Below are 144,179 nucleotides of genomic sequence, written 5' to 3'. Positions count from 1 at the left end.
ATAAATAAATAATACCCTATTTTTGACTAGACATATATCATAACAGATAGCTCAATAAATAAGAGTCAAGATTCGAGGTAGTAGGAGTTTTTGCAGGTTTAATACAGCATAAGGACAGGAACAGGACAACCTGCATAGGAATAGGATGACAGGGCCCAGCAGCTGCTGGGGCTGGGATGAGCGCGCTGACTTTTAATAACAATACATGAGCATATATACATAACGCAAACACATAGCATTACATTGCAGTAGGCGTAGCAGTGGGTGGAGCAGAAGGCGTGACGCGTAGCAGTCGCGAAAGATAAGAGTAAAAAGAAGGTGTAACTCAGACATGTGATGCAAACGTAACAGAATATGTCATGAATGGGCGGAAACATAGGAGGGGGCTACCTAAGGAGCCGGGACCTCTAACCTGGTGGTGCGCGCAAACTGGCAATGACGTGTTACTAGGAGAAGCTGGGGGCTATGAACTCTGTGCTAGGAGCAGAGACTAAAGTCTGGAGGGTCGGAGCGACATGTACCTAAACCCTATCTAGTATCTGATGTTTAGGGAACATGTTGATATAAACTAGAAGTCATGAGGGGAAAAGCTAATTGACTCTAAGACTAGAGCATGCATTTATTCTACATGTAGTGCGTGATGAAGAATATTAAATGACCATTAAATACAGTATTTCTCTAACGTGGAGACGTGAAGGCTAGACAATGACGGAAACTATTGATGTAGTTCAGTAGCTTAGGAATGCAGAGAAGGAGGACTAAACTGATAGCTGGAATCATAACATAGTCTTGGCAGACTCAGAGGCAGAGCCAAGCTGCACCGGGCACTGCGAGGCGGGAAGTAAGTGAAAGGTCGAGGATACAGGTGGGGGCTGTATCGCTCCTCAGCGAGGCTTCAGGAGACAGGAGCTGAATCTGATGTCCGGGCCCTGTTGAGGCCTGGAAACGGGGACTTTATAATGAAATAACGTGCACACTGAGAAACGTGGCAACATAACTTTACATAGGCCTGATATTCGTAGTATTCACGGGGACTGGGAAATGACATACCAGAGGTGGACACAACTATAATTGCGTCATTAATCGGACATGGGGAATGCATATGCATATTGATCATGCACACATAACATATGATGGATGACACGTAGGGACACAGAACATGACAAAATTTACTTTTCCACACTAGCCTTAGGCGGGCCGAGATCGCTACTTCCCTGGGCGAGGCTAGTGCGTGAGACCACTCCTCTTCGTCTATCTCCAGCCCGTCTCCAACCCATTTGTTCTTCAGAGGAAGTAAGGTGTCAGGGGGGTTGTTAATTAGTTTTTTATATGTGAGGGAGATGGCGTGTTCTGGGAGGTGTCCATCAAGTAGTCTATCCTCAAGTGGAGAGGCCGGGGGTAAGGTGGTGCCTGGTGGGATATTCGCTAGAAGGGAATGTCGTGTGTGTCTCGTAGGTGTGCGAACGTGTGGATACCCTTTGGCCCCCAGAGGTCTCTAATTTGTGAAATCCCTATCAGGTCCCAGCCGCGGAATCCCTTGGTGCGTCTCAGAGTGCCCAGCTTTTCGGAGGCCCACAGAGGTGTGGACATGGTGAGGACATCCGACCACCCCATCTTTTTCTGAGCGATATGCCAAATTTGAACTGAGTGCTGGGTCGGTCCGGTGAGTTGGTATCTCCCCGGCCTTGAGTAGAGTGCGGCCTCGTAGTTCCCACCAGGGAGTTGCCACCTGTCCATCCCATATCCGGGGTCATCCCCACTGCTGTATGTCCCGTGGTTAATGGCAGAGAGGTGTGCTGCCCAATAGTATTTGCGGATGTCGGGAAGGGCAATCCCACCGTCATACCACCCCAGTGTGAGTTTATGTAGTGCTATCCTAGGCGTACCCGCCCATAGGAGTTCACGTTGCGCCGCTAACACCGCCATGAAGTATGAGTTAGGCACTATATCCGGGTAGTTGTGTAAGGCGTAGAGGAACCTAGGCAGCGCCACCATTTTAAATAGGGCTGCGCGGCCCAATAACGACAGTGGAAGGTTTTGCCAGGATTTTGCCTCCCGCTGGAGCCGTCTGAGGGGGGGGAGCAGGTTGCGCTCATATAACAGGGTCTTGTTAGTGGAGACAAAGACTCCCAAGTATGTAAAGCCATCCGTTGCCCCTGTCAAGGGGCAGGTGGCTGGGAGTCTCGGGGGATCCCCGCGTAGCACGTAGAGATGCGATTTACTCCAGTTTATTCGAAACCCCGAGTTCCGTCCGAAGCTGGTGAGGATGTCAAGCACTGCCAAAATGGATCTACGGGGTCTGGACAGGTACAGGAGGATGTCGTCGGCGTAGAGGGAAATCTTGTCCTCCCACCCTTCCGTCCAGGCTATACCTTTAAGGTATACGTCCTGCCTTATCCAGGCCGCGAGCGGCTCGAGTGAGAGCACAAACAGGAGGGGGGAGAGAGGGCAGCCCTGCCGAGTCCCCGTCTCAAGGGTGAAGACGTCCGACGCCTTACCGTTCACGACCACCTGGGCCAGGGGTTCAGCGTAGAGGAGGCGCACCCACGATATGAAGTTTGGCCCGAACCCCATTTTGCGCAGTACTGCGATCATGTAAGGCCATTCAAGAGTGTCGAATGCCATGGTGGCGTCGAGGGAGACCACCACCGCATCCTCTTGCAGTTTATGCCTCTGACCTAGCACCCCATGTAGGCGGCGAATGTTGAGTGCCGTATTGCGGCGGGGCATGAACCCGGACTGGTCCGTGTGGACCAGGGTAGACAGGACAGGTTGGAGTCTATTGGCGAGTGCTTTGGCCAGGATTTTTGGCTCCGCGTTGATCAACGAGATCGGCCTATATGAGGCACATAATTCTCTAGGTTTACCCTCTTTAGGGATCGCCACAATGGTAGCCAACCGCTGCTCTTTGGGCAGGATTCCATTTTTCCTACTTTCGTCAAACATGGGCTTAAGGCGTTTGCTGAGGGCGTCAGGTTGCAGTTTGTAGAGCTCTATTGGTAGGCCATTCGGCCCCAGGGCCTTGCCTGGGCGTAGGTCTATAATTGCGCGTTGCAGTTCTGCGGGAGTGAGCGGGCTCTCGAGGGATTCCCGTTCCGTCTCTGACAGGCAGGGCATTCGGATGTCCGTCAGGAGGGCCATCGAGTCCTCCTCCGGACGGTCCGATACCCGGCTGTATACTTGCCTGTAGTGGCGTGCAAATTCTGCCACTATTTCCCGGGGTTCTGTTACCATCGACCCCGCGGCCGTCATGATTTCGGGGACTACTCTGGTGGCCTGTGTCTTTTTTTCCAGCCACGCTATTAATTTCCCGGCCTTGTCGCCCTGATCGTATATCCTGCCCATCGTGTGTCTGGCTGCCCTCTGAGCGTCCTGCGTGACTAGTTCATTGTATTCAGCCGTTTTGAGCCTGAGCCTATGACGTGCAACAGGTGCTCTAGTCGCACTCGCCTCCCGTTCTAGGGTTGCTAGGTCCGCTTCCACCGTAGTGACCAGGCGTTCTTTCTCCCTCCGCTTCCCGGCTATAGTCGACAGTGCCTCCCCCTGATTACTGTTTTGAAGCCTTCCCAGAGGATGACCGGGGAGTCCACTGAACCTACATTACTATCGAAGTAGTGAGTGATCGATTTTGTGAGCGCCTTCCTAGTGTCCTCTGATTTAAGGTGCCACGCGCTGATGGGCGCGATACAGCCCTCTCGCCGGGTCCCAAATGTGAAGTGAGCGATAACTGGTGAATGGTCAGATATGCCACGTGGTAGGTGTGTTGCGTCGTGTATCGTCATGTCTAGGTGTAGTAGGGTGAGGATGTGATCCAGTCTGGAGAATGTGCCATGGGGACCGGAGCAGAAGGTATATTGACCATCAGTTGGGTGTAGCAGCCGCCAAACGTCAGTGAGCCCGAAGGCTTCTTGGAAGGTGGATAGCCATTGCTGCCCTTGTGGTGTGTCCCTGGGTGGATGCCTGTCTAAAGTTCCCGACACTACAGCATTATAGTCCCCTCCCAGCACGAGGCGACCATCAAGGAGAGAAAGCAGCACTTTACCCAGATCAGCATATGCTTGGGTTTGGAGGCCTGGCGGGATGTATATCGAGAGCAGGTTGAGGTGTTGCCCCTCCCACCTGCCGGACAGCACTGCAAAGCGGCCCTGCGGGTCTGAGTCAAAGTTAGTTATGTGAATGGGAAGTGATCGGCGTATCAAAATCCCCACTCCCCTGGAGCCTGATGTAAAGCCCGCATGTACTGCGAGGGTGTATCCCAACCTGTTAAGGGCGTGACACGTGTTTCCCAGGAGGTGTGTTTCCTGCAGCATTACTACGTCCGGGTGGTGCCTTCTAATGAACTGTAAGACTATGGTGCGCTTGAGTCTGTCTCCAAGCCCGTTTACGTTCCAGCTAAGGATTTTGAGGTTTTTTTCCCATCGCCTAGCCATAACCGTGGCTGTGTGAGGTGAACTGTACCCGCCCTCCGGCGTATGGGTCGAAGCTGATCTTAGAAACTACACATGACCGTAAAACATACCCACCTCCCCCCCCCCGGTTGCCTCCCCAACATCCGTATGTGATACAAATAAAACAACTGCATGTGGACCAGTGTCTCTCAGTCCCCATCCCGGCTCGTAGAACCCCCCCCACATTAAACTATCCCCCCACCCTGCCCCCTGCTCTGTAGGCTCCGAACTACCCACAACCCCAATTAGCAGAGCGCCTGACGCCCCCATCCCACCCCGGAGAGAGTAAACCACTTCCCCCCCGAGGAACTCTGGTAGTAGGCACGTGTGCCAGTCCCAACTCCAGCCGCCATTCCCACGTCCCCGATATTGAGGTCCCTTAAGTCTATGGAAACGTGGCGATCAGCCCAATATCACAATAGTCATGCGTGAGTGCGCCCGCACCCCAAAGCTATGAAGGAGTCTTACCGCTGTCGATGCCAGCGCAGGTATGGCCAATTGGCGCGCTCTTGCTGTTCGATGTCTCACCGTGCTGCATTGTCCTGTGGAGAGTCCCAACGAGGACTGTTGGATCTGGAGTGCCATGACCTTTGGCTTTGTTAGTCTCCAGCGGATTTCCCAGCCGCCGATCCCGGGAAAGGGGCTCCAGGTTCTCTCCAGCCGTCACGATTCTGCGTTGCCGGTACCTCCGGCGCCTGCTCGTCGAGCCACTCCTGGACCGCCTCCGGCGAGGTGAAGAAGCGGGATTTTCCTCCAAATAGTATCTTGAGTTTCGTGGGGAAGAACATCATGTATTTGATCCCTCGCTCTCTGAGTGCTGCCTTCACCCCCATGAACGAGCGGCGTTCCTGCTGGACCTGCAAGGTGAAGTCGGGGAAGAATCGAATGGTGGTCCCCTCATATTGCAGGTCTCCCTGTTGTCTGGCCGCTTGAAGGATGGCATCCCGATCTCGGTAGTTTAGGATTTTCGCAATGATCGTGCGTGGCGGGGTGCCTGGTTTGGGCTTGGGGAGCAGGGCTCGGTGGGCCCTCTCAATGGTGAAAAACTTCGACAGCCTCTTTGGTCGGAGATGGTTCGGGATTAAGTCCTCCAAGAATAGCTCCGTACTGTGCTTCTCCGAATCTTCCGGCACACCTACGACGCGTATGTTACTGCGCCGGGCTCTCCCTTCCTGGTCCTCGAGTCTCAGAGCCATTAGCCGGTTTTGGTGGACGAGTTCATTTACCCGGCCTTCCAGTCGCTTCGAGGAGGCCTGGAGCGTTGCAATGTCTGTTTCGTTGGTCTTGGACCTTTCGGTGGTTTTGCCAAGGTCAGTACGCAGTAGATTGACTTCAATCGTAACCTTGTCCATTTTGGATTCGAGAGTGGTGCCGAGCGTCTGTATAGCGGCCATTATAGACGTCAGTGAGGGTTCAGTTGCGTCCGTAGTGCTTCCTCCCTTCGCTCCCGACTGCGCGGGGCCTGTGGCCACCGCGTATTTGTCCAGCTTGTTCGTTTGGGTCGGGACTCCCGTTTTGGGCCTCATTGTAGATCTGGGCACTCTCTCCTGTGAGCCCCGAAGCCCAGGCAAGCAGTCGGCGGTGGTCCCCTCCACTCCTGGCAGGCGTGTGGTGCGGCCGCCCAGTGAGGCCTACGGTCGCGCAGGAGTCTGGCTTCAATTCCGGCGGATCCCACAGCCCAAGGCACCAGCGGACGGCCGGCTCACTCGTGCCCACGTGGTGGTTGAGCCTGGGCCGCCCAGGTAGGCCTCGGAGCGGGCGGGAGTCCGAGTTTCGTAGGCAGTCTGGGATTGCGCTGGGGCCCTTGGTACGACCAGCTGGGCCCTGCACGGTCACCCCCGGAGCGGCACGCAGTTGCTGTCTGCAAATAGTTCTCCCACAGAGGTCGGCACTGTGTGTAGGAGCTCAGCCGGGAGTAGTGTTGGCGGGCCCTCCCCCTGCTGTGTCCGGTGCCGCGTGGGCCACTCCGGTCGCCCAGCTCTCACCTCCGGAGTGTGCCCGAGGGGGCAGTGTGTGGTCCTCCGTCCCTCGGCAGCAGGCAGCGCTGTAGGCCCAGGCGTTTTCGGCTTCCACGCCGGTCTCTCCGCCCCTCCCCCCCCACTGGCTGTATGGGGGATCCTTGCTCGTCCCACCGGCTCTCAGCTCGGAGCCGCCTCCCGCCGCAAGTTTAGAAGTTCGGCCCGATTCCGGCCGCCGAGGTACAGGCCGTAAGCCGGGGCCTCAATTCCAGGGCAGCTTTGGTTACAGGCTCCGGCCGCTCACGCGGGTCCGGCCGGGAGGCGAGCTGTGCGGCGTTTCGGCCCTGCGAGGAGTACGCTCTCTGTTCCAGGAGCGGACCTGCAGCGGTTATGGTCAGGGGGCCAGTGCGCTTGTGTGTGGGCGCTCCGGCCAGGATTTAAGGCGGATTTAGTCGGGGACAGCAGTCGTCCCGGCGGAGCTCCGGTGCTAGGCGGCCATCGTCGTTGGCGCCTGGCCACGCCCCCAAGTCACGGCTTTTGAGAGCCAAAGTGTGACTGAAAAATCCATTGGAAATATCTAAAGTAGATTTATATTTTTTTCAAATAATGTTGTTAACTAATGCAGAGCTATGTGTGTTCTGTACAGTAAAGGTATAAAGATGACTGTTTAAATATCTATAATCTAAAACTATATTATATGAACCATCTGGTTTCAATATCGGAAATAGAACTTTATTTATCGACGAAACACAGAGTTCAATCACACCCTGATATTCCAACTGAGTAAGGATTTCACCAAAGGACGCTTTAGCATCTCGTTTAATTGGGCATTGGGGTTGGGGCTGCGGTGTAGAATGCAAAGGAATTACATGCTCTGGCAATTCCCTGTCCCAACGCTCCTGATAGAATGCTGGAGCCAGGGCTAATGCCCACTCAAATACATAAGCAACTCTAGTCTCTTCTGGGACATATTGTGAAAAACTTGAGAGAAAAATATCCTCCCCTCTAGAGGAAGTAAGGAAAAAAGGGGGAGGCCAATCAACCTCCGCCAACAAAATATCATAAGAATATGTGAGGTTATCCAAACGACTGCCTTAATAGTACGTTTAATACCATCTTCAATTTGAAGGCCTATTTCATGAAGCCTATCAGGAGGTGCAACACGAGGGTGCAACACGAGTGTCAGCTTTTTCTACTGTAATAAAAGTGTCAGTTACTTTAGCCTCCAGACGGTGGTGGAGTGTCTGCAGAACTATGGCAAACTCAGCTGCTAAGTCGAGGAGAGGTACCGCCCAACTCCTGTTGAGGAGGAGGGTTCCCACTGCCTGAGGCATACTTTGCAGTCAAAGCAGTAAGTTTTCTTCTGAAATTGGGCACGATATGAGGTGGTTCCTCCTGTTTGACTTTCTTGTCAAACTGGCATTGCGGGTCACATCTTGCTTGCGTAGACTCAACTTGTCTGCAACCCTGTCGCCCTCCTCCGCCGAATCGTTGATCTGACAATTCCTGAAAGGAACGAGGAGAATGAGGAGCAGGAAACCTCTTGGGTGTCTTAATTCTAGAGAAGTCTTGCAAATCATATCTACATTCAGAAGCGCCAGGTGGAGGCAAAGCAGCACAAGAACCAGGCTTCTGTTCTTGCTGCCGCGCATTTTTATTACTAGCCTTTTTATGAAAGGCTAGGCGACTCTCCTTTTCAGAAGGGGTTTTTTTAAGTGGCAGAGTATGCAGTCAAATTCCCAAGTTATTGTGACCCAATGAGGTATACACATCCACAATAATAATCGCTAACTGTCGCTCCCCATCCACGTTCGCCACACCGCTAAGCATTGGCATACTTGTAAACAAACTGCTTCACCTTTAATGTTGGCCAGAATAATTTCAGAGACAATAGGGAACATTCCCACTAAATTCATCCCCAAATCCAGGGCTGGACCTGCTCCGTGTTGATCCTGTACCTTCTTCAGAATGCTCGTCAGGAGGGGGTTCCAAAGCACAGTGTATACGCTGAAGCAAACACCGTCCCAATGGTGGTGAAGTCCGCTAAAGAAGGAATCAGACCACTCAGAAAATTCTTTGTAAGGATCCTGTGTTTCTCTACAAGAGTCGTATGTGGAAACACAGCTTCGAGCTGCTCTATTTTCTGTGCTATCCAAAACGGTAAGTCATCCCAATTCTGAGGACGTTTACCCATCACGGAATTACTCATGACTGGACTATTCACAAGTCCACCGGTCTGACTTGGCAGTGGAGAGCGGCAGCTCCTGCTGGAGCTGCCTGAAGTGCACAAGACATAAATTGTATAACTTGTCCATGAAAATTAACCACTTGTGTTTATAGTATCTGCCGCTCTACACAGTAACAATGAGATCATAGAGATGTGGAGTAAAACCAGCCAAAACAGGCCAATTGTCTCCATTGATAGATAAGGGGCCCATTTGGACAAAAGACAGAGGGCGTGGGAGTGTGCCATTAATCCAAACGGTATGCTCCCAGGGCGTCAACTGTACTTCAGTCAATGCATATGGCCGATACGCTGCTGGTGGAGCAGCCGCCATGTATGCATGAAACAGATTATCATTTGAATCTACCGCGGGAAAGGTAACCGAAGAATAAAAAACCTAAAAGCGGTATGCAGGATCTGCCTCGACAAAGAAAATAAAGGTAGCCCCCTCATTGGGGACCCATGCTGATTTTAGTACATTGAAACCGCCACGTAGTTATGTGCCACAATAACGACCAGTTGTGCCATATTTGAAATTAAAAAATAACAAGCAAAATGGTTGCTCAAAAATTGGGTCTAAAACCTTTTAAACTTTAGGCATGAAAAACCTATGCAAATAGATGTACCCTACAAATATAGGAGGCAAAGCCCCCTCACCACGGACTTCTCCATAAACAAGTGAGAGGGTATCGTGGACAAGCACAAGCGCTACTCAGGGGTCTCATTAATAATTACCAAATCAAATGTTGGCTGCGCCATGTTGCAGGGATTCTGCCCAAGAAAGAACTATGGGTAGGATTATGGGACCGTAGTGCATAGGGACTGAGTCATTCTACCACCTTAGCACCCATGAGCCCAGGACCGACTAGCTATAGTGTCTCGCTTGCCCTCTTACTCACTCACAGAGAAACAAGTGATTGGACACGCCAGAACACAACACTCTCGACTCTCTCATGTATCGGGGCAACAAGATGCACCCTTTCGCTCACACTCTTGTACAGGTCCACAATAAGATCTGACAGAGACATGAACCAGCTTAAAATATTTATTTTAACTAACGTGCTCTAACATGCAGTATACTGCACAATAAGTAGGAAAATGCATAATAAAAATACAGTCAGCGTAGAAGCTAGTCCATAAATCATAAAGAGAGATGTCATCTGAAAAAGACAATAGGGCCTAACCTCCCTTTCCTTACTAAGAAGCAGTATTATTATATATTAGAAGATCTCTGGGTTTTGTCAACCCACCCCATACCTTTAGACTATAGATTGTAGTTCTACATCATAGGTGCTTACTCGCTCTTCTCCCTGGAAAGGTCCCTCTCCAACTGTGTGTTCCCTATGCATGTATCCCCATAATACCAAAGTACGATTTCCAAACAGCTGCATTGGTATGTTTTGTCTAGGTGCTATGGCCTGACCAGAACAGAATAACAAGGGGCATTGTTTATCGACCTTGCTCACAATGTTCAGACTAAGTCCCAGGAACTGGCAGAGAATGCACACAGCAATCAGTTCTCATGTGAAAAGTATGAACAAAGTACGTTTTGGAGAGGAGTTTGCCTACCAGGTAGTGATACGACCTCAAATCTGGGGAACTGAGTTCGAGTTTAGGCAAGGACACACAACATCCCGTGATTCTGGGAAAATCACGTAATCTCCCTGTGCCTAACAAAAATAAATGTGTCCTCATGTAATGCAAGTGGAACTCGTGTCAAGTGCTCTGATACCCGATACCTTCGGGTCAAGTTTGCACTATATAAAACTCTGTTTAAAAAAAAGTCTGTGCAAAAATAAAGCCATGTAGTAACATGAGCAAAGCTGTGTACTGTTTGCAGAGCTCATACTAAGTCAGAGAAGATGACAATGTACCCTTGGGCCATGTAACAACTCCGCACAAATCAACCACAATCTACCCAACTCCACTCCAGCCCAAGCAAGCCCATTCAACCCCAATCTACCCCACTCTAATCGACCCTACTCAACTCTGATCTATACCAATCTACTTCATAATAGTTCAATCTACTCAACTCTACTCCAATCCACATCTTTCCATACCAATCTACCACCACCCTACTACAATCTTCCCCACTCCACACTACTGATCTCAACTCCAATTCATCCCACTCCACTCTACCCCAATGTATCCCACTCAAATCTACCCATTCCAGTCTACCACATTCCTAGTCTTGGTAAGACGCTACTCCGGGGCTCTCCGCTCCAACTGGGCCTTTCACTGCATTATCGGAGGTGGGAAGGTATCTTGCCCTGCAGAAACCCTCCAGCTAGGAGTGCCATATTCCTGAAAAGCTGGGGTGCCAGCATTGTGTCCCTGAAGTCAGTTTTCGTGTCATCGCGGAGCAGCCCTGTCGGTGTCATGGCTCTGGTGCCGGTAGTGGCATTCCTGCGGAACAGCCCTGAGGAGCATCCAGGCGTCCAGAGGTGATTGCTGAAAGCCCGGCATAGAGGGCGAAATTTGGTGTCCCACAGCGGTTCCCGCAAGGTTCAGGAGACGCCGCAATGCAAAAACGAAAAGAGCCCTCACAGCAAAGCGAGGAGCAGGCACCTATAATGCAGAGCTGAAAGTGTAGCTTAGACAGAGAAAGACACGCTAAGCATCCTCCCACCGGAAGAAAGAGGAAGGAGAGATTGGTAACATCTACAAGATCTCCAAGCCCACCAAAAACATGAATCCTGCAATCGGAATGTTTGCGGCTCTCACTGAATTCATCATCGCTTCCTCTAATCTTTGGTGAGCCGAGAAACGAGCTGAAACGCTCCCCGGCGTCCATGAACCAAGATGGCGCCTGGAGTATACCGAACCTGAGCTCGGAGACCGTAGGATTGGAACCATGATACCACTGGACCCAACTGTGATTTGCGCTGCGGGATGCTCCGGTCCGCTGATGCACTTGTTGGAAGCACTGAGGTGAGCCCCCTCGCACCATTATACCACGGCAACATCAAGGTCCACATTGCGACCCTAGGAGCCCTCAGCGCACCAGTCTGTGCAGCAGCCCCAGATTCTCCCTGTTCCTGGCCTTTTCAGGAGCCTGAGCAGGCAAGAAATATTTTTACAAGTCCTGCTTGGGGATTGTCACTGCGTGACAGCGCATAATTAGATGGCGGAGACTGTAAGTCTCAATTCTGCTAATGATAACTTTGATGTGTCTGGGAACTGCCGGCTCAAAATGGTGGATCACAAATATTCTTGATCGGAGATCCATAACGGCCCATCTAAGACACGGATTGCCTTGTCTCACATCGGTTCCATGGGAGTTCGAATACCTACACCCTCCGGTGAGGTATTTATAGCGTTACAAGCGTGATCTGAGATTTGTGGCAATCCTTTAATCAATACAGCCTGACTCTAAAATGGTGGCGATTTATGCGCTGTGAGAACTATCCTGCCGGCTTCGAGTCTGCTGTCTTATACAAGAAAAGAGCGCATTCATTTGTTGTGGCTGCCGTCTGAGCAATCTGTATGGAGCATTCTGAAATGTGGGACACTCGCAACTTTCTGTTGTCCTATTGTTGTTCAGTGCCTGACCCTAGTATGTCGACCATGCAAGGACATCAAAGATTGGCTATATCTGTTGGAGGAGTCGAGTACTGAATCTCAAGCGTGACCAGACCTTGTGCTTATGTGATTGCTCTACATGCGAAGAACTTCGATGCTCGTTCGATTATCCTATCATGGCTGTCCTTCGATACCCATAACACAGAGCCACCATTTTGTTGTTTCTTGTCGATTGGACTTCATCCTGCCGACCCTCAGAAATTGTTCCTTAGCTGGACTGCCTTATCTCTTTCTCCCCCCCTAGGCCCCCGTCTCTCCTATCACCTATCTCATCTCCTTCCCCTCCCTCTCTCTACCTCCTTGGATGTATTATTTCTCCGTTCACTCTGTAGATAAGCAATATACAATCGTTTTTAGCTTATTCGTTGTGAAAATGTAATCCTGATTGAATTTACTATTTGTAAAGTTACAACTCTAACCACTAGTATATGTAGTAGTACTTTGTACTTAATATCACTATTTTGTGATTCTGAGCTTTCCCGTTTGCATCTCTCCCCTGAGTTATTCTACAACGTATACATTTCCTTTTCTGCTATCTGCATCTCTTTCTTGTGGGACTCTTCAACTCGATGACTCCCTCCCTTTGTCCTCCCTGACCCTTGCCTTTTGTGGGTCCTGACTTTTTCTGGATCTCTAATTTTACCCAGGTATTGATTGTGTTATCTTTCTGTAATTAATATCATTTTTTCTTCTTTTGCCGTTTATTCCCCCCTTGTTAGGGAAAGATCCAATATTCATACTCTGGAGTCTCAGTGAACCCTCTGAGAGAGTCCACAGTGTCAATGAAGCCACGCACAGTTGAGGCATGGTATGGCACCACTTACCAAAGCACTCCCTCTCCCCTTTTTGGGGGAGGATCCAGTAGGTAGGCCTTGGAGTCTCAGAGACCCCTCTGAGAGAGTCCACTGCATGAAGGGAGCCTCTCGCAACGGAGATGGGGGGAATGATACCACTTCCCCTGGGATCACAGCTAACTGGACTTTGGATGCAGTTATTACTCGTCTACCTGTTTGTTCCCCTGTCATCCTCCCCCTCCTCTTTCATGCTCTGTCTCTTACCCTCCCCTCCCCTGTCCCTCCTTCATTCTCTGCCTTATTCCCCTGCTCCTACCCCCTCTCCCCTGAATCTCTGTCAAGGACCCCGCAAGCCTTACCGTCTGCCTGTAGAGTAGTCTTGCAGGGATGATATGAATAACCTCCACCGTCTCCCACCCGCTCCCTAGTCCTACCTTAATCAGTACCAGACCGGGGTGTGGTGTAGACCGGGGAAGGATATCCTGATAAGACTAGTGAGTTGTTTTACCCCTGAGGCGGAAGCCGGGGGCTGTTAAAGCTTTAAGGATATTTTATCTCATTGCGCTATTTTAATTTGCGGCACCTCATGTTTTTTAACCGATCTCTTTTAAACATTTTCAGTGTATAAAGTGTTTGTGCATTTTTAGATTACTTAAAAACTGCACTATAGACAATCCCTACCTCATTCACGCTACTCCCGACCCCTACTCCCTGCACAGCCGATTTAGGGCTGGTGCGAGAGAGGGGTGGGCGCCATCTTGGGGGTACGGAGAGGCAGCTCTCTAGCTGCTGGCTGTCTAGCTGCTGACCCTCTCCTCTCAGCTATAAATGACCACCACTCCACGACGGCACAGCAGGCGGGCGCAGCGGGCGCGCGGGTGGCGCGCGGGTGGCGCGCCAAAGGCAAGCCCGTCTGCGCCCGTCCGCGGCCGACCAGGGCTAGGGGCCATAAACCCTGCATCTTTTGCCCCGCAACTTACATCATATAGCCCACGGAAGCTCCATGATCTTAAACCCATCATTCAAAAACCCTGTGACCATTCCTGGGACGTAGCCTCTCCCGAGTCTATCTGTCCGGGATGTGGTTTCTTCTTTCAGGGACTACCATCTAATGAAACTCGGCTAACAAATTTTAAGATGTACCTGGTAAACTGTAGATCCCTGGTAAAGCAATCGTTAGAAATTAATCTTTTCATTCAGGACAAGGACCCAGACATTATGTTTTTGACGGAAACATGGCTTACCAATGATTCCAAACCGGATTTGGTTCAGGCTATTCCCCACGGGTACCAGATATCTCGCACCGACCGTAAAACTGGGAAGGGAGGGGGTTTAGCTATTATCTTTCGGGACACTTTTCAGTGTCGCAGTTCTTGTCATCCTATTCCAGACTACAAAAGTGTCTCTTTTGCTATAGATTTCTCCCCTATTAATACGTTCTCGGGAGTACTTGTATACCGCCCTCCAGGACCCCTGGGGGATTTTAGCCCCAATCTCCCGTCAATACTCGCCTGCCTCTCAACCACACCAGCCACTTTCACCCTGTTGGGTGATCTTAACAACCATTTTGACGACCACACTAATACTATTGAGGGACATCTGTTGGCTAGTCTTGCGGCGCTACAGGGGGAGAGGTGTGGCGCCGCGGCCAGGGCGACTGACGCTGGAATCTGGGGATCAGGGTTCGATCCCCGGCTCCGGCGGCAGGTTAGCCCAGCACCATGTGACTCTGGGCAATAGCTCGCTTAATCTTCCCGACGGCCCCCAGCGCCTAGAGACCCTAACGGGTGATTGTGCGCTTTACAAATGTGGATTATTATTATTATTATTATTACAGTTAACTCAACTAGTGACTAATCCAACTCACCTAAAAGGTCACCTCCTTGATCCTATTATTAGCAACTGCTCGGAACTAGTTGTCCATAACCCCTGTCCAGTCCCTTGGTCGGACCATCACCTGATCCCTTTTACTTGGACGGTCCCTAAATTTCCTCCACCGGCACAAGCCCATTCCGCTAAGCGTAGGAATTGGTCTAAACTGCCGTTGGAGGACTGGAGGTCGACCCTGGTGAACACCAGAACTCCTGACAACCCAGACCCTACCTCAGCTAACGAGGATTTTAACTGCTTAGACAGGGTTCTTCCCTTGAGCACCGTGGACCATAAGCAGGGTGCCAAGACGGCTCCCTGGTACTCCCCTGCACTTCGGGCATCAAAAACCAAGTGCAAACGTCTTGAAAGAAAATGGAGACTAGATTTCTCTCTTGTTAGCAAAAGCAATTACAGACTCATGCTTAGAGCATATAAAAGGGAGATTAAAACGGCCCAATCGGCCTTTTTCGCTGGAAAAATCAACACAGCGGCATCAAAACCTAAGGAAATCTACAGGATAGCAAAATCCTTTCTAGAGCGCCCAGAGCAGTCGTTAGACCCAAGCAACGCACAAGTCCGCTGTAATGATCTAGCAGAATTTTTCTCCGAAAAAATTCAAATCATTTACTCTGCTTTCCCGTCCCCTTCTCCTACTGTCCACCTCTCAAATACCCTGCCCTCCGTCACTCATCATACAGCCACCATACAAGCCTTTCCGCCACTCAATCCTAGCCTCTTAAACTCCATAGTACCTCAGGTCAAATCAGGCTCGCCCAAGGACCCAGCTACCTGTTGTTCACTGCAAATGGTCAATGACATCATTCTTCCCACAGTGCTTAACCTACTGAATTCCTCGCTAGGCTCAGGTATGGTTCCACCACCCTGGAAACGTGCGATGGTCAGGGCTCTTTTAAAAAAAACTAATCTCGACCAGTCCGAGATAAAAAACTATAGGCCCATTTCTTTGCTTCCTTGGATGAGCAAAGTTTTGGAAAAACACGCTAAGGCCACTTTGGTAGATTTCATCGAATCCAACCTTCTACTCGATGTCTCCCAAACTGGCTTCCGTCCCAGGCATGGAACAGAAACCGCGCTATTGGCAGTGACGGAGGAGGCACGAAAGATCTTGGACCAGGGAGGATCAGCGGCCATAATCCTCCTCGACCTCAGTGCTGCTTTCGACAATGTCAACCACAGCACACTTCTTTCACTGCTTTCTGATATCGGGATTGCGGGCACGGCCATTTCTTGGCTTGAATCGTTTCTCACTGACCGCTCCTTTCAGGTGTTTGAGGGCTCTTCCATCTCCCCAAGCAAATCTCTTCCTTGCGGGGTCCCTCAGGGCTCATCCTTGAGTCCCACATTGTTTAATGTCTACATGGGGCCACAAGCTGAGGTAGTCCGTCCATTTGGCATCAAAATAATAACATACGCGGACGACACCCAGCTGGTGGTCTCCCTCAACCAACATGACACAAACCCAGACAATCTTAGGACCTTCTTGGAAGCAGTCTCAAACTGGATGACAGAAGCATACCTGAAACTGAACGGTGACAAAACCGAGTTAATGTTTTTAGGCAATCCCTCCACATTGGCTCTTAGCTCGCTCTGGCCCCCTTCTTTGGGCGCGCCTCCCTTACCTAGAGAAAAAATCAAGAGTCTGGGCATATGGCTCGATAATACCCTGAGCTTTAATACCCAAGCCACCAAACTCTCAGCAACCTGCTTTGGCCTTCTTAGGCTAATCCGGAAGATCCTTCCCTTACTACCTTTTGAAGCAAGGAAAATAATAGTTCAGGGTCTAATCCTGTCCAGATTGGATTTTGGAAACGCCCTGTACCTAGGTGCCCCCCAACTCACCCTTAACATTCTCCAGGTGGCGCAGAACGCTGCAGCCCGGACTCTTCTTCAAATTCCCAGGCGTCTTTCAATAAAGGCCGGTCTGCGTACTTTACACTGGCTACCAGTTAGGCGCAGAATCGAGTTCAAGGCCCTTTGCATCTCCCACCAAGCCTTCTGGAAAACTGGTCCCCTTATAAACCATCCTCTGATTACCCCTCACAAACCGGCAAGACACCTCAGGTCATCTTTTTCTTCACTGGCCACAGTCCCTAGGATTAAAAAATCCAGAAGTGGAGGCCGTTCTTTTTCTTATAATGCCCCCAAACTTTGGAATTCCCTTCCCCTCAACCTACGTTCAGAATCTAACCTACTCCATTTTCGCTAACAGTTAAAAACTTTACTATTCTCCTACCCTGACTAAACTTCCTGTTTCCAGCTTGCAGAAGTCTGTAGCGCTGGGACGCCTTAGGGTAACCACCGCGCTTTATAAATTTTCATTTAATTTCATTTCATTTCATAAGAGACGTGCCTGAAGATGCGATGAAACGATAATGGAACCTCTGTGGAGTTTGTAGTCTTTCCTGACCTTGAACCTGAAGAATAACCAACAATCAATCACTTCACTGCCTCAACCGGTATACACACATGCTCATACATTCATTAAGAAGATGGTAGAAAGAAAATGCCAGTCACCTTAAGGAAGAGAAGATTTCAGGGATCTTCGGTAGGGACACCTATCTCCTAGGTACCAGGGAAATACAATAGCTCACCAGCGCTGGAAGCCACAGTCTTGGTCAAACAGGGGGTTCCTAAAACAACGGTGACGATGATAACCGCTCCTGCGCACTTCATGAAGGGGAAATAAAGTAACAGGGTGCTCCTGCGCTCTGTAGGTAGCAAGGAAAGGAAATTTGTGATGTGCTCCTGCGCTCACCTTGGAAAAAAAACAAGTAATATTACCAATGCGCTCCTGCGCTACGTATCAGTAATTAGGTCAAATGATGCTGCAGAGAGAAAACAAGTAATAGTACCAATGCGCTCCTGCGCTAGGTATCAGTAATTAGGGGAAATGATGACGCGCTCCAGCGCTCACCGTGAAAGGTAGGAAAACGGTAACTCGCTCCTTCGCTTTACCGCAACAATGTTGGAAAGGTGATGCGCTCCTGTGCTCACCAGGGAAGGTAGAAAAATGGTAACACGCTCCTGCGTTTACCATGAGTGTACAAGGACGGTGACGCGCTCCTGCACTCACCGTGGTGGGTAGAGAGTGGTGATGCGCTCCAGCGCTCACCACTGATAGGGTAGAAAATGGTAGCGCGCTCCTGCACTTACCGCGATGGTACAAGGGCGGTGACGCGCTCCTGCGCTCACCGGGGAAGGATTGAGGAAGAGCGAGTGCGCCCACACTAGCTGTCACCCGGAAGTGCTCCGGAGGTGACCTGCGGTACTGTGCCCATGTGGAGAGCTAGACCGCCAACCATGCAGCATTCTCTCCCGACTACACACGGGAACATGACAGTACCTCCCACAAAACAGATCCCCCTCCCTCACACAGGGGTGGCAGGACGTGGTTTCAGGGGATGCCAAGCATGGAGGTCATCGAGAAAACCGGTAACCAACAACTGACCCGCTACCTTGAGGAGAACAGCCTCCTGGGCCTGTCCAAGCCCGGGTTCCACAGCAACCACAGCACCAAAACCACCCTCATCGCCGCCACATCAGGACCCTGCTGGATAATGAAGAAACAGCGGCCCTCATCCTCCTGGACCTGTCAGCTGCCTTCCACATGGTCTGCCACCGCACACTACGAACACTTCTCCATCACACCGGGATGCAAGAGAAGGCCCTAGACTGGACCACCTCCTTCCTCTCCGGCAGAACACTGAGTGTCCGCCTCCCCCCCCTTCCGCTCCGAGGCCACCGAGGTCATCTGCGGCATACCCCGGGGCTCATCCCTCAGCCCAACGCTGTTCAACATCTACATGGCACCTTTCGCCTACCTCGCCCGACAGCAGGACCTCAACATCATCTCCTACTCCGATGACACCCAGATGATCCTCTCGCTCACCAAAGATCCCCACACTGCCAAAACCAACCTACATGAAGGAATGAAGGCTGTCGCCAAATAGATGAGGAACAGACAGTTGAAGCTGAACTCGGACAAGACGAAGGTACTCATCCTTGGATCAACCCCTGCGGTCTGGGATGACTCCTGGTGGCAGACCGCACTGGGAACAGCCCCAACACCCACCGACCACGCACGCAACCTAGGGGTCATCCTTGACCCCACCCTCTCCATGACTAAGCAGGTCAACGCCATCTCCTCCTCCTGCTTCAACAACGTCTGCATGCTTCGCAGGATCTACAAGTGGATCCCCACCACAACGAGAAGAACGGTCACCCAGGCCCTCGTCAGCAGCAGGTTGGACTACGGAAACGCACTCTACACTGGAGCCTCGGCCAAACTCCTGAGACGGCTGCAACGCATCCAGAATGCCTCCGCACATCTGATCCTCGACATCCCCTGCCGCAGTCACATCACACCCCACCTGAGAAACCTGCACTGGATCCCCGTCAACAAGAGGATACCTTCAAGCTCCTAACCCACGCACACATAGCCCTCCACAACACCGGACCAGCGTACCTCAACAGACGACTCTTCTTCTACACCCCCCACTTGCCAGCCCCGCCGGCCTCACCCTCGCAGCAGTACCCTGCATCCAAAGAGTGACCTCAGGTGGCAGATCTTTCTCCCACCTCACCGCCAAGACCTGGATTACCCTCCCCACCCACCTACGACAGACCCAAGAACTGCTGACCTTCAAAAGACTCTTTAAGACCTGGCTCTTCGAGCAGTAGCAGCACCCCCTCCCCCCCCCCACACCCAGCGCTTTGAGACCCTCACGGGTGAGTAGTGCGATTTACAAATGCTATGATTTATTGGAATGCACATACTAGCTGGGGGGCAAGGCGAACACGGGATAGGGGCTCCCATGATCTCTCTTCTGGACCATACCCTTTCTAGTCTATGAGATAATAGAGTCTTCCTCTGGTTCTACGTGAATCCAGCACAGCATGAACCTCATATTCATCGTGGTCAACTCTGAGTACAGGTGGTGGAGGCACTGAGGCCTGGCCATCTGATGGTGCCTGCTTCAGAAGAGACATGTGGAAGACAGGGTGTATTTTCATATGAGGGGGCAGAGTAAGTTTCATGGATACTTTGTTAATGACTTTGGCTTTGCTGTAGGGGCCTACATATTGGGGTAACAGTTTCTTGGGGCAGTGTGCATTGAGATTCTTAATGGAGACCCATACCCTGTCTCCCTTCTTGTACTCTGGTTTGGCCTGTCTATGTGTGTCTGCGTTGTGTTTGTAGTTTTCTTTGGCCTTGGCTAACTCAAATGGAGCCTGTTGCCATACTTCACATAGCTGGGTGGGATAGGCTTAGATGGTGGATAGAGGGCTGGATTGTGACTCTTGCCATTGCGTGGTGCGTGAAGGCAATAGAATCGCGACATTCCTATGGAAGCATGTTTGTTGTTGTTGTAGGCGTATTCCACCATCCACAGGACGTTAAACCACTCCTTCTTGACTGAGATGAGTATGCAACGAAGATATTGTTCCATGGTTTGGTTCGTTTTCTCTGCCTGACCATCGGTTTGGGGGTGGTATGCGGAGGAGAAATGTATGTCTGTTCCTATGGTGACGCACACAGCTCTACAGAAGTGGGAAACGAACTGAGTGCCTCTGTCGGTGATCTATATGGAAGGAATTCCATGTAGACGGACGACATTGGTCATGAAGATCACAGTTAGCTCTGCAGCAGAGGGTAGTTTCTGTAATGGTACAAAGTGCGCCATCTTGGTTAGGTGATCCACAATGATGAGAACAGTGGTACACCCTGTCTTGGTTCGGGGTAGCTCCACGACAAAATCCATGGACACTGTGTGCCATGGATAAGGGGGTAGAGGAATAGGGTGAAGTAATCCCACTGTGGGTCGTGGCTGGGTCTTGCCTTGTGCGCAGACTGAACAGTGGGCTGGGTGTATGCGCACATCATCCTGCATGGTTGGCCACCAGAAATGTCTGTGTAACAGATCCAAGGTTTTATGGTATCCGGGGTGCAGGGACAGTACTTTGTCGTGGCACATGTACATGGCTTGCTGTTGTTGATGCGGCAACAGGAGGTAATAGTTTTCTCTTTGTAGAGGATCCCACCACAGGCAACGATTTCCATCAGATCTCCAATCCAGTCTTTCGGTTTCTTTGCCTTGAGATCGTCTTGTAACTGGGCCGGGAAGGAGGACGAAAGGATCGCTCCCTGAAAACACGGTTTGGGCATGATGGAAGATGGTGTTGCCTTGTCAGCTCCTTCACCGGTCTCCCCTAGTCTTGACAGGGCATCTGCTTTGGCGTTTTCTTTGCCAGGCCGGTATATGATCATAAAATCATATTCGTTGACAACAGCGTCCAGCGTAATTGATGAACAGTCAGAGCCCTGGCTGAGCAAAGGAATTGCAGGTTCCGATGGTCCGTATAGATGGTGACAGGATGTTTGGCATCTTTTAGGTAATGGCGCCATTCCTCAAAGGCTGCCTTGAAAGCTAGAAGTTCCCGATCGGAAACCGTGTAGTTCCGTTCCGCGGGTTGTAGTTTCCGTGAATAGTATGCTACGGGATGCAAAAGGTTAGATCTAGTGTCTCTTTGGGATAGCACTCCTCCCAATGCGTCTTGTGAGGTGTCAGCTTCTACTATGAATGGCTGTTCCGGGTCGGAATGTATCAGAATGGGGGCGCTGGTGAATCTGGTCCTTAGATCAAGAAAGGCCTTCTCAGCTCCGGGGTTCCACTCGAACTTAGTTCCTTTTCGTAACAAACGTGTGATGGGAGTGATGATGACCGAAAACCCTATGATGAAGCGCCGGTAATAGTTGGCGAAGCATAGGAATTGCTGGACCTGTTTCAGGGAACCTTGGGAAGGCCATTGTAACACGGATTCTACTTTTCTAGCATCCATTTGGATCCCTACGGGGGTCAAAATGTGTCCCAGAAACTCCACCTCGGCAGTGTGAAATACACTTTATTCCAACTTTACGTACAGACCATGTTGCTGTAATTTCTTGAGGATGTTACGGACGTGATGGATATGGTCTGGAAACTTCGGTGTATAGATCAGGATATCGTTGATGTATACCACACAACACTGGTCGATGAATTCACGCAGGACCTCATCTATGAAGTATTGGAAGGCTGAGGGGTGTTACAGAGCCCAAAGGTCATGACTTGGTACTCGAAGAGGCCGTACCGGGTCCGGAATGCCATCTCCCATTCATCCCCCTTCTGGACTCTTACTAGATGATAGGCCCTCCCGAGGTCTAGTTTGGTATAGATCGTAGCGTTTTTGACTTGATCCAAGAGGTTGGAGATCAAGGGCAAAGGGTATCGATTCTTGACAGTGTTGTTGTTTATAGCCCTATAATCGATGCAGATTCGCAAATCTCCCCCCTTTTTTCCCATGAAGAAGAGCTCTGAAGAAGCAGGCGATTTGCAGTGGCTTATGAGTCCATTTTGCAGGTATTCATCCTGGTAATTACGCAGATGGGTACTTTCCTTTTCAGTGAGGGAATATACACGACAACAAGGTAACTTGGATCCTGGCAACAGATCTATCCTGCAGTCAAAACTGCTATGTGGAGGTAGGGTGTTGGCCTTTTGTTTATCGAACACAGATGCCAGGTCGGTGTACTCTTCTGGTATTACATCCTTTGTGACAACACCAATCCCTGTGAGAGTAAGGGTGTGGGTTTGCACTACCCGTATGTTGGTGTCCCCTTGTTTAGGGTAACAGGTTTGATTGCAATATGGGGAATCAAGAGTCATTAGTCTGGTTACCCAATAGATGTGGAGATTGTGTTTCACGAGCCAAGGAAGACCCAAAATCAGTTTAAACTGGGGTGCCTCTATGACATCAAACGTGATGGATTCTTTATGTTCCGTCCCACATGTCATCGTCATGAGATCTGTTTGGTACCGAATCAGTCCTGAGGTCAAGTCTGTGCCATCCACGGTCTTTACCGTTTCTGGTTTATTCTTGGTTATCGCTGGAATCCCGAGTTTCTCCATATATTTGGTGTTGATGAAGTTCCCCGTACCGCCTGAATCAATGAGAGCCGTCACAAACCATGATTGGCCTTTTAGTGTTTGTAGAGTCACTGAGATACCCACATGTTGGTTGTGTTCGTGTGGGGAAAAGGCAGAGGTCTTGTTAGATGAACAACCCAGAACACCGACCTTTCCTTGTACTGAGTTATGCTGTTTTCCGACCACTCGCCACGTGAAATGGGAAGACACTGGGTCTATTTAGTTTTGGTTTACTTTGTTTAACAGGGCACTCCTTGACGAAATGGCCGCTTTAGCCACAATATAAACACTGGATTTGGCTACGCCGTTTTTTGTTTTCGGCCTTGGGTAAGGGACCACGTATACCGCCTATTTGCATAGGCTCTGGAGCGTTCAATGTATAAGCACCCTCAGGTCTGTGTTTTTCCCGGAATATCGGGTATCTGGATTTGTTTCCTTTGTTTTTTTTTGTTTTGCATTCCTGCATTCTGTGATGCATTTTAACAGTCAGGTCTATGAGGGGCCGATTTCTTCAGGGGGATCCGATATTTGCCACATAAGATCCTTCTGTTCCTCACAAAGTCCTCAGTAAAACACAGACACCATCTTGGTTTCCGGCCATTTGCCTTCAATGACCAGCCTATTGAACATGGTAATGTAATGCAAGAGGTCTATGTTGCCTTGCTTGAGACTGAGGAGTGTGTTATCTGCTGCTTGAATCAGGGAGTGTCGGGCAAACATTCTACGCAAGGTTTCTTGGAAAATGGGTAAGTTATACAGCATGGGCTCATCATTTTCTACTAAGGCTATGGACCACTGGGCTGCTTCTCCACCCAGATATGAGAGAATGAATGTAACCTTTGATGCACCGTCTGGGAAGGCCGAAGCATGAGCCATAAAGTGCAGATGGCACTGGTTAAGGAATATGCTATATTTGCTACTGTCCCCATAAAAGCGCTCCGGGGCTGCTATCTGGACAGGATGGGGAGCTAGCACCTGGATGGGAGGACCGGAACTCTGTGACTGGGACGAAGATCCCCAAGGGTTGAACGTAGGTGGTTGCAATATGTACTTCGGCTTGGGCCAAACCGTGGGTGTCTGACCGGAGGCCAACTGACCTAGTAAGGTAGTGACATCCTGTCGTAAACTCTGGTTTTCAGCTTGTTGCAGGTTTAACATAGCAGCTATGTCCTGCAGGGTAATATTTTGGTTGCTTATGTCACCCGGGCGAGACAATGGTACGAGGACGTTGATGCGCTCCTGGGCTCACCGGGGAAGGATTGAGGAACAGCGAGCGCGCCAGCACAAGCTCTGCAACCGGAGACAGAGTTCTGGACAATGTCAGCTTCGGAATCAGAAGCACTGTGTTTGTGTCCTTGCAGGTTTTGATGGCGTCACCCGGAAGTGCTCCGGAAGTGACCGCCGGTACTTCGCTCATGTGGAGAGCTAGACCGCCAACCATGCAGCATTCTCTCCCCACTACACATGGGGACGTGCCAATCTCTCCCCTTACCTGCTTTTTCCCTTACGTATATGTCCTTATTGTTGTTCTCGACCTAACATGTAACTAGGTAGCTATGCTCTAATAACCGTGTAACCTCTGTAACGATGTAAACTGCAACTATGGTCTGATGCTCTTGTAAAGCACTCTGATACCTCCGGGTCTGGCCAGCGCTATATAAAAGCTTTCAAATTAACAACTAAAAATAAAATATTCCAATGTACACCAGTGACCTCATCTCACAAGTGTTTAGCCATGCTGGACAGCAGCCACTCTTGTGTACAGCATGGCTAAAACACATTATCAGAAACAAAAGATCTTCCTTGGGCCACACCTATCGGCTTTGACAATACATGTTTTTATAAGTCTGAGGAAGACCGCGAGGGTTAAACTCAGGAGAGTAATGCAGGCCTCTGAAGCCCCTGGGGTGTGGGGGTTTGGGGTGTGGGGGGAGCTATCCCAACAGGTGCCCTCAAACTCTTCAGAGGCCCCCATGAAGTCCATGGTCAATGAATGTCTGTGCGTTGAGGGAGACTCGGCCGCTCTTCACATTCTTGAGGGGTACTCATCTGTTTGCATCACACCACTGCTTCAACGTGTTTAATCTGTGGGAGGCGACAGTGGACTGAGCCCTCAGCCTCCCTCCACCACAGACAAGAAGACAAGAAGCCACGGTACACAAAGTGTGAGCCCACCCTCCACCACAGACAAGAAGCCATTATACACAAAGTGTGAGCCCACCCTCCTCCACAGACAAGAAGCCACTGTAAACAAAGTGTGAGCCCACCCTCCACCACAGACAAGAAGTCACTGTACACAAAGTGTGATCCCACCCCCCACACACAAGAAGCCACTGTACACAAAGAGTGAGCCCACCCTCCACCACAGAAAATAAGCCACTGTACACAAAGAGTGAGCCCCTCCTCCTCCACAGACAAGAAGCCACTGTAAACGTGAGCCCACCCTCCACCACAGACAAGAAGCCACTGTACACAAAGTGTGAGCCCACCCTCCACCACAGACAAGAAGCCACTGTACAAAAAGAGTGAGCCCACCCTCCACCACAGACAAGAAGCCAAGAAGCCACTGTACACAAAGTGTGAGACCCCCCTCCTCCACAGACAAGAAGCCACTGTACACAAAGAGTGAGCCCCTCCTCCTCCACAGACAAGAAGCCACTGTACACAAATAGTGAGCCCCTCCTCCTCCACAGACAAGAAGCCACTGTTCACAAAGTGTGAGCCCACCCTCCACCACAGACAAGAAGCCACTGTACACAAAGAGTGAGCCCCTCCTCCTCCACAGACAAGAAGCCACTGTACACAAAGAGTAAGCCCATCCTCCTCCACAGACAAGAAGCCACTGTACACAAAGAGTGAGCCCACCCTCCACCACAGACAAGAAGACACTGTACACAAAGAGTGAGCCCCTCCTCCTCCACAGACAAGAAGCCACTGTACACAAAGAGTGAGCCCCTCCTCCTCCACAGACAAGAAGCCACTGTACACAAAGAGTGAGCCCCTCCTCCTCCACAGACAAGAAGCCACTGTACACAAAGAGTGAGCCCACCCTCCACCACAGCCAAGAAGCCACTGTACACAAAGAGTGAGTCCACCCTGCACCACAGACAAGAAGCCACTGTACACAAAGTGTGAGCCCACCCTCCAGCAAAGACAAGAAGCCACTGTACACAAAGTGTGAGCCCCCCCACAGACGAGAAGCCACTGTACACAAAGTGTGAGCCACCCTCCACCACAGACAAGAAGCCACTGTACACAAAGTGTGAGCCCACCCTCCACCACAGCCAAGAAGCCACTGTACACAAAGTGTGAGCCCACCCTCCACCACAGACAAGAAGCCACTATACAAAAAGAGTGAGCCCACCCTCCACCACAGACCAGAAGCCACTGCACACAAAGAGTGAGCCCACCCTCCACCACAGACAAGAAGCCACTGTACACAAAGAGTGAGCCCCTCCTCCTCCACAGACATGAAGCCACTGTACACAAAGAGTGAGCCCCTCCTCCTCCACAGACAAGAAGCCACTGTACACAAAGAGTGAGCCCACTCTCCACCACAGACAAGAAGCCACTGTACACAAAGAGTGAGCCCCTCCTCCTCCTCCACAGATAAGAAGCCACTGTACACAAAGAGTGAGCACCTCCTCCTCGACAGACAAGAAGCCATTGTACACAAAGAGTGAGCCCACCCTCCACCACAGACAAGAAGCCACTGTACACAAAGAGTGAGCCCACCCTCCACCACAGACAAGAAGACACTGTACACAAAGAGTGAGCCCCTCCTCCTCCACAGACAAGAAGCCACTGTACACAAAGAGTGAGCCCCTCCTCCTCCACAGACAAGAAGCCACTGTACACAGAGTGAGCCCACCCTCCACCACAGCCAAGAAGCCACTGTACACAAAGAGTGAGCCCACCCTGCACCACAGACAAGAAGCCACTGTACACAAAGTGTGAGCCCACCCTCCAGCAAAGACAAGAAGCCACTGTACACAAAGTGTGAGCCCCCCCACAGACAAGAAGCCACTGTTCACAAAGTGTGAGCCACCCTCCACCACAGACAAGAAGCCACTGTACACAAAGTGTGAGCCCACCCTCCACCACAGCCAAGAAGCCACTGTACACAAAGTGTGAGCCCACCCTCCACCACAGACAAGAAGCCACTATACAAAAAGAGTGAGCCCACCCTCCACCACAGACCAGAAGCCACTGTACACAAAGAGTGAGCCCACCCTCCACCACAGACAAGAAGCCACTGTACACAAAGAGTGAGCCCCTCCTCCTCCACAGACAAGAAGCCACTGTACACAAAGAGTGAGCCCCTCCTCCTCCACAGACAAGAAGCCACTGTACACAAAGAGTGAGCCCACTCTCCACCACAGACAAGAAGCCACTGTACACAAAGAGTGAGCCCCTCCTCCTCCTCCACAGATAAGAAGCCACTGTACACAAAGAGTGAGCACCTCCTCCTCCACAGACAAGAAGCCATTGTACACAAAGAGTGAGCCCACCCTCCACCACAGACAAGAAGCAACTGTCCACAAAGTGTGAGCCCCCCTCCAGCAAAGACAAGAAGCCCCTGTACACGAAGTGTAAGACACAGACAAGAAGCCAAGAAGCCACTGTACACAAAGTGTGAGCCCACCCTCCCCCACAGACAAGAAGCCACTGTACACAAAGAGTGAGCCCCTCCTCCTCCACAGACAAGAAGCCACTGTACACAAAGAGTGAGCCCCTCCTCCTCCACAGACAAGAAGCCACTGTACACAAAGAGTGAGCCCACCCTCCACCACAGCCAAGAAGCCACTGTACACAAAGAGTGAGTCCACCCTGCACCACAGACAAGAAGCCACTGTACACAAAGTGTGAGCCCACCCTCCAGCAAAGACAAGAAGCCACTGTACACAAAGTGTGAGCCCCCCCACAGACGAGAAGCCACTGTACACAAAGTGTGAGCCACCCTCCACCACAGACAAGAAGCCACTGTACACAAAGTGTGAGCCCACCCTCCACCACAGCCAAGAAGCCACTGTACACAAAGTGTGAGCCCACCCTCCACCACAGACAAGAAGCCACTATACAAAAAGAGTGAGCCCACCCTCCACCACAGACCAGAAGCCACTGCACACAAAGAGTGAGCCCACCCTCCACCACAGACAAGAAGCCACTGTACACAAAGAGTGAGCCCCTCCTCCTCCACAGACATGAAGCCACTGTACACAAAGAGTGAGCCCCTCCTCCTCCACAGACAAGAAGCCACTGTACACAAAGAGTGAGCCCACTCTCCACCACAGACAAGAAGCCACTGTACACAAAGAGTGAGCCCCTCCTCCTCCTCCACAGATAAGAAGCCACTGTACACAAAGAGTGAGCACCTCCTCCTCCACAGACAAGAAGCCATTGTACACAAAGAGTGAGCCCACCCTCCACCACAGACAAGAAGCCACTGTACACAAAGAGTGAGCCCACCCTCCACCACAGACAAGAAGACACTGTACACAAAGAGTGAGCCCCTCCTCCTCCACAGACAAGAAGCCACTGTACACAAAGAGTGAGCCCCTCCTCCTCCACAGACAAGAAGCCACTGTACACAGAGTGAGCCCACCCTCCACCACAGCCAAGAAGCCACTGTACACAAAGAGTGAGCCCACCCTGCACCACAGACAAGAAGCCACTGTACACAAAGTGTGAGCCCACCCTCCAGCAAAGACAAGAAGCCACTGTACACAAAGTGTGAGCCCCCCCACAGACAAGAAGCCACTGTTCACAAAGTGTGAGCCACCCTCCACCACAGACAAGAAGCCACTGTACACAAAGTGTGAGCCCACCCTCCACCACAGCCAAGAAGCCACTGTACACAAAGTGTGAGCCCACCCTCCACCACAGACAAGAAGCCACTATACAAAAAGAGTGAGCCCACCCTCCACCACAGACCAGAAGCCACTGTACACAAAGAGTGAGCCCACCCTCCACCACAGACAAGAAGCCACTGTACACAAAGAGTGAGCCCCTCCTCCTCCACAGACAAGAAGCCACTGTACACAAAGAGTGAGCCCCTCCTCCTCCACAGACAAGAAGCCACTGTACACAAAGAGTGAGCCCACTCTCCACCACAGACAAGAAGCCACTGTACACAAAGAGTGAGCCCCTCCTCCTCCTCCACAGATAAGAAGCCACTGTACACAAAGAGTGAGCACCTCCTCCTCCACAGACAAGAAGCCATTGTACACAAAGAGTGAGCCCACCCTCCACCACAGACAAGAAGCAACTGTCCACAAAGTGTGAGCCCCCCTCCAGCAAAGACAAGAAGCCCCTGTACACGAAGTGTAAGCCACAGACAAGAAGCCAAGAAGCCACTGTACACAAAGTGTGAGCCCACCCTCCCCCACAGACAAGAAGCCAAGAAGCCTCTGTACACAAAGTGTGAGCCCACCCCCCTTGCCCCACACACAAGAAGCCACTTTACACAAAGAGTGAGCCCCTCCTCCTCCACAGACAAGAAGCCACTGTACACGTGAGCCCAACCCTCACCACAGACAAGAAGCCACTGTACACAAAGTGTGAGCCCACCCTCCACCACAGACAAAAAGCCACTGTACACAAAGAGTGAGCCCACCCTCCACCACAGACAAGAAGCAACTGTACACAAAGTGTGAGCCCCCCTCCAGCAAAGACAAGAAGCCCCTGTACACGAAGTGTAAGCCCCCGCCACAGACAAGAAGCCAAGAAGCCACTGTACACAAAGTGTGAGCCCACCCTCCCCCACAGACAAGAAGCCAAGAAGCCTCTGTACACAAAGTGTGAGCCCACCCCTCTTCCCCCACACACAAAAAGCCACTGTACACAAAGAGTGAGCCCCTCCTCCTCCACAGACAAGAAGCCACTGTACACGTGAGCCCAACCCTCACCACAGACAAGAAGCCACTGTACACAAAGTGTGAGCCCACCCTCCACCACAGACAAAAAGCCACTGTACACAAAGAGTGAGCCCACCCTCCACCACAGACAAGAAGCAACTGTACACAAAGTGTGAGCCCCCCTCCAGCAAAGACAAGAAGCCCCTGTACACGAAGTGTAAGCCCCCGCCACAGACAAGAAGCCAAGAAGCCACTGTACAAAAAGTATGAGCCCACCCTCCCCCACAGACAAGAAGCCAAGAAGCCTCTGTACACAAAGTGTGAGCCCACCCCCCTTCCCCCACACACAAGAAGCCACTGTACACAAAGAGTGAGCCCCTCCTCCTCCACAGACAAGAAGCCACTGTACACGTGAGCCCAACCCTCACCACAGACAAGAAGCCACTGTACACAAAGTGTGAGCCCACCCTCCACCACAGAAAAAACCACTGTACACAAAGAGTGAGCCCACCCTCCACCACAGACAAGAAGCAACTGTACACAAAGTGTGAGCCCCCCTCCAGCAAAGACAAGAAGCCCCTGTACACGAAGTGTAAGCCCCCACCACAGACAAGAAGCCAAGAAGCCACTGTACACAAAGTGTGAGCCCACCCTCCCCCACAGACAAGAAGCCACTGTACACGTGAGCCCAACCCTCACCACAGACAAGAAGCCACTGTACACAAAGTGTGAGTCCACCCTCCACCACAGTGAAGAAGCCACTGTACACAAAGAGTGAGCCCACCCTCCACCACAGACAAGAAGCCACAGTACACAAAGTGTGAGCCCCCCTCCTCCACGGACAAGAAGCCACTGTACACAAAGAGTGAGCCCCTCCTCCTCCACAGACAAGAAGCCACGGTACACAAAGTGTGAGCCCACCCTCCACCACAGACAAGAAGCCACTGTACACAAAGTGTGAGCCCACCCTCCACCACAGACAAGAAGCCACTGTACACAAAGAGTGAGCCCACCTTCCACCACAGACAAGAAGCCACTTTACACAAAGTGTGAGCCCCTCCTCCTCCACAGACAAGAAGCCACTGTACACAAAGTGTGATCCCCCCCACCATAGACAAGAAGCCACTGTACACAAAGTGTGAGCCCACCCTCCACCACAGACAAGAAGCCACTGTACACAAAGTGTGAGCCCACCCTCCACCACAGACAAGAAGCCATTGTACACAAAGTGTGAGCCCACCCTCCAGCAAAGACAGGAAGCCACTGTAAACAAAGTGTGATCCAACCACCACAGACAAGAAGCCACTGTACACAAAGAGTGAGCCCCTCCTCCTCCACAGACAAAAAGCCACTGTACACAAAGTGTGAGCCCACCCTCCACCACAGACAAGAAGCCACTGTACACAAAGAGTGAACCCACCCTCCACCACAGACAAGAAGCCACTGTACACAAAGAGTGAGCCCACTCTCCACCACAGACAAGAAGGCACTGTACACAAAGAGTGAGCACCTCCTCCTCCACAGACAAGAAGCCACTGTACACAAAGTTTGAGCCCACCCTCCACCACAGACAAGAAGCCACTGTACACAAAGAGTGAGCCCACCCACCACCACAGACAAGAAGCAACTGTACATAAAGAGTGAGCCCACCCTCCACCACAGACAAGAAACCACTGTACACAAAGAGTGAGCCCCTCCTCCTCCACAGACAAGAAGCCACTGTACACAAAGTGTGAGCCCACCCTCCACCACAGACAAGAAGCCACTGTACACAATGAGTGAGCCCCTCCTCCTCCACAGACAAGAAGCCACTGTACACAAAGTGTGAGCCCACCCTCCACCACAGCCAAGAAGCCACTGTACACAAAGTGTGAGCCCACCCTCCACCACAGACAAGAAGCCACTGTACACAAAGAGTGAGCCCCTCCTCCTCCACAGACAAGAAGCCACTGTACAAAAAGAGTGAGCCCACCCTCCACCACAGAAAAGAAGCCACTGTACACAAAGAGTGAGCCCCTCCTCCTCCACAGACAAGCAGCCACTGTACACAAAGAGTGAGCCCCTCCTCCTCCACAGACAAGATGCCACTGTACACAAAGTGTGAGCCCACCCTCCAGCAAAGACAAGAAGCCAATGTACACAAAGAGTGAGCCCCTCCTCCTCCACAGACAAGAAGCCACTGTACACGTGAGCCCACCCTCCACCACAGACAAGAAGCCACTGTACACAAAGAGTGAGCCCCCCCCACAGACAAGAAGCCACTGTACACAAAGTGTGAGCCCACCCTCCACCACAGGCAAGAAGCCATTGTACACAAAGTGTGAGACCACCCTCCACCACAGACAAGAAGCCACTGTACACAAAGTGTGAACCCTCCCGCCACCACAGACAAGAAGCCACTGTACACAAAGTGTGAGCCCCCACAGACAAGAAGCCACTGTCCAAAAAGATTGAGCCCACCCTCCACAGACAAGAAGCCACTGTACAGAAAGAGTGAGCCCCTCCTCCTCCACAGACAAGAAGCCACTGTACACAAAGAGTGAGCCCACCCTCCAGCAAAGACAAGAAGCCACTGTACACAAAGTGTGAGTCCACCCTCCACCACAGACAAGAAGCCACTATACACAAAGAGTGAGCCCCTCCTCCACCACAGACAAGAAGCCACTGTACACAATGAGTGAGCCAACCCTCCCCCACAGACAAGAAGCCACTGTACACAAAGTGTGAGCCCACCCTCCACCACAGACAAGAAGCCACTGTACACACAGTGTGAGCCCACCCTCCACCACAGACAGGAAGCCACTGTACACAAAGAGTGAGCCCACCCTCCTCCACAGACAAGAAGCCACTGTACACAAAGAGTGAGCCCCTCCTCCACCACAGACAAGAAGCCACTGTACACAAAGTGTGAGCCCACCCTCCACAGACAAGAAGCCACTGTACAGAAAGAGTGAGCCCCATCTCCTCCACAGACAAGAAGCCACTGTACACAAAGAGTGAGCCAACCCTCCCCCACAGACAAGAAGCCACTGTACACAAAGTGTGAGCCCACCCTCCGCCACAGCCAAGAAGCCACTGTACACAAAGAGTGAGCCCCTCCTCCTCCACAGACAAGAAGCCACTGTACACAAAGTGTGAGCCCCTCCTCCTCCACAGACAAGAAGCCACTGTACACAAAGAGTGAGCCCCTCCTCCTCCACAGACAAGAAGCCACTGTACACAAAGTGTGAGCCCTCCACAGACAAGAAGCCACTGTACACGTGAGCCCACCCTGCACCACAGACAAGAAGCCACTGTACACAAAGAGTGAGCCCACCCTCCACCACAGACAAGAAGCCAAGAAGCCACTGTACACAAAGTGTGAACCCTCCCTCCACCAGAGACAAGAAGCCACTGTACACAAAGTTTTCTAAAAGCAGAAGACATTGCTTTGTGGATGTGCCTAGAATGGTTGGTTTTGGCGCACGCATACTTCAGGGATGATGATTTTGTGTTTGACTTTGTTGATAACCGTGAAGCGGTTCATTTCACGGGCAGTTCAGCTTGTTCTGGCATTACATTTTTTTTTTTTTTAAATAAAGGTTTATAACATGACATATAAAATCACCGGGCTAGGTGTGCAGCGTCCATTGCTGGGTTTTCTTTGCATTGTGGGACTTGTAGTGCAGTGTTTATACCGGGGTGTCAGAAGTAATAGAGGGCGCAGGAGGGGTGGACCTGGAACTTTCTTCCCATCGGAGTGACAGATATACATCATTTGAAAGACTTCGAAGAGCGGAATTGTGAAATGGCAGCTACTCTCTCTAACGTCAGTTCTGGTGTGCGTGGACGCCATGTCTGTGTGTCTGATCTGCCGAGCCTGTTCTAACATGGAATCTACACAGAGAGCCTTACACTGAGACTTATAGCAGGGGACTACAAGTCCCAGAATGCAATGCACCCAGGCTTTGACCCCGGGCTGCAGGGCATGGGATAGAGCGTCCTGCTGGGAGGGAGGGCACTGACGGACAGACAGACAGCCGATGGTAACAATGAAAGCCCCGGGGCCTTCAGGCAGGCGTTGGACACCCTCCAGGGCTGGGGCTGCAGATGGGTGGGGCCTGGCTAGCCCGCTGCAGGTGCTCGGACCCGCTGGGCTAGGACAGGTTCTCTTCCTGCTGGAGTCTGCAGCGCGAGTCCCGGCGCCTCTTCTCTTGGGCCCCTGGTCCCGGCGCCTCCTCCCTGAGCCTTTGATCCTGGTTCAGGCGCCTCGTCTCTCAGCCTGTGATCTTGAGTCCCGGCGCCCCCTCTCTGAGCCTGTGATCTTGGGCCACTGCTCCCAGCTCCTCCTCCCTTAGCCTTTGATCCTGGTCCCGGCGCCCCCTCCCAGAGCCTGTGATCCTGGGCCCCGGCGAGGGATGGAGATGCTGCATCAGTACCGGGAGATGTACGACTTCAGCAACCGGCTGAAGACCTTCGGGGACTGGCCCTTCGCCGAGAACTGCAGCTGCACCCCGGAAAACGTGAGTGCCTCGAGGCCTGCACCCCGAGTCCTGGAGGGGGGCCCGGGCTGGAGGGGGCGGGGGGCCCAGGCTGTAGGGGGCTGAGGGTGGGGGACATGTCGGGGAGCAGTGTCCCACGTCTCCCGATGGCACAAGCTTCTGTCGTGGGCTGTCCTTTGCTAGTGCAATGCATGCTGGGAGTTGTAGTCTTGCTTCGGTGCTCTGCACGGACGGGCCTCAATGCCCTCTGACCCCAAAGGTGAGCTCTTGGGGTCCCCTGTGCACCGCCTCGTGCTTCCGGCAGCCGGAACGGACATCAGAAATACCAAACCCTCTCAGCTCGGTGCCTGCTCTCACGTGACGGGCTCAGATCGGCTGCTGCTGTCATCCGAGGTCGGCCCCGGCTCGGGCCCCAGCTCGGCCGCGGCTCGGGCCCCGGCTCGCCTTCACTGTTATCTTGCAAATATCAGGTGGGAATGTTGTGCTCAAGTAAAGAGCTCACTTTATACTACAGACACAAGGTGATACCATTTAAATACTTGCATAAATACTACAAGTTTACCCTCGGGCGTAGAGCTAGACTCGGTGTGGGGGAGGGGAGTGAAGGTGTGAGGTGTGGAGCTCAGTTGGCTGACTCCTGCACGCGGTGTGGGTCTGTCCTGTCCGCGCATGCGCTGTACTCGCAGGGACTCACCCAAAGTGTGACACTCACTGGTGTCACGGCTCAGAGCCTCGGCGTCACCCATGGATGCACACGGGATACTGCTGTCGAAATATGGACTTCGTGATGCAGCGCATGGCCCGGATATGACTGACCCCCTCACCAGGACATACGGTCTTGAAGTTACCTTTGCGGCACTGACCTGCACGACCTGCAGAGACCCCTCACGGTGCTGTTTGTTGTTTCACTGTGTAAAACGCGTGTGTTCATTGGGGACGACTTGTTTCTTTAATACAAGTGTGTGGCACGCGCGCCTTCACTTTAGCATAGCTGCCGACTGCCTGCTTTTATTTCTTTGCGTAGCGTGCTTCTTCTTTGGGTACGGCTGGCTGCTTTTATTTCTTTATGCATAGCCTGCTTCTTCTTTGGGTACGGCTGGCTGCTTTTATTTCTTTATGCATAGCCTGCTTCTTCTTTGGGTACGGCTGGCTGCTTTTATTTCTTTGCGTAGCGTGCTTCTTCTTTGGGTACGGCTGGCTGCTTTTATTCCTTTATGCATAGCCTGCTTCTACTTTGTGTACGGCTGGCTGCTTTTATTTCTTTATGCATAGCGTGCTTCTTCTTTGGGTACGGCTGGCTGCTTTTATTTCTTTACGCATAGCGTGCTTCTTCTTTGGGTACGGCTGGCTGCTTTTATTTCTTTACGCATAGCGTGCTTCTACTTTGGGTACGGCTGGCTGCTTTTATTTCTTTACGCATAGCGTGCTTCTACTTTGGGTATGGCTGGCTGCTTTTATTTCTTTATGCATAGCCTGCTTCTACTTTGTGTACGGCTGGCTGCTTTTATTTCTTTACGCATAGCGTGCTTCTTCTTTGGGTACGGCTGGCTGCTTTTATTTCTTTACGCATAGCGTGCTTCTACTTTGGGTACGGCTGGCTGCTTTTATTTCTTTATGCATAGCCTGCTTCTACTTTGTGTACGGCTGGCTGCTTTTATTTCTTTACGCATAGCGTGCTTCTACTTTGGGTACGGCTGGCTGCTTTTATTTCTTTACGCATAGCCTGCTTCTTCTTTGGGTACGGCTGGCTGCTTTTATTTCTTTATGCATAGCCTGCTTCTACTTTGTGTACGGCTGGCTGCTTTTATTTCTTTATGCATAGCGTGCTTCTTCTTTGGGTACGGCTGGCTGCTTTTATTTCTTTACGCATAGCGTGCTTCTTCTTTGGGTACGGCTGGCTGCTTTTATTTCTTTACGCATAGCGTGCTTCTACTTTGGGTACGGCTGGCTGCTTTTATTTCTTTACGCATAGCGTGCTTCTACTTTGGGTATGGCTGGCTGCTTTTATTTCTTTATGCATAGCCTGCTTCTACTTTGTGTACGGCTGGCTGCTTTTATTTCTTTACGCATAGCGTGCTTCTTCTTTGGGTACGGCTGGCTGCTTTTATTTCTTTACGCATAGCGTGCTTCTACTTTGGGTACGGCTGGCTGCTTTTATTTCTTTATGCATAGCCTGCTTCTACTTTGTGTACGGCTGGCTGCTTTTATTTCTTTACGCATAGCGTGCTTCTACTTTGGGTACGGCTGGCTGCTTTTATTTCTTTACGCATAGCGTGCTTCTTCTTTGGGTACGGCTGGCTGCTTTTATTTCTTTACGCATAGCGTGCTTCTACTTTGGGTACGGCTGGCTGCTTTTATTTCTTTACGCATAGCGTGCTTCTACTTTGGGTACGGCTGGCTGCTTTTATTTCTTTATGCATAGCCTGCTTCTACTTTGTGTACGGCTGGCTGCTTTTATTTCTTTACGCATAGCGTGCTTCTACTTTGGGTACGGCTGGCTGCTTTTATTTCTTTACGCATAGCGTGCTTCTTCTTTGGGTACGGCTGGCTGCTTTTATTTCTTTACGCATAGCGAGCTTCTTCTTTGGGTACGGCTGGCTGCTTTTATTTCTTTACGCATAGCGTGCTTCTTCTTTGGGTACGGCTGGCTGCTTTTATTTCTTTATGCATAGCCTGCTTCTACTTTGTGTACGGCTGGCTGCTTTTATTTCTTTATGCATAGCCTGCTTCTACTTTGTGTACAGCTGGCTGCTTTTATTTCTTTACGCATAGCGTGCTTCGACTTTGGGTACGGCTGGCTGCTTTTATTTCTTTACGCATAGCGTGCTTCTACTTTGGGTACGGCTGGCTGCTTTTATTTCTTTATGCATAGCCTGCTTCTACTTTGTGTACGGCTGGCTGCTTTTATTTCTTTACGCATAGCGTGCTTCTACTTTGGGTACGGCTGGCTGCTTTTATTTCTTTATGCATAGCGTGCTTCTACTTTGGGTACGGCTGGCTGCTTTTATTTCTTTATGCATAGCCTGCTTCTACTTTGTGTACGGCTGGCTGCTTTTATTTCTTTACGCATAGCGTGCTTCGACTTTGGGTACGGCTGGCTGCTTTTATTTCTTTACGCATAGCGTGCTTCTACTTTGGGTACGGCTGGCTGCTTTTATTTCTTTATGCATAGCCTGCTTCTACTTTGTGTACGGCTGGCTGCTTTTATTTCTTGATGCATAGCCTGCTTCTACTTTGGGTACGGCTGGCTGCTTTTATTTCTTTATGCATAGCGTGCTTCTTCTTTGGGTACGGCTGGCTGCTTTTATTTCTTTACGCATAGCGTGCTTCTACTTTGGGTACGGCTGGCTGCTTTTATTTCTTTATGCATAGCCTGCTTCTACTTTGGGTACGGCTGGCTGCTTTTATTTCTTTATGCATAGCCTGCTTCTACTTTGTGTACGGCTGGCTGCTTTTATTTCTTTATGCATAGCCTGCTTCTACTTTGTGTACGGCTGGCTGCTTTTATTTCTTTACGCATAGCGTGCTTCGACTTTGGGTACGGCTGGCTGCTTTTATTTCTTTGCATAGCGTGCTTCAACTTTGGGTACGGCTGGCTGCTTTTATTTCTTTACGCATAGCGTGCTTCGACTTTGGGTACGGCTGGCTGCTTTTATTTCTTGATGCATAGCGTGCTTTGACTTTGGGTACGGCTGGCTGCTTTTATTTCTTTACGCATAGCGTGCTTCGACTTTGGGTACGGCTGGCTGCTTTTATTTCTTGATGCATAGCGTGCTTTGACTTTGGGTACGGCTGGCTGCTTTTATTTCTTTACGCATAGCGTGCTTCGACTTTGGGTACGGCTGGCTGCTTTTATTTCTTGATGCATAGCGTGCTTTGACTTTGGGTACGGCTGGCAGCTTTTATTTCTTTACGCATAGCGTGCTTCGACTTTGGGTACGGCTGGCTGCTTTTATTTCTTTGCATAGCGTGCTTCTACTTTGGGTACGGCTGGCTGCTTTTATTTCTTGATGCATAGCGTGCTGTTACTTTGGGTACGGCTGGCTGCTTTTATTCCTTTATGCATAGCGTGCTTCTACTTTGGGTACGGCTGGCTGCTCTTATTTCTTTATGCATAGCGTGCTTCGACTTTGGGTATGGCTGGCTGCTTTTATTTCTTTATGCATAGCGTGCTTTGACTTTGGGTATGGCTGGCTGCTTTTATTTCTTTATGCATAGCGTGCTTTGACTTTGGGTACGGCTGGCTGCTTTTATTTCTTGTTTTAAAACCTGATTACAAGGGAACGTACTTGAAAGAGCAACAGAGCATAACTGTGATTGATGGCTCGTGACCAGGGTGCCCTATCAAGTGTCATGTTATGTTATCAGTAACTTATAAAGCGCACGGTCACCGAAGGTTTCATGGCGCTAATCATGCAACAAGTTGTTACGAAGGACCCATTTAGAAGGCTAGCCCAAACAGACATGTTTTTAAGGCCCTTTCTAAAACCCAGTGGTTTGTCACAGCTTCTAATTAATCAAGGAAGGGAGTTCCAGAGAGTGGGTGCCAGATAGGAAAACCTACAGCCTCCATGACGTTTGCGTTCGATAGTCGGAACAGAGAGAAGATGAAGATGAGATGAGTGTAAATTGCACCAGGGGATGTGCTTATTGATCATGATATTGATAAATTTAGGACTATTGCAATGCAGTGCTTTGAAGGCTAGACAGCCAGTCTTGAATGCAGCACGTGTCTCCATGGGTAACCAGTGGTGCTCGATCAACCAGGACCTGGCAAAACGCCAATTTGGCTGTTTATAAATTAATCTTGCTGCCTGGTTCTGAACTATCTGCAATCGTTTAAGCAAAAACTGGGGCAAACCGATGTAGAGGGAATTTGAGAAATCTAGGCGTGAGAGGAACGATGCTATCACAACTTGAACTAGGGCTGAGTGGGTCAGAAAATGAGCGATCTCCCTGATTTTACGTAGTTGGTATAGACTGGTGGAGATCACAGCACCTACTTGTCCTCTAAGTGAGAGGACAGCGTTGATTACGACCCCTTAGCTTTTTACGGATGGGGACGCGGTGGGGGAGGAACCCAATTCACTGGGCCAGAAATGCGGTCCCCAGCAGACCTTGCTCCTTCCAGGCAACACAAGTTCCATCTTGCCTGGGTTGAGCTTCAAATAGCTGCTATTCATCCAACGCTGAATGTTGAGCATCGTTGTTTGAAATTTCGCAACAGCGTTGGGGGAGTCCAGAGGGAAAATTAACTGGAGGTCCTCGGCATAATTAAAGATGATTATTTTCTGTTTTTTTTTTTTTTTTTTTTTTTTAGTGAGTAGAGCAGAGGCCTCAAGTAGAGATTAAATAGCAATGGCGACAGGGATGAGCCCTGCGGGACACCACATGAGGTGGTCACTTTGGGTGCAGTAAGGGTACCAAGACGTACTGCTTGCATTCTGCCTGTGAGAAACGACTTGATCCAGTTATAGGCAGGACCTTGGATACCTGCTTGTTCGACACGTTTCAACAAAATGTTATGGTCGACCGTTTCGAACGCCGGCAACAAATCCATGGTGTGTAAACACGGTCTAATGTGATATTGGTCTCAGCCGGGTCCTTTCGAGCTCAGTACATCTGTGAGGCGAGCAGGGCTGGCACTCTATTCTTGGACACAGAGTAGTGGCGTCACTAGGGGGGTGCGGACCGCACCGGGTGACACTATCACATGGGGTGACACCGTGGTCCGAGTCGACAATCTTGGCCGGCGTCCGTGACACCAAAATGCAAAATATTACTGTCTGTCGAACCTTACCCGGCCGCTGGCCAAGATTATTGTCCAATTAGGGTAAAACGTGGGCGTCTGGACGACGTTCGAAACGTCACTCACGTGACTTGGGTCCCGGACCTGCCATTTTCATCACTACCCACAGGGTTTTGCAGTGCCAGGTGCACGCTTGTCATCCTCTGCAGCCTGAAGCTTGTAAGTGGCACCCCCATTCTTCCCTTCGCTGTGTTTCAAAGTATGCCCTTTGAACTGGGAGCCCCAAAAACAGGTACACTGTGCCGCAAACAGAATCTTTTAATACGCAGCTTTCCTTAAGTTACAGCCGGCGGCGTCGCTAGGGGGTGTGCTTCATCACAGTGCTCTGAAGCAGTTATAGGATAGTATTTGTGCTACACAAACAGCCAGCATACATTATGATGATCATTTTCCTTCTCAAGGTTTTCTTCCTACTTCCTTCCCTCCAAGTACCCAGGGCCTGGTCCTTACCAGTCTGTGAAATGAGCAATGCTTTACTCCTGGACAGGCCCGGGAGGGGGGTTGGGGGGGGTGTGGCAGCTCCAAATATGACTGACAATCTATCTTTATAGTAGGTGTTAGACGGGGACCCTGAGGGTCGGCCGTCTACTGAGGGAGAGGTCCCCGATGAGGACCACCTCCGGCGATTGTACAGATATGTCACCTCCCTCCCCACAAACAGCCACCACACCAGGTTGAGTTCAATACTTTTATATAAGGTTTGTAGGGCCCGGATATTGGCGATACAGGATATCTCGGACCCGAGGGTCCTCTCACTTCTAGTCTCTGTAGGGAAAAGGGGGTAGCGGGACAGTCTTGGTACCGGGTCGGTACAGGAGGTGGCAAGAGGTGAGCTCACAATCCTCGAGCGGGCGAGTCTGCAAGTCGGGCCGCGGCAGCGCCAGCAGGCCAAGACGATGGTTTCACAAGGCAGAGGGCCGCGGCAGCGCCAGCAGGCCAAGACGATGGTTTCACGAGGCAGAGGGCCGCGGTAGCGCCAGCAGGCCAAGACGATGGTTTCACGAGGCAGAGGGCCGCGGCAGCGCCAGCAGGCCAAGACGATGGTTTCACGAGGCAGAGGGCCGCGGCAGCGCCAGCAGGCCAAGACGATGGTTTCACGAGGCAAAGGGCCGCGGCAGCGCCAGCAGGCCAGTCGCGGATGAGTTCTTCTCGGGTCTCTCGACTCCAGGATACAACTGCCTTCCTGGTCTGGCCCTGCCCCAGTTATAGGTCTGGTCCCCTTTGATGTCCGGACCCTCGCGCCTGGGGGCCGGGAGGTCCGGGATGAGGGAGTCCAGACACCCAGCAGGGGGGTGGAGCCAGCACCTAGGGCGGCCTGGGGTGATCGACACCTGGCGGAGGAGAGCCGTTGACGATTCCTTCTCCCATTGACTCGCCAAGTGGTCACTCTGCCTCCTGGGAGGAGGTTGGTGCCTCGATGTCGGGGCCGGCCGGGCCCAGGGTTAGGGTCGAGTTGAGGCCACGCGGCCTCGTGCTGTAGTAACCCAAAATGGCGGCTGGGCCGAGGCCGGGGTGCGGATGATGAACCGGGCCAGCTGGGTCCGGAGCTGGTGTCTTGTGGTGGAGGGATTGCAGGTTACTTCGGGTGGTCGCCGGGGACTCTGGTTGGGGATTCAGGGAGAGCCAGGGTCCGGGTCCCGTTGCGGGGAGGGGGGACAGCCCGACCATGCGGCCTGTCCAACATGCGTTCCCCCCAGCTGAAGGCGGGGAGAGTCAGCCATCTTCCTGGGGACTCTCCTCGCTGAGGCGGAAAAAGCGTGACAGGCCGTCTGCGTTGGCGTGGTCCTGGCCTGGACGATGTTCCACCGTGAAGTCCATCCCCTGTAGGGAGATGGACCAGCGCAACAGCTTCGGGTTCTCCCCCCGCATTTGCATCAGCCATTGCAGGGGTCAGTGGTCTGTTTGCACCCGGAAGTGGGTGCCGAAGAGGTAGGGCCGGAGCTTCTTGAGTGCCCAGACTACGGCGAAGGCCTCCCTCTCAATGGTGCTCCAGCGCTGTTCTCGGGGCAGTAGGCGTCTGCTGATGAAGGCCACTGGTTGGTCGACCCCTTCGGGGTTGAGTTGGGAGAGGACGGCCCCCACACCATGATCGGAGGCGTCCGTCTGCACAATGAATTCCCGGCTTTAGTCGGGAGCCTGGAGCACGGGGGCCGTGCACATGGCGGTCTTCAATTTCTCGAAGGCCGATTGGCAGTCCGGGGTCCAGTTGACTGTTTTGGGGCTCTTCTTGGAGGTGAGCTCTGTGAGGGGCCCCACGATGCTGCCATAGTCCTTCACGAACCGCCGGTAGTATCCGGTGAGCCCCAGGAAGGCCCGGACCTCCGTTTGGGTCGTAGGGGGTTGCCAGGCCTGGATGGCAGCAATCTTGAGCTGGAGGGGGGCCACCAGCCCGCTTCCCACTTGGTGTCCCAGGTAGGTCACGGACCCTTGGCCAACCTGGCACTTGCTGGCCTTGATGGTGAGCCCGGCTTGCTGGAGGGCGTGTAGAACCTCCCGCAGGTGGCGGAGGTGGTCGGTCCAATGATGGCTGTACACAGCAATGTCGTCCAGGTAGGCGGCGCTGAAGTCTTCCAGGCCCGCCAGTACCTGGTTCACCAGCCGTTGGAACGTTGCCGGAGCGTTTTTCATGCCGAAGGGCATTACTTTAAAGTGGTAGTGCCCGTCCGGGGTAGAGAAGGCGGAACGTTCTTGGGCCCTAGGGGTGAGGGCGATCTGCCAGTAGCCCGCCGTTAGGTCGAAGATGCTCAGGTAGCGGGCGGCCCCCATCCGGTCAATTAGCTCATCTGCCCGGGGGATGGGGTGAGCGTCGGTCCTGGTAACTGCATTCAGCCCCCGATAGTCCACGCAGAACCGGAGCTCAGGGGCAACGCCCGGGGCGGCCGCCTTGGGAACCAGGACGACTGGGCTTGCCCAGGGGCTGTCTGAGGGTTCGATCACTCCTAGGGCCAGCATTTTGGACACCTCGGTCTGGATGCAGGCGCGCACCCGGTCTGGTACGCGGTACGCCCGGTGTCGAATAGGAGGGCTGTCCCCGGTGTCCACATCGTGAAGGCACCAGGGGGTGACTCCGGGTGTGAGGGAGAACAGGGAGGCGAACCGCCTCAGGAGGGCTTGACAGTCTTGGCGTTGCTCCGGGGACAGGGCCTCGGAGAGCTGGACCCCTTCCACTGAGCCATCCCGCTCGAGGGTCCTCAGTAAGTCCGGAAGGGGTTCGGAGTCTTCTTCCGTCCCGTTATCGGTAGCCATCAGGAGGCTGAGTTCGGATCGCACAAAATGGGGTTTGAGCCTGTTGGCATGGAGGACCCGTAGAGGGTTCCGGGCAGTCTCCATGTCGATTAAATAGGTGACGGGCCCCTTGCGTTCGATCACCTTGAAGGGTCCGGACCATTTGTCTTGGAGTGCACAGGGTTCAACCGGGGACATCACCCAGACCCGTTGTCCCGGTTCGAACTCAATGGAGGATGCGTGCTGATCGTACCATCTCTTCATGTCCTCCTGACTGGCCTCGAGATTGGCTTTGGCGGTTTCTCGGAACCGCCGGGTCTGGTTGCGAAGAGCCCGGAGATACCTGTAGATGTCTGGGGGAGTTTTCTGGGGAGGCTGCTCCCAACCTTCCTTGACTAGGCTGAGGGGGCCCCGGACGGGGTGCCCGTACAGGAGTTCAAATGGGCTGAAGCCGAGGGATTTCTGCGGGACCTCCCGATAGGCAAACAGGAGGCATGGAAGTAGCACGTCCCACTGGCATCGAAGGGGTTCCTCTAGGCCCATAATCATTCCCTTGAGGGTGCGGTTGAACCTCTCGACCAGTCCGTTTCCTTGCGGGTGATAGGGGGTCGTGAATTTGTAGGTGACCCCGCATTGTTGCCAGAGAGACTTCATATATCTGGAGATAAAGTTCGTGCCCCTGTCGCTGACGACCTCCCGGGGGAACCCCACCCGGGAGAAGATCCCCATCAGGGCTCGGCCCACCACGGGGGCCGTCACAGTCCGAAGAGGGATGGCCTCGGGATAGCGGTAGGCGTGGTCTACTAGGACCAGGATGAACCGGTGTCCTTGGGCTGTTTGGGGGTCGAGGGGCCCCACAATGTCTATTCCCACTCGTTCGAACGGGGTGGTGACGACAGGAAAGGGTTGTAAAGGTGCTTTGATTTTTCGGCCACTTTTTCCGCTGGCCTGGCAGGTGGGGCAGGCCCTGCAGTGGTTGGTGACATCCTTTCGCATTTGGGGCCAGAAAAAATGGGTCACCAGGCGGTCGTAGGTTTTATCCTGTCCCAGGTGTCCGGCAAGGGGGACATCGTGGGCTAAGTTCAGGAGAAAGTCTCGGAAGCGAAGGGGCACCACCAGCACACGACTGGCTCCTAGTTCTGCAATTTTTTTCTCGCTGTAGAGCAGGTCTTGGTCCCAGTAGATCCAGTGGGCCCCCGAGGTATCCCCTGTGCTCTGGGCCAGGGCTTGCTGCCGGAGTCCTTCGAGAGAGGGGCATGTTTTCTGTTCGGCCCGGAATTGTTCCTGAGAGGGGCCTCCCTCCTGACGCCATTGTGCCAGGTCAGGGACATCCCGAAGCTGGTCGGATCCTTCTTCTGTTTGGGTCGAGGGACTGGCTTCTGGGGCGGCCTCCTCTGGGACGAGCGCGGGAGGAGGTTCCGGCCACTCGGGCTCTTCTAGACTGGGGACCGCGCGGGCGGTCATGGACCGGGTCGTGACGCAGACCCATTCGGGGAGGCCGAGCATCCCCAGGTGTTCTCTCCGTTCGACGGCTGCCCAGGGAGAGCTTTCGAGGTCGTTTCCTAGGAGGCAATCCACGGGGGCATCATCGCGGACAGTTACCTTTAACATCCCTGTTACTCCTCCCCACTCGAAGGGGACGCAGGCCATGCGACACAGACTTTCGGAGTTGTCTGCTGATCGGACAGGGCAAAGAATGTTCGGCAGGATTTGGTCTGGAGTGACAAGGTGGCGTCGGACCGCCGTTACACTGGCCCCGGTGTCGCGGAGGGCTTCCGCCCAGCGGCCATTAATGTTGACCCACTGGCTGTACTTCTGCGTGTTGGCGGGAAGGGGGGCCCGCGGAATCATCTCTCTCTCCCCCAAGCAGACCAGCGCCATGGCGGCTGGTGCCCACTCAGAGGGGTCGGTCTCGTACTCTTCTTGGTCGTCCGGGATTAGTTCTTCCCCTAGGGCGGCCGCTGCGACCTGGCGGGGGGTAGTGTTCGGATTCTTTGGGCAGTTGGAATCACTGGCGTAGTGGCCGGGTCGCTGGCATCTGTGGCACATAACGTTGGCCCGGAAACCGGCCCGGATGGCCGGGCTCCCTCGGCCGGCCGGGGTCGAGGGGCTGCTTGTGGGCGACAAGGGGCCGGGGTCTCTCCCCCGACCCTGGCCCCCTCCTCCTCCTCCTCCTCCCCGGGGGCGATGGGGCCCTGGGTACGGTCTGGATGATTCACTGGGTCCGTTCCGGCCAACTCGGGTGCTTTCCCACCGGTCGGCTTCGGCGGCGAGTTGTCGAGGTTCGGTTAGTTTACTGTCCAAGAGGTGTTGCCGGAGTTCCACGAAGCAGTTGTTAGACAGGTGCTCCCATACGATAAGGTCAAAAAGTTGTTCGTAGGTGGTCACTTTGTTGCCCTTGATCCACCCTTCGAAGGCTCGACTAAAGAAGTTCACGTACTCCACCCAAGTCGTACCCGGAATTCGTCTGCAGTCGCGGAACCGCTGGCGGTACATCTCGGGTGTGAGCCCGTATCGAGTGAGGAGGGCGGCCTTCATGTGGTCGTAGGATGGCATCAGATGGTCCAGGAGTTGCAGCAGGGCGTCCCGCCCTTCGTTGACAAACCTCCCCCATAACCCGGCTCCCCAGTCGCTCCGTGGAATCCGGTGGGAGGTCATGGCCACCTCATAGGCTTTAAACCACTGCTGTATATCATCGTTCTTGTGGTATTCCCGGATGACATCTTTGGGGATGTGAACCTTGGGCTCGGTAGAGGCAGGCAGGGTCGGTCGTTCGGGGAACCCGAGTTCTTTATTCTGTTTCTGGATTTCCAGTTCCTTGAGATTGCGCTCATGTTCGTACGCTAGTTTCTTTTCCTCTAGCTCTCTCTGTTTTTGCTTCTCTTCTCGCTCCTCTCGGAGCCGTAAGTGTTCCAGAGTTATTTTTTGTTCCGCCAGTTTGTGTTCTCCATCCAAGCGCAGTCGGGCCAGTTCTAATTCGTGGAGTCTGCTTTTTTCTCTTTCTTGGATCTCTTCCAGGGAGAGACCCGCTCTTCTTTCTTCAATTGGTGCGGGGCCCGTCTCGGTTGTTCGTGTTCGGGGTACGGCCGTACCCGTTTCTGCCCAAGCTTCTAGGGCTCGTTTGAAGTCTTCCTTTGTGCTCAGACCTGTGGTTGGAAGGCCAAGTTCTATGCAATATTGCTTCAGTTCCCGGTGGTTGTAGTCTTCCAATTTTTCCATCTGGAATTTTTCCGTTGTTCCGCTCTCTGTTGTCATGGTGGTTGTGTGTCGTGGGGCGAGTGACTCTCTGTACTATTATGCGTAGGTTCGGATCCCGCCGCTGGCCACCAATGTTAGACGGGGACCCTGAGGGTCGGCCGTCTACTGAGGGAGAGGTCCCCGATGAGGACCACCTCCGGCGATTGTACAGATATGTCACCTCCCTCCCCACAAACAGCCACCACACCAGGTTGAGTTCAATACTTTTATATAAGGTTTGTAGGGCCCGGATATTGGCGATACAGGATATCTCGGACCCGAGGGTCCTCTCACTTCTAGTCTCTGTAGGGAAAAGGGGGTAGCGGGACAGTCTTGGTACCGGGTCGGTACAGGAGGTGGCAAGAGGTGAGCTCACAATCCTCGAGCGGGCGAGTCTGCAAGTCGGGCCGCGGCAGCGCCAGCAGGCCAAGACGATGGTTTCACAAGGCAGAGGGCCGCGGCAGCGCCAGCAGGCCAAGACGATGGTTTCACGAGGCAGAGGGCCGCGGCAGCGCCAGCAGGCCAAGACGATGGTTTCACGAGGCAGAGGGCCGCGGCAGCGCCAGCAGGCCAAGACGATGGTTTCACGAGGCAGAGGGCCGCTGCAGCGCCAGCAGGCCAAGACGATGGTTTCACGAGGCAGAGGGCCGCGGCAGCGCCAGCAGGCCAGTCGCGGATGAGTTCTTCTCGGGTCTCTCGACTCCAGGATACAACTGCCTTCCTGGTCTGGCCCTGCCCCAGTTATAGGTCTGGTCCCCTTTGATGTCCGGACCCTCGCGCCTGGGGGCCGGGAGGTCCGGGATGAGGGAGTCCAGACACCCAGCAGGGGGGTGGAGCCAGCACCCAGGGCGGCCTGGGGTGATCGACACCTGGCGGAGGAGAGCCGTTGACGATTCCTTCTCCCATTGACTCGCCAAGTGGTCACTCTGCCTCCTGGGAGGAGGTTGGTGCCTCGATGTCGGGGCCGGCCGGGCCCAGGGTTAGGGTCGAGTTGAGGCCACGCGGCCTCGTGCTGTAGTACCCCAAAATGGCGGCTGGGCCGAGGCCGGGGTGCGGATGATGACCCGGGCCAGCTGGGTCCGGAGCTGGTGTCTTGTGGTGGAGGGATTGCAGGTTACTTCGGGTGGTCGCCGGGGACTCTGGTTGGGGATTCAGAGAGAGCCAGGGTCCGGGTCCCGTTGCGGGGAGGGGGGACAGCCCGACCATGCGGCCTGTCCAACAGTAGGTAGAGGAATAACTGGCGCCCAACCCAGCCAAGGTGGACATGCGCACGCTTCTCTGTGGTCCCCATTCACCCCTGTTGGATACCAGCTGCCGCTGCGCCCCTTGTGGCTCCCTGCACCCCGCTGTGTGCGCCCCTTGTGGCTCCCTGCGCCCCGCTGTGTGCGCCCCTTGTGGCTCACTGCACCCCTATGTGTGCGCCCCTTGTGGCTCACTGTACCCCTCTTTGTGCACCCCTTGTGGCTCACTGCGCCCCGCTGTGTGCGCCCCTTGTGGCTCACTGCGCCCCGCTGTGTGCGCCCCTTGTGGCTCACTGCGCCCCGCTGTGTGCGCCCCTTGTGGCTCACTGCGCCCCGCTGTGTGCGCCCCTTGTGGCTCACTGCGCCCCGCTGTGTGCGCCCCTTGTGGCTCACTGCGCCCCTCTGTGTGCGCCCCTTGTGGCTCACTGTGCCCCTCTGTGTGCGCCCCTTGTGGCTCACTGCGCCCCTCTGTGTGCGCCCCTTGTGGCTCACTGCGCCCCTCTGTGTGCGCCCCTTGTGGCTCACTGCGCCCCTCTGTGTGCGCCCCTTGTGGCTCACTGCGCCCCTCTGTGTGCGCCCCTTGTGGCTCACTGCGCCCCTCTGTGTGCGCCCCTTGTGGCTCACTGCGCCCCTCTGTGTGCGCCCCTTGTGGCTCACTGCGCCCCTCTGTGTGCGCCCCTTGTGGCTCACTGCGCCCCTCTGTGTGCGCCCCTTGTGGCTCACTGCGCCCCTCTGTGTGCGCCCCTTGTGGCTCACTGCGCCCCTCTGTGTGCGCCCCTTGTGGCTCACTGCGCCCCTCTGTGTGCGCCCCTTGTGGCTCACTGCGCCCCTCTGTGTGCGCCCCTTGTGGCTCACTGCGCCCCTCTGTGTGCGCCCCTTGTGGCTCACTGCGCCCCTCTGTGTGCGCCCCTTGTGGCTCACTGCGCCCCTCTTTGTGCGCCCCTTGTGGCTCACTGCGCCCCTCTTTGTGCGCCCCTTGTGGCTCACTGCGCCCCGCTGTGTGCGCCCCTTGTGGCTCACTGCGCCCCGCTGTGTGCACCCCTTGTGGCTCACTGCGCCCCGCTGTGTGCACCCCTTGTGGCTCACTGCGCCCCGCTGTGTGCACCCCTTGTGGCTCACTGCGCCCCGCTGTGTGCACCCCTTGTGGCTCACTGCGCCCCGCTGTGTGCACCCCTTGTGGCTCACTGCGCCCCGCTGTGTGCGCCCCTTGTGGCTCACTGCGCCCCTCTGTGTGCGCCCCTTGTGGCTCACTGCGCCCCGCTGTGTGCGCCCCTTGTGGCTCACTGCGCCCCGCTGTGTGCGCCCCTTGTGGCTCACTGCGCCCCGCTGTGTGCGCCCCTTGTGGCTCACTGCGCCCCGCTGTGTGCGCCCCTTGTGGCTCACTGCGCCCCGCTGTGTGCGCCCCTTGTGGCTCACTGCGCCCCGCTGTGTGCGCCCCTTGTCCTACTCTGCAAGGAAGTGATGTTCTCTCACCCTAGCCCGACCTCTGGCCTTGAGCTGTATTAATAAGGTCAGGATTGTAATTTATACAGACTGACATTTTTAACTTAATAGTACTTTTGCTGCCTCTAAGCACTGTGAGTAACACTTGTTACTATTCTCCATTGTAATGAGACTTAATTGAGGACTTAATTAACCGGCCCTTTAATTATTGATAGTCTGAATTGGCCATACTGGGACTCGAACGATCAACCTGCGGGTGTCCGATACAAGACTGTAACTCGTTGAGCCGGATGGCTACGTGGTGTTTCACTGACCCCCCCCCCCCCCACATATGCCTCCGCCCCCCCCCCCCCAGTGCTCCAATTTCTTGCCTCTGTGTTTGCTTCTCATTTAATACGTTTCATTGGTTATCATTAAAAATCTCTGCTTCTTTCAAGGGATGTATAGGCATTCCTGGCAATATGCTAAGAAGCCATCGACATCTTCTACTCGAACATCAGCAGCACAAGGAGGGAAGTTGTTTTACACAGTATGTGAGAAAGTGAGTTCCTGTTGCAGTACCCAACACTTTTTGCCTGATACCTGATGCACTTTTCCTAGGTGTGCCCTGGGTCCCTGCCAATCAGGTACCCAGGGCCTGTGTTTCTTCCCTAAAAATTATACTAACGCCTAAACCCAATTGGCATCTCTGGCCACATATCAGCCCCTAGTAAATGGTACCCTAGGTACCCAGGGCATTGTGACCAGAGAAGAGCTCAAGGGGCTGCAGCACTTATTGTGCCACCCTTAGGGGCCCTGTGCCTTGACGCCAACACACTGCCTTTGCAGGCTGAGTGTCTAGGTGCAGAACTAAACAAAGAGTCGACACGGCACACATCCCTGTGTGCCATGCCCTCAACGAGTGACCAGCAAAACACACAAGACGATGGACGGAATGTTGCACAATGGCAAAACATTCACCCCAGTCACAGATCTGGGTTTAATCCGTCGTTATTTTCCTGCGTCCATCACCACCCCCTTTTGTACCGCCATGCCCACAACCCCACTGCCATGGCATACATCAGCCACCCCTCTAGCTGGGTGCCCCATGCCAGTGGTGTGGGCACGGGTGCATGAGCCCCGTGCCCCTACAGTACCCAGGGCCATTCCTGGGCATTGTAAGTACAGTGATTCCATTAAGAGTATATGGTGCTGGGGGGTTGTCATTACGAACTCCACAGCACCGTAATGGCTACACTGAACACTGACAAGTTTGATATCTTCTATAACTTCTCAGCACATTAGACCCACACTGATGCCAGTGTGGGATTTAATGTAAAATGCACTACAGAGGGCATCTTAGAGATGCCCCCTGAAACCTAACCTACAATCCACGTCTGGTCTGAGTGGCTGCAGAGGCTGCCACACAGCAGACATGTTGCTGGACCCCTGGGTGGGGGACCCCCCGCGCTCCTAGGCCTGCAAAAATGCACATTCTGGGCGGGGTGCTATGTCTCCTCCCCCAAGATGGCCAGGGGGAAGCTTCAAAGGCATGCCACCTCTGAGAGCTTCCCCAGACCATTTGCTGTACCCAGCAACTGGCCCCCACCCATTCTAGCCCCACTCTGGCGTGAAGACTGGCAGGAAAAACTACAACAGGAAGGGTGGTGTGCCAACCTTTGCCAACTCCACCCCTCAGGTGGAGGAGACGAGGTGAAGCACGACCCCGGGCTCCGGCCATCTTGAAGATGGGGAGCCCTGCCCAATCCCAGCTAGGCTCCTGCCCCCTCCCACAGGAGAGGAGCAGGCTAGGGGGTGTACTCACCCCAGGACAAGGACCTATTTATTTATTTATTTAAGCTTGTATCGCGCACAGCTACCCACAATGGGTTTCCCGGCACCAGGGAAAGACTGTAGAAGAAGGGGAAATGTTACCTTGACTTGAGGCCTCAGCCGACTATTGGTCACGCTTAGTAAAAAGCAAGGTCTTCAGAGCCTTACGGAAGCGGAATAAGTTGGTCTCAGATTTTAATGCCAATGGGAGGGAGTTCCAGTATTTTGGACCCAGAGTTGAAAAGGAGCGGCCTCCCATTTTTGTCAGCTTCCATCTTGGTACTGTGAAATTACCAGTGTCCGATGACCTTAGTGAGCGCAGGGGTATGTAGGGTTTTACCAGCCCCTGAACATATGCTGGGGCGCTGCCCTGCTTAGCCTTGAACATGTAGCAGAGTGCCTTGAATTTAACACGTTCAGGGATACTCAACCAGTGGAGGTCGCGCAAGGCAGTGGTGGCTGAGGTGCGTCTGGGGACGTTCTTAAGCAGGCGCGCAGCAGCGTTTTGCACCACCTGCAGCACATGTATAGTGGCTTTATCTGCTCCCAAATAGAGAATGTTGCCATAGTCCAGGCGAGATGTTACAAGTGCCTGGACTACGGTTCTGCGAGTGGAGAGAGGGAGCATCCACAGAATCTTGTGAAGCCACCGCAGAGTTGAAAAACAAATGGCTGAAACCTTAGTAGCCTGTTGTCTCATCGTTAGCCTGTCGTCAATAATGACACCCAGGTTACGAACTGCGGTCGATGGTGTAGGCGCATTACCCAGTTCGACGGGCCAATGGCGGGGACCCCATAGATGTTTGTTCTGTCCCAGAATGACCACCTCGGTCTTCTCCCCATTCAGTTTGAGACAGTTTCTCCGCATCCAGTCGGCCACAAGAGTGAGGCCCGACTTGAGTGCGGAGATGTTGTTTACGTCTCTTCCTGATAAGGAGAAGACGATCTGGGTGTCGTCTGCGTAGGAAAACAGGGTTAACCCAGCTTGTTCGACTATAGTTGCCAGGGGTTTAACGTAAATGTTAAATAATAAAGGGCTAAGAATTGAGCCCTGGGGGACGCCGCGGGTGGAAGGGCAGATGGCGGAGGCTGCTTTGGAAGAAAACACTTGGAAGCTTCGGTCGTTGAGGAAAGACGCCAGCCAGGCCAAGGCCTGGCCTGCCACCCCTAGAGATTTCAGAGAGTCGATGAGGATGGAGTGTGACACGGTGTCGAAGGCTGCGCTCAAATCCAGCAGGATGAGCGCCATGGTGTTTCCCTGATCGACACCGTGCCTAAGACTCTCTGTTACCCCCAGGAGGGCTGTCTCAGTTGAGTGCCTAGGCCGAAAGCCCGACTGAGAAGGATGGAGGAAACCAGTGTGGTCAACCAGTTTAGAGAGCTGAGAATTTATATGTCTCTCCAGTATCTTTGAGAAGATTGGCAGTAAAGATATAGGGCGAAAATTAGCAGGATTTGAAGGGTCTGTGCCCAGTTTTTTCAGTAATGGTACAACCATGGCGTGTTTCCAAGGTCGTGGGACATGGGCCTCGCTCAGAGAAGCGTTAAGTAATTTAATGATGGTGGGATGAGTGAGGGGATCTAATTGTTTTAGTATTTTGGCTGGGAGAACGTCCTGTGGGGAGCCCGATCGCACACTGTTTAAACAGGAGAGGAAGGAAATGGCATCTAAGGGCTGCCAAGTAGTGATTACTGCATCAGTGTCGGTGTTTTCCAATTCCTGGACTAAATCAGGGGTAGTGTACATAGTACCTGGAAGTGTAGTGAAATTGTCATAGATAAGATCAACTTTATTTATAAAGTAATCCGCTAAGGCCTGACACTGGGTGGCATCAAGTGCCGGAGGAGGAGGGGTGGAGTTAGCACCAGTCAATTTTTTGACAACAGAGAATAGCACCTTTGGGCAGTTTTGTGCATCAGTCACAGTTTTTCTTGTGTATTCTGCTCTATTGGTCCCTGCTCTTGCTCTACCTGCAACGCCCCTATATTTAGGGGCTCCCTGAGCCTTTCCTCCTCCAATCCAGATACCCAAAGAAGAACAAGAAGACCTGCCGTGCAGCTGCTAAAAAGAGGAAGACACCAACTGATTTGGCCCCAGCCCTACCGGCCTGGCGACCCTCGAACCTGCTCCTGCTAAACCCCGGCATCTCCAGTGGTCCGAAACCTCAAAAGCCCCAGAGGACCTGACTGCCTTGCGACTCTGACTACCTGGGTCTCCCATGAGCAGTGGTACTGCTCAAAGCAAGTAACAAGCCCTGGCATCAGCCCGGAACCGCGAACCCTGCACACTCTGCACCTGCCAAGCCTGGCCTGTGCTGGAGTGAACCAAGACCCCGAGGACATCCCCCTGGTGATTCTGACTCAGAATCCAGTGCCCAAGGACCCTCCTCGACGACCCAGACGACGCCTGCAGCCTCAGGACAAAGGACCCCTCTGACTGCGACCAGCAGAGGTAAGATTTCCCTACCTCAAAAGACACCCCTGCACCCGGCACCCCACGGCCCCCTGCGCCCAACTCCTGGTTGCCTACCTATCCTCCAAGATCCCAACTTACCCCTCGAAGTGTTGGTCACTCCTGAAGATCCTCCGTCCCCGAGCCTGCCGCCTATGTTCCCTTTTCAAGATTCTCATTGGATAACATTGAGCGCCCAACGGCTCAAAAGCACCCTGCACCCAGCTGCCAGAGTGCCCCTGCCAGTGCAACATGTACCCTATTCTACTTCCCAATTTGCGCTGAGCAAGTTGACCAGGAGCCCAGCTCCAACAGCTGCGTGGCCTGCTGGCCAGCAGCCACCAACCGAAGGCCCCCTGCCTCTCATTGGATAACATTGCGCTAAGTACCTCTGCACCAGGCCACCCCTGTGCCGCTGAGGGTGTACTAACTGTACCTACCTGACCCTGGGGGACCCCTGAGTCTATTCCCAGAACCTTAACTTCACCTGTCGAGTACTCACCTGGAAACTGATGACTCACTTTCCTGCCATAGGATAACATCGACTGGTTTGACTCGAAAATTTTTCTAAGTGTGAAGTTTTGAAAACTGAAAATATTCATATAAAATCAGCCGAATTCCGAAATACTCACCTGTGATCAGGGGAGAAGTTAGTACTGTACTAAGTCGCAATACATTACTGTACCTTTCAGCCCAGTACTGAACCGTAAAAGTAATCCGTACCGGGTTTACTAGTAATCTCCATTTTCTCCATAGGAACCCATTGTCTGCTTTTCTATGAAATTTCTTCTGTGTCTACGTTTGAAAACTTGAAATATTCTTTAAAATAACACGAAATACTGAAACGCAATTACCTACCTGTTTTGAGTTAAGCCCCCAGTGCTGGCCCCAGGGGACCAGTGCTGGAATACAAAAGTAACGCCATCGTACTTTACCTGCAACCTGAATTTTCTCCCATTGAATAACATTGTCAGATTTACATTGAAAAGTTTCTAAGTGTGAACTTTTAAAACCGCTTTATATTCATGAAAATTCACCACAGTAACTAAAAGGTTTTTGCTAATCTGGTTTCAGCTTAGACGCCAGGACTGAATCTAGGATCTGGTCCTGGGACTACTAAAGTAATCTGTATAGTAATCAACTGTACTTATATGTGGAAAACTCATTAAGCTCAATGCTATAGTGTGTTTTAGGATTGTGTTGCTTACAGTCAATACTGTATTAATTGTGCGCACAAACTCTATTGCTCCTTTGCAAAGTAATTACATGAGAGTACTCGTAATGAGAAAAGTATATTTTTATAACTGTTGGTTCTAAAAATAAAACAACGATATCTGTGGATATAAAAACAATTGGCCTGGAGTTCAGTTCTTGAGTGTGTGAAACCTTTTGCTGACTGAGTGTGTACCACAAATGCTTTACACTGTCCTCTGGTACTGCCTTACTGCTCGACCAAGCTACCACTATAGAGAGTAAGGTCAGTTCTGACTTCAACCTCTGTTATACCTCTGGGGTCGGTGGACTCTATACACACTGTACTCCATTCTAGTCCAGTATATATTGAGCCACTTTCTCACACAGTACTAACAAACTAAGGATTAAGAAATGGACCGGGAAATAAATGTTCATTATAACCCGCTTCATTCTGTTTTAATTGCAGCAGTTGTCGCCTCAGGTCACACTGGGCAATTATTAGCAGCAGCCAACTAAATGCAAATTACCATATACTATTAAAAATGTAAAATCGCCTTGTGCAGCTGCTAAAATAGTGAATTACTGCGATAATAGGCACGCTGATAGTGCTTTTCCTAAAGTCATCTGCCTGATGTGGTGTTTTTATTTGTGGCGTAGTCGGACATTAATGTCACTAGGGATAAGTTTTGCATCGATATTCGAAAAATCGAGCATGGCGCAGACTTACATAGTATTATTAACTTTTTGTGACACATTCAGAGAGTCCGTTATGCTGCACTTTGGTGCATGTATGGCAGCCCCATACGTTTTAAGCAAATTGTTATCCCTCTCTGCAAACTGATAGCTTTCCATGCACAGTGACCGTGGCACTGGGAGAGCTCTGCATCAGTCGCACAAAACACATTTTTCAATCCGCCAAGGACCTAACTGTTGGCTTTGCCAGTGCTTGTTATGGAAGGGGATGTCCTGGTCTCCCTCTCACAGCTCTTACTTCGGGCCTCCCCCTTGACACTTGCCTAAACCATGCAGGTGATGTCACAGGGACATTTTAAGCTAGAGTAATATTGTGTAAATCGGAATTATTTGGCTGTAATACATGTTGTTCACATTTTTTGTCTGATTTTCGTGTAACATTGGCAAGCAGGACACACATTCATGCATGATTGATATCCTCCATGTGTGCCACAGCCTTATTGGAAATACATGAACCAGGCCGTGACAGTTGTAAATAAGGTAACAACCCTCGGCAGGTCAGCAGAGATAAACAAGCATTTGCAATGCAATAGGTGTCGTATTACTTAAAGTTTGACCTATTGACGTTCCAATGAATGCAACGTAATTAGCTCAAACTTTAAGTAATGCAAGACTGTTAGATTTGGGGGTCTCTAGTTGGCACAGGTAAGTATGTGTGACAGATAGGGACCCTCTCCTCTAGTTAGGACAAAGGGATTACACTCCTAAAATAACCCCTGCTCACCCCCTAGGTTGCGTGGCGCGAGCAGTCAAGGCTTACTTCGGAGGCGTTGTAAGTTAAGCAGTTGTGACCACGTACAGTAATCCAGTGACACTACAAATGGACACCACATAGGTTTTATATAAAACATAAGTAGTCTTTATATAGAGTTACCACAAGACCATAAACGACAAAACTACACACTATGATTACTATAAGATGGTAGATTTAAGCGTAGTTCAGTTCAGTTCATAGATGCGACACTCTGCGTCAATGTACTTTAGGTTGCGTTGCACTTCCACGACAAGCAATGTCGCAGCGATGGAAAAATGCGGCAAAGTTCAGATAAAAGAAATAAAGACGTGAAGATCTTCCAGATGCAGCACGCTTCTCGGGGTTGCGAGAAGCTCTTGGTTCGATGCGTGGACTGCAGCGGCGACATCCTTATGATGCGACGGCAACAGCTCCAGCGGCGACGCTCTTCTCCACGATGCGTGAAGCTTCCGCTTGATGCGACAACTACAGCGGCAACGTCCAAGATGCGACAGCAGCAGCTCCGGCGGCGCGCTTCTTGGGGATGCAAGGTGCTCTTGGTCGATGCGGTGCAGTGCTACAGTTCTAGCGGCGACACCCTCCTTCGGAGTTGCGACGGCAGGTACAGCGACGGTAACGCGCTCTGGCCTCGTTGCGAGATTCTTCTCCTGATGCGGTGCAGTGCGACAACTACAGCGGCGACACCCTCCTTCAGAGTTGCTCGGCAACACGCTTCCTCTTGGTTGCGGGACGCTTCTCTCCAATGCGGTACAGTGTGACAGTTCCAGCGGCGACACCCTCCTTCAGAGTTGCGACGGCAGGCACAGCGATGGCGACACATTTCTTCTCGTTGAGTCGTGCTTCCAGCTCCTTGCAACACGCAGTTCCTCAGAAGGCCCAAAACGGCAGCAGGCACTTCCAAAGAACTCTGGGGAGCTGGGGGGGTGAAGTTTATAGTCCCTAAGACTTCAGCAGGAAGCAAGCTCTGTTCCAAGCCCTTGGAGATCCTTCACAAGTTAAAAGCAAAGTACACAAAGTTCCCTTCTCCTTTCTTTGTCAGTTAGGCAACCACTGCAGGCCAATCCCCCAAGCAGCACTTCAGCTTGGGAATTGCCTCTCCTCAAATTCTTCAAGTTCCTCTCCTCAGTAAAGGTTTCTTCTTGTAGTCTAAAGTGATCTAATTTCATGGGATCAGGGTCCCAATATTTATACCCCAAAATCCTTCGTTCTCTGAGGGGAGAGGGGCCTTTGCCCAGTCCAAATCAGTTCTGAATCACTCTGTTTACCAGACTTCTCCTTTCCTTTCACAGTTCAGGGTAAGCACATCAGATGCCCCACAGGAGGTGGAGCCAGCATTGTGGAAGGCGGGCATAGCCCTATTCAAGGTTCAGGTGCAACGCCTCCCTCCCATCTAGATGCAGATCTCTATTCACCACTGGGTGACTAAGCCTGTCTCCTGGAATTCCCCAGCCCTGTCACTCACAGAATCCCAGACATGGAATACACAACTTAGCAGAGGCAGGTTTGAATGGTTAGACTAGCAAATGCCAACTTTCTAAAAGTGGTATTTGAAAACAAAGAATATTAAAATAAACTTTACTAAAAGATGTATTTTATTATTCTGAGTTAAGGTATACTAAACTCGAATTTCTACCATGTTCTCTGAGACAGTTAGGATTATAAGATGTAACAATTCTAACAGCCCATTCTGGCCTATGGAGAACAGGTAGTCTTGCAATAGTGAAAAACGAAAATGGCTGTAATTCACTATTAGGACATGCCACACACACCAGGGCATGCCCTACCTTATGCGTACAATGCACCCTGCCCTTGGGTCTACCATAGGGGTGACTGATATGAAGTAAAGGGAAGGTTTAGGGACTGGGAAGTGGGTGCACTTGCCCAATCAGCATGACAGTACGAGACTGCACGCAGGTTCTGCAATGGCAGACATTAGACACATTTTACGAGGCTGTTTTAGTGGGTGGCACAACCAGTGCCACAGGTCCACCAGCAGCATTTGGATTTCACACCCTGGGCGCACTCAGTGCACTAGACTAGGGTCTGACAAGTAAACCAAATAGCTAAACATGGAACCACTGATTAATACATCAATTTACAATAGGGAGAGCATATGCACTTTAGCACTGGTCAGCAGTGGTAAAGTGCCCAGTGTCATAAAATGGCCAACAACAGGTCAGGAAAAAATAGAGCAGGAAGGCAAAAAGTTCCGGGATGACCCTGCAAAAAGGGCCAAGCCCAACAGAGACCTACCGCATTGCAAATGCTTGTTCATTGTGCTGCTGATGCCCTTTGAACCTGCCCCCATCGCCTTGTAACCTTTGTTAATGAGAGGGTACTACATTTTGTTACGGCACTTCGTGTCGTGACGTCACTTCCGGTGACACCACCTAACTTGGAGCGTCCCCCCACTTCTTTTTTTAGGTCGAGCCTAGAGCAGCGCATGCGCTGCTTGCTCGACTGTTAGTAAGGGGGTTTTCAAAGTGCTACCCGCTGGCCAACAGCTTGCGGTAACATGCACAAGCGCTCGTGCGTCGCTCCGCCTCTCCAATCATGGAGAGGTGGAGCGAGGCGCACGCGTGCTTAGCACGCGTGCTTAGCACAGAATGCGTCATTGCGATGACTTTCGCTTTCACAGCCGCTCGGCGTTACTTATTATTAGAAGTTTACAGGTAGTCTTGGCTCTGTCACTATTTCTATATTATGACTTGTGCTGGTTAGGCACGAGATACCCTTCCGGTCTCGTGGAATCCATTGCTGTTTACATTCTTATTTAACTACTTGTTATTGTATATTCCGGAATGCATCCTTCTTTGGTAGTTGGAGCAGCTGTGCTACCGGGACAGGATCTTCAACTGTGGCCTCTCAATGCGTCAGTACGTTGGCAACAAGTTTACTTCCGCCTTCTACTTTCACGGACATCAGAATATATTATCCGTGCTTAATGCTGTGATTTCCGGAAGAGATCTGAGTTGTACTTGATGCTCCACTCTTGCCTGTTGTACGCAGAAGGTGCCGCATTCTTCAGCAGAGTCTACGCTGGATTAGCGCTTTTTAGGTCCTATGTCACATCATCAAGTAAGTGTCGTGAAGCCTCGTCTGTTGATTAACATTGCTATGTTTGTGCGGCCAGACTGTTTCAAATAAGCTGCAGCAGGTGGAATGAACTTTAACAAGCCTTAATCCATAGTTCATACAAAGCCCGAAGAGAGAGAGCGAGGCCCATGCTGAACCACACAAGACCACAGTGGGACCTCAGACCCTCAATACAGCACTAGAAAATTACAATGGGTCTCGCCTTTGGACCTTATACGTGTTTAGCCACGCAACACTAAATGTTGCACCAAGGATATATTGTGCTGCATAACTAAACACTTATAAGATCCCAAAGGCGAGACCTATTGGCTATGCCAATGCTTGTTATGACTTGTGCCCTGGGCGCAGGTGCCATTAAAAGTGAAAGTGCAGATGGGGTGAACTTCACAAACAAATGTATTTTTTTGTAAAAGCGCACCCTGCTGTGCTTCCTCTTTAATGGTGGGTCAAATGAGCTATCACCAGACAGGGCAAAGGACCCAACCTGTGTCAGCCTTCGGCCATCAGTGGCCCCAGAGAGAGCTGGGACTCGTGGGGAGTGTGAATAACTCTGATATCTTCTGGAAACCGGTGTGGGGGAGGGGTGGAGCAGAGAGGGTGGCACCACCTTAGAGGCTGCTCAACTGCAAGGGCATCTTTGAGTCAGAAAGGGGAATGTTTACATCTCCCAGCATCCCAAGCGCCTGATACTGATGATGGGGGAAGACCATTTCTTTGATAAAGCTAAATAAAAGCACACAGTGTGTACAGTTCCTCCCTGTCTGTCTCAAAGCTCCTCTTGTGGGTATTCTGGGCACTCCTTGTCTCGTGCGGTTGATATAGGGTGGGCCTGGGTGTTTATTAGTATGGAGGGGGCCTATGTGTTTATTAGTATGGAGGGGGGCCAAGTGTGTTTATTAGTATGGGGGGCATGTATGTTTATTAGTATGGAGGGTGGCTGTGTGTTTATTAGTATGGGGGGGCCTATGTGTTTGTTAGTATGGAGGGGGGGCATGTGTGTTTATTAGTATGGAGGGGGGGCATGTGTGTTTATTAGTATGGAGGGGGGGCATGTGTGTTTATTAGTATGGAGGGGGGGCATGTGTGTTTATTAGTATGGAGGGGGCATGTGTGTTTATTAGTATGGAGGGGGGGCATGTGTGTTTATTAGTATGGAGGGGGCCTGGGTGTTTATTAGTATGGAGGGGGGCCAAGTGTGTTTATTAGTATGGAGGGGGCCTATGTGTTTATTAGTATGGAGGGGGGCTGGGTGTTTATTAGTATGGAGGGGGGGCATGTGTGTTTATTAGTATGGAGGGGGGGCATGTGTGTTTATTAGTATGGAGGGGGGCCTGTGTGTTTATTAGTATGGAGGGGGGGCATGTGTGTTTATTAATATGGAGGGGGGCCTGTGTGTTTATTAGTATGGAGGGGGGGGCCTGTGTGTTTATTAGTATGGAGGGGGGGGCCTGTGTATTTATTAGTATGGAGGGGGGGCCTGTGTGTTTATTAGTATGGAGGGGGGGCCTGTGTGTTTATTAGTATGGAGGGGGGGCCTGTGTGTTTATTAGTATGGAGGGGGGGCCTGTGTGTTTATTAGTATGGAGGGGGGGCACGTGTGTTTATTAGTATGGAGGGGGCCTATGTGTTTATTAGTATGGAGGGGGCCTATGTGTTTATTAGTATGGAGGGGGGCATGTGTGTTTATTAGTATGGAGGGGGGGCATGTGTGTTTATTAGTATGGAGGGGGCCTATGTGTTTATTAGTATGGAGGGGGGGCATGTGTGTTTATTAGTATGGAGGGGGGCATGTGTGTTTATTAGTATGGAGGGGGGCATGTGTGTTTATTAGTATGGAGGGGGGGCATGTGTGTTTATTAGTATGGAGGGGGCCTATGTGTTTATTAGTATGGAGGGGGGCATGTGTGTTTATTAGTATGGAGGGGGGGCATGTGTGTTTATTAGTATGGAGGGGGGGCCTGTGTGTTTATTAGTATGGAGGGGGGGCCTGTGTGATTGTTAGTATGGAGGGGGGCATGTGTGTTTATTAGTATGGAGGGGGGGCATGTGTGTTTATTAGTATGGAGGGGGCCTATGTGTTTATTAGTATGGAGGGGGGGCATGTGTGTTTATTAGTATGGAGGGGGGGGCATGTGTGTTTATTAGTATGGAGGGGGGGCATGTGTGTTTATTAGTATGGAGGGGGCCTATGTGTTTATTAGTATGGAGGGGGCCTATGTGTTTATTTGTATGGAGGGGGGGTCATGTGTGTTTATCAGTATGGAGGGGGGGCATGTGTGTTTATTAGTATGGAGGGGGGGGCATGTGTGTTTATTAGTATGGAGGGGGGGCATGTGTGTTTATTAGTATGGAGGGGGCCTATGTGTTTATTTGTATGGAGGGAGGGGGGGCATGTGTGTTTATTTGGAGGGAGGGGGGGCATGTGTGTTTATTAGTATGGAGGGGGCCTATGTGTTTATTAGTATGGAGGGGGCCTATGTGTTTATTAGTATGGAGGGGGGGGCACGTGTGTTTATTAGTATGGAGGGGGCCTATGTGTTTATTGGTATGGAGGGGGCCTATGTGTTTATTAGTATGGAGGGGGGGCATGTGTGTTTATTAGTATGGAGGGGGGGCCTGTGTGTTTATTAGTATGGAGGGGGGGCCTGTGTGATTGTTAGTATGGAGGGGGGCATGTGTGTTTATTAGTATGGAGGGGGGGCATGTGTGTTTATTAGTATGGAGGGGGCCTATGTGTTTATTAGTATGGAGGGGGGGCATGTGTGTTTATTAGTATGGAGGGGGGGGCATGTGTGTTTATTAGTATGGAGGGGGGGCATGTGTGTTTATTAGTATGGAGGGGGCCTATGTGTTTATTAGTATGGAGGGGGCCTATGTGTTTATTTGTATGGAGGGGGGGGGGCATGTGTGTTTATTAGTATGGAGGGGGGGCCTATGTGTTTATTAGTATGGAGGGGGGCATGTGTGTTTATTAGTATGGAGGGGGGGCATGTGTGTTTATTAGTATGGAGGGGGGGCCTATGTGTTTATTAGTATGGAGGGGGGCCAAGTGTGTTTATTAGTATGGAGGGGGGGCACGTGTGTTTATTAGTATGGAGGGGGCCTATGTGTTTATTAGTATGGAGGGGGGGGCATGTGTGTTTATTAGTATGGAGGGGGCCTATGTGTTTATTAGTATAGAGGGGGGCTGGGTGTTTATTAGTATGGAGGGGGGGCATGTGTGTTTATTAGTATGGAGGGGGCCTATGTGTTTATTAGTATGGAGGGGGGGCATGTGTGTTTATTAGTATGGAGGGGGGGCATGTGTGTTTATTAGTATGGAGGGGGGGCATGTGTGTTTATTAGTATGGAGGGGGGCATATGTGTTTATTAGTATGGAGGGGGGGCATGTGTGTTTATTAGTATGGAGGGGGCCTATGTGTTTATTAGTATGGAGGGGGGGCATGTGTGTTTATTAGTATGGAGGGGGGGCATGTGTGTTTATTAGTATGGAGGGGGGGCATGTGTGTTTATTAGTATGGAGGGGGGGGCATGTGTGTTTATTAGTATTGGGGGGGCCCAGTGTGTTTATTAGTATGGAGGGGGGCATGTGTGTTTATTAGTATGGAGGGGGGCATGTGTGTTTATTAGTATGGAGGGGGGGGGGAAGTGTGTTTATTAGTATGGAGGGGGGGCCAGTGTGTTTATTAGTATGGAGGGGGGCATGTGTGTTTATTAGTATGGGGGGGGGGTTTATTAGTATGGAGGGGGGGCAGTGTGTTTATTAGTATGGAGGGGGCTGTGTGTTTGTTAGTATGGAGGGGCCTGTGTGTTTATTAGTATTGGGGGGGCCCAGTGTGTTTATTAGTATTGGGGGGGCCCAGTGTGTTTATTAGTATGGAGGGGGCCTATGTGTTTATTAGTATGGAGGGGGCCTGTGTGATTGTTAGTATGGAGGGGGTATGTGTGTTTATTAGTATGGAGGGGGCCAGTGTGTTTATTAGTATGGAGGGGGCATGTGTGTTTGTTAGTATGGAGGGGGGGCCTGTGTGTTCATTAGTATGGAGGGGGGCATGTGTGTTTGTTAGTATGGAGGGGGGCATGTGTGTTTGTTAGTATGGAGGCGGGCCTGTGTGTTTGTTAGTATGGAGGGGGGCCAGTGTGTTTTAGTATGGAGGGGGGCCAGTGTGTTTGTTAGTATGGAGGGGAGCCTGTGTGTTTGTTAGTATGGGGGGGGCTTGTGTTTGTTAGTATGGAGGCGGGCCTGTGTGTTTATTAGTATGGAGGGGGGGGCATGTGTGTTTATTAGTATGGAGGGGGGGGCATGTGTGTTTATTAGTATGGTGGGGGGGCATGTGTGTTTATTAGTATGGAGGGGGCCTATGTGTTTATTAGTATGGAGGGGGCCTATGTGTTTATTAGTATGGAGGGGGGGGGCATGTGTGTTTATTAGTATGGAGGGGGGGCATGTGTGTTTATTAGTATGGAGGGGGGGCATGTGTGTTTATTAGTATGGAGGGGGGCATGTGTGTTTATTAGTATGGAGGGGGGGCATGTGTGTTTATTAGTATGGAGGGGGGGGGAAGTGTGTTTATTAGTATGGAGGGGGGGCCAGTGTGTTTATTAGTATGGAGGGGGGCATGTGTGTTTATTAGTATGGGGGGGGGGTTTATTAGTATGGAGGGGGGGCAGTGTGTTTATTAGTATGGAGGGGGCTGTGTGTTTGTTAGTATGGAGGGGCCTGTGTGTTTATTAGTATTGGGGGGGCCCAGTGTGTTTATTAGTATGGAGGGGGGGAAGTGTGTTTATTAGTATGGAGGGGGGCATGTGTGTTTATTAGTATGGAGGGGGGCCCAGTGTGTTTATTAGTATGGAGGGGGCCTATGTGTGTATTAGTATGGAGGGGGGCATGTGTGTTTATTAGTATGGAGGGGGGGGGGGAAGTGTGTTTATTAGTATGGAGGGGGGGCATGTGTGTTTATTAGTATGGAGGGGGGCATGTGTGTTTATTAGTATGGAGGGGGGGAAGTGTGTTTATTAGTATGGAGGGGGGCATGTGTGTTTATTAGTATGGAGGGGGGGCATGTGTGTTTATTAGTATGGAGGGGGGGCATGTGTGTTTGTTAGTATGGAGGGGGCCTGTGTGTTTATTAGTATGGAGGGGGCCTGTGTGTTTATTAGTATGGAGGGGGCCTATGTGTTTATTAGTATGGAGGGGGCATGTGTGTTTGTTAGTATGGAGGGGGGCCAGTGTGTTTATTAGTATGGAGGGGGGCATGTGTGTTTGTTAGTATGGAGGGGGGCATGTGTGTTTGTTAGTATGGAGGCGGGCCTGTGTGTTTGTTAGTATGGAGGGGGGGCAGTGTGTTTGTTAGTATGGAGGGGGGGCAGTGTGTTTGTTAGTATGTAGGGGGCTGTGTGTTTAATAGTATGGAGGGGAGCCTGTGTGTTTGTTAGTATGGGGGGGCTTGTGTTTGTTAGTATGGAGGCGGGCCTGTGTGTTTGTTAGTATGGAGGGGGGCATGTGTGTTTAATAGTATGGAGGGGGCATGTGTGTGTGTTAGTATGGAGGGGAGCCTGTGTGTTTGTTAGTATGGGGGGGACTTGTGTTTATTAGTATGGAGGGGGGCCTGTGTGTTTATTAGTATGGAGGGGGGGCCTGTGTGTTTTAGTATGGAGGGGGGCGTGTGTGTTTATTAGTATGGAGGGGGCGTGTGTGTTTATTAGTATGAGGGGGGCATGTGTGTTAGTATGAGGGGGGCATGTGTGTTTATTAGTATGGAGGGGGGCATGTGTGTTAGTATGGAGGGGGGCATGTGTGTTAGTATGGAGGGGGGCATGTGTGTTTATTAGTATTGAGGGGGGCATGTGTGTTTATTAGTATGAGGGGGGCATGTGTGTTTATTAGTATGGAGGGGGGCATGTGTGTGTGTTAGTATGGAGGGGGGCCTGTGTGTGTGTTAGTATGGAGGGGGGCCTGTGTGTGTGTTAGTATGGAGGGGGGCCTGTGTGTGTGTTAGTATGGAGGGGGCCTGTGTGTTTATTAGTATGGAGGGGGGCCTGTGTGTGTGTTAGTATGGAGGGGGGCCTGTGTGTGTGTTAGTATGGAGGGGGGGGCATGTGTGTTTATTAGTATGGAGGGGGGGCATGTGTGTTTATTAGTATGGAGGGGGGGCATGTGTGTTTATTAGTATGGAGGGGGGGCATGTGTGTTTATTAGTATGGAGGGGGGGCATGTGTGTTTATTATTATGGAGGGGGGTATGTGTGTTTGTTAGTATGGAGGGGGGCCTGTGTGATTGTTAGTATGGAGGGGGGCCTGTGTGATTGTTAGTATGGAGGGGGGCCTGTGTGTTTGTTAGTATGGAGGGGGGCCTGTGTGTTTTTTAGTATGGAGGGGGGCCTGTGTGTTTGTTCATATGGAGGGTGGCATGTGTTGTAGGAGAGTAGGGTCTGCTTCCTATGGTCACCCCCACTTTTTGCTGTGATTCTCTGTTTTTTCGACTTTAGTGTGGCTGTGGGCCAGCTAATCAGGCCCACAGCCTAGCTGTTCTCTCTCTACATTGATACCATGTACTTTAGGTACATACCAGATTGGTTACTGGGTCACCCTTGTGTGACCCTGTATAGTGTAACCTAGGTACCCAGGGCATAGGTGCACCCTAGGCCTACCAGGGGCTGCAGCATGTAATGTGCCACCCCTGGTTAGCCTTCCAAACTGACACCACAGGTCTGTTCACACAGCCTGGGTAAGGTGGTGTAATCACCCCTTACTTAGATATAGGTTTACTATATCTATATTATCATATAGACACATATAAACCTATAAGTCCCTCCTTTGGCAGACCTCAACATTCCTGGAGGCAGAGTGCTTGGTTTAATGTGAGAGGGTGCCCTAGCATGAGCTGAGCCCCTCTGCAGCTTTCGGACCCATCTCCATAAAGCTGTTCTATGATATAGCCATACCATATACTCTTAAGTGCATTATAATCCTCGCGGTTAATGCTAACTTTGGTTTGAATTTATCAAACACTTTGGAGTACTACCCCCCTGCCAGTCCCGTTGGCGGGGGTAGCATTCCACCCTTCTAGAGGGAGAAGACATGTAGTTACTGGTTTAACCGGTTAAAGTTAAACCGAGCCGCAGCATCACAAAATGGATGCTGCTGCCACAGACACGAGTCTGACCTCCTGCTGCTGAACAAAACTCTGGCAGGGGAGGTCTGGACAATAGGTTTCCTGTCCAGGGAGGTGCTGGCACCTTGTGTGCCTGGGGTACACAAGGTGCTCCATGCATTTCCCAGTTCAAGCCGGTTGCTGGGGCACTCAACCCCAGCTCTGGCACGAAACTGTACAAAGGGGAAGGGGTGTAACCACCCCCTCCCCAGGTCCACACATAGGAGGGACCTTAGAGTTAGTCCAACCCCTAAACTTACTATAAGTATAGAAACCCAGTCCCTAGGACATTAGATTACCCTGGACGAAACTCTACAACATATATCCTGGACCTTAGACATTCCTTTTCAACTAGAAGACGGAAGAAATCTTCCTTGTGGTCAAGGAGTGACCACCCTGTCCAAACAGGCTCCAAAAGCATCTTTGCCGGTCTGCGTTTTCGAGGCTTCCGCTGGATCCTGAAGAATCTGTGACACAGGACACAGACATCTCTGACGCTGACCTGCGATCCCAGCAAAGCTGAGACATGTGACCGACACAAGAGACGTGGGACCGTAACTCCTGGACATCCTGCATTTTACTGCCTGTATCGACTTCCCGAAGTTGTGCATTGGGGTGCTTGCAGCCCCAGCCCGAGCACCTTTTGCACCGAAGCTCAGAGGCCCACAATCTACGAGTGTCCCGTGGGCCCGCTTTGTGCATTTTCGCTTGACGCGTCTTCGCGGTTCCAATTCCGTTGGCTAGTGAGCCCCCAAGAAGACCAATCCTTGATTTAACTTGCTTTCCAGATTGCTCCAGGCTTGCTTCAATTTCCCTGCAAAGGAGAAACTCCACAGACCTTGCTGGTCTGCACTGAAGCCAATTTTGACATCCTGCGTGGATTGCGTTTGCCAAGGCTTGTTGGGTCCAATCCGGATAAGCGCACCGCAGTTAACGAGATCCTTTGTGGGACAGCTGGAATCCAGCTCCTGGTTGTCTTCAACTCCTCCTGGACCTCGTGGCTGAAGAGGCAACCTTCACCTTTTCACCTCAAATCACCCGACATCTGGTGGCATCTTCCTAACGCCGCCCTGGTCACTGGCTAGCAGTCCAGACTCTGTCTCCTCTGCTTTCAGGTTCTTCAGATCTTTGATCCACCGTTGGGTCCACCCGGACACTTTTACTCTGGTCGCCTGCAGCACTACTTTGCAGCTCTTTATTGGAATCGATTACAAAACCCGACACGAAAAGACACCTATGCACCCGGCTTCCCTGGGTGAGTACTCCGGTGCTCCCGTGGGTATGGACTCTCCACGTGTCCTAGTCTCAAAGGGTTCCATCGCAGTTCACCTCCTTGTACCCTTAATCTTTAACATTGTAACTTGTTCGTTTACCATAGGAAGTCAATGGTAACCCGCGGCTGTGTTTAGACACTGCACGCGTCTCCCGTGGGGCTCCTACATCCTAACCTTTGGTTGTTCTGAGTAGCCCCAGCAATTCCACAGGCCCCAGGCCTGCTTTCTAACTCATGTGGTTCTTATACCACTATTTTAGTTTGTGAGGTCCCTAGGGCAAAACGTATACTGTGCAACTTATCGTATGCTAATTAAGTTCCTTGTATTGTGCTTTTACATCTGACCTCATAAAGAGTGCAGAGGGGTTGTGTTTAGAATAAATACATATATATTTGATATATACCTTGTGTGGTGTACTTTCATTTGTTACTCAAGAGATTATAAATGGTAAAACAACTTGCTTAACTCTTCTCCAAATCTTAGCCTGAAGGATCCTCTCCACAGCTACCACTAAGATAGCTGAAAGTGCGGCAGAGAAGTCTGCAGCTGCACGAGGGGGCTGCTGACCTATAAGAGCCCCGCCTGCCATCACCAAATACCTGGGGAGCAATTTCGCCGACATCGGGCCTTGCGTGGGGGTTCACTGCTGCACGGACACACTCTGGTGGGACTCCTAGTCCCAGAGTGCTTAGCGTGCTCACCACCTTCTGCAGCTGACTGGGCGTCTGCACCAGTGCCTTTTAAGCGCCCCTCACAACCTGGGGCGCGGGACGTGCGCAGGCCGCTCCCGGGCGAAGCTCGTGCCAAGGGTGAGCCCGTCCTGCACTCGTCATTACCAGGAAGAGGCAGGGCAGGGCCAATCCTCTTGGTCGCTCTGACTGGAGCCGCTGAAGCATCAGCTGGTAAGACACGCTCGTGACTTGAGGGGACATAAGGATCGCCAGACTATAGTGACTATTCATTGTGTTAAATGGGTTGGTTGGGTTATAGCGGGAGTGTTTAGAGCTCCCTGCACTACCACTAAGTGTACAACTGTAGATTCTTCCCCAGGCAGCAGAGGCCATCGGGTCTTTGGAGTTGGACGTGTGCCGCTGCAATTTTAGAAAAGAGTGAGATTGGGAACTAACCTGTTAACAGCTAACAAAATGGGAAGAAGGGTAGGTACTGCTCGAGCAAAAACGATCGGTACCCCCCATACCCCTCAACATCCATAGACAAAATGCTTCAGAGGGCATTGGGGTGGTGGATTCTGAAATCGAGCAAACTGAAAGGCGGCTATCACTTACTCCCGATTTGTTTATTCCCCCATCCCCACCCACCCAGCGCATTCAGGGAAATCCGGTCCAAATGCAGGCAGACGTTCACCCACTGCCACCCTCTGAGACAGCATCCCACAAAAATTTGACTTGTAAAAGCAAAAACACTGAGGCTGGATGTAAAAAGAAGAAACACTGTGAGGATATTACTGTTAGCACAGAGGGGGAAGAAGAGCAAGAATTTGGATCGGATAGGTTGAATCCAGCCAGTGTAGATAAGACATAACCACCCGGGGCAATGAATTTAATAATAGACTTGCAGAATAATTTGAGGGCTATAATTAAAGAAGAAGTGGCACCACTTGCTAGCCGCCTAGCCAACTTCGAGAAAACATTAATGTCAGGGCTGGCTATTCCATCTAACCAGCGAGCCCACACGAGGGACTGACGGATGGTGCCAAGCCGAAAGTGAGGACATAATAACCCTGTTGGGGCAGGAATAGAAAATAGATAAGGCCCCAAGCTCAGCCGTGAGACAGGGAACGAAAGCGCCCCTAGGTCACAGAGAGAGAGTGAGGAGTACTAGTCCCGAGATCAGACACAATAGCAATACACCACGACTAAGAAATCAGGATGCTTTTAGCCCCCTAACTTTTGACACTGATCGCAAAGAGAAGAGACAAATAGCACAAGGTCTGAGCGAAGGCAGAAATGTTTGCCCAAGCTCAAACCTTCCAGATATAAATCTCCCTCCTGCCTGCTCTCCGTATGTAGCCATTTTGACTGGCGTCCCGCCCACTGAACCCAGCACCAAAGAAACTCACCTTGCGCTGAGGAACAAATGCCTGTTCTGGCTTACAAGACACAAACACTTAGGTGGGAGGGAAATTGGAAAAAAAGTGAAAAGGGGGAGTGCATAGTTATAAACTTTAAAAACCCTCACACGGTGACCAATCTTTTCAAAACTCCCATTAATTGCCGCAAATCTATAACATCCGTGAGCCTTCGACCTCTGAACTTTTTTTTACCCACATCCACAGACACTTAAGAAGCTGCGCTCCACCCTTATCTCTAGAAGCTGGCGCAGGGCCCCCTCTAGATGGTAGCTGGGTTGCCCATAGTAGGCATCCTCTTTTTAATATACCGGTGAATAATAGATTTGATGCACAGGAGGAGGTGGACTGACTGAGAGAGGGACTACCCAAGGCTGGGCTTTCACAAGTGGTAGGTCACGGACGCAAGGATATAGAGAGGCGGGGCTTAAAACAGTCCATGGTGGACACCAGGCTATGCACCCCTCTCATGACTACTCAGAAAGGAGGAAGAATAAAACCAACTGTGGTCCTTGATGCCCGATCGGATGCTCCCCCGGGAGAAGCGAGCATCGAAAGTACATCGAGGGGGGGAAACTAGGCGAGGGCTGTGTGGTTGACCCTAGCAATCGTTCAACACAAGATGATGTAACCACAGGGGTCAGGAGAGGCGTGAGTTGTTATTCCAATGGGTTGAAGATACTCTCATGGAACGTGGCATGTCTTAAAACAAACTGCCATGCACGGAATGGGGCGACTTTGTCGATAAATACGACTTTTGTTTATTGCAAGAGACCTGGGCGAGGGAAAATTTCCAACGAGTGGGTTGTGCTTCTTGCAATACCTTAGCTTCCCTGGGGGGGGGCGGGGGGGGAGGGAGACCCTCTGGTTGCCTATCCACCTGGATAGGCACCCACCTCGGTTGCAGGATGGATCAGTTGCCAACCCCTACAAGTGACAACCAGTGTGTGTGTTGCTTTCCTTCCCAACAGGGTGAAAATCGCCCTATTAAATGTGTCTTCTCGCCCTGTCAACAATAGCCAAGAATCGACCATTATTGCCCTGCGTGGAGATTTTATTCCAACCCTGGATCCGGGAATATGGTTGATTGTGGGGGGCGATTTTAACTGCCACTTCGAACCCCTCACCGAACCTTTAAACTTTGCCCCAATTGAAGACCTTTTATTGGTCAATTCCCAAGCACCTCACTACACCAACTAGAGCATGGTCTCCACTAGCAATGCAACTAAACTCACTTACCCTAACCTACTCATTAAGAGCATGCAATGGCTGGACTAAATCTGATCAACCAGGGCAGTTCACATTTAATAGAGTAGGCCAGGCTTCTCTTCTAGACTATATTCTGGTGGAAACAAGATTTTGGGGAAAAGTCCTTGATTTTTGCATTGAACAAAGACAGGATAGTCACCACAACGCCTTGATCTTGACCCTCAAACATTGGGACCTAGGCATTGCCAAACATTCCCCTCCAGTCGTCAATTCCCACAGTGCTCTAGTGGTGATTAACAACAGGAGAAACGTTAGATGGGCCCACATCCAACAGTGTCCTGCGAAGCTAACTAAAATCTAACAGCTGGCAGCGCCATCTCTAGTTGCAACGTGGGAGGCAGGCCATGCGGAGGGTGACACCACGGATCTAGATAAGGTAGGGAAAATACACTCCGAGCTCTCCACGGAACTGGGGGAGGTCTTCTTCCCAGTGATCCGTGCCAGAGAAAATAGTCATAATAAGTGCCCCATGTTTAATGACCAGTGCCGCAAAGCGGGATCTCCTGGAGGCATTTAAGGCTAACGTCAGGCCGCAAATCAAATCTGCCAGGGCTAAATACAAAAGGTCCATCCAGCTGGGGAAAATGAACTGGGAACAAGAAATGTGGGAAATGCTCAGGAGTGCTCTGAATGACAAAGATTTTAAAACCTTCTGGGCAATAGTGAGCATGGGTGACAGGGAAGGGAGACCGGCTATTGAGCCCAACATAGCGCCAGAAGCTTGGGAGACCCACTTTGGGTAATTATATTCCCATAGGGACACTGGCTCTGATAATATTAGCTCCACCAGCACGGTATCCAAGGCACCCCGTGTGAGGGAAATGGAGATCACTAGCACCGAAGTGAGGAACGCCATTAACAAGCTCCAACGCAACAAAGCCCCAGGTTTAGACAAATTGCCAGGGGATTTGTTCAGCAAAGAACCCTCAATATGGGTTCCATATCTGTGTGCCTTATTTAACGCGGTTCTGAAGGGTTCGAACCCGCCCAACACTTGGCGCGGGGCTGAGATTGTCCCCATATTTAAAAAAGGTTGTCCCCTCACACCCTCTAACTACAGGCCGATTAGCCTAATTGATATCCCCCAAAAACTGTTTGTTGGGTGCTCCTGGACCACCTTCAGGGCTGGCTGGAAGAAGAGCAAATATTAAGGGCCAGATGTAGGTGGCCCAATACCGGTCGGTAACGGCCGAAATTACCAAATTACGGCCGTTACCGACCGGTATTGGGCATTTGGGATGTAGGTGGCCTAAATTGAAAATTCTGTAGGCAATGTAGGGAGCACTCAAATGAGTGCTTTTCCCATTTTAGGATTTGTTATTTACCACCAAATATAAGTTGGTGGTAAATAAGGAATACCTTTGAAAATGCAAATCAGTGCATTTTCAAAGGTGCCATGTGGCAGACATATATGCCCTTAGGGCATGGATGTGTGCCACATGTGCACCCATACCCAATTGAGGGGTGCAACAGGGTGTCAAAGTGACACCCTGCCACCCTTCAATGTTTTTAACCTTTTACCGAATCGGTATTTACCGATTCGGTAATTACCAAATCTTACCGATTCGGGAACTTTTAACTAAAAATTACCTACATCCCATTTACCTATCCTTAAATACCGAATCAGTAAAATTCGGTATTTAGGAATAGGTAAATTGCGATTACCTACATCTGGCCCTATGTCCCTACCAGGCCGGCTTCAGATCAAAAATGTCAACCATTGACCAGATATTTAGATTACAACTACTCTACTGGAAAACGGTGAGTTTAGAGGGTGGCAGCCTCAATCTAATATTTGTTGGTCTGAAGTCGGCCTTCGATCTTGTACCTAGAGAAACTCTGGAGGGTGCTGAGTGACCTAGGGATTCCTCCATACCTTTTAAATGTCATTAAGAGGTTACTCCTCGACAACTTCGCACAAGTACGCTCTGGTAGGCATGGGGAACTCACTCCCCGTTTCCCTGTTCAAAAGGGGGTACGGCAGGGATGTGTTTTAGCTCCTACTTTATTTTGCCTTTTTATAAATGGTCTTACAAATCATCTTAAAACAATTAAGGAAAACAGTGCCCCAAAGTTAGCCTCAGGGAAGGTCCCAGCGCTGATGTTCACAGACGACACTCGGCTACTTTCAAAATCGCCTATGGGTATTCAGCGTATTTTAGATGGTTTTGACATTTTTTGTAAGTTAAGAGGGCTGGAGATCAATTTAGCCAAAACAAAATATAAGGTCGTCCACCCTCCCCACACAACCTGCCCAAACCCTTCCCTACATGGCACTCCCCTAGAAAGAGTTAAGACATTCGATTACCTGGGAGTTACCTTGGCAGAACATTTTGAATGGGGTCCACAGTTGGATAAAGCAAGGCTTAGATTAACGCAGACAGTGGGTGGCATAATGAAATTGTATAGATCCTCAACTTTTAAACAAGCCGCCCCCGTGGTGGCAATCTACAAAGCCCAAGCGAGGGGTGCCACACTTTATAGGGTGGAGTTGTGGGGCATTGCCCTTCTGGCAATCTGGTAACGGTGGAGAACAACTTCATGCGCCAGCTATTGGGATTACCCCGCAGCACCCCCCCTCATTCCCCTTCGCATGGACCTCAGAATGAGGCCGCTTGGTGAGGAAATCGCCCTGAGACCTCTGACTTTTTGGCGGAGGTTATGGGTGACCCCAGAGTTGTCCGATTTTAGGGCTGAGCTAACTGAGCTTTTAAACATCTGTACTACAAAGAAAATCCCATGGCTATGCCATATAAGGGACCTTGGCTCCAAGTTGGGCAAGTCGCATCTCTGGAGTACGCCCTAGACTTTGTGTACTAAGCTTTCCAGGTTGGGACCTAGTTAATTCCTACAGAGCAGCCAAATTTAACGTCCATCCGAGAATGCACCTTAAGTGGTCGTTTAACTGCAGAATTTCTAATGTTAAAGGATGTATACAGTAGGGAAAGCTTTTTAGACTTTGTTCAACCCCCACTGGCCAGGCAACTGTACATACAATTGAGACTGGGGACTCTTCCACTGGCTGCATACACCAGTAAATGGGTGAGAGACCAAACGGGTGAATTTCCTGCATGTAAATACAAGGCAGAATCTGAATTACATGTTTTGCTCCTCTGTCCCGCCTATCGGCTGCCGCGCAAGCGTTGGTTAATCCAATCCTGTAAAAATGTAGGTTTTTGTGGACTCTATGGAGGCCTACAGAGTTCTAAAGTATGACTCTCACCCTCCAATTGTTTTTTCTGTTTCGCGCTTCTTAAATTGTATGTGGCACATTCGCCGGGTTCACGTAAAGTAGTTTTCAGGGGGCTGAAGAGTTGTATGAACAGCCGATTGGCGAGTATGCTTTTAGCCAGGCCTTACGCCTTGCATCGTTGTCCCACCGTCCCTTTTTAGTATACATTTTACAAATTGTCTACTTCTATAGGGATGGTTGCTTTTAACAATTTTATCAATGATGGTTCTATTTTAACTTGCTTATGTTACACCTTATGATTTCACATCCCTGCTGTGCCTATGTATTGTGAATTGTGTCCCTTTCATTTGTGTGCAGACTATTGTACAGAGGATCCTGGTCAGCACTTGCTGTTTTTAACCAGACGTGTATCCCACATGTTTTTTTGATGCACTTTAATGGCCCCAGAGGCCAAAATAAAGTATTAATGAAATTAAATGGTAGCTTTCTATAAGTTTGACTTTATAACCTACCATCAATAAGGGTCGATTGGACTGGTGCAAGGTGCCCACTAGAATAGTGGACATCCTATACCAGGCAAACTTCTCACATTGGTGCGCAGCGGATGGGATAAGAGCTTGCACTTGTTTTTTGCCTAATAATCTTGAGAATATCATTTGAAAAATCAAATTAAGGAACCTGTAGGTACATATGAATTAAGACTTATTATACATACATTCTACTGAACTTAGCAGTTGTAGGTGATAAGGGCTTAGCACACCCTGACTACAACTCCTAGAGAGGTTCTAATAGGTAACACGTAGCGTAGGTAGGTGCACACATCACACCTCACTAGTCATGGCTTTAAGGGCAGGAGCTAGTGCCTCTCTGCCAGATGTCAGTGAGGAACAGCCATCTAAATATGACACATTCACTTTCCAAGAGTTATTGAGAGGATTGTGTGCCATAAGAAAATGAAAGCAAGGACCGAGTCCAACCACCCAACACCTCATAGATATCCTGGTGGCAGATGACTTAGCTAAAGCATCAGATCCAGATACCCAAGGTAGTGGGGGGGGGGCACCCCTCATCTGAGGAGGAACCTAGTGGGGCACCCCACCAGGACTCTGAAGATGTGGAGGGTGTAGACCAGGAAGTGGTTGATGAACCCAACCTGGGAGAGACAGGACTACCTGGAGATGGCCATAGTTCGCCTTCCTTCATCCCCCCCCCCCCCGTAGGCCAACTGGTGTACCAAGAAGACAGAGATCTCTCTCAGGAGAATCTTACCATTCTAGTTCATCACTAGGATCCTCTGCCTCATCTCACAGGAGGAAAACATCCTCTGAGAGAAGTCAAGCTTAGGATCAAGAGGCAATAAGTTGCCCTTGAGAAAGAGACCCTAGCTCTTGAAAGAGAGAGAGAAAATTAGCAGGGCTAGAGCCCTCTGGTGGCAGCATAACCCCTAGTTGTAGGGAAAGGTCTTATGACTATAAAAACCTAAGCAAGATTGTCCCTCCCTATCAGAGTGGGCATGACATCCACAAATTGATAACTGCTCTGGAAAGGTCCTGCAAAGTACAACAGGTACCACCTAAGCAGTGGGCAGCAATCTTGTGGCTCTCCTTTGCAGAAAAAGGTAGAAATAAGCTCCTCACTGTCAGAGAAGAGGATGCTTACAATTACAATGTCCTGAAGAGTGCTCTGATAGATGGGTTTGGCCTAACCACTGATCAGTATAGGTTGCTGTTCAGAGATACCCAAAAGAAACCGACTCAGGACTGGACATACTTTGTAGATTGTGCTACTAAGGCTCTGGAAGGCTGGTTACTGGGCAGTAAAGTAAGTGACTATACAGGATTGTATAACCTTATAATGAGAGAACAGATTCTTAATAATTGGCAGAATCAGTTATTGCCTCAACACCTGGTTGACTCTGATTTGACCTCTCCCCAAGAATTGGGTAAGAGGGCAGACAAATGGGTCAGAACCAAAGTGAAGCAGAAGGTACAGAACCAAGTTGGTGACCAGAAGAAACAAGACCAAAAGGGTAGGGGAGAAAGCAAAAGACCAGAAGTCTTCTCAAGGTCCCCAAAAAGCTTCTAATGGTGGGGGTCCCCAACAATCCAAAAAGAAAGAAGTTCCAAAGAAGCCCTGGTGCAAAGTTTGTAAAAGTAATTCTCACTGGACCAGTGATTGCACAAAAACAGAGACCGCTCCAGCCACCATTGCCCCAAGGCAACTTTTCCCCGTAGTTCAGCTCCAAGTGGTGGTTCTCAACAGAAGTGTGTAGTAGGGTTAACCCTGGGACCTGTGCTGGGTTCTGGCCTAGTCAGAACGCCAACTCAAGCTGTTTTGATCTGTGATGGAGGCATCGATATGTCCTCCTCCTCTGTGAGCCCCAGTAATCTGGGCAAGTACAGACAAACTTCTTTAGTCAATGAAAAAGAGGCTCCGGCCTACAGGGACACAGGTGCTAGTGTCACAATGGTGATACCTGACTTTGTGGACCCTGGACAGATCATACTCTGTGAAACCTACCAAGTGACAAATGCTAGCATTGTCACTACCACACATAGTATGGCAGCTGTTAATTTCTCCTGGGGAGGGGTAACTGGCCTTAACCGCATGCGTACGGCGGCTATTTTCGTGCTGCGTGGCTTTTTTCAAAAACCGGCGTTGCATGACGAGCTCAGCTCGTCATGAGCGCGGAAGGGTTTAAGAAGGTTGTTGTTAGTTCAGACCTCCTTGTAGAATGTTTGCTTGGCAATGACCTAGAGACTTCAGCCTGGGCTGAAGTGGAGTTTAGGACTCCTGCAGAAATATTAGGCATATCGGCACATGTTCTTGCTGTGACTAGGTCACAGGTCAAAAATTGCAACCATGAAACAGGCACTGGATTCTAGAATAAAGGACCAGTTGCCTCCCAGGACAAGGAGCAGTAGGGTTAAGGCCGTGCCTTCCCCCCTGCCTCAGAGTGAGGATCAGCCTTCTGAGGAAGATGATTGTGAGCCTGAAGAAGGAACTGTCCTGGAAGAACTTGAACCTGATCAGGGTGAGTTTCTTGGGACAGGGGGCCCTTTCAGGGCAGATCTGAGGCAGGCGCAGTTGGACTGCCCTTCTCTTGAACCCCTCAGACAGCAAGCTGCTGCTGAGGCTGCAGGGAATGCTCAAGGTACCCATTCAGTGTATTGGGATGATGGGCTCCTATATTCAGAGGCTAGAGATCTCAAGCCTGGTGCTTTCAGGAGGTTGGTCTTACCTTTGGCATTCAGGGGCTTCCGTTTGACACCAGCCCATGATATTCCCATTGCAGGACATCTTGGTCAGAACAAAACTTGGGACAGGCTTGTCCCTCACTTTCACTGGCCCCACATGTCTGAAGACACAAAGGAGTTTAGTCGCTCCTGTGTATCCTGCGAAGCCAGTGGCAAAGCAGGTGGCACAACAAAGGCCCCCCTTATACCGCTACCTGTGGTGGGGGTTCCCTTTGAAATAGTTGGGATTGACCTTGCTAGACCAATGGATCCCCAAACAGCCTCTGTGCACAGATTTATACTGGTGATTGTGGATCATGCCACCAGATACTCAGAAGCTATACCCCTTAGGACCACTACAGCACCTGTTGTGGCAAGAGCCCTCTTGGGAGTTCTCTCAAGAGTGGGTTTCCCTAAGGAGGTGGTATCAGACGGATGCAAACTTTGTCTAGTTACTTAACTGCAATGTGGAAGGAGTGTGGAGTGAACTAGAAGTTCACCACACCCTATCACCCACAATGCAATGGTAAAGTTGAAAGGGTCATCAAAACCTTAAAGGGTATGATTAAGGGTCTCCCAGAAAAGCTCAGGCGGGGATGCGATATCCTGCTACCCTGCCTTTTAATTGCATACAGGGAGGTTCCTCAGAAGGGGGTTGGCTACAGCCCATTTGAACTTCTGTTTGGGCACCCTGTCAGAGGTCTATTGTGTCTAGTGAAGGAGGGATGGGAGTTACCTCTCAAACCCCCTAAACATGACATTGTGGACTATGTACTTGGTCTCCACTCCTAGATGGCTGAGTACATGAAAAAGGCATCCAAAACCCTTGAGGCTAGTCAGGAATTGCAAACGACCTGGCATGACCAAAAGGCTGTACTGACTGTTTACCAGCCAGGACAGAACGAGTGGGGTTTGGAGCCTGTGGCCCCAGAAGCCCTCCAAGACAAGTGGAGTGGACCCCACACTATTGTTGAACTGAAAGGAGAGGTCACCTATTTGGTTGATCTTGGAACTCCCAGAAGCCCCCACAGGTGGCTAGCGCAGTCAGGGCACAGGCATGCCCAGGTCAAGGACCTCCTGTGCTGTGCTCATATGCCCCCTCCTCCCACCAGTCGCCAGTGGAAACAGTGCAGTGACTAGTGGCTGCACTTGACCGCGCTGTCCTACATGGGAACATTGCATCCCCCGCCCCCAATATCCTTATTTAAGAAAGAGGGGGTCAGCGGTGAGCTGGTTCTACATGCCTATGGACAAGGGCATCCAGCCCCAAGAGAGCGTGTCCAGGAAACCACACAAATTGCACAAAGGGCCCAGACTCCCTGCAGGACACAGACTTTGGTGATCCGAGAACCCTACGCGACACTGAACATTGGGTCAACCTGTGGACGGCGTGGCCAGGAGGGACAAAGAGGGACGCCAGTGGGCAGGGGCAGGTTCCATACCTCACCCCAACCCTCTGTGCTGGAAGTGATGAGCCTCGGTGCTGGACTCAGGGGGACTCCCAGGGACACCACAATTAATGCGTGGTGATGAGCAGAATGTAGCACTAAGGTGGCCGCCCCTTTAGGTGGGCAAGCTGCATGTGTCGCGGGAAGCCTCATCTCTGGGAGAGTCCGTACCCACATAATACTGCATGAAAAACTGTTGGGGGAAATGTGAAGTCCCCCATCCAGATCTACTTCTGATCAATCTTTCTTATTCGAGAAAAAGGAAGCCTGTAATCCACCTCTTTTTCCACTCAACAGACTTCCAAACACTGATGCGGACATTCAACAACTTCCTCAATCAACGACACACAATGGATGCCGAGGGTAGAAGAATGAAATCCAAAGGCAATAATGCCACCAAGGAGGAACTTTCCATTGGTGTAAACCCTGTAGGCACGGCATTATTCAAGAAAACCAGATATTTCTCCTCATTTGACTTTTATAACCCCCCCCTTGAAAACAGATATGAGTAAGGACTAAGAATTAGCCTGAGTTCTAAATTGTTTTTAAAAATATGTAAACATCGATGTAACAAGTGCTGGATAGGTCTCTTTCCTGCTCGAGTCACCTGGAGAGTTCCTGTTTAGTTTGGCCGGGGTCTAAACTTGTTCCACGCAAACACAAGGCCAGCCACCCCGTCCTGTCCCGCCGCCACCCCGTCCTGTCCCGCCGCCACCCCGTCCCGTCCCGCCACCCCGTCCTGTCCCGCCGCCACCCCGTCCCGTCCCGCCACCCCGTCCCGCCTCACTGAGTGGTGGCACAGGAGGCAGACCAAGTAGTCCAGTGATGCCCTGGCTACAGACAGCCATAGAGCAGCTCCTGCTTGTAGGAGGGGGGGGTCCAGGAGGGTCACAGGGGCTCATCAGATACCACCTCTGCCTCTGGCACCACTGCACACTTGCTGTGGTAGCCGTTATACCACCATTAAAACAAATCTGCCCTCAGTAGTGATGCTGTCTGGTGACTCCTCAGTGCAGTGCTGAATGCAAGGACCTCCGTGAGGTCTATCTACTCTAACATTAGTTCTGAGCCGAGTCCCAGCAAGTACCTATTCCAGATGATCTCTGAGCTTGGATGACTTCTCCCAGCCCCAGCATTGCACAATGTTAGGTGCTGCAGAGTATGTGGTCTTTTGTAAGCAAATGCCCAGCGGTGGAGCCGGCGGAGACCTGCAGTTGAAGAAGATGGTTTGTACGTTCTCTAAAGAGTAGGAGTTGAGGGCACTGCTCCTCTACATTGGTCTAGAAGAGCTGTTTACTTTTCATGCTTCGAAACAGTGACTTACTTTTCTATCAGGCCTGAAACTCACAAGAATTGCACCTCCATTCTGTTGTAAAAAAAAACATCCAAAATGCATTTTCTCTCTTCTCCACCTGAACTTCTGATTGACTTTCATATCCAGGTCAGAAGGGGTCATGTGTCCCATTTAGATGCTTAGATGCTGGATGAGCTGCTCGATGATGGATTTTTCTTGATAATTACCTTGTACGTGGTTTCTATGCAGATCATTTGTGTGCGCACTTCGGACGTGGTTGTCCTGGAATTGAGGCTTGGATCTGGCATTCCTGGGTCTCTGGTGGCCGCAACCTCATGGTCAACTGATGTTGATATAACAATCACATTGAGGTCAGCAGATGCTGTATGTTGATAACCTTGCTTAGACTTCATGAATATCTTCTCTGCTTTGCAGATGGCCAAAGCTGGCTTTGTGCACAGTCCCACCAACAACGAGCCCGACGTCGCCCGCTGCTTCTTTTGCCTGATTGAGTTGGAGGGATGGGAGCCTGACGATGACCCCTGGTGAGTTGGAGGGTTGACGATGACCCCTGGTGAGTTGGAGGGTTGACGGTGACCCCTGGTGAGTTGAAGGGTTGACGGTGACCCCTGGTGAGTGGGAGGGTTGACGGTGACCCCTGGTGAGTGGGAGGGTTATTGACGATGACCCCTGGTGAGTTGGAGGGTTGACGATGACCCCTGGTGAGTTGGAGGGTTGACGATGACCCCTGGTGAGTTGGTGAGTTGGAGGGTTGACGGTGACCCCTGGTGAGTTGGTGAGTTGGAGGGTTGACGGTGACCCGTGGTGAGTTGGAGGGTTGACGGTGACCCCTGGTGAGTTGGAGGGTTGACGGTGACCCCTGGTGAGTTGGAGGGTTGACGGTGACCCCTGGTGAGTTTGAGGGTTGACGATGACCCCTGGTGAGTTTGAGGGTTGACGATGACCCCTGGTGAGTTTGAGGGTTGACGATGACCCCTGGTGAGTTTGAGGGTTGACGATGACCCCTGGTGAGTTTGAGGGTTGACGATGACCCCTGGTGAGTTTGAGGGTTGACGATGACCCCTGGTGAGTTTGAGGGTTGACGATGACCCCTGGTGAGTTTGAGGGTTGGGAGACTGATGATTACCCCTGGTGAGTTGCATCTCAGGTTCTTCTTTCTTCAACCATTCCATTTATATAAATTAGTGGTGAATTAAATTCACGGGACACATTTAGGCCCTCACTACTTCTGCAGTTATGTTTGGGATTTGTATTTGTTTTTCAGGGCATTTTGTTCTCCTGTTTGAAAGGCACTCTAAGGTGGTTAATGATGAGCCCAGGGGCTGCTCCAATATCAGCTAATGATTGACAAATAGTTTCAAAGGAGGAAATGGTGAATGTTTGCATATATTGATACAGCTGTGTGGAAATTTAGGGTTTTGTCCAGATCATATTGTCCTCTTCTAACATGTTATGATCCTCAATACATCGCTCAAAGTCCTGCTCCTGAGAGCTGAGTGACCGGAGACTGGAGTCTGGCACAGCGGTGGTCTCTCTGGGCCCTAATGTGTCGCTAGTGATCAATGAATGTCCCTCTGCTGAGTTTTTCAGTGGCCTTCTGGACAGGTGGACAGGGCAGTAGAGTAGGCCCTGAATGCCCATGTCATAGGGAGAACTGCATCACCCACAGAAAAGTAGAAACACAACAACACAGTTTACCATTGTGTGGACAGCCACCATGTTAAAAATCCATGTATCACCAGAGGAGATAGTTAAAAGTAAAAATTAAGACATTATATTAGCATTTATATTCTAAATTTTACCCAGGAAACCAATAGGAAACAAAATATGCCAAATACTCCTCTAAGTAGTCTGCATAGGCAGTGTCCAATGTTTTAGCTTGAAGCCTAAGAACCCACCTCCAAGCTTGGGAATTCCAGGTAGCTCACCATACCCTGTTCACTCCTGCCAGTGTAACCTTCTCAGTGTAGCTTCAAAATGTTGCAGAAATGCAACCAACAGGCTCCTCAAACCCTTCGCTCCAGTGTAGCATACATTTCTGGGAGATGTGGTACCCAAGCAATAGAGCATGAACAAATTCCCTTGGAAAACGTAAACATTTCCCCACCCAGATTTAATTTTGATCTTTCTTAGAGAGTACGGAAGCCTGTAAGCCACCTCCTATTCCACTCAACAGACTCCCACACACGGATGCGGACATTAAACCGCTTCCTCCATCAACGAAACACAAAGGATGCTGAGGGAAGTAGAATGAAATCCAAGGGTAATAATGCCTCCAAGGAGGAGCTTTCCATTGGTGTAAACAGTACAGACCCCAGCATCATTCAAGAAGACCACAGACATCTCTCCTCATTTCACTCTTAGTACCCCCTCTTGAAAACTGATACAACAAACTAAAAAAAGACCCTCAACCTCACAGGTCACAATGCACAAGACCCAGAGGTAACGACACAGCTGCCACCGGCACCCGTCTGTAATTTCCTCCCTTTTTCAGTAGATTCTCAGCTTTGGCCTCTGCCGCAGCTTCTGAGCACACTTGTTGGGTTACCCTCTTCATTACAGGTGTCTCAGGTGAGAATGATAAGAACCTGTCTGAGTGAAACAGCTGCCCAGACACTATTGTATCCTCTTTTAAGTTGATACCTAAGGCAGCAAGAGAATATTTGTTAATGCGGAAATGCAGTAAGGACCAATCAGGTGGAAGCTTTGATTCTGGGTGTTCTTTCGCATACTCGAAGTTAAAAGCTATTTTATATGAGACCCCGAGAAATCTGGTCAGAGTGAGGCGGGCCGAGTGAGGCGGGCTAGAACAGAACATAAGCGAGCCATTAGAAACAGGAAACTTATTTTGAAAAATGAGGCCTGGGAGGCCCTACATAAAGCATCGACGCAGAAAGATAGCTCCGCGTTCTGGAAGGCGGTTAAAGCGCATTTTATGACAAATGAAGGACTGGCCATTGAAATGGCCATCACTGAAGAACAATGGAACAAACACTTTTCCAAACTATATAATGGTGAGGCTAATTTCGATGTGATGGGAAGTAACGTTGAAGAGGAACACATTTCGGTACCATCGCTCCACCACTTAGATTCGCAGTTCACCTTGGACGAGGTGACCCGGGCACTCTCTGCAAGTCAGGGTGGTACGGCTCCTGGCCAAGATGGGGTACCTGTAGATTTACACATGTCGAACATTTCCCTGTGGGGGGCAATAATAGTCAAGGTAATTGCCGCTTTTTTCCGTACCCCTTTTTAATCTACTATAGTTCCAATTTTTAAAAAGGGGGACTAGCAGGATCCAGGATGTTATAGATCTATTCTTTATTGGATGCTATGACAAAAATAGTAGAACGCATATTATCAGAACGTTTACAGGACTGGGCTGAGGACCATTTGATTTTGTCCGATTTGCAATCTGGTTTTCGTGCAGGTCTGGGGAAGGTAGAGCAGAGCTTTAATCTTTCAATTCTAGTGGGAAATACACTTGGGCCAAGCAGGGAAAGTTCTTCTTGGCGTTTGTGGACCTCACAGCCGCCTTTTACTGCGTGGTTCACAACAAACTATGGTCCGCATTAGAAGCTATGGGGGTTGATTATCAGATTATTTATTTCTTGTAGTGTATTTATACTGATGTGAAGGCTCGTTTACGTAATGGCTTAAAGGGTGAGTGCTCGGCCCCGTTTCCAATAAGGAGGGGGGTCAGGCAAGGATGTGTCCTGTCCCCTTTTCTTTTCAATCTTTATATTAATGGTCTGGGCGACGCACTCCTGAAAGGGAATCACTTCCCCCAAGTAGCTGGCCGTCCAATACCAGCTCTTTTATACGCTGATGACGCAGTATTGATGGCCCGTACACAAGTAGGCCTACAGACGATTTTAGATACTTTTTCTAGTTTTATGAAAGATCTTGCATTAGGAGTGAATACTAAGACTTTCATTATGTAGTGTGGCCATGGTATCCAGAGGTCTAAGGTCATGTTTGTGGCAGGACAGAAGATTGGGTTCACTAAGATTGTCGTACCTCGGAATTCTCTTTGACCAAAACGATACTTGGGCACAAGCCGTTTCAGCAAAAAAAGCTAGCGCTATAATGAACAATAAATGCTTGTGATAATCATTCAGCCCAGTCTACGATACATGTCATTCTTTTTTGTAAATGTTATCTTGATGCAAGGAAAGTTTGCGTATTACTGGTTCTGAAATCGCTGGGGCTCCAGCATTGTCGACCGGCTCTCCTTGTATTACTACTTTTGGACAATGTGCACTATGTTCTTAGGATCGAAACTTTTTAAAAACGAGTCAAAGGAAATGTATGTCTAATCCTCCTTTTTATTTGTAACCTGAACTATGATCAATTTTATAATGTTCAATATTTGTCATTATTTATAGATAACATTTCTTATTTGCTTGGTATATTAATTCATGAAATAACTGTTGTCTCATTTTATGTGCTTTTATGATTGTTTGATATGTCAATCGAATAAAGCTTTCCATGGATTGATAAGAACCAAAGTATTTGTTGCAGTCAATGAAAGATCCTTCGTAGACAGGTAGTGTAGGTTTTATGATCCTTTTTATTTAAAGATAATACTCTTAATTACGGCTTAGAGATGTAATATAAATGTAAAACTAATATCCCACCAGGAGCAGCCTCCTGCTGCTCAGCCTGTGCTCTCCATCTCATCTCTCAAGCCCACAAGCCTTCTATGTCCTCAGACCCACACAGAGGCCGAGCAGCAGGTACCATGGAAACTAGGGAGAGGATGCAATATACTTACTTCAGGCAAGAACACGTTTCCCACTCTTTGAAATAATAAACATACGTAATGGACATCTTTCACCCCCTACTCATCCCAACCCGGGACATCTTGGGACACAGTAGGCAAAGAAAAGGGTGTCTCTCATCCCACTCTCATGCCCAAAGCTAAGTGCATCTTGTGTACACAGGTAGCAGTTAATAAAAAACATTTTCAACCAAGTAGAATCATAAAAGGATCTCTTTCAACCACACTCGTGCATAGCAGTAGGCAAAGGGCGTGCTCCAACCCTCCCTCGTCAGAAATCTTTATTCCGTAAACCTAAAAGTTGACCATAAAAGTACATTACACAATCCAGCAGTAACACTAACTTAATCTAATATAAAAATACCATTCTCAGATTCACATCATAATGGTTTTACGATCTTTAAAAATATTTTTTTTAAAAGCTGTCGCAGAAGCAATCGTAAATTAGTCATCTAAGGTTTGTAACGCTAAAAATGCAGCTCTACATTGTCTCAAGGCAAATTTTCTCTGTACAAGGATAATCCATTTCCTTCTTGGGCTGGTATAAAATTTACAAAAAAATATATATGTATGGTCGACTGTGCAGAGTTCTCATCGCTGGGGCAATTACAGAACATTTTCGACCAGTCATTTCGTTCAGGAAAGCTTAAGGATCTAAAGAAAATGTTGCGTCTAAAATGTGATAGCAAGAATCTATCATAGTCTCCAGTAACTAACAAAATGTACGGTTGTATTGTTGGAGTTGCCAAAATGATATAATGGGTTTGAACTGTTGATTTACTCTTTTCTAAGGTGGTTCTGCATTGGCCCAAAACACGCAAACAGCTAGCTTCAAGTTCTTTCCTGGGGACTTCACGCAGAGAATCTTGATCATTAAAATATTCTGCATCCCCATATTTAACAAGAAACATTTTAATATACCCTAATCATCTTACGTCTTTGACCCCATCAATCCCCAAGGCGTCCTTCAGGATGTGATGATTAAAATCAGTCTCATCGGCAGTCCACACTCTGCCACAATAAGATTGGCTGGATCATAATGATATCCTCTAAATAGGGCATGCCCAATTCAAAGTGGCAAACAGGTGCTATCTGGCAGCCCCACAGTTCATATTCAATTTTTTTGAACAGTTTATAATGAGGCCCAAAATTTGACATAAAATTAGCAAACAAATTACCAAATTAACAACCCTTTGGGACCTAGCGGCATACAGGCCATTAAAACGGCGTTGTCCGCGAACAACAATGCGGGGGCGGGACGATTCGCTGCTGTTGGCAAATCCTTGCACTCCTGGATAAGATTTGTTTACAGACCATTTATATAAAGTGTGAAAAGGTAAGGCGCAATGATACAGCCTTGTCCTACACCTTTCATCACTCTAAAGTGCTTGGTACATTCTCCACCCAGCCCGTAGCTTACCCTTGCCTGTGCTTTTGAGTAAAGCCGTTTTAAAAAAGTGACTATTAAAACCTCCATCCCTAACCCCTCTAAAATCTGCCACAGCTTATCATGACTTGCACCATCGAATGCAGCAGTCAAATCAACAAAGGTTAAAAATAACTTTTCCCTTTTTGATTTAGTGTATTTGTCTAAAAGAATATGTAAATTAAGACCCTGTTCAATTGTTCCGAGGCCTTTGCCGAAGCCGTATTGTAAGTCTCTTATTAATGCTCACTCTTCCGCCCAGACCTGTAGCCTATCTAACATAATTCGACCAACAATCTTAACTGTGGAATCCAACAGTGAGATTGGATGATAACAGGCTGGGTTAGCCCTGTCCCCTTTTCAGGTCTCTGCCTGAAAAGGGGACAGTCATACGAGGCTCTTTGGAATCGATACGATTCCACAAGCCGTGTCCCAGCTTCACCTTCAGTGTGGATTCGTGCGCGTTGTTTGGCTTCACAAATTGTGCCTAAGGCAGTCAATGATTGCACCTAAGGCATGTCAATGGCTGCTTGTTGCCACCCTGTCTCCTTCTCCCACATAGACGACCAATGAGAATGGTCCTGTCTTAACTTGGCTAAGCCAACATAGTTTACACAGATGCACATAAAAGGCTGTACAAAAGGGGTGTGATGTAAAGGGTGAACATCACACCATCTCTTTACTGACTCTAGGTGGAACAGAGGATCAAATTCAAACTCCTGTGCACAGTTTTCCCAAGGCCAGTCCCTGTGCCAAATCCAGCAGGCACATGGGGCTGAGTATGTGATGTTACAACATCAAGGGTGTGATTTTAAGTAAGGTGAACCTACTGAATTTGTGAAAGGGTCAGAACCAAAGTATAAAAGGTGGGCCTATTGGCTTTATGGAGGGGTCAGCACATGAACTTATATAAAGCATACCTATTGTTTTGTCAGAAAATCACTAATATTTATAAACAAATGTATATGTACATTCACTATTCTTCCCCTTCTATTTTTGTTTTTAATTTTTTTTAATGAACATTTTTAGGTTTTCCCTTCTCACCCAGGACATACACAGCTTTAATTTTTGTAGTGTGCCTTGAGGAAAGCCCCATGGTCCTGCTGGGCCCCTGCAATCTGCCCCATTCAAGGGACAATGCAGGAGCCGGATGCAGCATTTTTTTTATTTGTTATCTCTTTTTTTTTTTAGCACAAATCCTCTGAGTTCACAGTAAAATCATAGTAACTCAGCCCCCTTATTATTTATTTTTCTAGCTTTTTTCTCAGGACAGGAGACTGAGTCCCAGAGGTCTAAAATTGCTGCCATTGCTTCTTTGTTTGTGGTGAACTTCTCTCTAGATCGGTTAGCTCCGCTGATCCTCCGCACTGTGAGAAAATGTATATATTGCACCAGAATTTCCAACCACAAGGCTTCAGCGGGGAAAAACGAGCCACTCCAATTGCTGCAGTAAACATGTTAAAGATTTAATGACACAAAAAGCAGATGCGTTGTGACCTCTCTTGGGGTCTTGGTCAATATACATATTTTCTTTAACTGAGTCTGCACGCCAAAAAACAGCAAGCACTCCAGTACGTGTGCAATATTCTTTATTTTCCTTTATTTAGCAGCCAGTTCCAACTCACTGACGCGTTTCGGCTTCCACAAGCCATACTCAAAGTGAGTGAACCCCACCACCTCATGAGAGAAATAGACCGCAATACATGAACATGTTAAACAATATTGTCCTTCTTGGCTCTGCCACCTGGAGAACCCAGCAACTCCACAATAAAATATGTAGTTCACAAAGCAAGTTAAAATCATTTAAAAAGAATTGCAAATATACAACGCACAGAGACCAATTTATATGAATCTAAATATCGAAAAATCAAACCTAAAATGATCCACTTATGAATGGATAAATTATCGAAGTTAGTTTAAATGTTAAATTCATCTAGTGTTTTATCAAATCCACTTAGGTCCATTCATAACCCCAGCCTTTCCTAATTATGTTAAATAAAGAAAACAGTCAGGGAAACTTCAGCAATACAAGAAATAACTGAGGATGGGGCAATAACCTTCCCATGAGGGACTTTCGTGCTTGCTGTAGAATGAACATTTTCTAGTGTGTATTTTGATGAATATTTTCTTTAACTCAGTGACCCAATTTACCAACCTTTTGCAAAAAAACAGCATCCAGACCCAATGTGGTGTAGCTTCTTATCCTTTCTACTAGCTTGTTTCAGTCATGTTCCTACTTTCCTTCTCTTCTTTTATGGAGGGAAAATGCTGTTTTTTTTTTTTTTTTTTTAAAGGCTTCAATTCGATTGCACCTCTGTTGCCCTTTCGCGGCTTCTTATAAATTGAAAATTACTTTACTCTCAATGAAGAATGCCATCTTTTAAGATAGTTGGCACCAAATTATATTTGTGACATTCAAGTCTCACACTGCCTTTGGTTCCCTGGCGTGTCTTCATGGAAAGGCTCACTATCTCTTGATGTCTTAGGATCTCCAGGAGATGAAAACCAGCCTGGCTGACACTTCACAATGTTCACTGCACCCCAGACTCCAATCTAATGTACTTAATCTCATAGGAGAACCTACAACAGGTGCAAAGCCTTCACCACCAATGTAGATCTTTGACTGATCAGTTTGTTGCGGACGCCTTTCGCTGGATGACTTCTCTTTTTCTGGGCGTCTCCACCCATTGTCCCATGCATTCATGCTCTCTTTGCAGTAAGACTGTTTGCTTCTAGTCCAGTGCAGTGTTTTAAACCATCCATTCAGTGGTCTCTTCTCCTTCCTCATAGGCATGAGCACGCCAAGCGCTCGGCCACCTGCGGCTTCCTGGGTATGCAGAAGGACTTCCGCGCACTCACAGTGGAGGAGTTCTTGAAACTGGAGCTGGAAAGGTTCAAGAGTTGTGTTGTAAGTACTGATGTCTGTGTTTGTGGATTGACTGAGAGAGAAGGGGCTAAACTCCATGCATTGTATAAAGTTGTTCCACTGGAAGTTCTGTTATGTATTGCTGCTGTTGTAATGTACCAGTTCCCTCTCCCTCCAGCGCCTTGAGACCCTCCCGGGTGAGTACCGCGCTTTACAAATGTCTGATTGATATTCACTAATCAAAACACACAGAATCCACATCCTGATTTCCATTGCATGCACTCTTTCAAGAGACCGCTGGGTGAAATGGCCTTTTGCTCTGTGGAAATGCCCTCTAGAGAGCCGAGACCGCGACAAGACAACCAGTGGCATCCATGCGCTTTGTAAAGACAAACCATCTAACAACGAGTGCTTTGGTCCCACAGAGGGAAGCATGGATGTGTTTCGCGTGGGGGCAGCAAGGCCTTTCTCCCTCTAGGTTGACTAATTGATAAAGATGTTCACCTCGGTTTGCACTCGATGAGATGTAAAATGCAGTATTTTTGTCATCCATTCATGGATCCCACTTCATTAGCAGCAGGTCTATTCTCTGCTCCATTGCACAGCCCCCCACAGCCCCCCAGTTTCTCCAGTCCAAGGTTGTAGCTCAGTCAATGCAGGACTTTTCCTATACATTCTGAGGCCTGTGGTTTTGTTGCTTTTGTTTTATCTCAAGTAATATCAGGACTTAATATTTATTATCAAGCACCCCATTCTACTATGAAATTTACATTTTGGCTTCGTAGCAGGGCAGTAACCAAAATAGCAATACTAAAATTATTTAAAATTGCCCCCAGTGAAGCCTGATTTCTGCAGATTTGAAGCATACAGACCAGCTTGTTCAAATAATAGTTTCTAACAGGAAAGAACCCTACTTTCAAATATTAAACCAGTACTCTCTAAGAAGGCCTCGGAAGCCCACAAGGTAGGGTGCATAGTATTTAAAGGTTTGACATGCAAGAATTTAATATTGGCATGTATCAACAGTGACTGCCCCCAAAAACTATTTTTACAATAAAGGGCTGTAGTTGTCCTGTGAGAAACTAAAGTGCAGAGTAAAATCCTAATCTTAGTTTCTCCAGTTTAGGACAGCTACTGGAATAATTCTAACTATTTTAATTGTTTATTAAAAATACAATTCAATGGCAAAGTCCAATATATAATCAACATTTAGGAAAAGTGATTTTTAGAAAGTTACTTTACCTGCCTAAGTCTCCAGTAGGCTAATAAACATTATCCTGTTGGCAGAAGGCCTTGCAGCGGTTTCCCCCTATGAGGTGTGAAAACTCTTCCGATAGCAAGGACAAAGGTGTATGCCTTTTAATAGGAAGACCTGGGTGTGAGGTGTGTGACGTATTATCCCAGGAAGGGCAGTTGGGCAGGTTCCAAGAGTGTCTAACTTGAAAAGGACCCGGATAAGGCCTGCTCACTCACTTAAGCATAAAACGGATACCTTGGCAGACAAGCCTTTTGTTCCGTAAGCCCTCTGCTAACCGTTTTGAACCAGCAGAAAGTGTGCAGATCTGGTCCCAGAATCAGTAGGGTGTAGCTGAGGAGGAGGGGACTGCCCGTTTTCCAAAACACAACCCTGATTGGCACATCAAGAGGAATTCCAGGTTTTTTAGACTCCCATTTTGGAATCTTCAGTCACAGTAAAATATTTTACGGGAACAAATCCGCTTGGTGTATCCAGCTGGAAACTAAGAGGCTTTCTGCTTCATCTTGCATTTTTTAGTTCTTTTAATTGCTGTTTTTACCCTGTTTTTAAAATGGTTTATTTGCGCTGCATCTTTAACGGCATCGCTGCGGCGGCTATTCCGCCGCAGTGCTAAGGGGGCAGGGGCGGCCGCGCGGCGGCCGTATGCTGGTTACGGAACCGCTCCGTCATCAGCTGTGGTTGGGCTGTGCTCATGACGGAGCGGTTCCGTCATGGCCCCGCCCGCTCAATGGAACGCCCAGCGCAGGTGCGGATCCGCGCCGCGCAGGTGCGGCGGCCGGGCCATGACGGAACCGCTCCGTGATCAGCACAGCGCCACCACAGCTGATGACGGAGCGGTTCCGTCACCAGCATCGAAAGGGTTAATGATTAGGGGGTGGTTTTCTATTGAAGTAAAGGCTGTTTTAAAATTGAATTGAAACTGCGCTGGCCCTTCCTTTCTGCACTTTTAAGGCTGCAGTGTAACTGCATTTCCTTTGCTTTACTGCGGCCGCGGGCAGGGCAGCTTGCTCTCTGCTTGGCTCTCACAGCGCTATTTAGAAGAGTCAAGGGGAAGATGCGGCAGCAAACGAGCCACTGGCGTGCTGAAGGCGCACCTAAGGCAAACCCATCCGTGTCGCAGCGGAGGCCGCGCCAGCCAAGGCACCCTTGGTCTGAGAGACTCTTCGGCGAGATCGACATACGCGAGAGAGGAGCGATTCGACCTTAATATCTTGACTATTTGTCTTAGCTCACCAAATAAAGACACTAATAAAGCTTTCCTTGTAAATGTGTGGTCGCTTCAAAGCACGCAGTTTGCTTGCATGACCACCTATGTGGTGAGCGGCCCGACGTCCTTTTATCACAGAAAGCCGGCTGTCCGACTCTTCAAACCTACTTGGAAATTGCCTTTTCTGAAGGCCACAAGATTCAGAACCTAGGCCGAGTTCATGGTACAGAAGGAGGCATTGCTAATATTTCTAAGCACATTTTTGTGTTCTAATTTTCTGGTTGACAAACTACTGGAAGACGAGGCCTTAGTCTAATGCCTGGCACTGAACACCCAACTCTGTGTTGGTGGCTTTCAGAGTTCTACGACTCCCACCCATGTGGCCCTTTCCTGAACTCCTTTAATGAAGCGGTGTCACAGGTTTGTTACGCTTCTTGCACTGTTTTGTACTAAGGAACTTTAATATTCACTGGGACTCCCCTTCTGTCGAAAGCACACTCCCCTTTGAAGAAATGATGGCTCCTCTAGGCCTCTCTCAAATGGTTGCCAATTCCACACACATAGGGAATCGCACCATCAACCAATTCTTTCCAATACGTACTTAAGTATGTTCGACCCCCCCTCTCCCCAACTCTTCCATGGACCGAACATTACCTGATCCCTTTCAGATGGCCGGTGAACCCTACATGATAGCTGTGAAGCTTCCTCCACCCAAGGTAAAACTCCACCTTTTTTTTAGGATCCCTTGTGTTGGAGGATGGATCCAGTAAGGGGAGGTACGCACCTACCACTACTAACACGCCCATCCACTCCACATGAGGTCCAGACAAGGTCTCAAAACATGAGCCCAGGCTCAACCCTCAGTAGCTGGATGTGAGCAGGTTGGTTTAACTCTGGTATATAAAGCGTGTACAAACACCAAAGCATTAAATAAGTAAGCAACAACGCACAATAAAAATAAGCAGCAGGTCTATTTCCATGCAACATCATTGGATTGATTTTCAGAGAGGCCTGGTCAAATCCTGGAAGTCTGGAGTTTCGAAGCTTTCAGCAGGACAGACCTGAAATCCAGGCCGGGTCGCGGTTGAAGGTAGCCGGCTTGACTCTCTACATCGTGTCGGTCCAATTATGGAGCTTTTTCCAAAATGTCCTCCAGTCTTTTGGAACCTCTTCCTTCCTTGCGCACTTTGAACCCTATTCTTGAGGGTTCAAAATGTCCAAAACACAAACCCAAGGGTCTAGAAGATCTGAGATGGTCCTTGGAAGTTTGAACCACAGTTCCCACAATGCACCTTGCCAAATCCTTGAAGGTCCGCTGGGCACACTCCAGGCTAGGGACTTCTTCAGGGAGATGGGGCAGGCAAGCTCTTTTAACCTGTTGCTTTTAGGGAGTCCATTCCTTAATCTTTTTTGAAGGAAGGCAAAGTCCACAGTGCGGTAGTTCCAAGTGTACAACAGGAGCAGTCCTGGGGGCAGACGAGGCTTCCAGCAGGGCATTCCTTCTTGGAGTTTCAGGCAGAAATATCAAACTCGGAACTCGGCTGCTCTGCAGCTCCCACATATTGATGCAATGATCTGTGGCGACGCTCAGGGGGCACCCCTGTCCAATGGGGTGCAGGGTGCCACCAAAAAGCATGACCGCTTCCTCCAAAGGGTGGCATATTCTTCTTCCACAAAACACTGCACTTTAAAATTCAAGATCGACAAATTCTCTCCAAGACAGTAAGTCTTGGCTAAACCAGCCTACTTGTGTGGCTCGTTTGCATTGGCACACTCCCTGCCCTTCTTCTAATTCCTTTCCTGGTCCTGCCATCTGTCTGGGGGTACAGGATGTGGGGGTTGGTAGGCCCGGCATTCCTTTACTGCCCCCCTCTTTGAAGCCTACTTTGGTTCACCCAGCCCCCCTTTATGAGCTATCCTCTGCAGCTGCAGCGCTCGTTACATCCGATAACCCCTGCTCTAAGCGGCCACTTATCGCCTCATCAAGGCAGCCGAGCTGAGCCAGTTAAGGCCGACCACGGCTACTAGAAGGCTGGAGTTTGGCTGACAAAATAGAAAGTTCTATAACTTCATTTCTGTACTAGTTATGATAAATTAAACAGTGGCAAGTTATTAGATTTATCGTTGCCCATCCTTTAAGTCATTGATCACATTTTTTAGCCCCTCCCTATCAATAGTTATCATTTATTAACATTCTTATCTTGGCCTACGGATCTAATAACATACAGTGGGGAAAACGGATTTGCAGTTTTTTCCCCTCACCGGGGCTTATAGACCCTCTTTTTATAATGTCCCTGCTTATAGTTATATGGTGCACCCCCCCACCCCTCCACCCGGGGCACCTTGGGAGACCTTATGGATGACCTGTATGTAAAACAGAATGTACATTACCACTTTGAAAGTGCCTCTGTGTAGGACATCGGGTCTGCTTATTATGGTTACCCCCCTTTGACTAGGATCCTGTTAATCAGGACCCCCGTCTATCCGCTTCCTCCCTAAACTGTTGTGTTCAATACCTAGGTACATCCCAGATTGGATACTGGGGTACCCTTGTCAGTCCTTAGTATATGGTACATAGGTACCCCAGAGGCCTCCCACGGCCTGCAGCATGTATTGCGCCACCCATGGGAGACGATGCAAAATGCAACCACAGGCCTGCCATTGCAGCCTGTGTAGGTTGGTGCTTGCACCACTTACTAAAGATATAGGTTTGCTATATCTAAGGGTCACTGCACTTAAAACCTATACGTCACCCCTATAGCAGGCCCTTGACAATCCTGAAGGCAGGGTGCTTGGCTCTAAGTGAGAGGGCGCCCCTGCATGAGCAGGACGCCTCTGTAGCCTACGGAGTCCATTCTTACGGGTTGTCCGTGAAGCAGCCATGTACTATATTGAGTGGCACTGCGTAATTCTGCATACCATCTCAAAACAGGCTGCAACACATCCTATCATGTTTGGTATCAAACAAGTTAGAATCCTACCCCATACCATAAACGGTGTGGGAGGGATGATTCCAAGCACTGGAAGAGCCCTCCACTAGGCTCTGTGTTCCCGTTACCAGCCTTCTTGACCCGGACAGCACAAAATGGTTGCTGCGACCAGAGACACATTTCTGCCCTCCTGCTGCTGAGCCAAGTTCGAGCAGATGAAGTTGGCATCCTGTCACAGGGAGGTGTGACCACCTCCCAGACAAGCTTTCGTATATTAGGGCTGGGTGGGTGTGCTTGCCAGCGCCAGAAAATCTGCATGAGGAGCCTGTCCCTGTGCATAGTCCAGTTTAGACCTATTCTGGGAGCTGTTTGCTCCCGCTCTGGCACGAAACTGATCAAAGGACGTGTCCATCCCCCCCCCCCCCCCCCCCCCCCCCCCCCCCCCCCCCCCCCCCCGTTCAGTCCTGCGCCTAGGGGGCTTCCCTGAATCGTCCCAGCCCTTTCTCTAGGATACTTAAAGGCTTACCAGGGGGTGGTTCCCTCGAATCCTTGTGGGACAAGATTCAGTTACAATACCACTTTGAACATCTTGCCACTCTGGACTACGTAAAAGGTCAGTCTTTGTCTCCCTGCTGGTCTGCTCCATCGTCTGTGTCTGTGCTGGGATACAGAAACCCTCCGAGGCCTATGGAGCATCAAAGACACTGGAAGGAATCTACCTTGAAGTGAAGGAGTAACTTTCCTGCATTCACAGGTACCGCATCACTGCTGACCGGTTTGTCGATTCCAAGCTCATGCGAACACTCAAGGGTTCAACAACACAGTTGGTAATTTTCTACATCCCTTGAGGCCTGAGCTGCCCTCTCACGAAGTTTGAGGCCAGTGTCCCTTGTGGAGGCTGCAATAACCAAACCCATGTGCACCACTTTCTTTTGTAGGCGCAAAGGCTTGTTGGAAACTTTGCAACAAGTGCATCAGGCTCCAAGTAGCCCCAACCTCTGGCAACTTCTTCCACCAAGATATTCAGCCACAACGCATCATGTGCTCGGTGACATGCTGCTTTTTGCAACATGCCTGCGGTCCTCCTTCAGCTCCAGTGTCTTCGGCCTGTGAGTCCTGCGGAGGGTTATCTGTCTTCTTTAAGCTCCTCTGATTGCTCAGGGGCCTGCCCTGACTCCCCTGCTTTTGGTGAGTCTCCTAGACATTGCTGGTTCCAGCTTTGCACCTTCTTGACTTTCTGCATGGTTTGCATTTGCCATGGCTTGTTGGTGCTCCCGCTGGACACCGACCCTCAGCACTCGACATCCTTTGTGGGACAGCTTGTATGTGGCTCCTGGTCATCCTCTCGTATAAGTTCAGGGGTTTTGTCCTACGAAACCAGGCAGGACACAGAAATTTAAATAACACAAAGGCGCCTGGTCTCGAGTTTAGTGCTGTTTTTAATTACCAGCAAAATTTGAGCTACAAATTAATTATACAGCTCATGTGAGCTGTATAATTAATTTGTAGCTCAATCTTTTGCTGGTAATTAAAAACAGCACTAAACTCGAGACAAGGCGCCTTTGTATTTTTTAAATTCCTGGTCATCCTCAGCATCATAGTCCCCACAGCTCCAGCGTCAAGGTCATCGTTCTCTTACCTGAAGCACCCGACATCGGAGGGCATTCATCTTCCAAGTCTCCTGTTCACTCCTGAGTGACATAGACTCCATCCCCTCTGCTACCAGGTACTCTTTTTAAGAATCCACGTTTGGATTCCCCTGGGCACTTTCTCCTCTTCCAGCAGAGTTACTTTCCTGAAATCCTCCACTGGATTCAACAGCGGTTTCCGACACCACTTCATCCCTAAGCACCCGGCTTCCCTGGTGTAGGGAATGTGGGTACTCGGGTATCTATGGGTGGGGTGGCCCTCCAACTTTCTGTCCTCCAAGGGGTTTCTTTAAGGTCCACTGGGTAATGTCCTTAATCTTTGAAAATCCAGCTGTGACTTGCACAGAGTTGTACGGAGCACGCAGTTGTGTTCACACAGTCCACGCACGCCCCATGGAGCCCTTTTTTACTTACCTTGGGTGGTTCCTTGGGTCCCCAGCAATTCTACGGCCTCTCGACATTCTCTTGACTTAAGTCGTGGTTCTTAGATCACTTTCTTAGTATATGGTTTGGTCCCCCCGGGGGTCCACTGTGTATTTAGTGATATTTCCTGTGTTAGTTCGCTGAAGTTGGAGCTACTGAAACATACTAAAGAGTTTTATATAATAAATTCATATTGTTATAAATACTTTGTGCCTTTTTCCCATTGAATCTATACTATAAGGTTGCATTCTGGTAAAACGAGCTGCTTTACACTCCTAGACTAAGCTTGAGGGCTGCTCTCCACAGCTACCACCACTTGGATAGCTTTCTACGGTTATCTTTCACCTCTTAAGTCACCACAAGGGTTGTCTGAACTGGTGCGAGGTGCCCAATTACATTAGTGGACATCGTATACCAGGCCAGCTTCTCACACTGGCACCAAAGTCGAATTTGCATATCATTTCTTTTAAAGACAGCCTGCAAAGCAAGGCTGACTTTAAAAATGACAGCAGGCACACAACAGTGTAAACTCCAGTGCAGAGAATCTACTGGGCCTCTAAACTCCTTTGTCCTGTTATATACCGTGGACTTGTAAGTAGTTTGCTTCCTCCTTTCCTATTATACAGTAGGGGCTTACAGGATCTGTCATTGTAAATTGTCGTTATGCCTAATTTTGATATACCTTTTTCATCGGAGCACTGGCCCTGGGCTGCTTAGCAAAGCCCGGGGCACAGTCAGTCCGTTGCCACCAGAAACAGTCAAAATATGGTGGGGACCAGGGCAGAAAGGATGATTTTCTCACACCTTGGGATAGTTTTCTAAGCAACTTGGAAAACACTTTGCCAAACTTTCCAGGTCCACTTGATCTGGACGTCCAGGTGTTTTGGTCTTCAGTGGGAAAGTTGGCCCCACTCCCCAGATGCATGATGGGTCGCAATAAGATCTCTTGACACCGGTTTAATGACACTTTGAGGCAGGAGAAAAAAACGTGTAAGAAGGCCAAAAGAGCTTGGTTTAAAAACCATATCCTGGAGAACAAAGATAACTATAGACTCTAAACTCATCAACGCCTCTATAAGGACATTCTATGAGTGAAGGAGTGATGAGGTGGAAAATAAGCCAAAAGAAATCTTAAGATAGTTTATAAATTCCAAGGTTCCCTCAGCCGAGAGGTGAGAACAACTGGCCAGCTGTTTAAAGTATACTGATATTCAAATAAGCCTAAATATAAGGTGTCACTCATTCACTCATCCTCCACCCCCAGATACCATCACCGGCGCAGGCAGTGGGGTCCTTAACCCGGTCCTGAACTCCCTGCTGAACAGGTATCTGTAATCTGGGACAGTTCCTGCTAACTGGACACAGGCCACAATGTGCCACTCCTAAACAAAAACAAAAAAATACACCACCGCTCCAGGCCGGCCTCCCTGCTGCCTGCCCGGTCAAAACGTGTCGAGAGGTTTGAAAATTGTTTTTCCATCTACATTGAACCCACCTGCTTCTCCACTCAAGTCACTCCGGCTTTAGACCAAACTTCAGCTCAAAGACCAGACTTCTGGAGTCTCCGAAGTGATAAAATGCCCTTTAGATGCAGCAGGAAAGGGCGCCTTGGTCCAGCTCGACCCCCCCCCCTGCTGTGCGTGCCCGGTACGCAGTCCGGGTGGCCTGCCCCCGTATATGATCCGGGCATCGGGGGCCCAGCTCTGAAGCGGCTGAAATCCTGCCTCGAAGACCGATGCCAGAGTTCTGGGCCCACCCTTCTCGCCCTCCGTACGAATGACCCTGGGCTCGTCCCTTCGCCCAGCTATGTTTAACATCCCCGTGACCCCCGTCCCCCGTGACCCCCGTCCCCGTGACCCCCCATCCCCGTGATCCCGTGACCCCATCCCCCGTGACCCCATCCCCCGTGACCCCATCCCCGTGACACTTCTTGAGTCTTTTGGGGCCATAATCATCTCACCAGCTGTTGACGCGCAGCTGCTCTTTTAATTTGTTCTTAAAGGTGACCCGGCTGCCCTGGAGGCCGTTAACCCTGGTCTGGGCTGTCCTCCAGTGGGGGAGCTATTACCAACTCAAATCCAACACTAATCAGAGGTTCTTAGCTGTGGATACATTTTTAATCTTCATCTGGAAGCTTATTGGTGGAATGGGCCCCCGCCCCCCACTACAAGCCTGTAGGATTGCTGCTCAGCAATGAATCGATGACCAGTAAGTATGGTGGTACGTTTCTTTATTAATTACAATAGCTTATCTGAAGAGCGCCGAGCCGGCGCTGTGCTCATGTCGGATCTCGGGCCTCTCTGCCGGGCTGCGCGCGCATCACCTAAAATGGCCGCTGCACGTCACGTAGCTACGCGACGTGCATAAACTAGTAAGCGCCACTACATATCTCCCCTTTTTCCAAACCACAATAAAGTCACTTACAGATCACTGTTCATATCGTAATCTCGGAACCTGGAGGGCCTCATCACAGACCTACCGCTCCTGGTCACCCTGGCGGGGTTCTCCGGGGGGCCTTGGCTCTGCGCCACCTGACTTCTTTCTCCTCTCGGCCCAGCCGTGGCATCTTCTGTGCTACTCCATTGTGAGTCCATCTCAGTTTCTTGGTGATCATTCACCATCCTCTCCTCTGTCAGTTCATCTCTGGCATTTCCTCCTCCATGCTGCTCACCAGCGTCTTGTTCCATCTCATCGTTCGGTTCATCCCTGTCTTCCCAGTCGGCTCCGAATTGCTTCCATTGCAGGATCTTGTTGCACCTGGCCATGCGGTCTTGGGACCACACATTCCCATCACTCAGCAGGGCCGCCCGGTCATATACTTCCTTGACTTGCATGGGCCTGCTGTATTTACTGTCTCCTTTCTTCTGTAACGTCGCCAACTTTACTCTTACCCACTCGCCCTTTTCCAACCTCACTCCTTTCACATTCTTCCGTCTGTTGTAGTGGTTGGTATAAATGGACTGTGCCTTTTCCAGGTTGGCACGTACCACCGCAGGAGACCACTCACTGGTGATAACCTTCTCCTTCCAGACCCTGTTGTCATGGGTGAAAGCTTCACGCCCTCTCAAAATCTGGAAAGGGCTGTATCCAGTTCCAGTTGGAGTTATTCTGTAGGCCCATACCATATTCTCTATGGCTTTCTCCCAATCCTTGTTGCAGGAAATCGCAGCTTGTACGGCACCCATCACCACCCTGTTAAAAACGTTCTACCATGCCATTCCCAGCTGGGTGGTAGATTGCTGTGTGTCTGATCGTGATGCCGTTCCTCTGCATGAATTGATTCCACCTTTCGGACGTGAATTGGGGGCCATTGTCACTGAGGATGGCCTTGGGTATGCCTTCTCTCACAAACGTGTCCGACAAAAATCTTAGAATGTTCTCAGTGTCCATGGTCTCACCCACCTTCACCTCCGGCCACTTGGAGTAACGATCCATGAGGACACATACATATTTCTGAGTGCCCTGGTCATCCAGAATGGGTCCTAATATGTCTATGGATAATTCCTCCCACGGGTTCTGCGGGATTTCAAACTGTCCTAGTGCAGGACGCAGGGGTTTGAGCGTCTTGTCAGCTCCTTGGCACTGTGGACACTCCCTGACATGCCTCTCTGCTCTGATATCCATGCCGGGCCACCAATAGTTCTGCTTCACCCTTAATTTCAATTTTCCGATGCCGAGGTGGCCCTCATGTAGCATGTCCAGTAACTTGGTGATGAGGTTCCTCGGGGGAATCACTTTGTCTCCTCTATATACAAACACTCCTCTGTCCCCTACCGACAATTCTTCTCTCACTTCATAGTATGGTTTGATATGTTCACTCGCGTGTCGTTTATCTGGCCAGCCCTTGACAATGTACATTTTTACTTCTTTCATGACACTGTCCTCCTCGTATTCATCTGTCCACTCCTGGTAGCTGATTATCTTCTCCTGGTCCTCCACTAGGGCTACCAATTCACTTAGGGTTGTAGGGTCTTCTTCGCCTGGCTCCATAGCCGCTGCCCTGCTCAGGTAGTCTGCTACTCGGTTCCGATTTCCTGGAATGTACTCCACATCATACCTGAATTCAAGTAGTTTCAATGTCATCTTGTATATTCTGGGAGTAGCGTTGGCATGTCCACTAGATGTTAGCACCTTCACCAAGGGCTTATGGTCTGTCCTGAGCAGGAATCGGGTCCCCCATAGGAACTGCCTAAATCTCGATGTGGCCCACACCACGGCCAACATCTCCTTTTCAATTACGCTGTATTTGCTTTCAGTGGCCGTTAATGTCCGGGATGCAAAGCTGATCGTCTCCATCTGCCCCTGTCCACGATCTTGCATGAGCACTGCACCCAAGCCTTTATCACTGGCGTCGGTTGTGAGCACCGTGGCGCCCTGTGGATCATATCCTTTTAGCGGCACTGCTCCAGTGACGTTCTTCTTGATTGTGTCGAACTCACTTTGTGCCTCTGGCGTCCATTGGAAACTGGTGTTCTCCCTGGTCAGCATTCTCATGTGGTGTGTCTTGGAAGCAAAGTGTACCACAAATTTACTGTAGTACTCCGCCATGCCTAAAAATGATTTAACCTCCTCTTTGTTGGTGGGGGGTGGAGCTTCAGCGATTGCCTTCACATTTTCTGCTTTTGGTGTGATGCCTTGTACCCCAATTTCATGGCCTAAATAGGTCACTGACTCCAGGCCCAGTCGGCATTTTGTCCACTCGGCTGTGAGGCCTTTGATTTCCAGGGTTTTCAGCACCTTTCCCAGCTTCTGATCGTGGTCCATTTTGTCTCGCCCCATCACCAGAATGTCATCCTGGAAATATTGAATGCCCGTCATGTCCCTAAACAGCTGGTGCTTTAGCTTCTGGAACACGGCGGCTGCCGAGGCCAGTCCAAACGGCATGCGGCGGAACTGGTAGCAGCCAAATGGGGTGATGAATGAAGTGAGTTTCCTGCTATCCGGGTGCAATTCTATTTGGTGGTAAGCGGAGGTCAAATCGATGGTGGAGTACCATTTGACCCCTCTGGTTCTCGCCAACTTTTCCTCTATTCTTGGGAGGGGGAATTTTTCCACGACAATGTTCTTGTTTAACTCCCTCAAGTCAACACAAAGCCTGACCTTTCCGTTGGGCTTCATGACTACCACCAACGGTGCGAGCCATTCCGCACAGGTAATGGGTTCAATTATCCCTTTCTTTTCCAAGTCTTGAAGTTCTGTTTGGACTGCCTCTCTTACCGCTATCGGTACATTCCTAACTTTGTGGGCTACAGGACTGGCGTCGTTCTTGAGTATAATTTTTGTGTTGGAATCTCTCCAGTTTTCCCACTGTGCCTCCAAATACCTTTGGATAGTTTTCTTTCCACTTCGACAGATTGGGCCATGTGTCCGGTTCTGTGAGCAGGATCTGTTCTTTCCCTCCTGGGTCCAATTTTATTCCCAGGTTACCCTGATCCAGCCATCCCAGTACAGACGGTCCCCTCTCTGAGACGTACAGTTTACAGAGCGCTGACCGGCCTCTGAACTCGAACTTTAGGAGCCGGAAGCCCACCATGGGGATGCGGTCGCCATTATATGTGACTGGTCGGATGTCCAGTTTCTCCATCTCTGGTCCTAGCTTAGGTCTGAAGGTGTCGTTCCACACCGCTCTTTGCACAATTTTGTAAGGGGAGCCAGTATCCGCCACCACACTGATGGTTATTCCACCCATCTTCATTTCTAGTACTGGTTTGGTTGTCCTCGTCCCCTCCACGCTCAATACCTGGTCATATATGCATAAGACCGTGACTACTTCTTCTTCATGGGTCTCGTCCTGGTTTCCCTCTTCTTGGTCGACGTATCGCACCACATTCTTTGACAATTTCTTCCGGCACACTTTCTCGTAATGGCCGATGATGCCGCAGTGCATGCACTTGGCCCTGAATGCGGGACATCTTCTGTCGTGTGCCTCGTGGGACCAACTCCCACACCTGTAGCAGGCTTTCTTGGTGTCGTTGCCAGCTTGTTTTCCTTGCTGTCCCGTGCTGCCTTGCCATTTGTTGGGTCCTTTTTGCGCGGGGCCCTTGTACTTCTGGTCCCTGCGAGGTTCCTCTTCGTATACTTTTTTGACCATGGCACTGGGTGCTGTGTCTTTCTTGGTAGCGTCGGCGCACCTGCGTGCAAGTTCTGCCCTCTTGGCGATGACCATCACATCTTTGAGTGTGGTGTCTCCACTCGCCCACAGCTTGTCCTGAACGTTCTTGCTGGAGGTGTGCATCACTATCTGGTCTTTGATAAACTCCTCCTCCCACTCTCTGTACCTGCACGTGGCCGCTAGTTTCTTCAGGGCCGCCACGTATTCTTCAATCGACTCTCCAGATCGTTGTTTCCTCTGCTGGAAATTGAATCTGTCGACTGATACACATACAGTGGGTCTATAATGTTCATTTAGGTCATCGATGGCATGGGCATATACATCATCGTCCGTGCTATCTCTTTGTTTGGGCACCAGGCTCTTGTATATCCTGAGTCCTTCTGGCCCCAGATTTAGTAGTAGTATGCGTTTCTTCCTTTTGGAGTTGAATTCCTCTTCATTTTCATCCTCCAGGACCCCTATGAAGTTGTCTATATATTCTCGCCAGTCCTCCCACTTCATCAGTGGTTCCCCTGGTTTCGGTAGGAACTGGACCGGCGCTATGGCGTACCCCGCTGGTGTGCTCATCTTCTCTCCCTTGCCTGTGGATGCCCTCTCCGCTTTGCTGGTGGGGCTGCCTGGGGTGCTGTCTGCTTCTACTTTGCAGGGTTGCGCCTGGGGACTCTTGGTGTCAGCCCCCTCCTCCTGCTTTGTGGCTGCCAGCTCGCTACCTCTAGTGTAAGAGGGCTGTTTGGGTTTGGCGCGCTTTTCTAGTTTGTACGCAGTCTATGCGCCGCCCCCCTGCTGACTTCTCTGTTCGGGCAGTTATGGGCTCTGCCACGCTCTTCAGTTTTTTTTTCTTCATGTGCAGTTTTTTTTTCTTTATGTGCACTTATCTTTTGCATCGGTCCTGGCTGTGATTCGTTGGCACCGCCAGTGTAGTGCGCCCCATCCGGTCGGTACTGCCCAGGGTTTGTATGGGCTGGAGCTGTCGTGACTCTCCCTCGAGGGTTCTGGTCGCGTCCCGACCTCGTCGCCACTGTAGGATTGCTGCTCAGCAATGAATCGATGACCAGTAAGTATGGTGGAACGTTTCTTTATTAATTACAATAGCTTATCTGAAGAGCGCCGAGCCGGCGCTGTGCTCATGTCGGATCTCGCGCCTCTCTGCCGGGCTGCGCGCGCATCACCTAAAATGGCCGCTGCACGTCACGTAGCTACGCGACGTGCATAAACTAGTCCACTACAAAGCAGAGGCAGAAAAAAACTTGTCAAGTTTGATAAACAGCGGTCACTGAAACCAGATTGAGCCGGCGTGTGCTGTGGTCTGATGCCACGGCTCAGGATCCCTGCAGGGTCTCTCCTGCCTGTGAGGGTGACGGGATACTGCCCCGGGATACTGCCCCGGGATACTGCCCCCGGATACTGCCCCGGGATACTGCCCCCGGATACATTACCCACAGTAGAGGGGTCTTGGAAGGGGTCTTGAAAGGCCTGTATACACAGGGGATACTTCAACAGGTTCTTCCTGCAGAGGTGACCTGCATGATGCATGCTCGGGCGTCCGTGTGTTTGACCCTGTGTGAGACCTCGGGTCCATTCTTTCGACTCCTGTATACATCACGCTTGCCATATGGTACTTGCTCTGCTGACAGTGGGCGCCTCTACTGGACGAGGCCTCTTTCCCGGGCCGCCTCTACTGGAGAAGGCCTCTTTCCGGGGGCGCCTCTACTGGACGAGGCCTCTTTCCCGGGGCGCCTCTACTGGAGAAGGCCTCTTTCCCGGGGCGCCTCTACTGGAGAAGGCCTCTTTCCCGGGGCGCCTCTACTGGAGGAGGCCTCTTTCCCGAGGCGCCTCTACTGGTGGAGGCCTCTTTCCCGGGGCGCCTCTACTGGCGGAGGCCTCTTTCCTGGGGCGCCTCTACTGGCGGAGGCCTCTTTCCCGGGGCGCCTCTACTGGCGGAGGCTTCTTTCCCGGTGCGCCTCTACTGGCGGAGGCCTCTTTCCCGGTGCGCCTCTACTGGCGGAGGCCTCTTTCCCGGTGCGCCTCTACTGGCGGAGGCCTCTTTCCCGGTGCGCCTCTACTGGCGGAGGCCTCTTTCCCGGGGCGCCTCTTCTGGCGGAGGCCTCTTTCCCGGGGCGCCTCTACTGGCGGAGGCCTCTTTCCAGGGGCGCCTCTACTGGCGGAGGCCTCTTTCCGGGGGCGCCTCTACTGGCGGAGGCCTCTTTCCCGGGGCGCCTCTACTGGCGGAGGCCTCTTTCCGGGGGCGCCTCTACTGGCGGAGGCCTCTTTCCAGGGGCGCCTCTACTGCAGGAGGCCTCTTTCCCGGGCCGCCTCTCCTGGAGGAGGCCTCTTTCCCGGGGCGCCTCTCCTGGAGGAGGCCTCTTTCCCGGGGTGCCTCTACTGCAGGAGGCCTCTTTCCCGGGGCGCCTCTACTGGGGGAGGCCTCTTTCCCGGGGCGCCTCTCCTGGAGGAGGCCTCTTTCCCGGGGCGCCTCTCCTGGAGGAGGCCTCTTTCCCGGGGCGCCTCTCCTGGAGGAGGCCTCTTTCCCGGGGCGCCTCTACTGGAGGAGGCCTCTTTCCCGGGGCGCCTCTACTGGAGGAGGCCTCTTTCCCGGGGCGCCTCTACTGCAGGAGGCCTCTTTCCCGGGGCGCCTCTACTGGCGGAGGCCTCTTTCCCGGGGCGCCTCTACTGGCGGAGGCCTCTTTCCCGAGGCGCCTCTACTGGCGGAGGCCTCTTTCCCGAGGCGCCTCTACTGGCGGAGGCCTCTTTCCCGAGGCGCCTCTACTGGAGGAGGCCTCTTTCCCGGGCCGCCTCTACTGGTGGAGGCCTCTTTCCCGGGCCGCCTCTACTGCAGGAGGCCTCTTTCCCGGGGCGCCTCTACTAGAGGAGGCCTCTTTCCCGGGGCGCCTCTACTGGAGGAGGCCTCTTTCCCGAGGCGCCTCTACTGGTGGAGGCCTCTTTCCCGGGGCGCCTCTACTGGAGGAGGCCTCTTTCCCGGGGCGCCTCTACTGGAGGAGGCCTCTTTCCCGGGGCGCCTCTACTGGACGAGGCCTCTTTCCCGGGGCGCCTCTCCTGGAGAAGGCCTCTTTCCTGGGGCGCCTCTACTGGCGGAGGCCTCTTTCCTGGGGCGCCTCTACTGGCGGAGGCCTCTTTCCTGGGGCCCCTCTACTGGAGGAGGCCTCTTTCCCGGGGCGCCTCTACTGGAGGAGGCCTCTTTCCCGAGGCGCCTCTACTGGAGGAGGCCTCTTTCCCGGGGCGCCTCTACTGGGGGAGGCCTCTTTCCCGAGGCGCCTCTACTGGACGAGGCCTCTTTCCCGGGGCGCTTCTACTGGAGGAGGCCTCTTTCCCGGGGCGCCTCTACTGGCGGAGGCCTCTTTCCCGAGGCGCCTCTACTGGAGGAGGCCTCTTTTCCGGGGTGCCTCTACTGCAGGAGGCCTCTTTCCCGGGGCGCCTCTCCTGGCGGAGGCCTCTTTCCCGGGGCGCCTCTACTGCAGGAGGCCTCTTTTCCGGGGCGCCTCTACTGGAGGAGGCCTCTTTTCCGGGGCGCCTCTACTGGAGGAGGCCTCTTTCCCGGGGCGCCAATACTGGAGGAGGCCTCTTTCCTTGGGCGCCTCTACTGGCGGAGGCCTCTTTCCCGGGGCGCCTCTCCTGGAGGAGGCCTCTTTCCGGGGGCGCCTCTCCTGGAGGAGGCCTCTTTCCTTGGGCGCCTCTACTGGGGGAGGCCTCTTTCCCGAGGCGCCTCTACTGGAGGAGGCATCTTTCCCGGGGCGCTTCTACTGGAGGAGACCTCTTTCCCGGGGCGCCTCTACTGGAGGAGGCCTCTTTCCCGTGGCGCCTCTCCTGGAGGAGGCCTCTTTCCCGGGCCGCCTCTACTGCAGGAGGCCTCTTTTCCGGGGCGCCTCTACTGGAGGAGGCCTCTTTTCCGGGGCGCCTCTACTGGAGGAGGCCTCTTTTCCGGGGCGCCTCTACTGGAGGAGGCCTCTTTTCCGGGGCGCCTCTACTGGAGGAGGCCTCTTTTCCGGGGCGCCTCTACTGGAGGAGGCCTCTTTTCCGGGGCGCCTCTACTGGAGGAGGCCTCTTTCCCGGGGCGCCTCTACTGGAGGAGGCCTCTTTCCCGAGGCGCCTCTACTGGAGGAGGCCTCTTTCCCGGGGCGCCTCTACTGGACGAGGCCTCTTTCCGGGGCGCCTCTTTCCTTGGGCGCCTCTACTGGCGAAGGCCTCTTTCCCGGGGCGCCTCTCCTGGAGGAGGCCTCTTTCCGGGGCGCCTCTCCTGGAGGAGGCCTCTTTCCGGGGCGCCTCTCCTGGAGGAGGCCTCTTTCCCGGGGCGCCTCTCCTGGAGGAGGCCTCTTTTCCGGGGCGCCTCTCCTGGAGGAGGCCTCTTTCCCGGGGCGCCTCTACTGGGGGAGGCCTCTTTCCCGGGGCGCCTCTACTAGGGGAGGCCTCTTTCCCGAGGCGCCTCTCCTGGAGGAGGCCTCTTTCCGGGGCGCCTCTCCTGGAGGAGGCCTCTTTCCCGGGGCGCCTCTCCTGGCGGAGGCCTCTTTCCCGGGGCGCCTCTCCTGGCGGAGGCCTCTTTCCCGGGGCGCCTCTCCTGGCGGAGGCCTCTTTCCTGGGGCGCCTCTACTGGAGGAGGCCTCTTTCCCGGGGCGCCTCTACTGGAGGAGGCCTCTTTCCCGGGGCGCCTCTACTGGAGGAGGCCTCTTTCCCGGGGCGCCTCTACTGGAGGAGGCCTCTTTCCCGGGGCGCCTCTCCTGGCGGAGGCCTCTTTCCCGGGGCGCCTCTCCTGGAGGAGGCCTCTTTCCCGGGGCGCCTCTCCTGGAGGAGGCCTCTTTCCCGGGGCGCCTCTCCTGGCGGAGGCCTCTTTCCCGGGGCGCCTCTCCTGGCGGAGGCCTCTTTCCCGGGGCGCCTCTCCTGGCGGAGGCCTCTTTCCCGGGGCGCCTCTACTGGAGGAGGCCTCTTTCCCGGGGCGCCTCTCCTGGAGGAGGCCTCTTTCCCGGGGCGCCTCTCCTGGAGGAGGCCTCTTTCCCGGGGCGCCTCTACTGGAGGAGGCCTCTTTCCCGGGGCGCAGACATTATGGGTGGAAATGGCAGGATCTCTGTAGGGCAACTCCAGCCTTATTACTTCAAGGCCGATGACCAGACACGCGGTCCCTAAAACCCCGTGTCGGGGGCGCGCAGAGCTCCTGGCGTGAAAGTGAATAATCGAAATTCTATTTGGGTCCAGTTCTTGAGCAGTTGTACAAGTTCGCAGAGTTAAAGGAATAAAACATTGAAGCATAAACCAAGGTCTGGATCAAAAAACGAGCCAATCTTGAATTCAACAGAGAATGGTTAAAATGCGGTCCAGGGACGAATGCATGAAATACCGTGCAGGCCCAACACAGAAGCACATATAAATCAAAATAAAAAATGTAATCCCAAATTTAAAGAAAAATCTAAGTGCCAAACGCACAGAGACTCCTGACTGCATCCATTACCAGCTTAAAGGAACAAAGAACATGGCCCTTTGTGAGGAAAGTAGTAAAAGAATCGACTCTCTACCTAAAGACAGAGACCCCGAGAGTCTTGTAGAGCAGTCACAGCTGCTGTTGACGGATTCTGCAGATTCACCGAGGCGTGAACAGGAGGCCTGCTCTGCTCCCCCTCATCAGCGGCACCAATGAAACCTTTACTGACCCCAGAGTTCCAGGAATGAACGAACCTTTACTGACCTCAGAACTCCCGGAATGAACAAACCTTTACTGACCCCAGAGCTCCCGGAATGAACGAACCATTACTGACCCTAGAGCTCCGGGATGAACAAACCTTTACTGACCCCAGAGCTCCGGGATGAACAAACCTTTACTGACCCTAGAGCTCCTGGAATGAACGAACCTTTACTGACCCCACAGCTCCCGGAATGAACGAACCTTTACTGACCCCAGAGCTCCCGGAATGAACGAACCTTTACTGACCCCAGAACTCCTGGAACGAACCTTTACTGACCCCTGAGCTCCCGGAATGAAGGAACCTTTACTGACCCCAGAGCTCCCGGAATGAAGGAACCTTTACTGACCCCAGAGCGCCTGGAATGAAGGAACCTTTACTGACCCCAGAGCTCCCGGAATGAAGGAACCTTTACTGACCCCAGAGCTCCTGGAATGAACAAACAAGTACTGACCCCAGATCTCCCGAAATGAACGAACCTCTACTGACCCCAGAGCTCCCGGAATGAACGAACCTTTACTGACCCCAGAGCTCCCGGAATGAAGGAACCTTTACTGACCCCAGAGCTCCCGGAATGAAGGAACCTTTACTGACCCCAGAGCTCCTGGAATTAACAAACCTTTACTGACCCCAGAGCTCCTGGAATGAACGAACCTTTACTGACCCAGAGCTCCCGGAATGAACGAACCTTTACTGACCCCAGAGCTCCTGGAATGAACGAACCTTTACTGACCCAGAGCTCCCGGAATGAACAAACCTTTACTGACCCCAGAGATCCCGGAATGAACAAACCTTTACTGACCCCAGAGCTCCCGGAATGAACGAACCTTTACTGACCCCAGAGCTCCCGGAATGAACAAACCTTTACTGACCCCAGAGCTCCTGGAATGAACGAACCTTTACTGACCCCAGAGCTCCCGGAATGAACGGACCTTTACTGACCCCAGAGCTCCTGGAATGATGGAACCTTTACTGACCCCAGAGATCCCGGAATGAACAAACCTTTACTGACCCCAGAGCTCCTGGAATGAACGAACCTTTACTGACCCCAGAGCTCCTGGAATGATGGAACCTTTACTGACCCCAGAGCGCCTGGAATGAACAGACCTTTACTGACCCCTCCAGGGAGTCCTTCAATGACGCTTTGAGCCTGTGATGGAAGCTCCATCAGTGGTGGATCTCTCTGGTGTATCCCATCATCAGCTGATGCTCGCGGACCCCCGGGGCGCGGTGGCTTTGCGGTGGAATGAAGAAACCTTTACTGACCCCAGAGCTCCTGGAATTAACAAACCTTTACTGACCCCAGAGCTCCTGGAATTAACAAACCTTTACTGACCCCGGAGCTCCTGGAATGAACGAACCTTTACTGACCCAGAGCTCCCGGAATGAACGAACCTTTACTGACCCCAGAGATCCTGGAATGAACAAACCTTTACTGACCCCAGAGCTCCCGGAATGAACGAACCTTTACTGACCCAGAGCTCCCGGAATGAACACACCTTTACTGACCCCAGAGCTCCCGGAATGAACACACCTTTACTGACCCCAGAGCTCCTGGAATGAAGGAACCTTTACTGACCCCAGAGCTCCCGGAATGAACAAACCTTTACTGACCCCAGAGCTCCTGGAATGAACGAACCTTTACTGACCCCAGAGCTCCTGGAATGAACGAACCTTTACTGACCCCAGAGCTCCTGGAATGAAGAAACCTTTACTGACCCCAGAGCTACCGGAATGAACGAACCTTTACTGACCCAGAGCTCCCGGAATGAACGAACCTTTACTGACCCCAGAGCTCCTGGAATGAACGAACCTTTACTGACCCAGAGCTCCCGGAATGCACGAACCTTTACTGACCCCAGAGATCCCGGAATGAACAAACCTTTACTGACCCCAGAGCTCCCGGAATGAACGAACCTTTACTGACCCCAGAGCTCCCGGAATAAACAAACCTTTACTGACCCCAGAGCTCCTGGAATGAACGAACCTTTACTGACCCCAGAGCTCCTGGAATGATGGAACCTTTACTGACCCCAGAGATCCCGGAATGAACAAACCTTTACTGACCCCAGAGCTCCTGGAATGATGGAACCTTTACTGACCCCAGAGCTCCTGGAATGATGGAACCTTTACTGACCCCAGAGATCCCGGAATGAACAAACCTTTACTGACCCCAGAGCTCCTGGAATGAACGAACCTTTACTGACCCCAGAGCTCCTGGAATGAACGAACCTTTACTGACCCCAGAGCTCCTGGAATGATGGAACCTTTACTGACCCCAGAGATCCCGGAATGAACAAACCTTTACTGACCCCAGAGCTGCTGGAATGAAGGAACCTTTACTGACCCCAGAGCTCCCGGAATGAACAGACCTTTACTGACCCCTCCATGGAGTCCTTCAATGACGCTTTGAGCCTGTGATGGAAGCTCCATCAGTGGTGGATCTCTCTGGTGTATCCCATCATCAGTTGATGCTCGCGGACCCCCGGGGCGCGGTGGCTTTGCACCGGGCACTGATGGGGGGAGGGGGGAATGTGCAGGAGCGTGCAGTAGACCCCATGAAACTCCATCCATTTATGAAATAATGGTGAATTACATGGAAATGTGGCACGACGAATCCTAGCTTTATTTACACCACTAAGTGGTTGTTCCAAGTGCAGCAACATTCGTTCATTGGAATGAGTCCAGGCTGCATTAAAAACCATCAGAGATCATTTATACTCAATATTTTCCTATTTTGCATATTTAGTAAAAATGCTAGAAGAGAAGCATGGAGGGGAGGAGGGGCGTGGAGAGGAGGAGGAGGAGGAGGAGGGGTGTGGAGGGGGAGGAGGAGGGGTGTGGAGGGGAGATGGGGTGTGGAGGGGAGGAGGGGTGTGGAAGGGAGGAGGGGCTTGGAGGGGCTTGGGGAGGAGGGGCGTGGAGGGGAGAACGGGCGGAGGGGCTTGGAGGGGCAGGGAGGGGAGGAGGGGCGTGGAGGGGAGGAGGGGCGTGGAGGGGAAGAGGGGCGAGGAGAGGGGCAGGGAGGAGAGGAGGGGCTTGGAGGGGAGGAGGGGGGCAGGGAGTGGAGCAGGGAGGGGAGGGGGAGCAGGGAGGGGCATGGAGGGGAGGAGGGGCAGAGGAGGTGCAAGGAGGGGCTTGGAGGGGAGGAGGGGCATGGAGGGTAGGAGGGGCATGGAGGGGAGGAGGGGTGGGGAGGAGGGGCTTAGCTGGGGAGGGGTATGGAGTGGAGGAGGGGCTTGGAGGGGAGGAGGGGCAGGGAGGGGAGGAGGGGCATGGGGGAGGAGGGGTGTCGAGGGGAGGAGGGAGAAGGGGCTTGTAGGGGAGAAGGGGCTTGTAGGGGAGGAGGGGCTTGTAGGGGAGGAGGGGCTTGTAGGGGAGGAGGGGCTTGTAGGGGAGGAGGGGCTTGGAGGGAGGAGGAGGGGCAGGGAGGGAGGAGGAGGGGCAGGGAGGGGAGGAAGAGAGTGGAGGGGAGGAGGGGCGTGGAGGGGAAGAGGGGCTTGGAGGGGAGGAGGGGCAGGGAGGCGAGGAGGGGCAGGGAGGAGGGGCAGGATGGATGGGCGGGGAGGGGAGGAGGGGCGGGGAGGGGAGGAGGGGCAGGATGGATGGGCGGGGAGGGGAGGAGGGGCGGGGAGGGGAGGAGGGGCATGGAGGGGAGGAGGGGCACGGAGGGGAGGAGGGGCACGCAGCGTTGCTAGAGACGGCTAAACCCTACGTAATACATTACAACCTGGGGTGCTCTGTATATAGTCAGTGGTTGGAGGCTCAGTCTATGGTTGTGTCTCTCATGCAACCAAGCACAGTTATACACCCATCATGGGATGGGGGAACCCAGCCACGTCAGATCCAAAATGCAGAGGTTTAAACTGGTTTTACGCACTCCCATGAATTGGCTGCCAGTGCCACGGTATTAATTTACCACTTTGTGTGGTTGTCTGTGGCTTAGCCTGCTGTGCTGGTTGTTCTTTGCTGTTCTACGGAGTATGAACCTGGCTCTGAGTAGACTATCTTGCTTTGGTGCAGTTTATCCAGAGTCCAGTGGTTCCCCGAGGCTTACAGAGGCTCCAGTAGATCACACTCTACTCTCGTTTGTAGAGCTGTGGTCGACAGTCCGGCTCATCTGAGGGCCGTGTTAAGCATTTGTCGTGTTCAGACAGGCAAGCACTGATGGCACACACTCCAAGACTAAATCTAAACCAATTGGGTAAGTATAAAAAAAGATATACTTCTGTTTTATTTCTGCAAACGATCACAGCTTGCCACAGGTAGGTAAAATATACTTTAAAATACAAGGCTTTACACAGAAATGCAATTGTAGATGATCTTGGAATCATTGCAGGTTTATATTTGCTTTCCAAACCGTTCAGAATACATTAAAATTACTTTAGATTATTTTTGAGTTACTTTTAAGTTGCATTCACTAAATGGGGTGATGTGCTTTGGTATCGCACTGTGAGTCCTACAATACAAAGGTAAGTAAGACAATTTACTTATCAAAGCACAGTTACTTCTTGTTCCGTACAAAAAGCAGGTCGACACTAAGAACATTTCAGAGGAAAAAACACAACCTGGGCTGCTATGGAGAATATTTGATCTGTTCGCAGGGAAGTAAAATGACTGGCAATGCTGGGTGTCTGGGGTTCGAGCCATGATTCCCCAAGGTTCAAGGAGGCAATTGAGTTGCACCACCAGTTCACTAGGGTGGCCGGGTGCAGAGTGCAGGGGCCCAATGTTAGCCGGAGAGGCTAGGGGGCCTTTGGTAAGAGGCTGCTTACGAGCAGGCTACTGGGTTGTGGGAGCAAAGCTCCAAAGTTTAAGGTCCGCATTGTAGGGGCCAACGGTCAGACCAAGAGCTATACCACCAGTGGCATGGAATTGGCCGGATGCATGGTGCAGATGAGACGTCGGGAGACTTGGTGATTCCATTAGATGTCTCCAGTTCAGAAGAGAGGTTGTAGGCTCGGTCAAGGAGCTTTCGACCACCTACAAGAGAGGTATGTTAGGTTGTTGAGGGATTCCTGGACACTGTCAGTTGGGCCACCTAAGGCAGTGGGGCATCGGGTGCAGGCTTGTCTTTAGTCGTTGTTTTTTCTTACCAGCTTCTGTCGGGGTGGACCCCTCAGGTTGAGTCTGCAGGTGCCTGGTAGAAGATAAAGGCAGGTCACGGATCACTGAATCCCAGGTCAGGATCTCTGGGAAGACCTTCTTGTGGTGTTGGGCCACTCGAACTCGGGCCGTTTTTGTCTAATGCAGAGTGGAGCAGAACTTCAGAGCCAGCTGTATCCCTGCCCTCTTGGTGAATTTACAATAAATTCCACACTGCCATTGGTGTGAGTTTAATGTGCAGAGAAGTTTGCTACCAAACTTCCCAAGCTTCAGTACAGCCATTGTGGAACTGTGGAGTTCATAGTGACAAACTGCCGGACCGTATACACTTCATGGCTTTACTGCACTTACAATGTCTAAGAACGAACTTGTACACTCTAGTGGTACAGGGCTCATGCCACTGCACCCTTACCCGAGGGCTAATGCACCCTGCTAGAAAGGTGGCTTACCTAGGCCACAGGCAGTGGATTGCAGTCATGGCACACAGGGATGTGTGCCATGTCGACGTCGACTCTTCACTTTTTTTTGTACCAAAGCACGCAGCCTGCATGGCAGTGTGTGTGTTGAGACACAGGACCTCCAAGGGTGACACAATAGGCATTGCAGCCCTTAGAGGCCTTCTGTGGTCACAGTGCCCTTGGTACTTAGGGTACCTTTAAAAGGGGCTGACCTGAGGCCAGAGATGTGCCAATTGAGGTTACAAAGGTACAGTTTTAGGAAAGAACACCTGTGCTAGGTCCTAATTAGCAGGTTCCTAGCACACACTCAGTCAAGTTAGCATCCGATATCTGTCAAAAAGTTAAGGGATAACCATGCCAAAAGGGGCACTTTCCTAAAAATGGTGTGAATTGTCCCTGTGGCATGTGAAGGAGTTACGCAGTTGGGTTTAGGGAATGTATAAGTTGAATACCCCACTCCTGTTTGTGCTCACCCCACCTGCCAGTACACAAAACTGAAAGGAACTCTGACTTATCTCTGACTGAATGTTGAACCACCTTAGGTTAGATCCCATCTCTAAACCAAATCTAAGTTGGCTGAGTGGGAATGAGCGAGGGTATATTCACTTGTTGTATTCTGAGGATTGTTTTGTCTTTCACAAACTGAATGTAAATCTACTGAACTTTACATATGTTTTGAATTTCAGCACAAGAAAACCAAGGAAAAGATTGTTCACATCCAAGAAGTGTTGGGCAGCACCACCAAACGTCTCCAGAAGTACTTTGAAGTGGAGCACGGGTGCGTTGTGGACTTGGAGCCCTAGAAGGGATGCCGAGCTCCTCAAGCCGCGGCGGTGGCTGTAGACACAGTCCACATCAGAGCACAGGAGGCCTCCTGGACACAGAGCTTCAAGGAAACCAGACCTCCTCAGGGATGGGTCTTCACCTCGACAGTGTCAAGGACCATGAACACTTTCACGTCACATAAACTTGCACTTTGAGATCGGAATGTATGGAATGTACGGAGTGCTGAGTTTTCCTGGTCCTGGTAATCATGCCCCTGGGCCTTGATATAGGGGGTGTGGTCAATCCAATTCAACACCTGTCACACATCTGCTCAAATATGAGTGGATCATCTGAAATAATGACTACTTTACTAAGTAGACCACGGCATACTACTTGTTCACTGTAAATAGTCATCTTTTGCTAAATAGTATCACCATTGGTGGAATCTGGCACTACTGACGTCTTGAACAATGCTGCTCGCTTCAATGCAGTGGAGGAAGTGCAGTCACATTTGGTGGGTTTTACACTTTTCGTACATTGTAGATTTGTCCTTAAACAAATGAGATATGGTAGTTTAGGTTTTTTTTCCCCTGTGTTTTCAATAAACCTCTTGATTTAATAGATATTTGCTTTGCTAGGTTTGTACTAGTAAACAATATCACGTAAGAAGATCAAGAACCCTGGACTTCACATAAAATTAATGTGGCCACGCAGTGCTTAATTTGTGTATAAAGAGTCCCGTAGGTCTACTCCGAAGCCTGGGGCCCACGTAATTAAAGGTTGGAGAGCTGAATACAATGGCTGGTAATCTTTAACCCACTACCCCACACTCCAGGTCCCCTTATCCAACTCTTGCACATTCCTGATTTCTCCCTTTGTGAGGGTTTTGCCGTCTTTCTCTTCCTCCTCTGTTTCCAATTTGTTTTTTTTTAGCTTTGCCTGCACAGCACGTGCGCAGTGCTTATGAAATATATTGTATTCAATATAAATCTTAAGCGTGCATCCTCCCTGCTTTTCATTAGTTCCTGTGCTTGTCAATTACTTTTCCTCTGCTTTTATTGGCTGTAGGATACCATTTCCTGTTCTTCCGCGTCTTGTGCTTTATCAGTGTCCCGATGCCCAGGTACTGTTTCCATCTGCTTTTGTGCTTGTTTACTTTACCATTCCCCTCGTTGCAGTTCAAGCATGCTTGTCGGCTCAGGTTTTATTTCTTCACATCTGCATGCATCTGCACTCCGGGCCCGAACCCACAGAAGCCGAGGCCACAGAGGCTTGCACAGGTGCCAGTAGGGAAGGATGTCTTTTAGAAGTGGGTGGAGGCGCCCACCATGGATTGTCGCATTTGGCGCAGATATGTTGCTGCACCAGCAGTGACCCCTGGGAATGGCCCTTGCATTTCCATTTTTTAAATGTAGGCACTGATTAGGGCCCATGGTACATCTGCTGTTGCACCTACATCCTCTTCACCGTAAGCCTCATTCCCTGATGCCCAGGCTTTGATAAAAGCCCCTCCTCTTCAGTACATCCGGATGAGGGCGTTAATGCGGGCCTCTCTATAACACAAGGTAAGAAAGTTCTGGGTGCACCATTGTGGGACAATGTCTAGCCGGCATTCAACACTAAAGCATTTACTACCAGCGCAGTCCTTTCAAATCAATAAAGGAGTCCCGCATTTGCTGCTTCACCGCACGATAAAGCATTGAAAGTGGAAAATATTCTTTCTTGCTGTGCTCCAGTAGATTGCAGTAGAGCTACTTCAGGGAAATTGATAAATGATAAAAAAATTGAAAATATTTCCAATGTAAAAATATATACCAAGAACATGTTTCTTGTGTTGTACAGTGGATTCTCAAAAGAACAAGCCATATCAAGCAGAGCGCTCTGCGTTCAGACATGTCCACTATCCTTACCTGGACAGAGTTACTCTATCACATTTGTGTAACTGTTGGACTTGGCCCTTCCTGCTGGGTCATCCCTAAACTTTTTGCCTTTTTCCTCCTATATTTCCTCTGACCTGTTTTTGTTGGTTTAATGACTCTGGGCACTTTACCACTGCTGACCAGTGCTAAATTGCATATGCTCTCCCTGTTGTAAATTGTTACATTGATTGGTGTCCATGTTTGGCTTATTTGGTTTAATGTCAGTCCCTAGTCAAGTGCACCAGGAGTGCCAGGGCTTGTAAATACAAATGCCGCTAGTGGGCTTGCAGCACTGGTTGTGCCACCCACAGAAGCGGCCTAGCAAAATGTGTCTAAGGTCTGCCATTGCAGAACCTGCGGGCAGTCTGGTACTGTCATGCTGGCTGGGCAAGTGCACCCACTTGCCAGCCCCTAAACCTTCCCTTAACTTCATATTGGTCACCCCTATGGTAGGCCCAGGGGCAGGGTGCATTGTAAGTGTAAGGTAGGACATGCTCTGATGTGTGTGGCATGTCCTAATAGTGAATTACAGCCAAATTCGTTTTTCACTATTGTAAGGCTACCTGTTCTCTTTAGGCCAGATGGGCTGCTGGAATTATTACACTCTATAATCCCAGCAGGCTCAGGGAACATGGTAGAAAATAATGTTTAGTATGCCTGAACTCAGATTAATAAAATACTTCTTTTAGTAAAGTTTATTTTAATATCCTGTGTTTGCAAATGCTACTTTTAGAAAGTTAGCATTTGCTTGCCTAACCATTTAAGCCCGCCTCTGCTTGGATGTGTATCTGACTGTCTGGGATGTGTGAGTGACAGGGCTGGGGGATGACAGGTGGTGAATGCAAGGATTACACCTTAGTGGGAGGTAGGAGTGCCCCTGGACTCTGAATAGGGCTGTGCTCTGCCACCACAATGCTGGCTCCGCCCCCTGGGGGGCGACTGATGACTCAGCCTGCACCTGGCCCAGGAAGGGCGAAGCACTGTCATCAAGGTACTCCTGGCTGCCCCTGTCCCCACAATGCTGGCTCCGCCTCCCTGTGGAGCGTCTGATGTGCCTGCCCTCACACTGAAAGCAACAGCCAGAGTACACCCAACAAGTGCTCAGAGACTGAAAGGAATTATGCAGAGGCCCCCTTGGCCTGAAAAGACAAAGAAACTGGTGTATAAAAGTAGGAGCCCTGCTCCTTGTAAATTAGATCCTGTTTGCGCAAAGAAGAAGCTCTGCCTGAAGAGGAGGACCCTGGAAGCTGCATGGAGAAGTACTGACTCTGACCCCAAGAGACTGGCCTGTGGTGGGTGCCTTGCTGCTGAAGGAGAGCAGGAGAAGAAAGACTGAAAGACTTTGCTTTTATTCAACTTGTGCCAAACTTTTACCAAGATCTCCAAGGGCTTGCTGTGGAACCTGCCCCCTGAACTGCGCCCCAGGAACAGTGGGCGCTACCCCCCCCCCCCCCTGGAAAGAGAAGCTGCCGTGAGATCTGCATTTGCCTGGTAAACCCTCCTGAGGAAAAGCGGAGTGCGCTGTGAAGGAATCACTGCGCCCCCTGAGAGGCCCTTGGCACCCCCGTCCCGCCACGCATCTGTTTCCTGGCAGGCCCCAGATAACATCGCCAGGACCAGCCTCGCTGGCCCCAGCACCGTGCCTGTTGCCTGCCTAACTGCGGACTGCACCGCAAGACCGGACTCTGCCTTTTGCCCGCCTGTTCCCGAAGGAGAGTGCCCCGAGCCCCAGCCGCCGCCGTTCGTGTGCAGCAGCGGCGTGGGGAGAGAAGGAGCACTCCCTGTGCTTTGCCAAGGCTTGTTTGGCCTCACTTTGCTGCCCGGGGTGCCGCCCCCTCTTTCTGGGATCCGAGGCGCTGTGCCCTGCTGACCCGACCCGACCCGACCCGCAACGTCGACCTGCCGAGCCGAGCTGAGCCGTCGCTCTCATCAGCCCAGCAGAGGAAGACACCGCGACGCGGGATTGCCAGCCGACCCCTGCATGGTGACCTCGACCCCCTTCAAGGATCTCCCAAGGTACTGTGTGCCCCAGCCGCGGTGCGAGCGTCCTGCCTTACAAGCTCGCACCGCCCTGAGCCCTCCGGCTGCCCCAGGGAGCCCCGCAGCATCTGCATCAGAGCATCGGACCCTCTCCAGGGAGGCTCGCACCGCTCTGTGTCTCCCTCGGCTGCCCCCAGGAGCCTCGCAGCAGTAATCGGGCACCGCGGTACGAGCCGCCCCTTTCAGCGAGGCTCGCACTGCTCCTGGCCCCCCCCCGATGCCCCCCCCTGACACTTCCCGTGGCCGGCACACCCCTCCGCAGCGAGTCCCACACAGCAGTGTGACTGATACTAAGAGCCAGACCCGGTCGTGCCTTTCGCCGCTCACGTGAGAAGCGTGAGCTTTCAATCAATCAATCCAATCAATCAATCAATCATGCCATTTGTATAGCGCACTACTCACCCGGGAGGGTCTCAAGGCGCTTGGGGGGAGGGGTATGCTACTGCTCGAACAGCCAGGTCTTGAGTTGTTTCCTGAAGGCGAGATGGTCCTGGGTCAGCCGAAGGTGGATGGGGAGGGAGTTCCAAGTCTTGGCAGCCAGGTAAGAGAAGGATCTTCCTCCGGCGGTGGCTCTTCGGATGCGTGGTACGGCTGCGAGGGCGAGCCTGGTGGACTGTAGCTGGCGGGTGGGCGTGTAGAAGGTCAGGCGGTCGTTGAGGTACTTGGGGCCCAGGTCGTGGAGAGACTTGTGTGTGTGGGTGAGGAGCCGGAACGTGATCCTCTTGTCGACGGGGAGCCAGTGCAGGTTCCTCAGGTGGCTGGAGATCTGGCCTCGTCGGGGGACATCCAGGATGAGTCGGGCGGAGGCGTTCTGGAAGCGCTGGAGTCTTTTCTGTAGCTTGGCTGTGGTTCCGGCGTAGAGGGCGTTTCCGTAGTCCAGTCGGCTGGTGACGAGTGCCTGGGTGACAGTCTTCCTGGTCTCGGTCGGGATCCAGCGGAAGATCTTGCGAAGCATACGCAGGGTGTTGAAGCACGATGAGGAGACGGCGTTGACTTGTCTGGTCATCGAGAGGGAGGTGTCCAGGATGAAGCCCAGGTTGCGTGCGTGGTTGGTTGGCTTGGGTGCGGTGTCCAGGGCTGGGGGCCACCAGGAGTCGTCCCAGGCGAAGGGCGAAGATCCCAGGATGAGGACTTCCGTCTTGTCAGAGTTCAGTTTCAGGCGGCTGTCCTTCATCCACTCGGCGACGTCTTTCATCCCTTCGTGTAGGCAGGTTCTGGCGGTGTCGGGGTCTCTGGTGAGGGAGAGGATCAGCTGGGTGTCGTCGGCGTAAGAGATGATGTTGAGGTTGTGCTGGCGTGCGATGGCTGCGAGAGGTTTCTTGTAGATGTTGAAGAGGGTGGGGCTGAGTGAAGATCCTTGCGGGACGCCGCAGATGACTTTGGTGGCCTCGGAGCGAAACGGGGGGAGGCGGACTCTTTGTGTTCTTCCGGCGAGGAACGAGATGATCCACTCCAGTGCCTTCTCTTGGATACCGATGTTGCTGAGGCGCTCGACTAGGGTGCGGTGGCAGACCTTGTCGAACGCAGCGGAGAGGTCCAGGAGGATGAGGGCCACTGTTTCCCCCTTGTTGAGCAGGGTCCGGATGTCGTCGGTGGCTGCGATGAGGGCGGTCTCGGTGCTGTGGTTGGCTCTGAAGCCGGACTGCGAGGGGTCGAGGGATCCGTTCGTCTCGAGGAAGGCGGTCAGCTGTCTGGTGACGATCTTCTCGATGACTTTAGCAGGAAAAGAGAGGAGCGAGATGGGGCGGAAGTTTTTGAGATCGGTGGGGTCCGCTGTAGGTTTCTTCAGGAGGGCGCTGATCTCGGCGTGCTTCCAGCTCTCCGGGAAGGTGGCGGTGTTGAAGGAGGCGTTGATGATGTTCCGGAGTTGGGGTGCGATGGTGGAGTCGGCCTTGTTGAAGACGTGGTGTGGGCAGGGGTTGGTCGGTGATCCGGAGTGGATGGTGTTCATCGTGCGGGCTGTGTCTTCGGTGGTCACCGTGGTCCAGGTGTGAAGGGTGGCGGTGGGGGGCGTTAGTTCGACGGTTGGGTGCGTGGGTGGGGCGCCGAAGCTGTTGTGGATGTCGGCGATCTTGCGGTGGAAGAACGAGGCGAGCGAGTCGCAGAGGTCTTGTGACGGAGTGATGTCGTTGGTGCCGGTGCTGGGGTTGGAGAGCTTTGGCAGGCCCGGCCCGATTTTCTCACCAGAGGCGCACGGAGGTTGCTGGGAACCGCGCCGAAGCACTAGAAAACACAGTACTTTGTGGAAACTGGGCAGAAGGCCCTAAAGAATACCTTTGAAACCTATAAGAAGCATAATAAGATCTGTGGCATATTTAAAGAGTAACTGGAACCCTTTTTGAACTACGCTAAAACTGTATTTACAAGCCTGCTTTGAATCTATATAAAGAGATATATTTTTGCAAGAATACAGTCTAGTGTCATTGTGTGGTGGGTTGATGATTATTGTGTGTGATACTGCAAATGTTTAACCCTATGTACTCCAGAGTTTAGCCTAGACTGCTTGCGCCACACTACCTAGAGGGTGAGCAGGGGTTATTTCTCTGAGTAATCCTTTGCCCTGACTTAGAGAAGAGGGTCCCTGCTTGTCGCCAGTGCTGCACTGCGCGAACCAGAGACCCCCAATTCTAACAGTAACCCTTTCTTTCTCTGCCATGGTCCCTTTCAAATGATTCTTAAATAATGTCCCTAGTTGATGGACAGACTGGCATGTAGGGGCTGTGAATGAGTGAATATGGCCTGAGTGAGCCTTCTCATCGGGATTCTTAGCAAATTCAACACAAAAGTGTTTCTTTGCAGAGATACGCAAATTAAAAATAAACACAGTAATTGACAAACTCCAAATATCTGATTTTCTAAAGTGATGTCCTAATGAACCCCACATTTCTTTCGCTCCTGCACCCAATGAAGTACATGTTTTTGCTTCCTGTCTCCACTGCCTGTTGCTCACCTCTCAAATCCACCCCCCTCCTGCCCTCCCACTCTTCAGAATCAGTTCCTTTCTGTGCCCCTGCCTACGTGTAAGGGTCAGACTGATTTGCATATGGCCATGTCTGAACTGGGGTGGCTGAGTGGGCTAAAGAACGGGGATGGATTAAACCCAGATCAGTTGACTGGGAGTGAGTGTTTGATTTGCTCAAATGCTCCGTCCATCTTTCCCTTTTTTATCTACGTGTATTTTGTGGCTGCCCGAGGTCCATAGGAGGAGGGCCGCTTTAGTGCCACTTGATGGCACACGGCAACAGTATAGCTTTCTTGGGACCCCCTCCGGTTCCATTTAACCCTGAGCGAAGCGCTACGCTCGCGTAATTTGCGAAGTTTGCGCAACTGCGCGAGCTGCACGTAGCACAGTGCGAACACGTGTAGCGGTCATTTTTTGCTTGCTCGCGGTCCTCAACGTCATGTTCGCGACCGCAAGCAAGCAAAATGACATCCCGGCGAGATTCTCAATGCGAGGAGGACAGGTTTCTCATTGCGAGTGGTCGCGCATGCTCGCGATGAGAAACTACCAGTCCGCGTTGAGTAAGCTGCCGCTCGAGTACAAATCTACTCGAGCAGCAGAAAACTAAAGCTTGCACTGTGCAAGATGCCGTTTTCAATGATTGCACAGTGCCGGATGCTTGTCCGCACTTTGCAATCATTGAAAACGCATCTTGCACAGTGCGAACATGCTACTACGCAGCTCGCGTAGTGCTACGTGAAGTTTGCGTAGTGCAAAGTGCACTACGCGTAGCGCTATTTCGTGAACTACGCCCACCCTTAGTTCCATTGTGTCCTGCGTCATTTCCGCCACACCAGTGGGTGGGGAGCCAGGTATAAGTACCTCTTTCGCCCACCTGGAGCTCTTTGCAGCACTCCTTCATGCTGTATTGTCCTCCGCTGGGCACACTGTGCTGGTTTGGCATCGACTGTGTGATGGTTGCGTCCTCCGCCAGGGGGTGGGGGGGTGGCCCACCGGGAGGCCGCTGAGTCGTGTTCACTATTTTAAAATTGGGTGAAGCCTGCCAGTTTTGCCAGGGGGGTCTTGGGATCAGTACGGAGGGGAGTTCGACCTGGGCGGCTGCTCAGAACCCGGGCCCTCTGGCAGCTCCTTGTCAGTGTAGTGTGCCTTCCCCAGCCTCCCAGCGGTGTTTGTGACTCACCGGGCAGTCGTTTCTTTTGTGTGGCCTTGACTCACTGGGTAGTGGAGCCAGGCTGCGCAACTAGCAGTGGCGGAAATTACAATCCCTGGGCCCCCGAGGGAGGAGGCAAGATGTTGCACCCCAACTTGTGTTGCGGAGTGGGACAGCAGGCAGCGGGTTGTGTTCGATGCCACCTTCATACCTCCTATGATCGCGCAGGGCTGACACCACCTTCATACCTCCTATGACTGCGTGGGGCTGATGCCACCTTCATACCTGCTATGATCATGTGGGGCTTGCCTTGCAGGGCTGACTGTCTCCAGGGCATAGCGAACTGGAGCTCGCTTGCTCCCGGCATCTCCACCAATCTTGACCTCAGTCCGGGCCTGAATCTGGTTGCGGTGTTCGGAGGAGCGCACTTCTTAATGCCAGGAGGTTGTTTGTGTGAATTTGTTCTGGTCTGGGCTTTCACGGTCAGGCGACATCACCAACAAGGTGTTAGAGGTGACGTGGAGTCACTGTACAGGGGCATTGTTGCTGCCTTGTAGATGGGGCGGGGATGTAGTAAAAAAAATGGGTTTGCATTCGAGGTCAAGTGGGGGGACCCTTGCTAGGATATCTCAGCCCGTTCGCCATTGAATATGCCTTGTAAAATCTGTTACAGGTGACCCACGGGCTGGACTTCTGCTGTGGAATAGGGGGGTAAGGTTCTAGTCCTGGCACCATCTTGGCTAATATTCCTTCGCCCAAATCCAGATAGGCCCAGTCCACGCTAGACATAGTACATTTAATTTGCCTTCCTGCTGGGCTGGGCTAGTTGCATGCTTTGGTTATTCATGAAATGCTTAACAACACACGTGTTATGTTGCAGCAGTCCTGAGTGGTAATTTTGTTCATCAACTTCACCATAAACTGAGGGGGGAGTTTCCAATCTGCATTCGATACAGCGAAAGTTGCCACCTTGATTTACCTTCTGGAGTGAAGGATGGGCTCTCTGGTTTCATATTAGACTGGTTTGGCTCTTTCCTACATAAGAGAACACAAAGAATTAGAGTCAACCAAACTCTTTCAGATATTACTGCGGTCTCAATTGGAGTAACTCAAGGATCAATGCTCTCGCCCACGTTATTCAACTTGTTCGTAGAACCTCTCACTAAAATTCAGAAGCACTCAGTGCCACATGTACATGGTTGATACACAATTGTACCTGAAAGTTTCCATGCCAGAAGATATCAAATCTCTTGATTGCACTGTAGTGAAAACACAACGATGGTTAACTCATAATCACCTTATGCTCAACGGCCTCAAAACTGAATTCTTCTTGATCGCCCCTCACACAAACTCTGCCCCCATTGCAGAATGGCTCAAAGAATTTAGAGCTATTGACTGCAACCACCACTACTCTACTAGATGTAACTCTGCACAAATGCCTAATATGAAAGACCGCATCAGTGTAACCACAAGGGGAGTCAACTACCATCTGAACTCGAACTCTCTTTTGCATCCTGATGACTATCGGTCAGCTGTCCAATCTCTAGCCATTTCCTGATGAGACTACAGGTGTGCTACTCTGGCTGGCTTATCTAAAGCACGTCTAGCACGCCAAGGGCCACACTGAACTCTGCTGCCAGGCTTGCCACGGGATCCAGGAGACTTGACCACAATACTCCAGTTCTAAAACTGCTAAATCCAGCTGAAGGTAGCCTGCATGACTCACAAGGGCCTGCACCATAACACTTCAGTCTACCTGATGTAGAAACGCAAACTTCCTCGGGGTAGTAGTTGCCTAAGAAGCGCCAACTCCCTAAAGTTGAAACTTCAGAAGTTAAACATAGATCAACGTTACAACCGCTCATTCTCCGATCCAGTCCCATGAGTTTCTAATGCACGGACTCCTGCATCAGGTCTAACCCCTCAACTGTCTCCTTAAAACAGAAGTAAAAATGTATCTCCTGAAAACATTCCTTCAAGAGTAGCCCTGGGCCAGCAACTGAACTATTTTGATTGCATATTCCTTTTGCATTTCTCCTTTGTATGTGTTACTTGTCTGTTGTTGTACAGACCTCTGATGCCCTAACTGATTGTGTTCTAGCCATGTAAATGTCTAAATAAATGAAACCGGTCATTACCATCCACACGGGGACTCCTGATACATCAGTATCTCCACTCAAACATGAAATCAAAAGACCACTCAGGACCATTCATCTGGGAAAGCCATGGACCACCATAAAATGTAACTGAACTTTTGGTGAGAAACACTTGAACAACAGATGGACTCTGGAACATTGTAGGTCTGTCTGGAAGAGCCAAAGGTCCTGTAGAGAGCTGTGACACAAACCAATGGGAGACTAGAGGAAATCCCCAAACTGGGAAACCCCAAAGCAGCTCAAGGCAACCTTATCAAAACCATCCCCAACAAGAGCTTCCAGGTCCCTGGCGTTGTTCTTGTTAGATGCTCAGCAGCTCGCCAGCACGGGATGATGGCTCGGTCTGTGAGGCGGCCTAGACTTGCACCACAGTGACCATCATTTTCCACAAATCTTCCAAGGTGTTGGTTTTGTGAATGCTCAGGCCCCGATTCCTTGGGAACAGAGTGCTTCCAGAATCCCACCTTCCGGCACCACCGACTCTGCTCATTAATGTACCAGAGTAACGGAGTGGCCGAATGAGGGGAAGAAGGGGAGAGAAGGCACTGCTGAGGAGATCTGGACTCAGGCCAACACTAACCTGAGGATTGCCAGAATCCCACCTTCCGGCACCACCGACTCTGCTCATTAATGTACCAGAGTAACGGAGTGGCCGAATGAGGGGAAGAAGGTGAGAGAAGGCACTGCTGAGGAGATCTGGACTCAGGCCAACACTAACCTGAGGATTGCCAGAATCCCACCTTCCGGCACCACCGACTCTGCTCCTTAGTGTACCGGAGTAACGGAGTGGCCGAATGAGGGGAAGAAGGTGAGAGAAGGCACTGCTGAGGAGATCTGGACTTAGGCCAACACTAACCTGAGGATTGCCAGAATCCCACCTTCCGGCACCACCGACTCTGCTCCTTAGTGTACCAGAGTAACGGAGTGGCCGAATGAGGGGAAGGAGGTGAGAGAAAGCACTGCTGCGGAGATCTGGACTCAGGCCAACACTAACCTGAGAATTGCCAGAATCCCACCTTCCGGCACCACTGACTCTGCTCCTTAGTGTACCAGAGTAACGGAGTGGCTGAATGAGGGGAAGGAGGTGAGAGAAAGCACTGCTGAGGAGATCTGCACTCAGGCCAACACTAACCTGAGAATTGCCAGAATCCCACCTTCCGGCACCACCGACTCTGCTCGTTAATGTACCAGAGTAACGGAGTGGCCGAATGAGGGGAAGGAGGTGAGAGAAAGCACTGCTGAGGAGATCTGGACTCAGGCCAACACTAACCTGAGAATTGCCAGAATCCCACCTCCGGCACCAGCGACTCTGCTCGTTAATGTTCCAGAGTAACGGAGTGGCCGAATGAGGGGAAGGAGGTGAGAGAAAGCACTGCTGAGGAGATCTGGACTCAGGCCAACACTAACCTGAGAATTGCCAGAATCCCACCTCCGGCACCAGCGACTCTGCTCGTTAATGTTCCAGAGTAACGGAGTGGCCGAATGAGCGGAAGGAGGTGAGAGAAGGCTCTGCTGAGGAGATCTGGACTCAGGCCAACAATAACCTGAGAATTGCTCATCTTCACTTGTTTCCTTACTTGAATCTTTATTGTCCTGCAACTTCTTTGTTTACAGATTTATACAGCATAAGGTCACCAAAGGTACAGATGTGCTTCACAGCTGTACAATGAGTCACCTGAAATATAACACTTTTGTTGATTTGATATGTGATCTCTATTTCTGCTTATCCTCTCTGTAAAACTGAGGTATTGCATATCAAATCTTCAATCCTGCCACAACATGAAATTAACAATGAGACTGTGGCTATACAAGATGCTGACACAAACACAGAAACAATCTGATTGAAGGATTTCTAATCTTTCCCTTTACCTTGTTTTTTCACTATCTGGCTATCTGTTTATGTAGTTTCTATCTGTTTACAGCATGTAAAATCATTCACTTGTTGAAATCTCAAATATTTTCAGTTTTGTTTCGGTTCTACAGTGTGTCTTCAAATCATATTGCTTGGAAATGCCATATTTGGCGCGGTCACAAAACTACTCTGATATACTGGATAAGTGCACCCTACTGTGCAATGTCACCAAGGAGTTTTATGACCAAATAGAGGCTTGAGACCAAAGGCAGAGTTCATTTAGAAGTTTATGGAACTTCAGCATAACTTGCAAATGTTCTTATGTAGGCGAGCAATACTTTCAGCCTTATTCATCAACGGGCCGTTTTGCGAGCCCCTAATAGCGATTCATAGCGAATCGCTATTAAGGACTCGCAAAACGGTATTCATGTAGGAATTGCTAAATAAATAGCGATTCCTACACATTCCTTATTTGCAAGTAGCAAATTGCTAATCGCAAATAAGGAATAACTCCCCATTCATTCCTATGGGCCAAAAGGCCCATAGGAATGAATGGGGAGTATTCCTTATTTGCGATTAGCAATTTGCTACTCGCAAATAAGATAGCGATTTAAAGGGTGCCAGGGGTGTCCAAGGGACACCCTGTAGCACCCCTTAAATGCAAATTGAAACAGGTGTTGCGCACACACATGTCCAAAGGACATGTGTGTGTGCAACACGCAACTTAGAAAAATGCTTTTAAAAGCATTTTTCTAAGTTTTTGCTATTTACCGAGAGGTCTGACCTCTCGGTAAATAGCGGCCCAAAATTGAATTTTCGCAATTTTAAAATGCTTCATGAATTGCATTTAAGGAATCTCAAATAGAGATTCCTTAAATTCAATTCTTCGCAAATGTGCGAATTCTTAAATAGCGAATTTTGCATTTGGGATGATGAATCCCAAATGCAAAAATTGCACTCGCAAAAGGCAAGATTCTGAGAATCTTGCCCTTTGCGAGTGCAATTTAGCTTGATGAATCAGGCGGTTTATTCCTTATATAATTACCTAAGGGGTGCAAAAAATAAACCTATTGCGATAACTATCTCCACCCTGATCATTACTGTACTGCTAAACAATGCAACATTTAATTTTTGTGCTTTAAACAGCTGCTTCAATTCTGCTCTGTGACCAGCCCTGTCTTTCCCTTCTGCTTGTAGGTCCCTCCTACAGCAGGCATTGTGATGTCCGAACTCAACAGTAGCAAGTTATTGTAGTTGATTGGCATCATTTCTTTCTAATGTTTGACCGGATACGTCACAAGTTGCTGATTGCCACTAATCTCCTTCTTGCTTATTACTGTACAGCTGGTGAAACAGAGGAAAGTGAGGCAACATTTCATTTTTGTTCTTTAAACGGTTGCTTTAACTATGCCCTGTGTCTGGACCGGCCTTTCCTCTCTGCTGCTAGCGCCTACAGCAAGCATTGTGATGTGTGAGGTCAGAATCCAACTGTAACACGTTATTACAGTTTATTGGCAATGCTTCTTTATAATCGGTGACCAGATACGTCACAAGTCGCTGATGATACAGAAACTAGAATGAGGTTTTCCGTACAGGGATTGCAGAATCCAGCGCGTTGTATTGATTTCATGCATAATTAGTCTTAAGACTCCTCCCTTTATTGAACCAAAGAGTAGAATCCAGTTTTTAGATAACCACCTCCATTCCATTCACACCAGAACACAAATGTTGCTCAGATATGAATATGCCTTAAAGAAGTGAAAAGACAAGAAGCATTTGGCAAAACAGGAACAAGTTGGTTCAAATAAACTCCGCGGCTGGGAGAGTCTCGACAGAATGCGTCTGAGGAAAATCTCTTGGTTTACAAAGTTTTGGCTGACGTTATACAAATCTCATTTGGTACAATAATGTCATTTCTGTATTCCTGAAAAGCATCTCAGTCATAAATTAACAAGATTGGGCATCGGTTAAGGACACAGATGGTTCTCGACCTCAGGAAGAGCTAGTGTGGGCCAGTGTGTATGTGTCCAGATGTCTGGCACGAGGAGCACGTGATCACTACGTGTGGTGTGTATGTCTTATGATTGGCTCAGTGTTCCTATCTATGTGTGGTAGTTTTGGGGAACGTAAGACTTTGGCCAAACGTGTTTTATTGGGACCAATTCCCTCTGACCTGTTTGTGGTGCAACTATCTGTGGGATCGATCAGGGTTTTCCCCGAATGCGCTTTTGCCTTTGGGTCAAGAGAGACTGCACCTGTGACCTGTCAATCGATAGACGTGGTTGTGGGTCGCAGGACCTGTCTGACCACATACCTCTGACTCTGGGTTGATGGGGAGGTCATCTTGGGAAAATCCGACAGCAATGATCTGAGTTCATTGGAACTCAGGAAAATAATATGGCAGTCACTGATATCATTTTTATCGACATTCTTAACATTGTTAGCATAGTTGTCGTAGTGTACATTGACATTGTAATTACTGATATTGATACAGTTATGCTTGAGTAGGTAATCTCGTAAATCAACATTGCTTCTACCTTTAACAACATTGTTATTTCGTCATGGATTGTGGCAAACATTGATACTGCTGGTATCAACGCTGTTGTGTGGGTGCAGGTTGTGGCATGCATTGATATTGCATTTATGGGCATTGATACGGATATGCAGACACAGGTTTCAACATACATTGACATTGCATTCATTGGTATTGCTGTTGTCGGACCTGCACATATCCTGGTATTCATGAACATATTTACTCATTCCAACCCCCCGCTGATTCTTCAACACTTAATATGTCATGAGTTATATTATTCAAACGTCTGTGTGTCTGTAGTGTATGTTACATTTACCCTAGCTATGTGCATACTGCCTAATTGTAGGACTGTGTTTTTACAGCAGAAAAGCTCGACTTGTAAGAAACCACATAACACAAGTTCAGTAATGAAAACTGGCATTAGTGACGTGAATAGTTTGGACACCCATAGGGAGATCCTTGAAAAGATACAATGCAATCAGTCCTGCTCTGGGGCAACTCCCTCCTTCTTCATGTCCGCTTCCAGACAATGCAGTTCTTAGATTGCACAAGCTAATGTTCCATTGTCCATATCATTTCCGGGAATGAAATGACCACACGAAGAACCAGGTTTTGCACACACCCCACATTTGAAAAGTCTACATTTTTCTTCGAGCTTGATGCATCGGGGTTGTTTTCTTATGGAACAGATGTTGAGTCAGACAGATCTTCTCCAGGTCGTGAGGGTGTAGCGGCCACACCATTTGGGAAGGAGCTGGTTGTAGGCAACATTGCCAGTAGAAATCCATGAACTTGGAGGTGCCACATTGCAGGTGTGATATGTGGAGTATCACACCACACTTCTCATTACTGTCCCATGTTATGGTTCCTTTGCCTCTGAAACATAAAAAGTACAGTGTAAATTTCCATATAATTAGCAGCTGCCCTTCCCCGCCAACCATGTGTACCTATTAATTTCACAATCCAAGATTTCCTGGCACCAGGTTTCTGTGCTAGCATTTGAACCGATCCCATGGGACTAATGTTGTCCTGCGTGATTGAGATGAGTGGTCCTGCACTGAAGTTCCATGTGTGGGATCCAGTTGTCATTAAATATGGTGGTCCCAATCAATCAATCGATCAATCAGGGTTCTTATAGGGCGCATCTAATCAAGCATAAGGGTCTCCAGGTGCTCGGGTGGGTCTGCAGTTCAAAGAGCCTAGTCTTTAGTCCTTCCTGAATTAAGGCAGTGAAGGTGATTGTTGGCTACTTATTTCCTGATCAGCCCCTATCCTATGCGGACAGCCAGGCGATGTGTATGACCCTGGGCTCATCTCTACATGGGGTCTGAGGCCTAGCTCCTGTTCCCTATAGGGGAGGGGGAGTCGCTTCCCCTCCATGCTGGGCTTCCCAGGCAAGAGCTCTCTCTGTCTCTCTCTCTCTCTCTCTTTCTAACTCTCTCTCTCTAACTCTCTCTCTCCTTCTCTCTTCTTTACTCTTGCCTTTCCTCCAGCTCCCACCTGGGTCGCATCCTCTGTCAGTGCTACATGTTGTCCTTCTAGGCAATGCCGCAACCTCACTCCTTGATGCTTCCTCCGTGCCATGGGCCTGCCTTCTGGAGTGCAGCCTGCGGCTCCCCCTTTGGAGTCGAACATTGCAGGAATGTTGCTCCTTTCATCCCCTCCTCTTGTTGAATCCCCTTCTAGGAGGGCCACACACCTCCCTCTGAGCTTACTGTGCCTGGAGGGGCATTCATGAGTCTGGATTGCCTGTTTGGCTTGGACTTGATTGGTCGCAACCGACGGGTGAGTGGTTGAACCCTGAAGAGGCTTGACACTGCACTGAACCAGGGATGACTTCCTCCAGGCTGGTGGGACCTGTGATACTCTTCCGCAAGCGCCGGCTTGCTGCCCTCGGGAGTTCTACCAGCCTCCTCTACCATTGGTTTGGTGTAACCCAAAGTGGCAGTGACTGGGATGGCTGGCCTCAGCGAGAGCACATCCCTCCTGGGGAACGGTTGGGGACCTTCAGATGCCTTCATTACGGACTCTGGGATAGTCTTGCTGGCTGGGGCCACCTCCACGATGGCCCACAGTTATAATCGGGCCCCCGCTTAGCCTTGTATTGTCCTGTATAACTGGTCTGAATGTGAGCCTGTGTATGCGTTATACTGTTGGCGTTGAAGATTCCCCCCTCAGGCCAGGGAAATGCTTGAGCTTTGGTGAGGATTTGTTGAAATGTGTCTCCAGTTTACTAGCCTGCATGCTAAACCTCGCTTGAAAGTGCCTTAGTGGAATCTGCATGCTGGATTGGGGGCTTGTTTTTAGGATTTTGCAAATTTGGATTGTCTCGAGATTCCTTAAATAATTACAAATTCTAGTCTAATTTAATATTGCTCTAATTTTGGGGACCAGTGTTCACGGGGTGGTACTGAAAACCAATCTACTGGTTATGAGGTCTAGAAAAATTGATGCTGTGAAAAAAGGGCATTTAACACAAAACGGAAGGCGAATGCAATGAAATAGTAACAACCTGTACCAGAATGCAATTGTTAATTCAAAGCCGTACGAGCTGATTCGTGGCGGTAAAGTAGCAAATGTTAAATTCTGATCTGGAAAAAAAAATGGTTATTATTGCATAAAGCATAGACTTACTAACATGACATAACATTTAAACATGTAGCTCATTGCAAAATAGAATAGCACCACAACATTAATAAATGGAAAATCTAAAAGAGACTAAGAGTAAAAGGTTGACAAACAATTATTCCTTTGTCCACAAAAAACCTTAGCCACAATCTGCACCTACAGCCTGAGGAGAGGGGAAAATTAGAGCTACGTGAACCTTGTAGCCTGTTACTATTGGCTAAGCAGACGAAGATAACTGTGCTTTGTGTAGCAAAATGAATAACCTGACAACTATCTGCTCTATGTTGTCAGACACAAACTCTGCCTTATTCCACCAAAATCTGCCTTTTCCCTAAGGTTCTGAATTGCACCCTATGTCACACCCATAGTTAGTGCCTACCGACTGCCTGACGCCCAGTGGTCCAAGCACAAATATCTACCTTTTCACTTCTTTTAAATCCTTCCAGACTTGAGACCCCGAAAGTCTCTAAGAAAACTAACTTGACTAAAGCATAGGATCAAAGTGGTAACCCTTATAAAACACCAAGAATCGAGAGGGTACTGTTGTCATACTCGACTGTTCAGGCTAAAAAAAACTGTTATGTTCACATTTCTCTAGCGTGCTGACTAGGATAAAAAATATCTACGCACTTGTCGTAGTTTACCATACGCTGGGACTAAGAATCAGATGTAGTCTCTTACCCTTGTGACTGTGGCCTCCGGACGCACCTCCTCCCCGTGCATTCAGCAGAACTTCTAATCAATTATGGCATCTGCTCGCCGATCTTGTTTGCGCAGAGGTGAATCCTTTCGGACAGGGTAGTTCTCCTTCTGCCACAGTTTGGCTTGATAAACCAATCTCTCCTGGCCGGCTCACCAAAATGTTCTCGGATATAAATTTACCTTAAAGAAATAAAAAGACAAGAGGCATTTGGCTAAAACAGGAAAAAAGTGTGTTTAACTAAACGCAGCAGATAGTCTCAACAGAATGTGCCTGAGGAAAGTCTCTTGGTGTACAAAGTTTTGGCTCAGATTATATACATCTTGTGAGGTACAATAAAGTAATTTCTAGATTCTTTAAAAGTATCTCAATTCTAAATTAACAAGATTGGGCATCTGATAATGACACAGATGGCCCTCGACCTCAGGGAGACCTAGTGTGGGCCAGTGTGTATGTGTCCAGATGTCTAGCATGAGGAAAGCGTGATCACTACGCGCAGTGTCAATGTCATGTCCCGATTGGCTGAGTGCTCCTATCTACATGTGGTGTCTAGCTTTGTGGTATTTTTGGGGAATGCAAGCCTTTGGTCAAACGTGTTCTATTGAGGCCAATTTCCTCTGACCTGTTTGTTGTGCAACTGTCTATCTGTGGGATCGATCAGGGTTTTCCCTGGTGCCGTTTGTCTATTCGGGGAAAAAAGAGACCCATCCTGTGACCTGTATTTTTAGGTGTGGAACTGGGTCTAAGGAACTGCCTGACCTCATATCTCTGACTCTGGGTTGATGGCCTGGTCACCTTGGGTAAATCTGACAGCAATGATCTGAGTTCATCGGAACTCCGGAAATTATTATGGCAGTCACTGGTATAATTTTTATTGATATTCTCACCTTTTTGCGTAGTTATCACAGTGTACATTTTACTGATATTGATTGACAAAGTTTTCCTTGCGTAGGTCATCATATATATCGACATTGCTTCTACTGGCAACAATATTATCATTTGTTCATGGATCATGGCATACATTGACATTGTTACAAGGTGTGGCCGAAGAATTCTGCTCCGCCGGTAGAGTTTGTAGAGTTTTGCTCCATCTAAGTGGAGTGCAGAGTTTTGCAAATCTCTACAAAGTGACACGGAGATAATTTATTTTTTTCTTCTGTTGAGAGGCTCACAAACGTTAGTAATAAATTGACACCAAATCAACAAAAATCCAATAAGAAAGTTTCACTTTCAAAAGAGCTACAAAAAGTGTTAAACTGCAATCAGCCAAGTGCTCGATCATCTGGTTGTGCTTGACCAGTACCTAGGTGCAAGTTAAGGCCACTCCCGATGGAACTCTGGATAAGGAAACCAGGTTCAACCCAGACAGACTTAGGTGCAGATTTACAAGAAACTGACACATCTGTAGAGATGCATCATTTTCCCTGCACCTCCATACGAAACCCTTGCACCACCATGGATGCGCCGTATTTACAATATGGTGCACCATGGCTCAAGGACTGACAGATGCGTAAGAAATTCTGACACATCTGTTGTCTTAGAAGTGACACACTGCTGGAGTTGCTCATGAAAGTGACACAACTCCAGCAATGCGCCGCAACAGATAGGTGAGTCCCATTGAAAAAGCCCTGCGTCATCCTTATGCCTGGTCTGAGCAGGCGTGCGGATTTTGACGCAGTGAAGGCATAGAGAGACGCAGTGAAATGTTGCAAATTCCACTGCAAACAAGCAGAAAAGGGTATGTAGTTTCTAGCAGGTAAAGAAATAAAGTTGGCTAAGTGAGAGGCAGTGCTCCCTAAGAGATGGGAGGAACAAGGGGGGGAATTCCTCCTGGTGGAATTAGAGTCCTCACACACCCAGCTAGGTGTCAAGCTTTATCGTAGGGCTTGCTCCTCCTCAGGTGGGCACTGCAATACCTGACGGGCCCCCTATGAGGGGCTCTTTGGCAGAGATCTTTTATTCGTTGCCGTTTGGTGCAGTGGGTGTGAGGGACCTAAGAGGTGTAGATGAGTGGGATGTGGGTCACTAGACCGTGTGCAGGTTAAAACAGGAATACAAGTCCAATCAGGACAATTTTAATGAAAATGGCTTCTATCCAGATCAAAAAGATGTGGCGCACTCCTGTTGTAATGATAAAGGATATTGCGCTCTGTGAAAGAGGTCAACACGTTTCTTGCCATTGTGTCTTTTAGACGACAATTCTTCAGGACCTAAAAATATTGATCTGTCTACACTACTTGTGGTAGTCCCATGAAGTCACAGTGATAGACCACAAGAAGCACCCTAAATGTGGTACCTGAAAGTCTGGTGAGCCAACCCTTGTAGGGTCAATGGCTCATCCCATCGATTCCTGACATGTACAGACACCTTATGATGCTGTGTTGTGCTCTCACCGTGAGATCGTCTGTGGCCCTACTCCAAACGCTGTGGGGACCGGGAGGTACTGGTCGTCAGTTTTTTGGCTCAGATGTACTCCCGGCAGCGGAAGGGCAAGGCAACAGAGCGGCCCGGGAGTTTTTTCCCTTGCTCGCGTTCATCAATATAAAGTTGGTGAGCGTGGAAAATCAACCTTGTGGCGATATTTCTCAACGTGAGTAGACGGTTTCTCAATGGAAGTGGTCACAAGCATACGCGACCACTCGCAATAAGAAATCTGACTGCCCATGTTGAGAAATCTCATCAGCAGGTTGATTTTCCGCGCTCACCAACTTGATGTTGATGAACGCAAGCGAGGGGAAAATACTCTGCCCCGCTCTGTGGAGTTTTAAAGAGCTCTACGAGCGCCGAATAACGCAGAATGCGGATAACTCTGCAGACTCCGTGAGGAGAGTTCACCGCCCAGACTTAGCTTTTCTCATGACCTTGGATGGGTATGATAGTAGGGAGATCGGGTGGTAGATTTTGAGCTGGGTGGGGTCTGCTGCTTGTTTCTTTAGGAATGCTTTGACTGCTCGGTGTTTCCAGGCTTCCTAAAAGGTAGCTGTGGCGATAGAGGTGTTTGGGAGATGGGTTAGAGCGTCTCTGATTGGGGAGACTCAAGTTGTAGAGATGGTGGGGCAAGGGTTCACTGGTACTCCAGAGTTAGTGACTTTCATGATGTTGGTTGCGTCTTCAGCTGTGATTGATTTCCAAGTATTCATGCCATTTTGTGAGCTTTTGCTGGACAGGCTGGCACTAGAGGTGCAGGAAAACATAAGTAGAGGATCATGTTGCACAAATAAAGCTGAAGGTATGGCACAGAAATGAAAACGAGAATCAGTGAGAGGCACTGATGTTCCAAGAGATGACAGAGCAAAGGCACTGGGAGTGTGAGAGAGTGAAATATATGGTGAGAGACCAGGTATGTTGGGCAGAGTGAAGAGTTGGGCAAGAGAATGAGGTGAGTGACCTGAGGCACAGGAACTGGGTTTGAATGGACCATGACCATTTGAAGGACTGATCACAGGTAAGTACAAGGATGGCGGGCCTAGGAACCTGCTAATGGCTGGTTTGTGCTGCAGCCACCATAGGTAGGTCCTGGAAGGGGAAAGCGTGCAGGGGCGGAAGGCAATCAATCAATCAATCACTCAATCAAGGGGTTTATAAAGCATGCTACTCACCCGTGAGAGTCTCAAGTCGCGGTGGGAGGGGGGCGGTGGAGGATGTGGCTCTGGATCAGTCAAAGAGCCAGGTCTTGAGGTCCTGTCTGAAAGTGTGCAGGGTAGGGGAGCGGCTGATGTTCACAGGGAGCTCGTTCCAGGTCTTGGCTGCAATGTAGAAGAAGGCTCTCCCACCTGTTCTGTTTCTGCGGATGCGGAGGACCTCTGCCAGGGCGAGGTCGGTGGAGCGGAGGTACCTGTTGGGTGCGTAAGGACACTCTCTCATTGAGGTATTCGGGTCCGATGTTGTGGAGAGATTTGTAGGCCTGGGAGAGGAGTTTGAAGGTGACCCTCTTCTCGACGGGGAGCCAGTGGAGGTCTTGTAGGTGTTGGGTCATGTGTTTGTGGTGCTTTTGTCCCAAGGATGAGTCTGGCTGTGGCGTTCTGGATGGTTTGGAGTTTGTGTAATAGAGTTTTGTTGATTCCGGCATGTAGGGCATTGCCGTAGTCCAATCTGCTGATTGTGAGTGCATGGGTGACGTTCCTTCTGCAGTGATGGGGGATCCATTTCAATGTTTTACTCAAGATGTGCAGGCAGTTGAAGCTAGTGGAAGTAACAGCGTTGATCTGGTGGTTCGTGGAGAGGGAGGAGTCGAGGATGATGCCGAGGTTTCATGCGTGGTCTGTAGGCGTGGGTGGATTCTCGAGGGCGGGGGACCACCAGGTGTTGGCCCAGGCGGAGGTGCAGGGTCCGAGGATGAGGACCTAGGTCTTCTCTGAGTTGAGCTTCAAACAGCTGTCCTTCATCCAGGCTGCCACATTCTTCATTCCTTCCTGCAAACAGTATCTGGTGTCTTCGGGTTTGTTCGTGAGTGAGAGGATGAGCTGGGTATCATCGGCATAGGATACAATGCTGAGCCCATGGTGTCTGACGATGGCGGCAAGGGGGACCATGTAGATGCTGAAGAGCGTGGGGCTGAGCGGAGATCCTTAGGGTACTCCGTAGTTTATATTGGTGGATTTGGAGAGGAAGAGAGGGAGTCTGATCTGGGTTCTGCCGGAGAGAAAGGATTGGATCCAGTCGAGAGCGGTTCCTTGAATCCCTGCATCATGAAGCCTGGCTGTGAGCGTGCAATGTGAAACTCTGTTGAAGGCTGTGGAGAGGTCTAGGAGGATGAGGGCCGCGGTGTGTCCCTGGTTGAGAAGCATGCAGATTTCATCAGTGGCGGCGGGGAGGTCAGTATTGGTGCTGTGGCTGCCGCGGAATCCAAACTGGGAAACGTCTAGGATGGAGTTCTCTTCGATGAAGGCGGTCAGCTTGGTGTTTGAGTCTCTGCGTGACTTTAGCCGCAAAGGGGAGGAGAGAGATGGGCCGGTAGTTTTTCAGTTCCCTAGGGTCGGCCGTTGGTTTCTTGAGGAGGGGTTTAACCTCCACCCGCTTCCAGTTATCTAGGAAGATGCCAGATCTGAAAGAGGTGTTGATGGTCCATCCTAGTTCGGGTGCGATGGCAGCACTGTGGAAAATGTGGGGTGGGCAGGGGTCCGTTGGAGCACCTGAGTGGGTTATCTTCATAGTCGCGGTAATATGTTCGATGGTGGCGGGATCCCAGGTCTTGATGTGTGCCTTATCGACAGCGGTGGGGAGGGGGCTGGTGGGGTTCAGCGTCTGTTTGCTGAAGTTGTCATGGAGTATCTTTATCTTCAGATGGAAGTAGGAACTGAGCTTGTCGCAGAGTTCCTGGGAAGGTGTGACGTCCGTGGCTTCGCTGGGGGTTTTGTGAACTGCTGTATGATGTTGAACAGTACCTTGCTGCTGGTCGCGTTTATCTGGACTTTGTCTCTTATGAAGGTCCGCTTGATTTCTCCTATGCGCTGGTGGTATTCTTTCCGGGCGCTCCTGTGGTTTTTACGTGCTTCTGTGGTTTTCTGGTTATGCCAGGTTTTCTCGAGGCATCTGCAGGAGCGCCTGGCTTCTTGTAGTTCTGTGTTGAACAAGGCGGCCTTTGGGGAGTGTTGTTTGGCAGGATTGCAGAGGGGTGCTAAGTTGTTGGCGCAGCAGGAGATCCAGCTGTGAAATTCTGTGGCTGCTGAGTTGGTGTCGGTCATGGTGCCAGGAGGGGTTTGGAGGAGGGTGGTGTGGAGGTGTTACTCCGTGACCTTGCTCCAGTTCCGTTGTGGAAAGTGCAGGCGGGCTTGAGTGCAGCAGTGGTGATGAAGGTGAAATGGACGCAGTGGTGGTCCATCCAGAGGGGGTGGGAGGTGTGGCTGAAATGGATGTTTGAACCTCCCGCAAAGATGGGGTCGAGGGTGTGTCCAGCTCTGCAGGTGGGCGTGTTGACCAGCTGCTTCAGTCCGAGGTTGTTAAGGAGAGAGGTGGTGTTGGGGTTGTTACAGTTGTCGAGGGGAAAGTTCAGGTCCCCGAGTTGGTTGTAGTCCGTGGAGGTGATGGCATGGGGTGCGACGAGCTCGGCGATAGTAGTAGCGGGCTGTGTGCAAGGTCCTGGAGGTCTGTAGATGAGGCTGTCTCGTAGCGTGGTCTTGGGGCTGGTCTGGATCTGGAAGTGGAGGTGCTTGTTGTTGGAGTGGGGATCATGTAGAGAGTTGGAGGGGGGTCTTGTGTACGATGGCGAATCCTCCTCCTGGGTGGCGGGGGCAGTCCTTTCGCTGGATCTGTGGCAAGGGCTTAGCAGAAGTGCAGGAAGGAACAGGTAAGGAGCTGGGTGAGGGGATGCAGGAGGTAGTAAAGGAGCATGGGTAGGGCACAAAGAGGGACTGGGAAAAGAGGCACAAAAAATGGCACAAAAAATAACCAAGGCCAGCAGCAGGGTCCATGATAGGTCCAGTTGGAACTGGTTGGCTGAGCAATTATGGAAAAAGGCCTGCTTATATTCATTGTGTCCCTGTAGCTGGGGTAGAAGGCCTTATGACAATTGAAGTGCACTTCTTGTCCTGAATCACATTTGCTGCTGTGGAAAAGCTCCAAGCTGAGCAAAGTGGAGCTTTGGCCTAGAGGTTGTTGGACCTGGCCTCATGGCGTGGTCCTACCCCTCCCGCATGGCGGGCCCCGAACGACATCGGCCCTCCACCAAGCCACGGGCAGTCCCTTTGCCCGACACTACACGCCCCAACCCTGCTGGTCCGGTTACCACCCCGGACCACCACTACCGGCCTGACTCCATCTTGGGCTCATCACGACCTAAACACGAGGCCGCGCCCGACTCCATCTTGGGCCCACCAGGTCACGGACAAGTGGCCTCGGCCCCGGCCAGGCCCCATCGAAGCCCCGACATCGAGGCACCAAGATCAACCCAGGTGGTCGAGTGGCCACTCGACAGATCCCGGAGGAAGGGGAGTTTCGATGGGCCTCCAGCCGTCCCCGGACGCCTGGTATCGATCGCCCTCCGGCCTCCCTGGGCGCTGGCTCCAACCCCCTTCTGGGTGTCTGGACACCATCATCCCGGCCCCTCTGGCCCCCAGGCGCGAGGGTCCGGACATCAAAGGACCCCCGTCCTATATCTGGGCCAGCCCCGGAGTAGGACGCCAGTTGTATCCTGGACTGGAAAGTCCTGCTGACGCTGTCACGGCCGACACCAGAAAAACTCATCCCCCGGTAACCTGAAGAGATCTTGAGAGCCTGCTGGCGCTGCCGCGGCTGAACCATCTTGAGAGCCTGCTGGCGCTGCAGCGGCTGAACCATCTTGAGAGCCTGCTGGCGCTGCCGCGGCTCACCTTTGCGAAACCATCTTGAGAGCCTGCTGGCGCTGCCGCAGCCCACCTTTGCCGAAACCACCTCGAGGCCTGCTGGCGCTGCCGCGGCCTCCTCTTCGTTAACGACCACCTGTCGAGTCCTGCTGGCGTTGCCGCGGCGCGACCTCTTGGAACCCCCGGCTCGAAGATTGAGAGCTGTGCGCAGGGTATCCCTTCCTGCACCCATACTGAGACTGTCCCGCTACCCTGTCCCCCTTACGAGACTCTTCAGATCCCTCGATCTGCCTGTATATACTGCTGAGAACCAGCAACCTTTATTCCTGATAAAGCTTAAGAACTGAACCTCCTGTGTGGTGTCCGTTTGTAGTGTTGTGGTTACTCTACTGTACGATCCTAGGAGAGGACCCTCACCCAGGAGGCCTCTCGATAACGCTCGGCTACTTCTCGACGGAGAGGTGGACCTAGGGGTGGTCAGTCAGACATCTTCTGCCTCCCCAGGGATCGCCTTTCTAACAGAGGTAATGCACCTTCATCAGATCGGCTTGGTAGGTTGGCCCTGGTCCTCAGGAATCTTGAAAGCTGTAACATTTCTAAGTCCTAGGTTACAGGAAAAAGTAGGAGGAGTACACCTTGACACCAGTCCAGGGTCCAGCACTTGGGGGACAAGACTCACTTCAATTGAGGCGAGCAGCAGGGTGCATGATAGGTCCTGTTGGAGCTGGTTGGCTGGACAGTTATGGAAAAACCCTGTTTTTATTCATTGTGTGCCTATAGCTTGGATAGAAGGTCAGCCTTATGACCATTGGAGTCCACTTCTTGGTCCCGAGTAGAAGAGGTACAGCAGAGTCAGTCTTTGAGGCTCTTCTCAGGTCCCAGACAGCAGGTCCAGTCAATTTCTGTTCTTCAACCGGTCCAGAAATTGTTCTGAGAAGCGTACTATAAGTGCCACCTTTATGCATGGTACCAATCTATGATTGGGGATAACTCCGGGTAACTCCGGGCCACTCCCTAACCAATGGGATAAAAGTTGCTAGGAAGAACATTATCTACTTTTGAAGCACTTCCTGTGTGTCCTACTGCATACAATCCCACAGTGCCCCTCTCTACTTAAAACCAAGGTGGCGGGGACGTTCTCTCTCTGTGTAGAGCCCCTGTGGCCACCCTAGAGGCCTGGACAGGGAAATGATCACACCTTCCTCTGTAAATGTAAATGTAAATGTGTTGGACTTGTAAAGCGCACAGCTGCCCGTAAGCGTCCCGGCGCTGGAGACCGCTGGGGAACCCGTCCTGCCTTTTTCTGTGAGATGGTCCCTTCTGGGTATCTCCAAGGTGAAACCAGGCATCCCCGGCGTCTGTGGGGGGCCGTTGTAGAGATGAGGCAAGCTTAATGCCCAGAGTTGCCGAGTGTGATCCCTTCTTAGAGTAGGCACCAAGGCGAGAATTGTCGAGTCCGCTGACCCTGGTCCATGACCCTGCCGCGTCGGGAATTGAACCCTGGTCCCGGCCGTTCTCTGCTTCCGGGTCTGCCGCCTCTAACCATTGAGCCACACCACTCCACTCCACTGTGGTAATTCAAAACTGGTTCTGTGGGCAGCTCCTCTGCCATTGTAAAGGGTGCCCGGTTGACTAGAGGGCCAAACGAAGGGAAGGCCAAGGTGTTAATTACGTCTGCCTATGACAAGGTAGGCCCCTTTGGAAGTATTTAAGTTCCAGGGAACAGGCAAGAAGGTCAGCCTACCGGAGGAGTAAAACACCTCTCCACACCCAATGCCTTTGTTTCAGCTCTGGGAGGAAGTTCATGTAGGAAACTGGGTTTTTGTTGCAGTAATCCCCCCCCCCCCACTTTTTGCCCAGAATTTGATGCAACTTTGACTGAAGTGCACTGGGTTCCTGCCAACCAAGTCCCCAGTGTCAGTGTTCTTTCCACGAAGCAAGACAACTGGTTACTTCATCCCCAGGTGAGCAGGACTTCAGCATCTCTGTGAGTCTTTAGTGAGTGATGCCTCTGGTTGCTAAGACATGTGTACTAAAGAGGGTCTCTCAATCAATCAATAAATCAGGTGTTTGTTAAGCGCGACTTCTCACCCGGAAGGGTCTCGAGCTGCTAGGGGGTGAGGGAGTGCAGGTTCCAGTCCATCAAGGAGGGGGTCCGTCGAAGAGCCAGGTTTTGAGGTTTCTTGCAAAGATGGGGAACGATATTATGTGTCTGAGGTGGAGCGGAAGGTCGATCCAGGCTCTGGTTACGCAGAAGGAGAACGAGCGGCCTCCCGGTCTGGTCTGGGCTCTCTAAGAGCTGTGGCATATCTTGTGCCATTCTAAGGGACCCAGCACCGAACTCTCATGGACTGCCACTGCAGACTGCGTGACAAGGCGCTCTAAAATGTGACAACATGACATAGCATGATGTGGATTATAGCATACGCTTGTGTGCCATGTCTCCTAATACTGCTTGTAATATTTATGTCACCCCACCAGCAGGCCTTACAGCCCTGAGGCAAGGTGCATTATTGTACATGTGAGACGATATCTGCATGAGCAGCTATGCCCTTGTGCTGGTCCGTTCCATTGCTACCTGTACAAATGATCAGGAAGTCCATTTTAAAATGTGTATGGGACACTGCCAAAACGAGTCCACCTGGTACACGATGACTTCACTGAAGAAAGGGATGTTTGGTATCAAACATTTCTTGTTAATAAACCCGCACTGATTCCAGTGATGGACTTATTAATGCCGCACCCATGGAGTACCCTAGAGGTCCCCCTGAAATCATACAAACTACTGGAGTGCATATTGACTGGTCTTAGCCAACCTGCCTCCTGATATGAGTTTCTGACCCCAAGGGGTGAGTGCCTCCACTCTCAAGTTGTCAGAGTAAGTAAGTAAGTAAAAATTTTATTTGCACAATTAATTAAAATCATTGCAATATATACACTCGAGAATAACCGTTAAAGGAGAAGTGATATTTGAGTCTGTGAATACGAAGAGTTTATAGATTAGGAAAGAAAGGCAAAAAAAAGTCACTGGGAGGGAATGGGGCTCAGACTTGGTCCAATGGTAGGTTCAGGGAGTTGATTTCCGTAATGAGCTTTACTAAACGTGACGCCAGCTAAGGTGAGTCTCCACTCATACATGCTTCTAGTGCTTCCTGGCATGTCCTGATATTAAGAAGGAGCCAAGTTGGTCGCAGCCAGAAATTTCTTTGAGCTCGAAGGTTTTGGCAGATGCACAGGATATGGATAAGATTTTCCTCGTCCAGGTTACAGAAGCGGCATTGGGAGGATGCTTCTTTCTGGTATCCTTGGCCAAACTTGTATGCCTTCAGCAGAATTAAGCCAAAGCGGAGTCGCATTAAATGAAGTTTTGTGTGGACTTTCACAGGGGATGCCAGGTAGGACGGTAAGGTTTTCAGGGCATATAGTTTGGAGGCCCAGGGGCCGTGAAAGAGCTGAAGTACCCGTTGCTCATCGAGGTCGTTTGATAAGATTTTTGCTTGCTTGGTAAAGAGTTTTGTTTTCGAAGTTGTCAGAAACAACCCATTCTACTGGATGACCTGCAAATTAAACATTCCAAGACAGGGAGCTTCAAAGAGCCCATCATATTTAGTATGCAAATCTGGCTACCCTCACAGAAGAAGATCCCACCCCCATTTTACAGGGCCCCTTTGGCACCTGGACAGGCAGAGATGTTAGTAGTCAGAACAGCTTGTCCACTCACATGCGAATAGTGGGCCACCTAAAGTGGATACGACTTTTCAGACTCGGCCATCTTTGTAATGGCAAACTTAGGAAGTGTAGGACAGTGTTATGCTCAGTTACCACAGGAAGTGGTCATATAGGTGGCGTAGTGACCCTAGGGGTCAGTAGTCCATTAACTACTACCCCACACTCCCCTAACACTCTTAAATTTAATATTTAGGGGACTCCATGGAACCAGGAAATCAGATCCCCCTGACCTGAAAGAAGATGGATTGGAAGAGTCACAAACAGCTAGAACAAAATATCAGCAACTAACTTGGTGCCTGCCCTACCCGCCTGTCTGTCATCTTTGACAATTGCATCAAAGATAACTTGTCCTGCAGCTTCTGTGTCTCC

At 50.7% G+C, this 144,179-nt stretch overlaps 1 protein-coding gene across 1 annotated transcript; it reads left to right on the top strand.

The window, feature by feature from the left end:
• The first annotated feature begins 33,762 nt into the window (after positions 1–33,762).
• Positions 33,763–115,546, top strand: LOC144752140 (baculoviral IAP repeat-containing protein 5.1-like). The gene is made up of 4 exons (XM_078640080.1): positions 33,763–34,222; positions 80,609–80,718; positions 89,194–89,311; positions 114,783–115,546. Exons 1-4 carry the CDS (start codon positions 34,118–34,120, stop codon positions 114,897–114,899), a joined length of 450 nt encoding a protein of 149 aa, XP_078496206.1. The 5' UTR covers positions 33,763–34,117; the 3' UTR covers positions 114,900–115,546.
• The last annotated feature ends 28,633 nt before the right edge of the window (positions 115,547–144,179 follow it).

This window comes from Lissotriton helveticus, chromosome 4_2 (genome assembly GCF_964261635.1).
Source record: "Lissotriton helveticus chromosome 4_2, aLisHel1.1, whole genome shotgun sequence".
NCBI classification, from domain to species: Eukaryota; Metazoa; Chordata; class Amphibia; order Caudata; family Salamandridae; genus Lissotriton; species Lissotriton helveticus.
The sequence above is the reverse complement of the archived record's forward strand: the minus strand, read 5'-3'. Positions and strand labels throughout refer to the sequence as shown.

Bases quoted from the DNA above. Each gene is read 5' to 3' on its own strand.
- LOC144752140 (XM_078640080.1), top strand. From the start codon at position 34,118: ATGGAGATGCTGCATCAGTACCGGGAGATGTACGACTTCAGCAACCGG. The intron at 80,719-89,193 runs GTGAGTTGGAGG...CCTTCCTCATAG, and splicing joins GAGCCTGACGATGACCCCTG to GCATGAGCACGCCAAGCGCT. The intron at 89,312-114,782 runs GTAAGTACTGAT...TTTGAATTTCAG, and splicing joins AAAGGTTCAAGAGTTGTGTT to CACAAGAAAACCAAGGAAAA.